Source organism: Miscanthus floridulus, chromosome 4 (assembly GCF_019320115.1).
Source record: "Miscanthus floridulus cultivar M001 chromosome 4, ASM1932011v1, whole genome shotgun sequence".
Taxonomy (NCBI): Eukaryota; Viridiplantae; Streptophyta; class Magnoliopsida; order Poales; family Poaceae; genus Miscanthus; species Miscanthus floridulus.
This window is the reverse complement of record NC_089583.1, coordinates 8,020,388-8,164,566: the sequence shown is the minus strand read 5'-3', so window position 1 is coordinate 8,164,566 and position 144,179 is coordinate 8,020,388. Positions and strand designations below refer to the sequence as shown.

General features: G+C 44.8%; 5 protein-coding genes, 1 non-coding gene and 6 pseudogenes across 6 annotated transcripts; 6 read left to right on the top strand and 6 right to left on the bottom strand.

Annotated features, from left to right (window-relative positions):
* Positions 1-14,457: 14,457 nt before the first annotated feature.
* LOC136549386 (CSC1-like protein ERD4) lies at positions 14,458-19,277 on the top strand. The gene is given in 7 exon segments (XM_066540630.1): positions 14,458-15,054; positions 15,623-15,777; positions 16,694-16,969; positions 17,125-17,793; positions 17,795-17,970; positions 18,083-18,338; positions 18,514-19,277. Coding segments are annotated over 7 exon segments (2,190 nt in total). The 5' UTR covers positions 14,458-14,780; the 3' UTR covers positions 18,898-19,277.
* A 182-nt stretch (positions 19,278-19,459) lies between these two features.
* LOC136549387 (pentatricopeptide repeat-containing protein At4g21065-like) lies at positions 19,460-21,942 on the top strand (annotated as a pseudogene).
* Positions 21,943-43,899: 21,957 nt separating this feature from the next.
* LOC136550890 (major pollen allergen Ole e 10-like) lies at positions 43,900-44,940 on the top strand (annotated as a pseudogene).
* Positions 44,941-45,803: 863 nt separating this feature from the next.
* On the bottom strand, positions 45,804-48,705 carry LOC136548017 (uncharacterized). The gene is made up of 3 exons (XM_066539678.1): positions 48,496-48,705; positions 47,414-48,177; positions 45,804-46,479 (listed from the first exon to the last, which is right to left on the bottom strand). The coding sequence occupies exons 1-3, from the start codon at positions 48,703-48,705 to the stop codon at positions 45,804-45,806; spliced, it is 1,650 nt and encodes a 549-aa protein (XP_066395775.1).
* Positions 48,706-59,582: 10,877 nt separating this feature from the next.
* Positions 59,583-60,294, bottom strand: LOC136549384 (photosystem I reaction center subunit psaK, chloroplastic-like). The gene is made up of 2 exons (XM_066540628.1): positions 60,061-60,294; positions 59,583-59,950 (listed from the first exon to the last, which is right to left on the bottom strand). Exons 1-2 carry the CDS (start codon positions 60,214-60,216, stop codon positions 59,708-59,710), a joined length of 399 nt encoding a protein of 132 aa, XP_066396725.1. The 5' UTR covers positions 60,217-60,294; the 3' UTR covers positions 59,583-59,707.
* Positions 60,295-60,468: 174 nt separating this feature from the next.
* On the top strand, positions 60,469-61,590 carry LOC136549385 (light-harvesting complex-like protein OHP1, chloroplastic). The gene is made up of 4 exons (XM_066540629.1): positions 60,469-60,693; positions 60,840-60,976; positions 61,080-61,202; positions 61,311-61,590. The coding sequence occupies exons 2-4, from the start codon at positions 60,842-60,844 to the stop codon at positions 61,377-61,379; spliced, it is 327 nt and encodes a 108-aa protein (XP_066396726.1). The 5' UTR covers positions 60,469-60,693; positions 60,840-60,841; the 3' UTR covers positions 61,380-61,590.
* Positions 61,591-62,438: 848 nt separating this feature from the next.
* LOC136549382 (187-kDa microtubule-associated protein AIR9-like) lies at positions 62,439-82,086 on the bottom strand (annotated as a pseudogene).
* Positions 70,984-71,966, top strand: LOC136549383 (uncharacterized; annotated as a pseudogene).
* On the bottom strand, positions 76,582-76,700 carry LOC136553001 (5S ribosomal RNA). Its single transcript, XR_010782909.1, has one exon. It is a non-coding gene; the product is annotated as a 5S ribosomal RNA (ribosomal RNA).
* A 10,804-nt stretch (positions 82,087-92,890) lies between the features above and the next one.
* Positions 92,891-108,480, bottom strand: LOC136549381 (DEAD-box ATP-dependent RNA helicase 58, chloroplastic-like). The gene is made up of 5 exons (XM_066540627.1): positions 108,352-108,480; positions 108,076-108,234; positions 107,918-107,986; positions 107,136-107,225; positions 92,891-93,155 (listed from the first exon to the last, which is right to left on the bottom strand). The coding sequence occupies exons 1-5, from the start codon at positions 108,373-108,375 to the stop codon at positions 93,114-93,116; spliced, it is 384 nt and encodes a 127-aa protein (XP_066396724.1). The 5' UTR covers positions 108,376-108,480; the 3' UTR covers positions 92,891-93,113.
* LOC136552991 (putative FBD-associated F-box protein At5g56390) lies at positions 97,716-99,165 on the bottom strand (annotated as a pseudogene).
* A 3,296-nt stretch (positions 108,481-111,776) lies between the features above and the next one.
* Positions 111,777-116,350, top strand: LOC136549380 (uncharacterized; annotated as a pseudogene).
* The last annotated feature ends 27,829 nt before the right edge of the window (positions 116,351-144,179 follow it).

The window sequence follows — 144,179 nt, the reverse complement described above, 5'->3', positions numbered from 1 at the left end:
AAACTCAGTCTTTGATCAGTGCAGCCTCCGTCATCAGTCAGTGGGCAGCCTTCGATCAAGTCAGCAGCCTCCGTCATCAGTCAGTGGGCAGCCTTCAATCAGTCAGTACTCCTCATCAAGCAATTCTTCTCGTTAAGTGATCAGCCTTCGTCACATATATGTCCAACAACTCTTTGAATCAGTCAGTCAGTGGTTCTCATAGAATATTCAACACTTATCAGATAACTCAATGATCCTCTATGAGTCAGTGAATATTCATCTATAAATGGCCTTCTCCAGTAAGTGGTATTCGACAGCCAACAACCTCCGCCGATTATTGGTCTTCATTATATGTCAGTGCACCTTATCATTGGTTCTCCACAGCCTTCGACACGTATTGGCCTTCACCAGTCAATAACCTTCGTCAGCCTTTGGCCTTCGTCAGTTTGAGCCTTCGTCAGTCATGGTTTTCGTTCATCAATCAGTGGACTTCATATATTATTGGTTTTAGGCAGCCTACATCAGTCATAGGCCTTCGACAGTGAGCAAACTCTATTAGTCAGTGGCCTTCGACAGTTAGTTGGTTTCCATCAGCATTACACCTTCGGCAGTGACTAAACCTTTGAGCCCTCTAACGCTAACACTTTCCCTCATTTTTGCAGGTGGCGTTGTTCAATCTCTTCCTTAAAGTATTTATAACATATTAATATGCATCAACCCAATGTTATTTTTTCTAACCTTCGTAAGGAACTGATTACTTATATATTCAATAATAATTACGTCCATACCCGTGCAGGTCCTCAAATGGCAGCCTTCGAAAGCTATTTGAACTATAACCCTCACATATAATGCAGAGCTTATCTTTTATTCAAACTTTACCATCATTTTTGCATGATGCATAATAACTTTACACCTTTTAAATATTTTTTGCGCAAATGCTATCATTCTCATCATCGCATACATATATTGCGCAAGTACATTGCAATGCATGGCCCGGGTCACCCGGAAGAAGTCCCGAGAATACACGGGCGCCATGACTCTATGCATCAAAATCCTGGAAGAAGTCCTGAAACAACACGGGCACCAGGTCACGAAGCTAAGGCTGTCGTGCTGAGACATCAAAATCCTAGAAGAAGTCCTGAAACAACACGGGCACCAGGTCACGAAGCTAAGGCTGTCGTGCCGAGACATCAAAATCCTAAAAGAAGTCCTGAAACAACACGGGCACCAGGTCACGAAGCTAAGGCTGTCGTGCCGAGACATCAAATCCTGGAAGAAGTCCTAAACCAACACGGGCACCAGGTCACAAAGCTAAGGCTTTCGTGCTACCTTCACGTATCATATAAATGACTAACCATCTTTTGCAGCTAGTGGGAAAGCCAGTGCCTTTCCGGGTGTCGAAAGACTTGCAAAGCAAGTCGATATTCAATGAAGCTATAATGCCCAACCTAAGTCCCTAAAAATGCAGGAGATCAACTCAGTTGCATTTTTATGACTTCTCTGGCCTTCGACACGTGGCGTCGGCGTCTATGTCAGCAAGCTCTTTAGCATAAGGGGCTTCACAACCATCTTCGGTAACTTCACCAACATCGCCTCCGCCAAAAACACCTTTTAGCCTTCGCCAAGCAGCTTTGTAGGAGGACCTTCGGCAAAACCATGATAACTAGCCTCCGCCAACGCGACGGCATGAGGGGCTTCATCGACACCTTCATCGTGTACAACAACATTGCCTCTGTCAAACAACTTTTGCAATATGGCTCAAGAACCTCCGTTGACACCTTCGACACCAAGTTCTACAACACCTTTGTCGACATCTACATCGGCAAACTTGGTTCTGAACACCTACTTCCACTACTACAACTGCGTCGCCTACACCAAGCGTCACTAAGGACCTGGTCACGAGCACTAGCCAAGAGGGGCTAGGGGAGCATGCGGAGGACCAGCTTCTCCGGGGCATCAAGTCTTTTTGCCTGGTGCTCATGAGCAACGGTTTGAAGGCCTCACAACAACCTTCTACCTCGACTACTATGACTACGTCGACTACACCAATCGTGGCTAAAAACTCAGCCACAAACGCCAGCCAAGAGGGGCTAGGGGAGTGCACCAGAGGACCAACCACTCAGGAGCGTGAGGCCTTTTGTCTGGCGCTCATGAACGAAGATTTATTTGAAGACCTCCACCCAAAGAAGGATCGGAGACGAAGACCTCCGCCTGAAGAAAAACGAAGACCTCCACCCAAAGAAGGATAGGAGATGAAGACCTTCGCCCGAAGAAAAGTCGAAGACCTCCGCCCAAAGAAGGATCGGAGATGAAGACCTGGGAAGACCTCGGAGGCGGAGACCCGCATGCCGAGGTAATACCAGAGGCGGAAGACCCAAAGGCGATTGAAGACCCCTGCACCGAGGAGACATGGAGACAAAGGCCCATACATTAGGCCTCAGAGACACACCTACGCGCCAAGAAGTCAGGGATGAAGACCTACGCATTGTGGAGGTCCTAGGAAGGAAGACCAGAGCACTGAGCGAAGCCGATGAACCATGTTATAGAAGCAGCAGAAGGAGCAAAAGGCCATAGATGAAAAATCTAGAAGATGAAGGCACCCAAAGCTAAAAGCCTAAGGAATTAGTGCGTGTATAGGTTAGAGTCATGCGCGTGCTCTTTTCTCCATGCCCTTTTTTTCCCACGGGGTTTTTAGGATGGAGTTTTTAGTGAGGCGTGCATGTATGGGTTGTGGAGGGCAATCCTCACAACCAAGGTTTGAGTTGTACAGTGCCTCTTCTTGTATAAACATCTACTAGGTCATGTAGTATTGTCCATAACCTAGTAGCTGAGGGGCTACTGTTGGGGGAGCCCATACGGAGTATGGGCCAACTCCCCCTCGAAGAGGCGTGATGAAGGAATAATGGTGGAGGCCATCCCTAAAACGGCGAAGGCTCTATCCAAAATGGCGGAGGCTCTCCCCAAGACGGCGGAGGCCTAGCGCAAGGATAATGGCGGAGGTTCTCCCCGAGATGGCAGAGGCTCTCCCCAAGACGACGGAGGCCTAGCGCAAGGATAATGGAGGAGGTTCTCCCCAAGATGGCAGAGGCTCTCCCCAAGACGGCGGAGGCCTAGCGCAAGGATAATGGCGGAGGTTCTCCCCGAGATGGCAGAGGCTCTCCCCAAGATGGTGGAGGACTAGTACAAGGATGACAATGAGCTTCTCCCTGGGACGGTGGAGGCTCTCTCCGGGACAGCGGATGCCTAGTGCAGTGATCATGGCGAAGGTGTTCCCCGAGGCGTCGGAGGCCCACCAAGGTGCGGGATGATCAAGTCAGCAAGGCATACGTGAGGACAGTTGATGGGCCTCCAGTGGGCGTCGGCTTAGGCCCAAGGGGAAGACAGCGCGAGACGGTGTGATGAGAACACCCCTGAGGTTAGACACTAGGGCTGGAATATTCCTGGAATGTACCGTAGCAGTTGAGGGGCACTGTTGTAAACTCTGTAAAGTGGTAGTTGAGCCCTATAAATAGGGAACACTTGTAACTGTACAGGGGGAGGAAGCAATTATGAAACCCTAGTTCTTGAGACTCGGTACTTGATCCTCACTCTCGAAGGCCTCCGCCCCTTTCTTTCTCCCACTTTGCCAAAGCCCACTGAATCCTTCGTTTAGCGACCTTCAGACGGAGGATCTTGTCTGACAGGAGTGCGCTGCGTACAGGGACCTCCGCCCGTCTTAGGCGGAGGCCGGCCTCCGCCCATCTTAGGCGGAGACCCCAACCTAAGACAAAGGCCTCCGCCCATATCTCGCTCTTGTTAGAAACCGATGTTTCAACACCCAGTGGACAAATATTAGGAGCAAGTGGTTCCTCTGCGTTTCGTGTTATGCTTATAGATTCGACGAATCTCTCTCTTTTTGCTATGTGGGCTGGATTAGGCTTTTGGATTTACACTTTCCTACTTCTGAAGTATGGTATACCTGGTATGCTGCACGGATCCTACATTGTTCTTTGTTCCCATTCCCCCTGCCTTTTTTCTACATACCTCAATTAATCAGTGTACACTCTTTGATGCTTTCTGTGATAGCCTGAGCTACTGCTGTGCCTAGGTTGTAGTGTCAGCATAGATGATGATCAGGATATAAATACACTACCATGTACTAAAAACAAGTCACTGTTGAAATTATTTACCTACCTGGACGATCTGTGATATCGAGTATTGTATATAATTGCTTCATTCAGTTAAGATGCAGCATCTTGTGTTATTAATTCCTCCATTTGGTTGTCGACATGATATTCTATTTAGATTCAGCAAGCAATGATTGTTGCCTGGATTGTTGCCTGCTCTATGAGACTGTGCAGTCTGCCTCTTTCTAATGGACTACGTAATCATGTGTTAGTTTTAAAAATTCTGAGTATTCAGTAGTTGGTTTTATGTATAAAAGGCTAGGTCCACATATTCACACTTAACACATTTCTCTGCGGTGGCAAAGGTGAAATGTGCCATGGCAATTACTCAGCTGAATTAACTATACTAGATCCATACTTACAGATGGCTTTCCTGCAACAAAGCATTGACAACTATTCTGCTTACTTGGCTTGTTGCTGGAGTTAATAAAACCTTATTTTCTTATTCAATTAAAATCGACGTTGAATTGTCTAGGCTCTTTATCCTGATACTATTAGTATTAAAGGTACCAATAATTTATGTGTGGTTTAATTTATGCTACACATGCAGTTCATTACAGATATTCATGATGACGAGCCTATTGGGAGAAAGGTACTTATGCATCTTGGAAATTGGGCTATGTGATAACTATCTGCAGGATCCATTGGTAAGCAACATTCCTCTATTATTACTTGCCTGCATTTTACCATTACCCGGCCTCTTGTAATGTCCATGGTGACAAGCCTCACTACTGGAGGCCGCGGCTTTGCCGAGTGTTTTTACACTCGGCAAAGAGCCATTTGCACTCGGCAAAGGCTTTGCCGAGTGTAGCACTCGACAAAGTCCGCTCGGCAAAATTTTTCTCGGCAAAGGGTCTTTGCTGAGTGCTTTTTATCGGGGCACTCGGCAAAATAAAAAAAAATTTGCCGAGTGCTTGGGGCGGCACTCGGCAAAATATTTTCGGCCATTGCGGCGCCGGCCGTTACCGGTTATTTTGCCGAGTGCCCGACCCAGCACTCGGCAAAAAAAATTTTATTTTTTTAAAAAATTACTTTGCCGAGTGCCCCAGCCCAGGCACTCGGCAAAGTTATTTTTATTTTTTTTAAAAATTACTTTGCCGAGTGCCCCTGTCCAGGCACTCGGCAAAGTTTTTTTTATTTTTTTAAAATAATTTCTTTGCCGAGTGCCCCTGTTTAGGCACTCAGCAAAGAATTTCTAATTTTTTTAAAAAAATACTTTGCCGAGTGCCTGGGCAGGGGCACTCGGCAAAGTACTTTTTTAAAAAAAAATAAAAAAAAACTTTCAGGACCCAAAACTGCCAGCAGGGATGTTCCAACAAAACAGCAAGTTTCTAGGATTTCTATATACTCGTTTCTTTTTTTCTATTATTTTTGTTTCAAATTTATAATAAAAAAATGATGTGCAATGGAAACGATCTAAAGAAGAGGTGGATGGTTCAGATAATGATATATGTTATACACATTCAATGTAGATAAAAAATGAGTCAGTATGAACATCTAACTGTATGTAAAAGTAGAGCACTATGACCTTTGTGTCTTAGATGGATTGCTTAAACCATTAAATTTCCAGCTGACACTGATATAGATAATTTTTTGGGTAATAGCCATTGTGCAGAGCAATGCGTGAATTTTGAAATAGAAGAACCAATATGACAGAAAGAAGCAATCGTACCTTACATTTTGTAAGAACTTTTAAGTAATTAGATATACCAATTTATTGTCATTCGAGTATTCAAAAGTTCTCATCCCCATGCTGCAATTTAGTTTGATTTCCAAAGATCTGCAGCTATAACCTGTAAGGTGGGAACACTGTATGCTGGGGAGTATGCTGGTAGCTCCCAAGCAAATTGCAACCAAATCAACCTATGTCCCTAAAACCTATGTAGTTTGCTCATATTAAGTGAAAAGTGGTGAAGAGAAGTCACTCATTATATTCTATCAGTTTAACTTCAAAAACAAGTGACTAAAATGGATGCACAGTATGGAGAAGATATGAACGTTAACATTTTTTCATGGAAAGCATAAGTGTAGTCGTAGACCAAAAAATGACAAATATAACTGAAAACCAGTTTACACAAATACGAAGATAGATTATACTGCATAAAGATTGTTTAGGTGCTATGCCTATGATCAAGTCACATGAATAAAATCAGTTTTTCTTTAGCTATATTCTGTAACACTATTGGGTCACATGGTAGTGAGCCACTACTACAACTAGGTAGCATTGCAGCTGCAGAGTCACTCAGAAGTTAGAACAAATCGCACTTGTAACTATTGATCTCAAGCTACCTCAATGTCGAATCAATCTATCAATATTTAGAGCCCAGTACATATGAACACATCTTGTTCACTTGCATTTTATAAAACATGAACAGAAGAAGAATAATGACCTGTTACCTCACGGGCATATATCATTGTATACATTGTGTGCGGAGTAGTAGTACATATTTGGCTCAGATTTGCCCCATTGTAATCACATAGCCTCTAAATTGGTTGCTTGTATATGGTATGCAAGCCATCCTAGTTTAGCGGCTCACAAGTATGGGGACATTTCATCATCATTGCCGCTGCCTCAGCATACAAAGTTTCACATCATTGCATATGCCATTGCCTAAGTACAATTGGGCACCAAACTTAGTAAGAAGACACTAAAAAATCAGACGACCAATTTTAAATCTAAAACCATATGCTAAGTTCAGTACAAAGAAATACTTCAAAACAGAGAATCGATCTAGAGAACTAGCAAGGTACAGAAGTATTTAATTCCAAGCATGTATGAACCGAGCACTAGAATAATTAATTAGAGCTGCATGAAAACATGTCACAATTACTGGATGATTGGTCGGTGAAGCACAAAAGTAACAATTGACAGTTTGAGAACTAAAACTTGTTGCTTACCTGCTCAAACTGATGAATTCACAGCAAGGTGCTTATATTGCACAAGCACTGAATCCATGTCCAGCTGCTGCTCTGAATCCAAAGCATTGCAAACCTGCACCCTGTGGCAAAAGAAAGAAGCCAGCCAAGTTGCCGATGGAAAATAGAATTAGCAAAAGCCTACTGCTGCTGAAAATCCAATTAATGTGAACTGCTGCTCCTGCTCTTGGTGTTGTGCGTGCACGGGTTCTGGATGAGCACCGATTGGTGCTTGGAAGCTGAGCACGGCCAACCAGAGGCGAGTGAGCTTCGACGAGGACTGGACACTGCCGCGCCGAACTGCAAACAGAGGGCGGGAGCAGGCTCGGGTCTGCACGAGCACACACATGTTTTGACCGGTGAAGGCACCAGCGCCTGCGAGCTGCACCTGAGAATTACGAACTGGGACCGAGCGCAAGAAACAGACATGGGCAAGCGCCAAAAATTCGACGGGAACTCGACCAAAACAAAAGGATTCGTCCCCAAACTTTGCACAGGCAATCACCACAGAGTAGGTAAGCTATTCCCAAGAAATCATCGCTCAATTCGTGCTCAAACTCCAGAAAATCCAGATCACGTGCGAGAACTCGAAAAATCCCCAAAAACAAAATCGTGGTGCTCAAGTGAAGGATTTATTAGGGGATCACCCTAGCCTTGATCACACATGTCCTAGCACCAAAATCCCTCAAGAAGTTTCACCCCAATCACAGCCAAATTCGACGAACCAAAAATCACTAAAAATGCCTCCGAAAATCACACAAAAATAAAAACTTCAGTTTTGGAGAGGGGAACAAGTGGTGCACGAATTTGATCCTGGGATTAGCTCAAGATGTCGGATTACAAGCCACTTCAGTTTTGGCGGCTGGGGGCAGGGGGCGCCGACGGCGGCGGGGGTCGGGTGTGCCTGTGTGCGTGTGTGGCGCGGGTGGGAGTGCGCGTGTGTGGCTGTGTGCGGCCGGATGCGGGGTATATGAGTGGGGGTTTGCCGAGTGTGCGAGATCTGGCACTCGGCAAACCCCTTCTTTGCCGAGGGTTAGAATTGAGGCACTCGGTAAATTCAGTTTTTTTTTTTATTTTTTTTCTTTTTCTTCTTTTCTTCTATCCTCATATATTATACTAAACCGGAAGTAAATTGTTTGTTTGAGGCCCTAAACGAATTCAAATCAAAAAGTGGTCAACTACAAAGTTTTATAACTTTTCGAGATCTACAATTTTTATTTAGGAAGTTTTTCCATCCGAGGTCGTTTGAAAAATTCGAATTTTAAATTTTAGAGATTCAAACGTAGTTTTGCATGATAAGATGATTTCAAGTCAAAAAGTTGTCAACTACATAGTTTCATAACTTTTCGAGATCTACAATTTTCATTTAGGAAGTTTTTCCATTCGAGGTCTTTTCAAAAATTCAAATTTTAAAATTTTCAAATTCAAACGTCGTTTTTGCATGACAAGATGATTTAAAATCAAAATGTTGCCAACTACAAAATTTCATAACTTCTCAAGATCTACAAAGTTTATTTTGATCATTTGTTCATCCAATATAGTGGTAGTAACATTGTTCACAAATCTTATATATCTCTCTTCTACTTTCATGAAACTAATATGAGAGATATAAGAGAGATGTAGATTTTATGAACAATGTTATTGTCGCTTTGTCAAATGAAGAAATGACCAAAATAAACTTTGTAGATCTTGAGAAGTTATAAAACTTTGTAGTTGAAAAGTTTTTCATTTGAATTCATTTAGAGCCTCAAAAATTGCTTTGAAAAAATAATTTGCCGAGGGCAAAAAAAAATGCACACGGCAAAATGCCTCTTTGCCAAGTGCCAAAAAATGGCACTCGGCAAAATACATCTTTGCCGAGTGCCAGAAAAAAGGCACTCGGCAAAGACTCATTTTGCCGTGTGCCGAAAAATAGCACTCGGCAAAAGACGCATTTTGCCGAGTGCCGAAAAATGGCACTCGGCAAAATACATCTTTGCCGAGTTTTTTTTTTCCGAGTGCATTTTATTTGGCACTCGGCAAAGACCATCTTTGCTGAGTGCCCGATAAAATACACTCGACAAAGCCTCCGGCACTCGGCAAAGTGTCAGTTTAGTTCTCAGTTTACTATGAGACCTGGCATGCTTGTGACGCCATGGATCCGATTCACAAGGTGAAATAGAAAAATGGAAATAAATAGATCTCTAGAATTTATTGGTTCTTGCATTTCATTCCAGTTTTCTAATTGACAACATTGATTTATTGTAGGAAGGTAGTTGCATTATCTCTTTGACTTTGCGTGACCCAAATTTGGCAGCGTCCTAGATCTGGGAGTACAGAATTTTTGTTTCCATTACCAACTGACGTGGTACTGATCTTGTCTTCTCTCATGTGAGCTGCAGGTCCATTCATACAACAACTTTGGACCACTCTCTCCTTGTATGATCTCCCAGTACAAATCTTGGCATGTACATTGGTTAGCTGTTTACTGTGTCCAGTTGATCTGTCATTGATGGATGTTTTTTCTGTTCTAATTGTCCTTGTTGTTGTAACACGATAAGCCTTGGATGCAACAATTGTTGTCATTTGGTTGCCTACCTCTTGCTGTCAAGACGGAGGACATATTATGGATTTTAAAATATAAGACTCATTCACGAATGTGTTGCACTAAAATTTGCCTTTGTATCTGTACAAAACATATGTTTTCTACCTACACGGCCTGCACTCTACTAAAACCCACGCGCGCTTTGTACCAGTGATAGCAGGAGCAAATTATAGTCGCAGAGCGATGGAGCATCAGGTTCGGTCAGTCGTTCAGAGAAGAGAAGGCAGGGAGGCCGGGAGGGGCCGTGACAGTGACATATTCCTCCTCCACCTCCCATGCATACGACGTCTGTGGACTACGAGTACATATTCCTTCCCTAGATCTCTCCAGAGTTCTCCTTGCCAACACACTACTCGTCTGTGGACTAGTTGTAGCCCTAGTGTCTTCATATCTCACTCGCGTCTAACCCGATAACTCCTTTTCCATTAGCTCGAGAACCCTACTAAAACTAACCTCACCCGTTGAGGGCACGTTTGGATTGAAGGAAGAATGGAGGAAAACTGCAGGAACTGCATTCCTTTGGAGAGACTCTCTCTCTCTCTCTCTCTCACCGTTTGGAACGTAGGAAGTGATACAAAACTTTCCAAAGGAAAGGCTTGAGAGATTATGTACTTTTGGAGGAATCTGAAAATGAGTTTTGAGCCAAGGGAAACTTTCCTGTGGCCACTCGCTGCTTTCTCATTGCATATGAAGCTAACGGATTTGTAAATCACCAGGGTGCCGCAAAAGCCCTTAATAGCTTTTGGCTGCCTGCAGCTGACTAACATGAATTCAAAGGGAACGTTATGTGTTTTGTGTCGATTGGAAGTTTGGACTTCTGAACCATAGCGCGGGGCCGTTTCCTTCTTTTGGTTGGTTAATTAGTTATCGACACGTACGTACAGTACATTGTTCTCTAGCTATCGCGGTGTCGCTCGAGATGAACGTGCGTCGTTCGTCGCGTTGAATAGCTTTACGTACCTTCTTCTCGTGCAGCTTTGATGCGTGGCCGATTGCGACGAGCCGACGAGAATGGAAGCTGGCGAGGATTCTCGGTCTGTTCGGCTGGACTTATACGATCGTATATGATCGTGGATTATAAATTAGAGTAGTATTTTTTTTCTCATACTAAATTAATTAACAGTAAATAATTAACGATTGTTTACGACGTCTAATTCCTGGATCCGGGCCGGACCGGCCGGCAACTTGAAGAGGCAGCTGGGCCAGGCCCCCAACTGCCAAGAATGGGACATCTCGTCTGCTGCATGCAATGCAAGTGGAGCGCCACGTGGCCCCCAGTGGATCACGGAACGTGTCAGGATACCAGCCGCTGGCAAAGGATTTGTATATATATACTACTACTAGTAGTGCTTACTACTTTAGGGTGTGGAAATAAAATAAACGTTGCTTAATTAACAAATCTCATGACGCTTCTCTTTATAGAGCGTAGTTAATCCGCGTCCCTACCGGTGGCTTTCTCATTCTGGCGCCCGGACGTCCGGGCCCGTCAGTGCGTCTGGACGCTGACCCGTCGTCCCATGCGCAGAATAGAACGGAACCCATCTGCCTCGCTGTATAGAACGGAATAGAGTGGAACCGACCCCCCTCCTCGGCTCCCCACCATGCTCTGTCCCTATTCCTCAACGCACCCTGTTTCCCGACCGTGCCTCTATCTTAAAAAAGCACGAAACACTTCAAGTACAACATTGCAAAATATATAAAAAAAAACTATGTATTGCGATATCGGGATATAAATACTACAATATCGCAAAAATATATAGTGCAACATTGAAAAACATGTACTGCAACATCGAAAAAATATGCACCACAACATCAAAAATGATGTACTGCAACATCGAAAAAATATGCACTGCAAACACCGCAAAATCAACCATAAAACATGGAAATGGGAACATTTGAAAAAACATCTGTTGCAACAAGCCAAAAATTCTGTTACAATATTCGAAAATCATTTGTAGCAACATCCCCGAAACCCCTTGCAACAAGGGAGAAAAACAGTAAAAACGTACAAAACAGCAAAAGATGGGTTCGAGATGCAGGTTGCTCCAGCCCCTGACCCTATCACCTTCGAGTTCGTCGAGGGAGGAGGGAATAGGAACCAAAGCTCGTCGAAACCATAGCCATCGCCGTGTCCCTCAGATCTAGAGGAGGAGGAGGAGGGCTCAGATCCAGAGAAGGACGCCGGGTCTCTGGGAGCATGGGGTAGCAATGGAGGTCGCGGAGGGGGGAGGGAGGGAGCGTCGGCGGGCGGGCGAGCAAGACGTCCGTCAGGCGTATCGCGGCAGTGAGCTAGGGTGTGAAAATGGGGGAGCAAACGGCAGAGTGGGGACGAGGATGACTGAGCGTGGAGCGAGAGCGGATGAGGGCAGTCGAGTCGTTCCTCGTGGGCCGGGGCGGCTCCATCCAGATGGAACGGACACCCGCTGATCATTATCGTTTCTCTGTATCTATGTAATAATAGTGTGTTTTGTGAACCTTACGTCCAAATCCAAAGCAAATCTCTCGTTGTCACGTTGTCGCAACTCTACCTAAACGGGACAGTTGTAGATTTTTTTTTTGTCACTCACGTAGTATATGAGAATGTCGCCTGCATTTCTTATATCTCTATGGGTTGAGAAAGATTTTCTTGCGTGCCATATAAATGCGATTCCTGAAACCCCATTAACGAAATGAAAACGACGTGAGCACAAGTTGACAAGAAAAATCTGAAGCACGTCGACGACAGCCGGAATGCAGACGAGGCCACCGGTGTGCGCGGCCCACCACGCGGCGACGGCGCGTCCGAGTTCTCCCTTGCCCCGACCGACGTGAGGGCTTCACCACTGCCGCAGCGTAGAAACCGCTTCGCCCTCGTCGTCGTCGCTTGTCGGCAGACACGAGGGCCGTGGGCGGCGGCCCCTCCACGTGGCTTTCCGGCGACAGTGAAAGTTACCCTGCACCTGGAGTGGCCAAATCGTCGGACGGAAATACCCCCGTTCGCTCGCTGCGGGGCTCCGGGTGTCGGCCAACTCGGTGTAGATGTGGCCAAACTGCCCCTGGCCCCTGCACGCCACCGCGGCGTGGGCCGGTGCCAGGAAATCTTTGGACCGACTGCCAACATTGGCTCGCGTGTCCTGTAACATTGGCTTCTCTGCTAGTAGGTACTTTTCAGCTTTTTTTTTTTAAGTCGAAATAATATTTTTTCTCATAACAAATCAACTGGAATAATATTTTAGTTTATTTTTTTTAGCTATACCAATAAGGCCAATATTCTACGACAAGATCAAGGCGTGGAAAACTAGTTTATGGTCTTTTGTTTTGGACCAAAGGTAAGTATAAAGGTTTAAAAGATGGAGCACTTGAGTTGAAGCATACTCCACTCCACTCCACATAGGTAGCCGAATTGTTTTTAACAAAGGGGAGAAAGGCACCTACTCCTATCTGGTTGATGGAGAAGCGACTGCAACACCAATGCGTGCCTTGTGTTTTTAGCAGTACTAAATATTACCCTGCACAAGCAAGCAACAAACCATCGACTGCGGGCTAGCTTGTCCAAATTCCTAGCTTGCTCATCGACAGCACATATGTGCGATATAAAATAGTATACTAATGCAGCATATTTGTCTTTAATAATCTTAAAAAAATACTTTTTTTTCTCGATCAGGTGCCTGTATTTTATTAAGCAGGTAGGAAGTTTTAAAAGGTTGCAACAGTGTTTCCAATCTTGCTAGCAAGCCACCAGGGAGACCGGAACACTAAACAAGCAAGACCATTAAATTAAAATTATACTAGACAGCCGTAGAATCGAGCGACTAACCTGTTTGGCTTGCTGAAACTTGGCTGAAAGTGGCTAAAAAACACTGTTCTTACTGAAATGTTGTGATAGAAAAATACTATTCTGACTAAAAAAACCGAACAAACCGGATATAAGGTAAGCCGAACGGGCCGGCCAACCCTGTACCATGAACCTACACGTCAGTCGCAGCTGCACCCTTCCTGCACCACCTACCCGGGAAGAGCACATGCATTGCCTCCTTCATGGGGGCAGAGTGAAGAGGCTTACGGAAATTCTTCAAAGATTGCCTGATTTGTGGTGGCTTCAAAGCCTAACCTCTTCATCGTGACCTTTCTCGCCTGAGCTTCAACAAATTCTTGGTGTTTGTTCCTACAAGCACGGCTAGAGAGAGAGAGACTTTAATTAAGCGTGTAATAAATAGGGGACTTTTTTCAGGCTTCGTTTTTCTTTATTTTCTCGCTCAAGTTGCATTACTTTCTCAACGACGCTTGCAGTACCAACCTGCAAATGGCTCTGCCTAATATAAAACTACTACCGGAGGGCAAAATGATCACTGGATTAATTAGCAAGTCAAAAGAGCAGAGGATCCCCGTGCCTAGGGATGAAAACGGATCGGATACAGACGGATATCACCGATATTACATTTGTTTTCATATTTCTATCCGGATTTAGATTCGAATACGGATAGTGTCAACTATGTCGGATAGGATACAATTGGATATCGACATCATAAATATGCGATTTGAGTATTCGGATACGGATACGGTATCGGATGTTGGATATCTGGACTCGGATACGGACAGATCTCAACCCCTCTAAACGGATTCGGTTTCGAATACGGTCAGAAAATATCCGTACTGTTTTCATCCCTACCCGTGCCCTTTGCTTAAGCAAGTACATTACGCGTATAGAGTATAAGCAAAAAGCAACAGCAACTGAAAACAACTAAAAAAAATCGCCAGCAAGATCTGAACTCAGAACAAGGACAACTCTAGGGGCAAGACGGGCATTTTGCTCGTCTCCTCTGTCTCTCTCGTCCCCTTCCTCCCTCTGCCCTGTGGCCTGGGCTGTGCAGTTCCTTCATTTGGCCACCTCCAGTCGTCCTCCACGGCAACACAAGCATCCAATGCCTTCCCTCCCGGCCTCCCTCCCTTCCCTTCTTAATCCCCACCCTAATGCGCCTCACTAACCACTCCCGCCACCACTAAACCCCTTCCCAAACTCCCAACCCCGCCGCTAACCGCAGCCTCCGGGGCTTACTAAACGCCCACAGTGCCCGGCCGCCAGCCGCCTGCCTGCCTGAAGGAACAGAAGTACAGAACAGAGCCGCGCGCGTGCGGCAGCAAGGGGTGCCGCCGGGATGGACCTCGCGTCGTTCATCACGTCCGTGCTGACGTCGTTCGTCATCTTCGTGGCGCTGATGCTGGTGTTCACGTGGCTGTCGCGCCGCCCCGGGAACGCGCCCGTGTACTACCCCAACCTCCTCCTCCGGGGGCTCGACCCGTGGGAGGGCCGCGGGCGCGGCACGCGGAGCCCCGTGGGGTGGATCCGCGACGCCATCTCCACGTCAGAGCCTGACGTCGTCGCCGCCGGCGGGGTCGACGCCGCCGTCTACCTCGTCTTCCTCTCCTCTGGTACTGCCTGCTCAGTGCTCGCTTTCTTTCTTGCTACTTTTGTTTTCTCCGGCAACTTTGCTTTGGGGAACTCTTTTTTCCCTATAAAAATAGGGGCTTATTTGGTTCAGCTGTTCGTTAATTTGTCGGCTATGCACCATTTATAGCATTGTTGGTCCAGGAAAAAAAACTAATTGCAAGATTTTTTGAAGTTATTTGTTCTCCTGTGATTTGTGTTGTTAGTTGTTATAGGTGCTCCTATAGTGATTCCTCTGTTTTTCGAATCATGCTTTGTTGCTGTCCCTCGTATACTCCTAAAAAGGATTGTTTTAATTTTTTTACCCAAAAAAAAAAAGAAATGTAGGATTGATGAACTAATGTTGGTTGCACGTTATAGGGTTTATTAGTTAAGTAATTTATCTGCGGGTTGTCCTTGAAAAGTTTAATTTTGCAGGAGAGAGAAGCCTGTTGAAAAAAAAATACAATTAGGATTGATTTGGGGTTTGGTCAGATATAGATTTTTGGACGAATTTTCTGCAATTATTAACAATATTTGACCTTTTTTAAAATTTTGCTCTTGATGTTCCAGTGCTGTCGATCTTGGTGTACTCTGGGATTGTGCTCCTTCCAGTTCTCCTCCCAGTTGCTGCAACTGGTCGTGCCCTAGTTGCCATCCCTCCCAATCCCAAGAATTCATCTCAGGACTTCTCGCCGATTGAAAGGCTAGGAGTGGGCAATGTTCCTGTAAGTAATCGTTTAACGATTTTTCACAAGTGTGTAATCTTTTAATGGTTTGTTGTAGTTGCATAAATAAGTACATGATGTTCCAATTACACAGCATCGGTATTGTGGCCTTATTGAGATGGCCTTTTCACCAAACCACCTGGATGAGTCCGGAAGCATTGGTTCAACCCATAGCATGATCTAGACCATAATTACTAGGTCATTAATCACATAATCGTAGCTGTAGTTATTCACACGATCAAATGCATCAATTTAATAATTGTCCATCACCTCTTCAAACATCCTAATTGTGGTTGTTACTTCGTTTTCAACAACAACAAAAAAAAGCAACTTGTAACAGAATCTCCTTGCTACTTACTCTTTTATCAGGCCCATCAGTTTTTTTCTTTTCTGTCGAGATGAATCTGAGCATCTGTGATCATTCTTCCTGAGATCAGTACCAAACTAGTTTCAGCTTGTTGTGTTTTAATTCTCTACTTCTTAATTGATTGGCAAAGCTCCTGCCTTTTGTTCAAAAAGAAAAAAGCTACGTCTGCTTGGAAAAGAAAGTTACAGTTTCATGGACAACAGGCTTGTATCGTTTTTTCTCAAGACTCTCTCAAATTACAATTGTATGTTACTGATATTGGAAACTCAGAAAACCGTACGCTTGATTGAAATTGTCTTGGACCATTAATATCTGCAGTAACTGGTGTTTGCAATAAAAAAGTGTCAATAAACACAGGCTTTCCACGTCCTAGTTATGTCGGGTTTGCGTGCGTGTGTTCATAGGGGTGAGTGTGCGTGTGTTGTGTCTGTGTTGTACTGTGTAATCGTTGTACTGTGTAATCACAAAAATTTGTTAGGTGTCCAGTGTCTTGAATGTTGTTTTATTCACAGTACAACTGATCTCTGCATGTCTTTACAACCTCCGCAGGAACGAAGTATGAGGCTGTGGGCATTTCTGTTGTCAGTCTATTGGGTTTCCTTTGTCACCTATTTCGTCCTATGGAAATCCTACAAGCATGTGTCAAATTTGAGAGCTACTGCAAGATCAACACCAGATGTTAAACCAGAGGAGTTTGCGGTGTTGGTGAGAGATATCCCTAGACCGTCTCCAGATGAAACTATAAAGGATTTTGTAGACTCATATTTTCGAGCACTTCACCCAAATACTTTCTACAGATCAATGGTTGTGACAGATCACACAGAGGTACTTCTACTCTTGAATCTTGATATATATAGAGGGATTGCTTCCCCGTTGTCCTTTTGTTATGTTTTTCATGTCTGTTTGTAAGACATGTCTAAAAATACCCCCACAGAAAAAGAAACAGAACTTTATTCTATTTTGATCACATTGCATTGCAGGCTGATAAAATATACCAAGAGATCGAAGGTCACAAGCAGAAAATTGCTCGTGCTGAAGTCGTATATGCAAACTCGAAAACTGAAAGTAATCCTGAGGGCACAAAGCCTACTCATAGGATTGGATTCCTTGGTCTTATTGGTAAAAAGGTTGACACAATTGAATACTGTAGTGAGCAGATTAAGGAATTAGTGCCCAAACTGGAGGCTGAACAGAAGACTACCCTTCATGAGAAACAGCAGAGAGCTGCCATTGTCGTCTTCAATAGCAGATCTGCTGCAGCTTCTGCATCTCAGACTCTCCATGCTCAAGTGTATGATAAATGGACAGTTATGGAAGCTCCTGAACCATGTCAGATACTATGGCCCAACCTTCTGAGGAATCTATATGAGAGGCAAATCAGACAGTCTGTGGTCTACGTTATTGTCTTTCTCATTGTTTTTTTCTATATGGTTCCTATCGCTGCTATCGCTGCTGTTACAACTCTCGAAAACCTGGAGAAGAAGCTGCCCTTCCTGAAGGTAGTGGTGGAACAACCAGCAATCAAGACGGTCTTGGAGGCTTACCTTCCCCAGATTGCGCTCATTGTGTTCCTCGCTTTGCTACCTACTCTTCTTATGTTTCTCTCAAAACAAGAGGGGATCCCTTCGCAGAGCCATGCAGTCAGGGCAGGCATCAGGAAAATATTTCTATTTCATTGTTTTCAATGTCTTCCTCGGTTATACACTTGGAAGCACATTATTCAAATCTTTGACAACCATTCTCGATCACCCTCGTGAGATTGTGGATATGCTTGCCAAGAGCCTGCCTGGAAGTGCAACATTCTTCCTTACATTTGTCGCGCTGAAGTAATTCATTTGTCTCACTTTTTCAGTTACCTACTGCCCAATTTTCAATCTTAACATCTTTAAGTTTGACAGCAGCTTTACACCATAACTCTTTGACTGTTGTTATTGACAGATTCTTTGTTGGTTATGGGCTTGAGCTCTCTCGTTTGGTTCCTCTCATCATTTTCCACCTGAAAAGGAAGTACCTATGCAAGACGGAGGATGATGTGAAAGCAGCATGGGCTCCAGGAGACCTGGGATATAACACCAGGGTCCCAAATGACATGCTCATCGCAACAGTTGTTCTGTGCTACTCAGTCATTGCACCTTTGATTATTCCATTCGGTGTTGCATACTTTGCCCTTGGATGGCTTATAGCGAAAAATCAGGTGAGCCAGGTGTCATTGAGTTTTACAGGAGTACAGCATTGGTATTCAGTTTGTTAATTAACAATGTAATTTTCTATGCTGTTTTGGGGAATTATTTCTTCCATAGAGGGTCTCGTTTTGTTAATTGGTTGTTTGGTGACGTTGGTGATTGATTTCTCTACCTTTTCCAATGCAGATTCTGAGAGTTTATGTTCGTAGCTACGAGAGCTACGGACGAATGTGGCCACACATGCACACGAGGATCATCACGGCTCTGATGGTTTACCAGACTACCATGATCGGCTTCATCCCTCTGAAAAAGTTTGCCTATGCACCTATTCTTGTGCCCCTGCTTCCAATAAGCATCATCTTCGCCTCTGTCTGCCATATGCGCTTTTACCCAGCATTTGCCAAGACTCCTCTGGAGGTGGTGGCGCAGCACGACCTGAAGGAAACTCCAAACATGGAAGCCATCTACACCTCATACATACCTCCGTGCTTGAAGCCCGAAAAGCTCGAAGACTTGGATGCATTTGAGGATGCTCAGTCGCACTCCACCTCTAGAGCCCCATCTGTTTAGCTGTGCAATCTAGACTGTCAGAAAAGACCGAAGAAATTCTGCACACATGTCGTCAAGTTCATGCAGGATTTCTGGTGAATTTCCATGCTTCCACGTGAACCCTCTGAACCTTAGTTTCAGGATAGGAATCTGATGTGAAATGTACATATGCTCGACCTATTTGTCTGCTGAACATCAGAACATGTGTGGACTATTGTAGGTAGCTGCTGTGGATATTCTAAGTTTGTCTTAGTTTCCATCCATGCGCGTGTGTTTACTGTAGACTATCTGCTGTGTTGCTGTGTAGGATTACTGTGAGTCGGCTTGCCTGATGCTCTGCTCTGTAACTCCATTTAACAGAACTACTCATATATTATTGTAAGCTGTTGATGAAGTTCATACTTTCGAGTGGGGTATCTATCGGATCTTGGTTGATTGCCTTTATATTCAGTATAACTAGTTGCAGTATCAGTGTCCTGTTATTCTGCTGCTGCTGTTTGTTTGATTCTGATGTCCATGAGAATTGAGTAGTAAAACTTGCATTACCAAAACGCTGCTGGTTCTGTTTGTTTGATTCTGATGTCCATGAGAATTGAGAAGTAAAACTTGCATTACCAAAACGCAAGCAATGTCAGCTATAGATCTTATGTAATTTTGTTGAATGCTCATTTGCTGCTGGACACCAAACTGGACCCTGCACCAAATATACACAAAAAAATACTCATATTTGGTGTTCTTTTGTTTGTCCTGCCAGTCTGTCACCTCGTGACAAAGTTCAACGTGCTGGTAAAATCTGTCTTTACTTAGCCTTCTAGGAATCTATGAGCAAAATTTTGTCAAAATTTCGGCCTCCCATTTCAGAGTCCAATTTTAAAATCGTTCGAAAGAAATAAAGAGCCCGATTTGAAAAACTGATCAACCAACAGGGATCGTCCGCGGCAATTTGACGTGAACACGCAGCAGCTCATCGCGCCTTTTCCTTCCGAAACCGCACGGAAGCCGAGCGTGCCTCATGCTTGATGACGGCGCCGGTGACCGCACGCCGTCGACGCACCCGGCGCTGCGCCACTGCGTCGCGCTCCTCCGCCTCCACCTCGCCGCTCCCTCCCTTGCCACCGCCAAACAGCTGCACGCGCGCGCCCTCCGCACGGGCGTGCCGCCCGCGCACCCGCTCCTCGCCAAGCACCTCCTCTTCCACCTCGCCTCCCTCCGCGCCCCTCCCCTCCGCTACGCCGTCGCCGTTCTCACCCGCGTTCTCCCCCACCCGGACCCTTTCTCCCTCAACACCGTGCTCCGCATCGCCGCGTCCTCTCCGCACCCTTCCCTCGCGCTCGCGCTCCATGCCCGCCTCCTCGCGCCGCCGGACACGCACACCTACCCGCCGCTCCTCCAGGCGTGCGCGCGCCTCCTGTCGCTCCGCGACGGGGAGCGCATCCACGCCGAAGCCGCCAAGAACGGGCTTGCCTACGCTCGTCTTCGTCAAGAACTCGCTGGTCCACCTCTATGGCGCGTGTGGCCTCTTCGAGAGCGCGCACAGGGTGTTCGGACGAAATACCCGTCCGCGAGCGCAACCTCGTCTCCTGGAACTCGATGCTCAATGGGTTCGCGGCCAATGGACGCCCCAATGAGGTTCTCACCATCTTCCGGGAGATGTTGGACGTGGACTTCATGCCAGATGGGTTCACCATGGTGAGCGTGCTGACAGGGTCTGCTGAGATTGGCGCGCTTGCTCTTGGGAGGAGGGTGCATGTTTATCTGACGAAGGTTGGGTTGGTGGGGAACTCACATGTTGGTAACGCCCTGATTGATTTGTATGCCGAGTGTGGCTGCGTCGAGGATGCAAGGAGGGTGTTTGAGGAGATGGGGACAGGGCGAACCGTTGTCTCCTGGACATCGTTGATTGTAGGCTTGGCGGTGAATGGTTTTGGGAAGGAAGCACTAGAGCTGTTCGGTGTGATGGAGAGGGAGAAGCTTGTGCCGACATGAAATCACTATGGTAGGAGTACTGTATGCTTGCAGCCACTGTGGACTGGTTGATGATGGGTTTATGTATTTTAATAGGATGAAAGAGGAGTACAGCATTGCACCAAGGATTGAGCATTTGGGATGCATGGTGGATCTGTTGGGGAGAGCTGGTAAAGTCAAGGAAGCATATGATTATATCCTCACCATGCCACTGGAGCCCAATGCTGTTGTGTGGAGGACCTTGTTGGGTGCTTGTGCAATGCACAAGAAGTTGGAACTTGGGGAGGCTGCTTGGGAACGACTGGTTGAGCTTGATCCAGGGCATAGCGGAGACTATGTTCTCCTCTCGAACCTTTATGCTGCTGTTGGGAGATGGGCCAACGTTCATGTGCTTAGGAAAACAATGGTCAAGGATGGAGTGAGGAAGAACCCTGGGCGCAGCCTTGTGGAGCTCCGCAACTCTGTGTATGAGTTTGTTATGGGTGATAGGTCTCATCCTGAGAGTGAACAGATATACCAAATGCTTGCTGACATAGCTGATAGATTGAGACGTGAAGGTTACATCCCACGTACAAGTAATGTGTTGGCAGATATAGAGGAGGAAGAGAAAGAGACTGCCTTGAACTACCATAGCGAGAGGTTGGCCATTGCATTTGCCTTGTTGAAGTCTCTTTCTGGTACTCCTATCAGGATAGTGAAGAATTTGAGGGTGTGTGGGGATTGTCACACTGCAATTAAGCTAATATCAAAGATTTATGACCAGGGAGATCATTGTGAGGGACCGCAGTAGGTTCCACCATTTCAAAGGTGGATCCTGTTCATGTAAAGACTATTGGTAGTTGAATCAGTGCATGGGTTAACTGTCCTATGATCAGAAAAGTTGCGCTAAGTTCAGGAGTGGCAAGTCATATATGGATTCAGCCCCGGCACTCAATTTCCTGTTGACTGTTGCACTAGAGGGGCAATGTTGAGACAGTCCTCATATTTAAGTCTCTTTCTGGTACTCCTATCAGGATAGTGAAGAATTTGAGGGTGTGTGGGGATTGTCACACTGCAATTAAGCTAATATCAAAGATTTATGACCGGGAGATCATTGTGAGGGACCGCAGTAGGTTCCACCATTTCAAAGGTGGATCCTGTTCATGTAAAGACTACTGGTAGTTGATCAGTGCATGGATTAACTGTCCTATGATCAGAAGAGTTGCGCTACAGTTCAGGAGTGGCAAGTCATATATGGATTCAGCCCCGGCACTCAACTTCCATTGACTGTGCACTGGAGGGGCAATGTTGAGACAGCCTCATATTTTATGGGTTGTATTATCACATCCCGACTCTTAAATTTTCAAATGAAAGATGTTTTCAGATACAGAAAGAACTAGGTTGAGACCTTCATTTTTATCATACTTCCCTACCTTGTAAAATTGTAGATGATACAACAAATTATAATTTTGATTCTGTTTTATTCCTCTCACTAAACAAATTAATGTGTGAACCGTATGTTCCAAGCATATTAAGTTTGACTCTGGTTCGAAAGAGGTACTCGCTAGTTTCCCTTGGTTTGGTGAGTAAATAAATATAAACGTTCGCATGTGTCCGCCTGCTTGATACAAATCTGAATCTTGATAGTAGGTCTGCAGTGAAATGATCAGGCCATGCTTTGGCAACTTTTGTTCCTACAACATCAATGCAAGACTGATGGGTCCCTTATAATTTACAACCTTCTAAAGCTTCTAGAGAGCAAGGCTAGAATATAACTGCTTTCTTCATGACACCATGCACCAAAGGTTAGCTTAGTGTATATATATACACCCTTTTATTTTAACCTTGTTTAATGGATGTTGCTTTTATTTCAGCTGTTTCAGCTCATTGGGATCGCCACTGACGTTTTGGGAATGCCAGTTTAATTCCAGGTGCGACTCAAGCAAAAAAAAAAAAAAAGGAATAGCTTTTTTCCTTGTAATCCTGTTCGCGGAACCACCTTCATTAAGGCTTCAGTCTTTGTAAAGGTTCTTCCCTTACAGAACTACTTCCCTGTCCTTTATTATTTTTGGAAAAAAAAATTCAGCGCCACCGACAGATCATCATCCTTCATCGTTCTATTTCAGAATTACAGTTTTGTCCCCAGTGCGGCAGAGGAAAAAAAAAGACACTAGCTTTTTCCTTGGGTGCTTACAATCTGGTTCACAGAAACCCCTTCATTAGGCTTCAGTCTTTGGAAAGTGAAGGTTCTTCCCTTAATACCACAAGGAAAGCTCTTCCTCATTAAGCCCCAACCTGTGCTACCATGAAACAACAAAGAAAAGGAATAAGAACATGCACTTGGCCCCTTCACATCTCATGGAATCTGCTGCCTACGTTTCCTTTTGTCCCTTCAGAAATCATGCCCATGCATGCATATCAGGATAAGAATCTCATGGTTTCCTGGCCTTCAAGTCATTCCCCTCAATATTATAGTGTATTCATAAAGGTCCTTGTGCTGGTTGTACAATCTAAGAACTGAGATGCTGATATAATCCTTTATAGCCTACCTTGCTTCAGGCATGCTGCAAGAACTGCAGTAGTGCAGTACTACCACCTTAGTAAACCATCTGCATGCATGCTCTTTAAGTATGATAAAGCACTCTAATTTCTTCTTATTCAATGGGAAAAGCATCAAATGCTAGTAGTAAATTGTGTTAATTATAGTCATGTTAGTCAAACTGAGACCAAATAGGCTGATGTTCCAATAGACCGGTCCTCTGTTAGATGCAAAGTGCATCTCTCTCTGCACAATGGCCCTTTGTGCCACTTTCCATGCCACCTCCCTGTGGTGGCCATAAATGTGCACCATAGCGAGCACCCTGGGGTGCTTTCCGTGTGCACGTCTTGCTTAGTGACCCAGTGTAATTGGTAAGACATAATCTGCTGCTGATCTCTTTCTCTCTCTTGATGTAGCAGAGTTGGCATTTGGTCAGCTTGGCTGTCCAGTCTCTACTGCTGTAGCAGTATGGCAATAGGCCACCTCTAGTACATTAGTTGGTAGCTATTACATCAGCCATGTCTTGGTAGTGGGCTGATCTAAACTTTATACTGCTAGTACTAGAAAAAGTTGGTGTATCTTAGGAGTAGGTAGTTGGTGTACTCACCAACAACTATGTATCTGGTAGAGGTACTAGCACTTGTATATATATCACACCTAAGGCAATGCAAAAGATTAGTTCAATTTGCCACATCCAGAAACAGAGCTTTCGGCCAGCGCTAGGCTTGTCCTTTGTGTGTGAGAGCTGTTCTCAATATCTTCTACCTCTAACCATAGTGAGTGAATGTGCTGGTAAGCTTACTGCTTACCTGTGCAGGGTAGCCGATGGACTAAAAAGTGGTATCAAAGTCGTACAAGCATCATCGCCGGACTAACCGTTGGCGATGATGGACGGTTCGGAGATGGGTGACAGCAGCGGCGCTGTTGTGGCTGCCTAGCCACGACAGGAGGTCGTCGTGCGCACAGTGCGGGAGGTCAGCGGCACTAGTTAGCCGACGCTAACTCGCACCAACTATGGCGAGTGGGCGGTGACCATGAAGGTCAAGCTCAGAGCCCGACGGCTCTGGAATGCCATTGACAAGGGCACCGACAACGAAGACGACGACATGTCAGCGTTGGAGGCTATCCTCGCTGCTGTGCCAGCGGAGTACAGGGAGTCGTTGAGGGCGAAGAACTCTGCTAAGGAGACGTGGGAGGCCATTGCAGCGATGCGCGTCGGCTCCGACAGCGTAAAGAATGCGACGGCCCAGCTGCTGAAGCAGGAGTACGCCAACCTCAAGTTCATCAACAAGCTCATCAGCAAGCATGGTGAGTCGGTGGAGGACTTCTCCCTCTGCCTGCAGTCGCTCATCAGCAAACTGAGGAGCCACGGCGTCACCATCGATGAAGAAGAGGCAGTCTCCAAGTACCTCCACTCCGTGCCGACGAAGTACATCCAGATCGCTCTCTCTATAGAGACGATGCTGGACTTGTCTACCCTCACCATTGAGGATGTGACAGGCCGTCTACGGACGATGGACGAGCGCATGAAGCCAATCTTGATCTAGTTTGCACATCTCTTGAATATCACCAATGATAGTGTCCAATGGATGATCTCTTGTAATATTGGTTGGTTGGAGTATTGGAACTTGATTTCTTGCAGTTGCTTGATCATTGGATTGAGATGATGTGCTAGCCACTTGATTTTGTTCATTGTCATGAGAGACATTTGTACTAACTTGATTTGTATCATCTTGCAAATTTGTGTTAGAGAGCACTTGGACTTGATCATCTTCATAATCATCCATTTGCCTAGGCCTCAATTCACCAACATCCATGTTCTTCATGGCTTTTAAAAGTTGAATGTCTCTAACATCTTCCAAGTTTTCATTCTCATCTTAGAAACCCTTGGTTTCATCAAATTCAACGTCACAAACTTCATCAAGAGTACCACTATCCAAATTCTAAACTCTATATGCTTTGCTAGTAGTTGAGTATCTAAGTAGGAATCCTTCATCATATTTTTTGTCAAACATGTCAAATCTAGTGCCTTTCTTCAAGATATAGCATTTGCAACCATAGACCTAAAAATATGCAATTTTGGACTTTCTACCATTCATGAGTTCATATGGTGTCTTCTCTTTTAATGGGTGACAATAGAGGTGGTTGCTACAATAGCAAACCGTGTTGACAGCTTCGGCCCAAAAAGATTGACACATTGTACTCACTAAGCATAGACCTTGCCATATCAATGAGTGTTCTATTCTTTCTCTCAACAAGGTCATTTGATTGTGGAGTGTGCTTGGCTGAGAATTGATATCTAATTTCAAATTCATCACATAACTCATTAATTCTAGTGTTCTTGAACTCACTACCATTGTCACTTCTAACTCTCTTGATAGTTGTTTCAAACTCATTGTGAATGCCCTTGACAAATGATTTGAATGTTGCAAATACATCACTTTTATCCACTAGAAACAATACCCAAGTGTATCTAGTATAATCATCCACTATCACAAAGCCATATTTGTTACCACCAATTCTAGTGTATTAAGTTGGCCCAAACACGTTCATGTGCAATAACTCAAATGTTTTACTAGTGCTCATCATGCTTTTCTTAGGATGGGTGTTTTCAACTTGTTTGCCGGCTTGACAAGAGCTACAAAGCTTATCCTTCTCAAACACAACATCTTTTAAGCCTCTAATCAAGTCATGCTTAATCAATCTATTCAATTATTTCGTTCCAACATGACCAAGCATTCTATGCCATAACCAACCCATACTAGACTTAGTGAACAAGCATATTGACAATTGAGCTTCACTATCATTGAAATCAACCAAGTATATATTCTAATATCTAAATCCTTTGAAGATCAAGTTAGAGCCATCTACACTTATGATTTCTACATCATCTACCCCAAATATGCATTTAAATCCAAGATCACACAATTGAGCCACGGATAGTAAATTGTAGTTCAAGCTCTCAACAAGCAACACATTGGAAATGCTCATGTCATTGGATATTGCAATTTTACCAAGTCCCTTGACATTGCCTTTGTCATTGTCACCAAATGTAATACTATCATAACCATTATTGTCATTGGTGTTGATTGAGTTGAACATTCTTGCATCACCGGTCATGTGTTGAGTGCACCCACTATCAAGAACTCAATGCCTTCCTCTAGCTTTGTAATTGACCTATAAAAGAAGATCAATTCTTTTTAGGTACTCAAACTTGCTTGGGTCCTTGAAGGTTAGTGACCAACCTCTTTGGCACCAAAATGGCTTTCTTCTTTGAGCACATCCATGGTGTACCAATGAACTTAGCTTTCACACCATTTATACCCTTAGTAAGCACATAGAAAGAATTAATTTTAATTAAGGATACATTACCTTATGACTTCTTGTTCATGCACTTTTGCTCTACATGACCAACTTGCTTATAACTAGTGCAAAATCAACTATTGTTCTTCACAAAGCTAGTCTTGTGAGGAGCAAAGGCTGTCTAGTCTTTCTTGAGGGTAAAGCTCAATCCCTCTTTATAGAGAGAAGCTCTTTGGCTATCCAAACACATAAGCAAGCGGTCCTCACCACCATAGGCTTTGCCTAAGGTGCAAGTGAGCTCATTGACCTCTTTCTTGAGGGTCTCATTCTCATCCATTAGTGAGGCATCACAAGTGAAACCATCACTACTAGATGATGTAGAAGTATATGTACTATAAGAAGGGTTAGTGGGAGCAACAATGATAGGCTTATAGAATGATTCATCAATTATATCACAAGTTAAGCCTTTGACACATGTTACAACATGCTCCTTATTTTATTCATTAAGTAAAGAGGAATGAGCTTTTTTAAGCTTCTTGTAGGCCTTGTCAAGCTTCTCATGGGCTTCCTTAAGCCTCTCATAAGATGTATTGAGCTCACCAAAGACTTGCTTAAGGGCTTTTAGTTCCTTATGGAAGCTTTTGCATTCCCTTCTCTTAATATTAAAATGTTCTTTAGCATCATCTAGCATGTCAAGTAGTTCATCCTTAGTTGGTTCATCATCATCACTATCACTTTTATTTTTATTTTCATTATCATGTTCCTCATCACTTCTATTATCATAAGTTTGTACCTTAGTGGCCTTAGCCATGAAGCATGATAGAGTGTCGAAGAGAGAAGGTTTCTCATTGATAGCAATGCTTGCAAGAGCCTTTTTCTTGGTGGTCTTGTCATCATCACTTGAGGAAGCATCACTATCCTAAGTGACTATATATGAACCACCCTTCTTCTTCTTCTTCTTGATGGTCATCTTGTCCTTCTTGTCTTTCTTTTTCTTCTTGTTCTTCTTCTTGCTCTTCTTGTTGTCATCATCATTGTCGTTATTGTATGGGCATTGAGCAACAAGATGATCCTTGCTTCCATAATTGAAGCACCTTCTTGACTCTTTCTTGTTTTTGGATGAAGACTTCTTTCTTCTAGCACGGTAGCCCTTCTTCATCATGAACTTGCTAAATCTCTTGACAAAGAGAGCCATCTTCTCATCATCCATCTCATCAAAGCTCAAGTCTTCATCTTCACTTGATGATTCTTACTTTGCCTTGCCCTTGGATGATGTGGCCTTGAACGCCACACTCTTCTTCTTGTCATCCTTCTTGTCATCTTTCTTCTTCCTCTTTTCTTTCTTCTCATCATCATCTCTATAAGCATCATCGGTCATGGCATCTCTCAGGATTTGGTTTGGTGTCATTGTCTCCAAACCGGTCCTCACTAGCAAGGTGACCAACATGTCAAATCTTGCGGGTAAGCATCTCAAGAACTTATGAGAGAAGTCATTGTCCTTCACCTTCTCACCAAGTGCTTTGAGATCATTGACAAGCACTTCCATCCGATGGAACATGTCCGGCACACTCTCATCTTCCTTCATCTTGAGGCTAGCAAATTTCTCCTTGAGAATGTATGCCTTTGCACCCTTTATTGCCTTGGTGCCTTCGAATGATTCTTCCAACTTCTTCCAAGCCTCATGAGCCATCTCATTGTTCTTGATTTGCTCAAATGTTCTCTCATCAATTGCATTATGAATGGCACTTAGAGCAATGTCATTGTTTTAGAGAAGCACTTCTTCGGCCGCGGTGGGATTCTTCGGATCGGCAATCTCAATTTTGATTTCTACCACCTTCCACACCCTTCTATTGATTGACTTGATATGTGTAGTCATCTTTGACTTTCAATATGGATAATTTGTGCCATCTTTAATAGGGTGGCTTCTTGGTGTTGTTGATTTGAGCCATTTTGACACCGAAGGTTGTTAAGCCTTAAATCATCATGACCTCGGCTCTGGTACCACTTGAAAGGTCCTAATGGCTAGATAGGGGGTAAATAGCCTATTAAAAAAATTTACAACAACACTTAGCAAACCGGTTAGATAAATATGAGGCGAAGCGAGTGTTGAGCTAGCATACTAAAAATGCAAGCCACCTACCATGATTCTAGTTTCTATAGTCTCTATCCATATAATGGCTATGTCACTATACTAAGTTAGTGTACTCTCAAAGGCTAACTAAAGAGCCACACTAACCAAACTAACAAGCTCTCACGATTAGCTACACTAAAGAGCTTCACAACTAGTTTGTGGTAATGTAAAGAGAGAGCAAGATGGTTATACCACCGAGTCGAGGAATGAACCAATCAATCACAAGAATGAATACCAATAAAGACCAATCACCTTGGAATTAAATGATGACACAATGATTTTTTACCGAGGTTCACTTGCTTACCGGCAGCCTAGTCCTCGTTGTGGCGATTCACTCACTTGGAGGTTCACGCGCTAATTGGCATCACACGCCAAACCCTCAATAGGGTGCCATACAACCAACACAAGATGAGGATCATACAAGCCACGAGCAATCAACTAGAGTACCTTTTGGCTCTGCGCCGGGAAAAGATCAAGAACCCCTCACAATCACCACGATCGGAGCTGAAGACAATCACCAACCTCCGCTCGATAATCCTCGTTGCTCCAAGTCATCTAGGTGGCAGCAATCACCAAGAGTAACAAGCGAATCCCGCAGTGAAACACGAACACTAAGTGCCTCTAGATGCAAACACTCAAGCAATGCACTTAGATTCACTCCCAATCTCACAAAGATGATGAATCAATGATGGAGATAAGTGTGAGGGCTTTGGCTAAGCTCATAAGGTTGCTATGTCAATGCAAATGGCCAAGAGAGTGAGCTTGAGCCAGCCATGGGGCTTAAATAGAGAGCCCCCATGAATACAGCCGTTGGCTCCTCTGTCCAGTGAAACATGGGCTGATCGGACGCGCTGATCAGGTTGACCAGATGCAAGACCCCAGCGTCCAGTTGCCCAATGCTCACCTCGTGTCATCAGCCTCAAATGCTGAGCGCCTGATCTTAACGGTTAGTCTGCTTCGCGCCATGTGTTAAGTTGCGGCTGGAAGCACTGCTTAAAGTGACCGAACGCTCCATCACTAGAGTCCGATCGTTTCCAGTAAGGTTTCAGAGAGGCAAAATTATGACCAGACGCGTCCGATCCACCATGACCGGACACACTGGTGTGTCTGCTCCTCCTCTTCTCTATGTGCCACCATGTCAGCAGGACCGAACCCTGAATAGTGTTCAGCCAGAGTCTAGTCATCTGTGTCCGTGAAAGGTCCTAATGGCTAGAGGGGGGTGAATAGCCTAATAAAAATTTCTACAACAACACTTAACCAAATGGTTAGACAATTATGAGGCGAAGCGAGTGTTGCGCTAGCCTACTCAAAATGCAAGCCACCTACCACAATTCTAGTTTAGATAGTGTCAATTCACACAAGAGCAATGACACTACCCTATGTTAGTGTGCTCTCAAAGGCTAACTAAAGAGCCACATCAACCAAGCATGCAAGCTCTCACAACTAGCTACACTAAAGAGCTTGTCAACTAGTTTGCGGTAAAGTAAAGAGAGTGATTAAGAGGGTTATACCGCCGTGTAGATGAATGAACCAATCAATCACGAAGATGAATAACAATGATGACCAATCACCTCAGAATCAATGATGAACACAATGATTTTTATCGAGGTTCACTTGCTTGCCGGCAAGCTAGTCCTCGTTGTGGCGATTCACTCACTTGGAGATTCACGCGCTAATTGGCTTCACACGCCAAACCCTCAATAGGGTGCCGCACAACCAACATAAGATGAGGATCACACAAGCCACGAGCAATCCACTAGAGTACCTTTTGGCGCTCCACCGGGGAAAGGTCAAGAACACCTCACAATCACCACGATCGGAGCCGGAGACAATCACCACCTCCGCTCGACGATCCTCGCTGCTCCAAGCCGTCTAGGTGGCGGCAACCACCAAGAGTAACAAGTGAAATCCACAGCGAAACACGATCACTAAGTGCCTCTAGATGCAATCACTCAAGCAATGCACTTGGATCACTCCCAATCTCACTATGATGATGAATCAATGATGTAGATGAGTGGGAGTCCTTTGGCTTGGCTCACAAGGTTGCTATGTCAATGAAAATGTGCAAGAGTTATCCTTTGAGCCGGCCATGGGGCTATAAATAGAGCCCCAATCAAATAGAGCCGTTATACCCCTTCACTGGGTAAAACACGCTCTGACCGAACGCTCCGGTCATATTGACCGGACGCTGGCCCTCAGCATCCGATCGCCTGATGGACGCCACGTGTCATCGCCTTCAAACGCTGTTCATCAGATTCCAACGGTTATGACGGTGACCGGACGCAGCAGCTTCAACTGACTGGATGCTGAACCCCCAGCGTACGGTCGTTTCTAGTAAGGTACCGACCTTGACCGGACGCGTCTGGTTAAAACTAACCGGACGCTGGAACCTCAGCGTCCGGTCGAGTACAGTAAGGGTCGAAACTTGGTTTTCCTCGACCGGACGCGTCCGGTCCACCTCGATCGGACACAGCCAGCGTCCGGTGGTAAACCCTAGCCACTGTGCCAACAGTCAACGTGACCGGACGCAGGCAGTCAGCGTCCGGTGCTTCTGGATTCAGCGTCCGGTCACTGGACCGACGCTGGCATCAGCTCTGTTCTCACTTCTATCTTCTCCACCCTTGCTCCAATGTGCCAACCACCAAGAATTTGCATTCGGCGCAATAGAAAATAGGCATTTCATTTTCCCGAAAGCGCCGAATCCCGCCTCGCAAGCTCGGTGGGAGGGAGAGAGGGACCCAAACCCATCTCAACCCTACACACACCTTGTGCACATGTGTTAGCATATTTTCACAAATATTATCAAGGGTGTTAGCACTCCACTAGATCCTAAATGCATATGCAATGAGTTAGAGCATCTAGTGGCACTTTGATAACCGCATTCCGATACGAGTTTCACCCCTCTTAATAGTATGGCTATCAAACCTAAATGTGATCACACTCTCTAAGTGTCTTGATCACTAAAACAAAATAGCTCCTACAAGTTATACCTTTGCCTTGAGCTTTTTGTTTTTCTCTTTCTTCTCTTCAAGTTTAAGCCCTTGATCATCTCCATGCTATCACCATTGTCATGTTATGATCTTCATTTGCTTCTCTACTTGAAGTGTGCTACCTATCTCATGATCACTTGATGAACTAGGTTAGCTCTTAGGGTTTCATCAATTCACCAAAACCAAACTAGAGCTTTCAATCTTCCTCTTTTTGGTAATTGATGACAACCCTTATACAAAGATAGGAATTGAAATTCAATTGAATCCATGTTGCTTGCCCAAACATATTTACCATGTGTAAAAGGATATGGACAAGTTTCATGAACCCTAAGTGGTAGCAATTGCTCTCCTTACATATGTGCTAAGAGTTTGGATTGAAGCTTGCACATATGCTTAGATAGGAAATATAGGAGTCAATGTCTACAATATGATGCTAAGGTATAAAATATGGACCTTTGAAGCGTGATACCAATCGGAGTGCACCAATATACCATCCTTAGCATCATGGTTAGCTCAATACCACTTAGAAATATTTGGAAGTAAAATCACTAGATATCCTATTCATGCTAGTTTGCATTTCATCATTCAAATCTACAACTAGCATACATCACACAAGCATGGATATTATAAATATGGAACTTGTGCCATGCAAGCAAACATATGTAATGCACATACAAATACACCATACAAGTTCATGAGCTTGCTCCCCCTACTTGTGTGCTCAAAATTTTAGTTGATCCCTTTCCTTTGTTTCTCTCCCCCTTATCCCCTTTATCATTGTTTCTCTCCCCCTTTGTCATCAATGACCACAAAGGTTCTAAATAGAGTTACTTGTAGGGTCGAGATTATCAATGTCAATCAATGGGATGAGGGTTATTTTTCCAAATTTGGTTCAATTCTAGATTATTTTCCAAAGATATTTAACTCGGTTTGATCTAAGGACAAGCTTCTTCACACCTCTAAATAAGGGTTATCTTGTACCATGTTGAGTTAAACACTTATAGTTTATTTTTTAGATTAAACACTAGGTTTACAAGCCCATAAACATGTCATATGCCATCACTAGATCAAGTCAAGCATAGAAGCAATAGTGATAACATATTGACATCAAAATTCATTTGATTTTCATGAATGAGCCTAATAAGATAGAACCACTTGCAAGATCCTACTAAGATTGAAAATATGACTAGATGCACTAAACATGTCCTTAGCAAGGATGTATGTTATGCCAATCAACTTTTACCTTAGATTGCTCAAAGGAGAGGCATGTCATGAGTGGGGTGCATCAACACATATTTGAGAAATCCAATATGTTCAACTCATTTCTTAGCTTGCAAAACCTTTTCTCATCCAATGGCTTGGTGAATATATCGGCAAGTTGATCTTCGGTGCCTACACTTTCAATGCAAATGTCCCCTTTTTGTTGGTGATCTCTTATGAAATGGTGGCGGACAATAATGTGCTTTGTTCTTGCATGTTGCACCGGATTATTGGTTAGCTTGATTGCACTCTCATTGTCACATAGCAATGGCACTTTCTTGAACTTGATTCCAAAATCACTCAAATTGGCCTTCATCCAAAATATTTGTGCACAACAACTACCGACGGATATGTATTCGGCTTCGGTGGTTGATAATGCAACACTATTTTGCTTCTTTGATGACCATGAAACAAGTGATCTTCCCAACAATTGACATGTGCCCGATGTGCTCTTCCTTTCAACCTTGCATCCCGCATAATCCGAGTCGGAGTAACCAACTAGCTCAAACTTTGCTCCTTTGGGATACCACAAACCAACATTTTGTGTATGCTTCAAGTACCTCAATATCCTCTTTATAGCCTTCAAATGACTTTCTCTTGGTGAGGTTTGAAATCTTACACACATGCATACACTAAACATGACATCCGGCCTTGATGCGGTCACATAGAGTAGGCTTTCAATCATAGACCAATACAATTTTTGATCCACCATGTTTCCACTTGCATCACTATCCAAGTTGCCATTGGTTTTCATTGGTGTGCTAATGACTTTGCTATCAATCATTCCAAACTTCTTGATCATGTCCTTGATGTACTTGCCTTGACTCACAAATGTACCATTCTTCAATTGCTTAATTTGAAGACCAAGGAAGTAACTCAACTCTCCAATCATGGATATCTCAAACTCATTAGCCAATCATTTTTCCAAACTCATCACAAAATTCTTGATTGGTTGATCCAAATATGATATCATCAACATATATTTGCAACACAAATAGATCTTTTCCAATCTTCTTGATGAAAAGAGTGGTGTCAACCTTGCCCATGGTGAACCCTTTAGAGAGTAGGAAGTCCATCAATCTCTCATACCATACTCTAGGTGCTTGCTTCAAGCCATACAATGCTTTCTTCAACTTGTACATATGGTTGGGCTTCTTATCATCTTCAAAACCGGGAGGTTGCTCAACATATACTTCTTTATTGATATAACCATTGAGAAATGCACTCTTAACATGCATTTGATAGAGCTTGATGTTGTGGGCACAAGCATAGGCTAGCAAGATTCTAATTGCTTCCAATCTAGCAACCGGAGCATATGTTTCTCCAAAGTCAAGACCTTCAACTTGTGTATAGCCTTGTGCTACCAATCTTGCTTTGTTCCTTACAACTATCCCATCTTGATCTTGCTTGTTTCTAAAGACCCATTTGGTTCCAATCACATTGTGTCCCTTTGGTCTTTCTACCAATTCCCATACTTGATTTCTTGTGAAGTTATTCAATTCTTCATGCATAGCATTCACCCAATCAACATCCTTCAAAACTTCATCTATCTTCTTTGGTTCAATGGATGACACAAAAGAGAAGTATTCACAAAATGATGCTAATCTTAATCTTGTTTGTACACCTCTTGAAATATCACCAATGATTGTATCCAAAGGATAATCTCTTGCAATACTTGTTGGTTGGAGTAATGGAACTTAATTGCTTGCACTTGCTAGATCATTGGGTTGAGATGATGTACTAGCCACTTGATCTTGATCAATGTCATGAGAGTTACTTGCACTAGAATGATTTGTATCATCTTGCACATTTGAGTTGGAGAGCACTTACACTTGATCATCTTCATCATCAATCACTTGCCTAGGCCTCAATTCACCAATATCCATATTCTTCATGGCATTTGAAAGTTGAATCCTCTAACATCTTCCAAGTTCTTATTTTCTTCTTGTGAACCCTTGGTTTCATCAAATTCAACATCATGAACTTTCTCAAGAGTACCACTATCTAAATTCCAAACTCTATATGCTTTGCTTATGGTAGAATAACCAAGTAGGAATCCTTCATCACATTTCTTATCAAATTTGCCCAATCTTGTGCCTTTCTTCAAGATATAGCATTTGCAACCAAAGACCCGAAAATATGCAATGTTGGGCTTTCTACCATTCAAGAGCTCATATGGTGTCTTCTCTTTCAATTTGTGACAATAGAGGCGGTTGCTACAATAGCAAACCGTGTTGATAGCTTCGGCCCAAAAGGATTGACTTACATTGTACTCACTAAGCATAGACCTTACCATATCAATGAGTGTTCTATTCTTTCTCTCAATAAGGCCATTTGATTGAGGTGTGTACTTGGCCGAGAATTGATGTCTAATTCCAAATTTATCACATAACTCATCAATTCTAGTGTTTTTAAACTCACTACCATTGTCACTTCTAACTCTCTTGATGGTTGTTTCAAATTCATTGTGAATGCCTTTGACAAATGATTTGAATGTTGCAAATACATCACTTTTGTCCACTAGAAACAATACCCATGTGTATCTAGTGTAGTCATCCACGATCACAAATCCATATTTGTTACCACCGATACTAGTGTATTGTGTTGGCCCAAATAAATCCATGTGCAATAACTTAAATGCTTTACTAGTGCTCATCATGCTTTTCTTAGGATGGGTGTTTCTAACTTGTTTGCTGGCTTGACAAGAGCTACAAAGCTTATCCTTTTCAAACACAACATCTTTCAAGCCTTTAACTAAGTCATGCTTAACCAATCTATTTAATTGTTTCATTCTAATATGACCAAGCCTTCTATGACATAACCAACCCATGCTAGACTTAGTGAACAAGCATGTAGATAATCTAGCTTCACTAGCATTGAAATCAACCAAGTATAGATTCTCATATCTAAAGCCTTTGAAGATCAAGTTAGAGCCATCTACACTTATGATTTCTACATCATCTACCCCAAATATGCATTTGAATCCAAGATCACACAATTGAGCCACGGATAGCAAATTGAAGTTCAAGCTCTCTACTAGCAACACATTGGATATGCTCAAGTCATTGGATATTGCAATCTTACCAAGCCCTTTGACCTTGCCTTTGCCATTGTCACCAAATGTGATACTATCATAGCCATCATTGCCATTGGTGTTGATTGAGTTGAACATTCTTGCATCACCGGTCATGTGTTGAGTGCACCCACTATCAAAAACCCAATGCCTTCCTTCGACTTTGTAATTGACCTACAAAAGAAGATCAATTTTTTTTAGGTACCCAAACTTGCTTGGGTCCTTAAAGGTTAGTAACCAAGCTCTTTGGCACCCAAATGGCTTTCTTCTTTGAGCCCATCCATGGTTTGCCAATGAACTTAGCCTTCACATCATTTGTATCCTTAACAAGCATATAGGAAGAATTAAGCTTAATGGAGGATACATTAGCATTTTTGTTTTTGTTGGTGCATTCATGCTCTCTATGACCAACTTGCTTACAACTAGTGCAAAATCGACCATTGTTCTTCACAAAACTTGTCTTGTGAGGAGCAAAGACCGCTTTGCCCTTTTTAGGGGTATAGCCCAATCTCTCTTTGTAGAGAGAAGCTCTTTGGCTACCCAAGGCCATAAGCAAGCGGTCCTCACCACCATAAGCCTTGGCCAAGGTGTGAGTGAGCTTAGTTACCTCCTTCTTAAGGTTCTCATTCTCAACCACTAGTGAGGTATCACAAGTGAGACCATTACTACTAGATGAGGTAGAAGTGGAAGTGCTACAAGAATGGTTAGTTGGAGGAACAATGATAGGCATAGAAAGTGATGTATCAATTAAATCACAAGTTAAACCTACATTGCAAGTTTCAACATGTTTATTTTTAGTTTGCTCATCAAGTAGAGAGGAATGAGCCTTTTCAAGCTTTTTGTGAGCCTTGTAAATCTTCTCATGGGCATCCTCTTGCCTCTCATGAGATGCATTAAGCTCATCAAATGCTTGCTTAAGGGCTTTTAGTTCCTTACGCAAGCTTTTGCATTCCTTTCTTGAGATGTTAAAGTGTTCTCTAGCATCTTCTAGCATGTCAATTAATTCATCTTTTGTAGGTTCATCATCATCATTATCACTATCACTATCATGTTCACTATCACTTCCATCATCACAAGTTTGTACCTTAGTGGCCTTAGCCATGAAGCATGATGGAGAGTCGAAGAGAGAAGGCTTCTCATTGATTGCTATACTTGCAAGAACCTTCTTCTTGGTGGTCTTGTGATCATCACTATCATCATCATTATCACTTGAGGAAGCATCACTATCCCAAGTGACCACATATGATCCACCCTTCTTCTTCTTGAAGAATGTCTTGTCCTTTTTCTCCTTCTTTTCTTTCTTGTCCTTCTTCTTGTTCTTTTTGTCATCATCATTGTCGCTATTATATGGGCATTGAGCAACAAGATGATCTTTGCTTCCACACTTGAAGTATCTTCTTGACTCATCTTTGTTCTTAGATGAAGACTTCTTTCTTCTTGCACGGTAGCCTTTCTTTACCATGAACTTGCCAAACCTCTTAACAAAGAGAGCCATCTTCTCATCATCACTATCATCCCATGAATCATCATCCTCACTTGATGTTTCTTGCTTTGCTTTGCCCTTGGATGATGTGGCCTTGAATGCCACGCTCTTCTTCTTGTCATCCTTCTTCTCATCTTTCTTCTCCCTCTTTTCTTCCTTCTCATCATCATCTCTATAAGCATCATCGGTCATGATATCTCCCAAGATTTGATTTGGTGTCATTGTGTTCACACCACTCCTCACTAGCAAGGTGACCAACATTTTAAATCTCCTGGGCAAACATCTCAAGAACTTGTTTGAGAAGTACTTGTCCTCTATGTTCTCACTGAGTGCTTTGAGATCATTTACAATCACCTCCATTCGATGGAACATGTCCGGCACACTCTCATCCTCCTTCATCTTGAAGCTTGCAAACTTTTCTTTGAGGATATATGCCTTTGCACCCTTCACGGCTTGAGTACCCTCAAAAGATTCTTCCAATTTCTTCCAAGCTTCATGAGCCATCTCAATATTTTTGATTTGCTCAAAAGTTCTCACATCAATTGCATCATGAATGGCACTTAGAGCAATGTCATTGTTTTGGAGAAGCACTTCTTCGGCGGCGGTGGGATTTTCCGGATCACCAATCTCAATTTTGGTTTCTACCACCTTCCACACCTTTCTATTGATTGACCTGATATGTGTGGCCATCTTTGACTTCCAATAAGAATAATTTGAGCCATCAAATTGGGGTGACTTCTTGGTGTTGTTGATTTGAGCCATTTTAACACCGAAGGTTGTTAAGCCTCAAATAACGGTGACCTCGGCTCTGATACCACTTGAAAGGTCCTAATAGCTAGAGGGGGGGTGAATAGCCTAATAAAAATTTCTACAACAACACTTAACCAAATGGTTAGACAATTATGAGGCGAAGCGAGTGTTGCACTAGCCTACTCAAAATGCAAGCCACCTACCACAATTCTAGTTTAGATAGTGTCAATTCACACAAGAGCAATGACACTATCCTATGTTAGTGTGCTCTCAAAGGCTAACTAAAGAGCCACATCAACCAAGCATGCAAGCTCTTACAACTAGCTACACTAAAGAGCTTGTCAACTAGTTTGTGGTAAAGTAAAGAGAGTGATTAAGAGGGTTATACCGCCGTGTAGATGAATGAACCAATCAATCACGAAGATGAATAACAATGATGACCAATCACCTCGGAATCAATGATGAACACAATGATTTTTACCGAGGTTTACTTGCTTGCCGGCAAGCTAGTCCTCGTTGTGGCGATTCACTCACTTAGAGGTTCACGCGCTAATTGGCTTCATACGCCAAACCCTTAATAGGGTGCCGCACAACCAACACAAGATGAGGATCACACAAGCCACAAGCAATCCACTAGAGTACCTTTTGGCGCTCCGCCGGGGAAAGGTCAAGAACCCCTCATAATCACCACGATCGGAGCCAGAGACAATCACCACCTCCGCTCAACGATCATCGCTGCTCCAAGCCGTCTAGGTGGCGGCAACCACCAAGAGTAACAAGCAAAATCCACAGCGAAACACGATCACTAAGTGCCTCTAGATGCAATCACTCAAGCAATGCACTTGGATCACTCCCAATCTCACTATGATGATGAATCAATGATGTAGATGAGTGGGAGTCCTTTGGCTTGGCTCACAAGGTTGCTATGTCAATGAAAATGTGCAAGAGTTATCCTTTGAGCCGGCCATGGGGCTATAAATAGAGCCCCAATCAAATAGAGCCGTTATACCCCTTCACTAGGCAAAACGCGCTCTGACCGGACGCTCCGGTCATACTGACCGGACGCTGGCCCTCAGCGTCCGGTCGCCCGATGGACGCCACGTGTCATCGCCTTCAAACGCTGTTCGTCAGATTCCAACGGTTATGACGGTGACCGAACGCAGCAGCTTCAACTGACCGGACGCTGAACCCCTAGCGTCCGGTCGTTTCCAGTAAGGTACCGACCTCAACCGGACGCGTCTGGTTAAAACTGACCGGACGTTGGAACCTCAGCGTCCGGTCGAGTACAGTAAGGGTCGAAACCTGGTTTTCCTCGACCGGACACAGCCAGCGTCCGGTGGTAAACCCTAGCCACTGTACCGACAGTCAACACGACCAGACGCAGGCAGTCAGCGTCCGGTGCTTCTGGATTCAGCGTCCGGTCACTGGACCGATGCTGGCATCAGCTCTGTTCTCACTTCTATCTTCTCCACCCTTGCTCCAATGTGCCAACCACCAAGAATTTGCATTCGGCGCAATAGAAAATAGGCATTTCATTTTCCCGAAAGCGCCGAATCCCGCCTCACAAGCTCGGTGGGAGGGAGAGAGGGACCCAAACCCATCTCAACCCTGCACACACCTTGTGCACATGTGTTAGCATATTTTCACAAATATTATCAAGGGTGTTAGCACTCCACTAGATCCTAAATGCATATGCAATGAGTTAGAGCATCTAGTGGCACTTTGATAACCGCATTCCGATACGAGTTTCACCCCTCTTAATAGTACGGCTATCAAACCTAAATATGATCACACTCTCTAAGTGTCTTGATCACTAAAACAAAATAGCTCCTACAAGTTATACCTTTGCCTTGAGCTTTTTATTTTTCTCTTTCTTCTCTTCAAGTTTAAGCCCTTGATCATCTCCATGCTATCACCATTGTCATGTTATGATCTTCATTTGCTTCTCTACTTGAAGTGTGCTACCTATCTCATGATCACTTGATAAACTAGGTTAGCACTTAGGGTTTCATCAATTCACCAAAACCAAACTAGAGCTTTCAGTCCGGTCTCAAGCTGAGAGTAGCCCGAGCACACCACTGATTTTATAAATGACCGGATGCTGCTCTCCTGATTCTGGTCACCATGTGACCGGCGTCCGGTCACTGTTTTTCAGTGACTATCACCTCCTTCACTTCACCAACTTCTCCATCCTTGCTCAAATATGCCAACCACCAAGTGTATCACCTTGTGCACATGTGTTAGCTTATTTTCATAAATGTTTTCAAGGGTGTTAGCACTCCACTAGATTCTAAATGCATATGCAATAAGTTAGAGCATCTAATGGCACTTTGATAACCACATTTCGATACGAGTTTCACCCCTCTTAATAGTACAACTATCGATCCTAAATGTGATCATACTCGCTAAGTGTCTCGATCACTAAACCAAAAAACTCCTATCAATTTCACCTTTGCCTTGAGCTTATTGTTTTTCTCTTTCTTCTTTTCCAAGTCCAAGCACTTGATCATCACCATGGCATCACCATCATCATGATCTTCACCGTTGCTTCACCACTTGGAATAATACTACCTATCTCATGATCACTTAGATGAACTAGGTTAGCACTTAGGGTTTCATCAATTTACTAAAACCAAACTAGAGCTTTCACCATGTGAAAAACACCAAGCCTCACCTTGGCAAGCTAGAAGACAGGAGCACGCCGATGATGCTCCTAGGCTACGAGGAGGGCACCAAGGCGTATCGGCTCTATGATCCCAAGAGAGGCAAGGTGGTGATCTCTAGGGATGTGGTGTTTGATGAGATGGCGGCCTAGGACTAGGAGGGTCCGGGCATGAGGGAAGCTGGCAGCTTGGGCAGCACCTTCGTTGTCGAACACTTAGTCATCCACGGTGGTGGAGACGCTGGAGAAGAGGTGCCGACCACCCCAAGAGTGGTGCCGAGCAGTCCAGTAGCAATGCCGACCACTCTAGAGGGGGTGCCGAGCACTTCAGCAGCAGTGCCAAGCGCTCCAGCAATGGAGCCGACCACTCCAGGAGTGCTGTCGACCGCTCTAGCACTAGATTCGACCACTCCGACAGTGGTGCCGAGTGGTCCAGCAGTGATGCCGACCACTCCAGCAGAACAGGGAGGCCATGGACCACCGATCGAGTTCACCTCTCCACTCACCGACATCGATGAGTACATGGATGCTTTCCACGATGGCGAGGAGGTTCGGTTCAGGCGGGTGGACAACATCATCAGCGAAGGAGGAGCTCCTATGTTGGCCAATTGTTTTCTCGACGACCCAGAGCTGCTCCTTGTTAGTGCAGAGGAGCCACCAACATTTGTAGTGGCTGAACGCGATGACAATTGGCGTCGGACGATGTTGGAAGAGATGAAGGCCATCGAGGACAATGGGACATGGATCCACCGGTGGGCTGTAGGCCAATCGGGTTGAAGTGGGTCTACAAGGTGAAGTAGGATGAGCGTGGTGCCATTGTCAAGTACAAGGCTTGGCTCATTGCCCGCGGCTTCGTGCAGTGTGAGGGCATCGACTTCGAGGAAGTCTTTGCTCCGGTGACACGAATGGAGTTTGTTCGCTTGCTGTTGGCCATGGCAGCAGCGAAGGATTGGTGCGTACACCACCTTGACCTCAAGTCTGCGTTCCTCAACGGCGAGCTCGCGGAGATGGTCTTCGTCAAGCAAGCTCCGGGCTTCGCCATCAAGGGCGCTGAGCACAAGGTGCTCAAGCTGCGGAAGGTGCTCTACGAGCTACGGCAGGCCCCTCGGGCGTGGAACGCCAAGCTCGACGCCACCTTGGGTGAGCTTGGGTTCACTCGCTGCGCCACAGAGCACGCGTTGTACATGCGACGATGGGGAATAAGGAGCTCGTCGGCGGCGTGTATGTGGATGACTTGATCGTCACTAGAGCGTGGGCGAAGGACATCGACGGCTTCAAGCGCGAGATGGTTGCTCGTTTCAAAATGAGCGATCTCAGCACGCTCTCCTACTACCTCGGCATTGAGGTGAGGCAGGGGAAGGAGCACATCTCCCTGGGCCAGCGCGCCTATGCGAAGAAGCTGCTGGAGTGTAGCGGCATGGTGGAGTACAAGCCGTGCGCAACTCCAATGGAGGAGTAGCTGAAGCTGTCCAAGCACAACATGGCGGCGAAGGTGGACGCGACGCGCTACCGGAGCATCGTCGGCGGGCTACGCTACCTCACGCATACTCGGTCGGACATCACGTTCACGGTCGGGTATGTCAGTCGCTTCATGGAGGACTCGCGCGAGGATCACTGGACGATGGTGAAGAGGCTGCTGCGCTACGTCAAGGGGATGCTCGATCAAGCGATCATCTTCCCCAAGAGTGGCAGCAAGGGTGGGCTGTGGCTCACGGTCTTTAGTGAGGCACCCCAAGGCAATGGAAGGTGAGCCGGAGCTCACTGTCTTCAGCGACACAGACATGGCGGTCGACATCGACGGACGACGGAGCACCTCCGGCGTGCTCGTCTTCCTTAGAGAGGCCCCCATTGCTTGGTAGTCGCTGAAGGAAAAGATCGTAGTGCTGGCGACGTGTGAGGCGGAGTACGTCACAGCAGCCACGGCGGCGTGCTAGGCTGTCTGGCTGCGCCGGCTGCTGGGTGAGCTGACCGGCGAGGAAGCTCACTCGCCAGCTCTGATGGTGGACAACCAGCCCACCATCGCCCTCGCCAAGAACCCTGTCCTCCACGACCGGAGCAAGCACATTGACATCAAGTTTCACTTCCTCCGGGACTATATCGATGGAGGGCAGATCGTCATCGAGTTCGTCGAGACCGGCAGACAACTCGCTGACATTGTCACTAAGTCACTCAAGCGCTTGCGGTTCATGGAGCTAAGGAAGATGATTGGCATGGATGAGGTCAAAGCATCGGGTTAGCAGCAGGATTAGGGGAAGAATTGTAAGGCATAATCTGTTGTTGATCTCTTTATCTCTCTTGCTGCAGCAGAGTTGGCATTTGGTCAGCTCGGCTGTCTAGTCTCTACTGCTGTAGCAGTATGGTAATAGGCCACCCCTAGTATATTAGTTGGTAACTATTACATCAGACATGTCTTGGTAGTAGGCTGATTTAAGCTTTGTACTGATAGTACTAGGAGTAGTTGGTGTACCTTAGAAGTAGGTAGTTGGTGTACTTACCAACGACTATATACCTGGTAGAGGTGCTAGCACTTGTATATATATCACACCTAAGGCAATGCAAAAGAGCAGTTCAGTTTGCCACATCCAGAAGCAGAGCTTTCGGCCAGCGCTAGGCTTATGCTGTGTGTGTGAGCTGTTCTCAATATCTTCTTCTACCTCTAGCCATAGTGAGTGAGTGGTTGGTAAGCTTGCTGCTTACCTATGCAGGGCAGCCGAAGGACCAACATAATCCAGCCCTTTCCCATGAACAGTGACTGCTTTACTGTCGGTACATCTGGTCTTCACTCATATTCCCGTTATATTCCCTAGGCACTCACACACACGGGGGAGGAAGGAGGGCCGAGTGAAAAGCAGGGACAGTCTTCCAGTTTGGTAACTTCTGCTTCAGCCATGAAGAGAAAGGAGCTCATGATCATGCATGGCGTTTTGATTCTTGGTTGGTTCATAGGTTGGTAATGTACTGGTATTACAATCTTGTTCTTTGCTTGCATCTTTTCGACCATATTTCTCATGTGCTAAGGATTCAGAGTGTGCTCATGTACATCTGTCAGTAACCCATTATTTGACAATGCATGCAAACTATACATGCATGATCCAATAATTAGCATTTTTATATGGTCATCAGTAGTGGTGTCCATAAAAATCCTGTTTAGCTGTAAATATTCAGATTGTTTGATTTGATCACGGAGTCATAGTCTCTGTTCTCTTTGAGTTCATCATAACTCTGCCCTTCCTTGCGTCGTGTTCAGCCTCTGCAGCCGCCGGACGCATCATGCCACAGGAAAAGGCAGAGTCGGTGACACCTATCCCGACACTGTCGCCACCGGAAGGCAAACATGACGTTCATCGACGGCGTGACGTGGTGCGTGGCCCGGCCGGGCGCTACCCAGGAGGACCTCCAGAACGCGCTGGACTGGGCGTGCGGCCCCGGCGGCGCCGACTGCTCCCAGCTGCAGCCGGGCGGCCGGTGCTACCAGCCGAACACGCTCCTCACCCACGCCTCCTACGCCTTCAGCATCTTCTACCGGCAGAACGGCAACTCCGACATCGCCTGCAACTTCGGCGGCGCCGGAGCCCTCGTCAAACGGGACCCAAGTACGGAACATTTCCATCCCCATCCATCAGTTCTGGTTTTGGTCACCGGCGATGTGATGTGATGTTCTTCTTCGTGTTCTTGGCAGGTTTCGGATCGTGCAAGTTCTTGGCATCTGAGTAAGTGAAACCACCTGACCCACTGCAAATCTTTTTCCCTTGCATGCAAATCAGCATATGCCCCCTCGCTTGTGGTGTTCCATGATTCGTGCGACTAGTAAATTCTGTTTTGGTGGTGCATGCAGGACTTCTGCGGCAGCATCCTCGGCGATGCTGGGAAGAAGGGCGTGGATAGCCATGGTCGCTGCGTCTCTGATCGCACTAAGGCTGAGAGTTTAGAAATCCTCGCCTGATCGAGCACTGGTACCGCCCAAGAGTACTATATGCGACGTAACGCAAAATCAGTGTTATATATGGTGGTTTCTCTTTGTGGTTCTGTATGTAAGGAACGGTGCTACCTTTTTCGTGTAAATTTCGTTGAAGAATGAATATACTACTAGTCGTGTTTAGAAATAATGGTGTCCACAGGAGTTTGTCAGGATTTAAACAACATTTTTCTTATTCATTTCTGTAACTTTTTTCCTTCAACTTACAGTAGGGAGAGTGTCAGGGCGTTAATGGAGTATTTTTGAAAAAAGAAAAAGGCAAAAAGGCATAGTGGCAGAACTTCCTCACAGAAAGGCCACGGAGAAACATGGCCCATAGCCTAATAGGAAGCACCGCGACGAAGCCCAACAGCTCTCCGTCGAAACTAGCCCGAGGCCCAATATGAAGCAGCGCGACGAAGCCCAACAACACAACGCGCTTACACTTGGAGACTGATTGTCAGATTTTAGTCAGTCTATATGCATGAATCGGGCCAAGCAGAAGTCGGCGATTGCCCCTACACTGCAACAGATGGAGGATCTGAGCCGGAGTTTCGAAGATTTTCATTTGAGTTTCAGTAGTCGAGTTTGTAATAAAGTAGCTCATGCAGTGGCGGACCCAGGATTTTTGCATAGGGTATGCGCCGCAAAAAAAATTCTTATACAATTCGGTAAACCATTTATAATTCGGTAAAACCATATTATAATTCGGTAAAACGACGTCAAATCTTAATATAAATTATTCAAATGAAATACAAATACTTTGAAATATAACAATAGGAGACTTACAATATTATTTGTTTATCCGCCGCTTTCTCAATGACATGAATGTCTCCATTATATCATCTTCATTAACTTGGTAGAAAATATCCCCTCAATAAATGTGACTAGACAATCATCCAAAACAGTATCACCTATCTTATTCCTTGACTTTATTTTCACTATAACCAATGCAGAAAATACCCTTTCAACACTCGCAGTTGCCACTGGTAAAAGCAATATCAATTTGAGAAGCAAGTACACCATATCATACACTTTGTGCCTCTTTGTTTCAATAAGCTTAACTGAGAGATCAACAATGTTGTCTAGACCTTGGAAGCTAGCATCTTGTCGCATGTCATCAATATAATTATCAAGTTGCAATTTCAGTTTTAACAAATCATTGTTGGAGAAGTCCTTAGGATAAAATTCAGCCAATCTGCGTACCTTCCGTGCATCAAAAGAAGCAAAGGAGTTGGAAGGACTGAAGGCTGACATACAAGAGAGTAGCTCCATATTGATCTCATCAAACCGATTATCAAGCTCTTGACTAATTTGATCCATGACACCAATGTATACTTCTCTTCGGAAATTGTCATCATTTGTTTGGTTTCGGGCACGAGCATACCGTGCTGATTTTCCATAAGGCACATAAGCACCATCCATAGCAGGAACTTCAACACCATGTTTAATACAAAAAGAAGTGACCTTCTGAAGAAAATTATCCCAACCATTAGACCTCAACTCCTGCATTCTGCTCTTTGCCACATTAACAAGTGAGATTGCATTAAGAATATCTTGATCCCTTCTCTACAAGCACTCGAATAACTCATTTGTATATCCAAGAATAACATACATTAAGTGCACAAAGAAAACAAACTCAAAGGTTTCAAATACTCCAAGCATAAAATGTATCTTTGTCCAATCTTCCTTATATGCATTATCAGCACCAAGTTCAATGAGCACATCATGAATTGAGGAATATATAGTGATGATGCTACATATAGTTTTGTAATGAGAGCCCCACCGAGTGTCACTAGGCCTAGACAAACCCATCTCTTGATTTTATCCACTCCCCGATTCAAGCTCACCACACTCTAGTGCTTTCTTGACATTCTCAAGCCTAGCATTTCGAAGCATATCATGACGCTTGCAAGAAACCCCAACAATGTTCAACAAGATAGATACTTGATCAAAAAAAAGTCTTGCAGTCAGTATTTCCTTTGGCAACAGCAACAAGAACTAGTTGGAGTTGATGTGCAAAGCAATGAATATAATAAGCGGAAGGTGATTCTTGCATGATTAAAGTTTTGAGCCCTTTAATATCTCCTTTCATATTGCTAGCCCCATCATAACCTTGACCTCTAATCTGCTACATACTCAATCCATTACTAACAAGGAAAACTTCAATTGCTTTCTTAAGTGACAAAGAGGTAGTATCATCTACATGAACAACTCCAATAAAGTGCTCACATGGCCTTCCAAGTTTATCAACATAACGCAAGCAAAGAGCTAGTTGTTCTTTATGTGATATATCACTAGACTCATCAGCTAAAATTGCATAGGGCTCATCACCAAGTTCCTCAATTATTTTCTTTCTAGTTTCTATGGCACAACAGTGAATAATTTGCTTTTGTATCTTTGGGCTAGTCAAAGTGCAATTACCTGGTGCATTGTTCAAGACATACTTGTTCACTTCTTCACTATTTCCTGCAAGAAACTTTAAAAGTTCAATGAAGTTGCCTCTGTTGCTAGACTCTTCACTTTCATCATGTCCATGGAATGCCAATCCTTGATGCAAAAGAAACTTGATACATCTAAGTGAATATGTCAATCTTTTCTTGTAAAGACGAAGCTCCTCCTCACTCCACTTGTCAATGTTATAATCAATTGCTACCTTGGGATTCATAAAACCAATGTACTTCTCTTGAGCTGCTTTATGTGCCCTAGAACCAGAATGTTTGAGAAGTGTTGTGTTTCCTATATTCCAATTATTCCATCCATCAACAATAAAAGTTTTTGACCCACTGCCCTTCTTGAACAAGTAGCATATGAAGCAAAATGCAGAATCCTTCTTGACACTATATTCAAGCCACTCATAATTATACAACCATTGTATACTGAATCGACGAGGTACGCCTCCAATGTTTCGGTATGGAAAATCATGGATATAAGGTTTGCAAGCACCTTTAGTAATATATGCTCTACGAATTGCATCTTGATCATTAACAGGATAATCTTCAATGGGCAGCCTTTCACCTAGATCATATGGTAGGCGATTGATGTCATACGCCGGCGGCTTTGATGCGGGTGGTGGCGGTGATGCTAGCGGGGGCGAGGGCAAATGATCTGCAATTTCTTTAACTTGTACTCTATCTTCTTTTTGATTCTGCTCTTCCACAATATTTTCATCCGGAGGTGGGTCAATAGCAGCCGCCTTCTTTGCTGCTTTCTGAAAAAAGGGATCGAATGTCTCCGTTTCTTTTCATAATTCAAGACTCAAGAGTTCTGGAAAAAACACTTGCCAATTAGCAAAACTAACGATCGGAAGAAAAAACCTAGAACTGAGGAAGCACGGGGATGGACGGGGAGTATCACCTGAGGAACTGAGGAAGGATTGGCGATCACTCGATCAGTCTTGCAGGCGATGGCCAGGCCAGGCAAAGCGACGGACGATGATCTGCTGGAGTGCTCGTAGGGCGGCAGCGGGCGCGCTGGGCACGGCACCGAGCGGTCGAGCTGGAGCCGGCGCTGGCGCACGCGAAGTCACGAAGAGCAGTCTGGACTCTGGACTCCTGGTACGATGCGTCGTAGTCTCGTACTCGTAGACGAGGCCTGGGTCCAGCGCGTAGTCATGGTAGCGCGTGCTTGCCTGCTTGGGCCGAATGTGGCCCGAGCCGTAGTCATGGGCCCCGCAACCGATCCACCTCCGGATGAAAGCAGCAAAGAAGCCATAGTCATGGACCGCGCACGCTACCATCTGTATCTCGTAGAGCATGATGTATGGTTGACGGGTGCAGTGGACTGGTGGCCCACACGGTGGTCGGTGGACCACCCTGACCACCCACTAGGTCCGCCACTGAGCTCATGTACCATAACTCTTCACTCACTGTTAGGCCATTTCATCACTTTCTTTTATAGGTTCACCCCTAACTTATTTTTATTTTCACCCTTGAAGTCTCTTCTTCTAGATTGCATCCACGGGTGCTTCTTAGAGATGGAAACTATGGCAACTCTACTAGGATCTGTTGCAACTCCTCACTTAGCATTTGTAGTTGTAGGAGTAGGCCAGTCTTGAACTATAGCAACTTTACTAGGATGCGAGCCGTAAAGGGCTATGCCCGGGCCGTAGGTGTGGCCCATGGGCGGGCATGGCACGCCCGATCCCCTTTGGGCCATGCCTTGGCCGGGTCTGGGCGTGCGGTGCCAGTTGCCCATTTGACCATCTATACTCGTGCGTGTAGGGTGCAATCTGAATATGGAAGCAGGCCGATCAATAGGGTCCAACTACCCATCGTGTATCACGCTGCCATTCCTGTCATCTAAAGGACGCGTGTAAGGTACAAACAGGATACTCAAGATCTCTATTGCGGGGAGCAGCGACGAAGCCAGCGGGGGGGGGCTACCCGTGCTCCAGCCCCCCCTACGGCCATGATTTACATGGAGCCCGGGCTTAGCCCGGGCTACCGCCATGAGGAGGAAGAAGAAGGCAAGGAGGGGCTGGAGGAAGAAGAAGAGGAAGCCAGCCCTGGCTTCGTCGATTCCTGGCTTCGTCGCTGGCGGGGTGAGGATCCACGATGGGGCATGATTGCTGCCAGAGGCCAGTGCGGTGTTGTCGCGTACATGTCGGACGGCTTGCGCTAGCAGCGCGCGCGGCTATAGGAGATACTGGCGGAACCAGCTACTTTGATTAAGGAGATCGGACAAACATAATAACACATAATAAGTGTGATAAATATATATATATATATAAGTGTACATCTCAACAAATTTTCTATGCTTTTACATATACAGTTAGTGTTCATAACAAAAAAATCATAATATTATGATAAAATACGAGTAAAAATGGGCAAAATATGCTTTACATTATAATATTTATAAGAGTATTAAAAAAAATTCACTATTTTTTAGGGTTGGGGGCACACGCCCCTGCTGCGGTAGTAGGCGCAGGCAAGCGGCGAGCGTGCATGCGAGTCCATGGTCGCAAGCGCTTTCCCGCCAGTGATGAACAGGAAAGAAAAGACGCAACAGCAGTGACCTTTGGTACCATCTAATCGGAGTATACAGTGACCGGCCATCTCATCGGATTCGGCAGCCTACACTTGTACAATTTTGTAGAATCTCTCTGCCGCCGCGGAGTTAAGGAGCCCCTCAATGATCAACGTGGTCGGGCTATCCTCCATGTAGACGGACTACATGGTCCACTCAAAATTTTAGGTTTCCAAAGAAATATTTTTCTTTTACAGGTACGTACGTGCCGAGAGCCTGATGAGGCTGCAACACCACACAAGCACCTCTGTCCGCTGTTTTATTCCATTATTAGATCAGTCCTAACTCCTAATAACACTATAGTTTTTCTTGGAAATTGATGATGTGGCAAAGATAAAAAAATCCATGTGCTTTTTTTTGCTAAAACACATGTGTATTGTATAGCATTTCTAATTTTAATTCCTGCTAAAGCTAGTCTGTAAATAAAGAGGCAAGCAATATGTGTTACTAAAGGCAGTGGTGGAGCCACGGGGTATGCCAGTTGGGCCACGGCCTACTCTGTGGGCCAGTTTAGCATTCATGATGCGTACTTATTAGTGCTATATAAAATTATTTGATGAAGTAGACAACATAGCCCTTGTAGGCCAATGGTGTGCATCTAGCGTCCTGCCAGCGATTTTTTTTATTTTTAACCCTTTTTAAAAACTATTTCTAAAAATAACACGGTTAGAAAACTATTTCCCCTCACAACAATATCACCCACAAACTCAGGGTCTGTGTCGGTGGACGAATCTGTAGGTTTCTTGCTTGACTATCGTGAAAAACTTATGTGCTGCAGGGAGATAATCGTTGACGACCCTAGGGAAAGAGTCCCATGACATCAAGGAGGATTGGGAAGATTGGAGGCGCCACAACAGCCAACAGAGCGTGGGAGCCTCCACCGGTGGGCTGGACCAAGATCAACGTCGACGGGTCCTTCTCGGAAGAGGCCGGCGAAGGAAGTGCAGTAGCGGTTGCAAGGGACAGTAATGGGTGCGTCATTTTCACAGTTTGGCGCTTCTTGGAGCATTGTGGTAGTGCCCCAGAGTCGGAAGCGCTAGCATGTGTTGAAGGGCTACGATGGGCAGTTCATTGGGGTCTCTCAAGAGTAATTTTAGAAACAGACTGCGCCTGGGTCGTCGCTGAAGGATCAAAGACCAAGCCTCGGACAGGTCTGAGATAGAGCTAGTGATGGAGGAGGCCAGAGCTTTGTTGAGACTCGTAGGGGACTTCAAAGTGTCCCAATGCAAGTAAAGAGGGCTTGTAATGAGGTAGCAAATTCTGTAGCTAGTTTAGCTAGACGCACTAAACTTTCTAAGGCATGGTGGGAACAAGCACCTGTGTGTGCTCGGGACTCCCTGGAAGCTGATTGTATTAACGCTGGTGTCTAGCTAATAAAGCTCTCTCTTTACTCTAAAAAATGCCTGTTCTTTCTCTATATATGAAAATGAAAAAAAAAATAGGTAGGAGTTCTCCTGCTGACCTTTCAAATTAGCAGGGATGGCATTTTTACTAGTACCTGCACGACGACTCGATGACGCATCGCCTACCACCGAGGAGCCATGCGCATGCATGTGGCCGTGCGGCGCCGCCCCGCGCTGCTGCTCCTCGTTCGCCGAAGCCTCGGCGCGGGACACGCGCCTGAAGTAGGAACTCCCGAATGTGTCGATGATGAGTGTCCCAATCGGCCCGACCATCGCTCCGAATCCCATCGCGGACATCGGCACCCTTGTCAGGCTTGTCGCTGGCATATGCACATGCATGGGGCATATGTCCTTACGTGCAAAATCAACGTTACTGTTGGGACATGCCATATTCACATGGAGCAAGTCCCCTAGAAGAGGCCCGACTAGCCCTATTGGAGTGGCATGTAAAACCTACCTCCACCGAGGGGTCACTTGTAAATTTTCGCTTTCCTATATAATGCCAAGAACATGAGGGGAAGGGGGATCTCTCCTCTCTCACTCATTTTTCGCAAATCCTAGTCGTCGCCTCACTCTCCCCTCTTGCATGTTGGAGCCTTCGTTGGCAGGCCTTCACCGACCAGCAGGGGCGGAGCTACAGGGTGGTTCACGAACCACCATGTGCTCGGCCCATACAAAGCCCATAGATACAGGAAGTTTGGATCCTGAGCAGCCAAACATCGAATACATCGGAGCGACTACGGCCTTTCCCCAATACGCGTCGTGCGACCCTTCACGAATACGGCCGGTCTACACCCCTTCGTATCCCTTGCTGTGTTGTGAGGACGTGCGGCGGTGGCGGGCCGGCGGCAGGCGCCGGACGACGAGCGACCAGAGGCTGTGAGCGACAGCAAATGGGAATGCAGGTACGTCTCCGGTCTTCAATTAGCCTGCTCGTTTAGTCAGGTTTGTTTTTTTCCTCCCAATCTCTCAGTCTGAAGGAACGCTGAACGTAGAACGCCCTAACTCGTGCAGAAAATCTTATTTTATTCTGTGTCATTAGATTACATTATTGGAGTGCACGGTAATATTGGACTATTTAATTTTAATTGTAGGATAGGATTTTTTTCTGTCAATTGATTATTAGAATGGTAAATTGAAACAATATTTTATTCTCTTGCGGACTTACTGAAATATGAAGAGGAGCGGTGATATTGCATCTCTTCTTCAAAAAATAATTAAGATGGGTGATAGCCTCCTAGATGATTGTCTAGTGACTTTTATTGAGTGTGATATCTTCTTACAATTGAGTGATGGAGATCATCCACATGCTATTGAAAGGCGCACCATATTGTTCTTCAACTATTACGGGCATGTAATATGAACTCCGTATGTCCTCTTTTTCTTTAGTTGTGTTTTGCAATTCATGTACTTCGTCTACCAACATGTTAAGTTTATAGCAGTTAAAAAAATTAGACAATGGACCACCATAGCTACAAATCCTGGCTACGCCACTGCCGGTCAGGCCTTCGTCGCATGGCCTTCTCCTGGGAGCCTTCTCCGTGGATCCTTTGCACCAGACCTTCATCATGGAGCCTTCTCCGTAGAGCCTCCGCTATGGGGGCTTCTCCGCTGAGCCTCCGCATAAGACCTTTAGTGTGAAGCCTTCTCCGCGGAGCCTTCACACGGCGCAACCATCAGGCCTTCGTCCGTGACATTTGTCGCGAGACCTTCTCCTCTCGGCATTCGCCGGTAGGCCTCCGGGAGACCTTCTCCAGTCAGCCTTCTCCGGGAGACCTTTTCACGTCGGCCTTCGCCGGGAGGCCTTCTCCCGTAGGCCTTCTCCCATCGGCCTTCTCTGGGAGACCTTCTCCCACAGGCCTTCTCCCAGAGCCTTCTCCCGTCGGTCTTCTCCGGGAGGCCTTCTCCCACCGGCCTTCACCAAGGGACCTTCTCCAGCTAGCATTTACCATGGAGCATTCACCTCTCAACCCTGTTCGAGACGCTTGTCCTAACATTGGCGCCCACCGTGCTCGGCACGAATAATTTTTTTGCGGGGAGTGAAGGTTTGATTATATGAGAACCTCCGAGGCAAAGGTATGATCTCCCTAAACCCTCGTAGCTAGCGGAGTCGGTACGTTCAGTTTCAACTTCACCTACTTGTTCAAGAAAAATTACCTAAAACTCTTTTCTAACCTTCGGCCATTTTTATTAAGAAAAAACACTTTGGCCCTTTTTTCTAAAGAAAAAACTGCAAAAACAACCGTGCCTTCGGCCATTCTTGTTAAAAAAAATAGCCAAAAAGGTTTAAAGCCTTCGGCTGTTCATTAAAAAATAAAATAAAAAAAGCAACCGAAGCCCCTGTGCCTTCGGCCATCTTGTTAAAAAAAATGAACCACCGCAGTTCCTAAGGCCTTCGGCTGCTTTTGTCTCAAAAAAATCACCAAAAGGAATAAAGTCTCGGGCCCTTGTTGCAAAAAAAAACCATAATATATAAATCACCCAAGCTCCAAAAGCCTTCGGCTGCTTTTGTAAAAAAAATCCGAAGCAAGGAAGGTCCGAGCTCTAGATGTACGTGAGATTTCTTCTATGTGCTACCTAACCAGCAGGAACGCAAGTCTTTTGGTTGAGCAAATGCAGGGCCTCCAGCTAGAACGCAAGCACGTAGACTGTCGCCGCGACATCCGACGTCGAAGTCGTGCGCGAAGGGCGGCAGCGCTGAAGGTCCAGGCTAAGGCTAGTACCATCCTTCGGGGTTTTCACCAGCAGGCCTACGTCGAAACCTTGGGGCAATCTCTATTCTGCTACCCCTTCGCTCGGGACCTCTGACTTTTGTTGTCTGAGTCCTCGCGTGAAGGCTGGAGTTCAGAACACTTGGATCGTGGACTCTATATGTTCATTGGCCGGCAAGATTCATTGGTTCGAGCCTTTGAATGACGACGCAAAACTCCAATCAATGCTGCCGCTCAAGATAAGTATATTGCTCACTTTATATTAGTCTTCGTTCAAAAAAAAACTTTGGCCGTTTTCGTGTGAAAGTAAAAATCCGCAAAATTTACCAAACAACTAACCTTCAAGTCCAAGACCTCCACCGAAGGCAACATCTTTGCATGCTAACCACGAGACATTGCAAGGCTTCGAGTTTGTCATGTGCAGGTCCGCATTAATTACATAGCTCAATATGTGAAGCCAGCCACAACGACATCCGAAGGTGCAACACTGCTCCAGCCAGTGAAGCCTTCGGTGCTAATAGCTGCTGCATGCCGAGCCATCGGCGCTGCTCCTGCTGCGCATAGTACATTGTTGTTACAAAATCACATAGATGGTGATGTTGAACAAGAAAAATAAGAAAAAACAATTGCGTCAGTGTATCTGTCCTTGCCCTTGTCTTGCCATCTCGAAAATCTGACACCATGTATCGACAATGTGCCGTCCGTGTGTACTAAATATTCGACTTTATCATATTCTGGCCGCCTTCGGTGACTCTTAAGATATAATATATCTCCAGCCAGAATTCGGGAATTGTACTGGGTTATCATCTCCGGTTAGTATCTGGTTTGGACCAAAATCTTCAGTTGATCTGTTTTTACGAGCCAATTAACACTCTGCGCTATCACATCAGATAAGTACCCAGCTTGCACCTGCTACCTTTACGCATGTTTGAGTTATATACACATCGAAGTACATTAGTCTCTACTCAGATTAAGCACTTTGTCTTAATATTTTGATGATCCTAACCTTCGCTTTTGGGTCACCAATACAATTATCTGAATTATGTATGTACATAAATTACTAACTCGTATCGATGTTGAAAGCACCTCCTCGCATGAACCAAATCAATTCAAGTGAGTATTTCTCACCAGCTTATAAACACTAACGCCTTTTGTTCATATGATTTATTTTGTCACAATCATGCTTTAACCTTCGTCTCTCAAGGCAAAATTTGAAAATTAACCTTCGCATAAAACTTATCACCAATGTGACCAAGAAAGTTATCGTGGCCTTTGCCACATCAAAGGTATGGCCTGAGTGGCTATACATACTTGGCCCTAACCCGGCTAACTTAAAACACTTTTTTAATTTTTGTTGAATCTCTTTTTTGTTACTGACATGCATGTCACCACCATTGTAAGTATTTCTTATCCTTGCAAGCTAACCTTCTCATAGAGTATATTTTCTTCGTTGTATGCACGTTTTTTACAATCTTAAGATACATAGTTTACATTAGATACTAGCCCCATAAAATTCAGTTTTCGTCACTCAGCAACCTTCGTCAATCAACGAACTTCGTCAGTTATTATCCTTCGTCAGCTATCAACCTTCGTCAGTCAACGGCCTTAGTCAGTTATCAGCCTTCGTCAGTCAACGGCCTACGTCAGTTATCAGTCTTCGTCAGTCAGTGATCTTCGCCAGTCAGGGGCTTCGCCTTCATCAATCAATGATATTCATCAATTATTGACCTTTATCAGTCAGTGGCCTTCGCCAGTCAGTGGCTTCGCCTTCATCAATCAGTGGTCTTCATCAGTTATTCGCCTTCGTCGGTAAGTGGTCCCGAACAATCATTTGCCTTTGCCAGTCAGTACTCTCCATCAATCAACGGTTCTCATGAAATATTCAACCTTTATCACATATCTCAGTGATTCTCTATCGGTCAATGTTTTTCATCAGCCAACAGCCTTCGTCTGTCAGCAGCCTTCGTCAGTTATTGGCTTTCATCATTTGTCAGCGGCCTCATCTATCGTTGGTTCTCAGCAGCTTTCGTCAGTTATCAGCCTTCGCTAGTAACAGCATTCGTCAGTCAGTTGCCTTCACTAGTCAGTGGCCTTCATCGATCACTGGGCATCATTAGTACATAGCCTTCGTCAGTCATCGGCATTTATCAGTTAGTGGCCTTCATCTGTCATCGGCTGTCCTCAGCCAGCATCTTTCGTCAGTCATTGATCTTCGTCATTCAGAGGCTTTCGTCTGTCAGCAGCCTTCGTCTCTCAACAACCTTCGTTATTCAGTAGTTTTAGTTAGTTGGCAGCCTTCGTCATTCAGCACCCTTCATATGTCAGCGGCCTTCTAGTCAGCGACTTCTATCAGAAATTGACTTTAGATAGATACTCAACCTTCGAACCCACAAACACCAACATGTTTTTCTCTTTTTTTGCAGATTATATTGTTCAATTTTTTTAGGTTTTTTATAATATGCATTAACCAAATTTTATCTAAGCTGACATTCGCAGGAAACTAATCCTTTTTATCTTCAATGTTATCCGTCACATCTATAACCATACAGGTTCTTGAATGGTATTATGTCTTATATATAGAGCTTATCTTTTGTTCAAGCATAACCATCATTTTTACGGAGTGTATAATATGTTTACCCCTTTTAATATTTTCATGCAAATGCACTTACTTGCATCATCACATACATACGTGCATTGCATAAATGCATTGCACCGTAGTAACCCGACAAAGACCTGTCCATGATCAGGCATCGGGACCGTCACTCTCAAAAGCTTTACCCGACAAAGACCTATTTGCAGCAGGCATCAGGACCTTCGCTCTCTCAAAACCTTCAAAAACTTTACCCCTCACATATTATATGAAATGACTAATCATCTTTTGCAGCAAGTAGAATGCCAGTGCCTTTCTGAGTGTCAAAAGTCACATACCCATTGGGGACTTAACCCCTTCTCTGCGTGATGACCGGACCCGCTGCAGAGACGACCAGATGCGTCCGGTCGCGGCCGCTGCGCCACATGTCCCGTTCAAAAGGAAATAGTCATTGGGTGCCAACAACTACTCTCTCACACTCGTCACTCAAGAGTCAAGACCGGACCCGATGGTCCAATGACCAGACTCACCACTAGTCAGAGGTGATATCCAGAGAGGTCCAGAGCGGAAAAATAACGATTGGACACGTCCAGTCAGAGTGACTGGACTCGCCCAGGGTCTGGTCGCGCTCACCACCATGTTGCCAGTAGAGCAACGGTGGCACGGGTGATTCTGGTAGCCTGGCCAAGCCAGCGTCTGGTCGCGGCCACCCTGCTACCCGCGTCCTGGATCACTGAACGGACTGTCCTGGCGAGTCCGGTCGCAGAGTCCGGTGACACCCATACCCTCTTTCCTACTCCTTTTTCAACTCCAACTTCATCCCTTGTGCAAATGTGTTAACTCCACCAAGTTTCATCACTTGTGCACGTGAGTTAGCATTTCACAGACATGTTTTCTAAGGGATGTTAGCACTTACTAGGTCCTAATGCAAATGAATGGTGTTAGTTCACCTAGTGACACTTAGACAACCGTATTTGCGTCGAGATCACCCCTCTTAATAGTATGACTATCTAAACCCACTCACACCCACTTGGTGTCTTGAGTAGCAAAACAAAATGGTCCTATCAAATATACCTTTGCCTTGAGTCCATTTTCTTTTTCTCTTTCTTCTTTTCCAAGTTGGAGCACTTGATCTTCACTTCACTTAGGCCATCACCACCACCATGACCATCATCTAGCTCCACCACTTGGATTGGACCAACCTATCTCAATTTCACACTTAGAGTATAGGGTTAGTCCAAATAGGTTTCATCAATTATCCAAAACCAAACTAGGGTTTTCAGCCTCCAACTCCCGCCGGAACCACACCCGGATTTTGAGGCCCAAACTCGAAAACTATCCACCCTGTGGTTTTGAGGCTGAAACCACCAAACCACTCGACACGTGTCACCATCGTCCTCGACTGCCTGGCGCCAAGTCTTTAAAGCCTTCGCTTGACTTGCATGACCGACGTCTTGACTTGGTCAACACGGTTACTCTAATGTACTCTTGCACTTGTTGATGCCCCCGGTGTCAGCCACCCACGGACAATCACTCGGCTTCTTCGGTCCCTCAGTCCAAGCTCCTGCATCCGTCCTTCACCGTTCCTAGTCCATTGACACAGACCCTCTTGACCACCGTCTCTAAGCTCCACACCTGCGCACCACAAGCCAAGAGACATGTTGCACAACCCGAATTCACGCCATGGTTAGCTCAACAACTCAACTCATAGCGTGGCTCACGTTGACAATCACTCATCATAAACCGAACCACAAGAGCATATATCAACCTTGTGTTCGCAGGATCCAATTTTATCCCATAACAAGATTTCTTTTTCTCCACGAGCAAGTTGAGTCTTAATTTTAAAATTTGTGAGGTGATAGCAGACAACATAGCTTATTTTTAAAAATATATTATGCATTTTCATCATTATATTTCATATAATTTTATCTACTATCACCACTCCACTTAATAAAATAAATATAGAAAATCATAATACATTTTTTCATAAATTATGACGTTAACTATCACCTCAAAGAAATTTAAATTAAAAAAAAACTTAAAGTTGAGAAACATTAAGAACAAATATTGTTAAATGTTAATGTCTCGATAAAAAACAGTTAAACTAAACAGTTAAGAAGCACACACCACATATATATACTTGTTTTAAATAACACAAGCCATAATTAGACAGGCCCTGAAGCCTAAGCCGTCAAACTGAACAAGAACTTTTGCTGCTCACCTTGTTTCCTCTAGCATTTAACTGCAAAAGGTAACACAGGGCACCAGAGCCAACAAAAATTATCAGCACTACAGTGACGCAGGTTTATGCGAGGGTTTTGCTTCTCTCTCGTCAAGGAAAACCGTAACCGTCTCCAATCTTCTCCTAGAGCCGTGGACCGGCCCATGGATGGGATTTCACTGGACTGTATGGCCCATAGACGTGATTTCACTGGGCTGCATGGCACACAAGGCCCAACCCAATAGATTTATGCCTTGCATCCGTTAGCTGCTTGCTCTTCCTTATTGCCAAGTTGTCAAGGAGATCAAGGAGCGGGCTCGTGATTTTGTTTTTGTTGATTTCGTTCATGAGAATAGAATTTTCAATGTTGATGCTCATGCTCTAGCTAGGAGCTTGATTTCTTTTGACACAAGGCAGGCATGTCTAGCTGTTAAATCCGCCTTCGGGCATTTGTAACTCCTATGAGTTATGACCAACTCCATGAATAATAAGTGTGGTTTCCCCTCAAAAAAAAAAAAAACTGCTTGCTCTTGGGAGTTGGACACTTGGGTAGTTTGGTGAGTTCTTCAAAAAAAAAAACTTGGGTGAGTTTTTTTTTTCAGTTATGACTACGATCGACCTGGAATGGAATCTCATCCGAATATCCGATCGGGGGCCAAAAGAAGCAACAAGAGCTATGTCCATTGGAACCAAGATGCATGCAATGTACACACACGCACGTTACATAAGCACCGGCCGGTCGGCGGCGCGATCGAGGCTGCTGAGTCTCAGCTTAACAACGTAGGGATCTAGCCGATGATCTGGTCGAGGGCGCCGATGTTCTTGAGCCCGAGCACGATGCCGACGCCGAGGATGTGGCCGACGGCGCCGCAGGCCACCGTGTCGGCGAGGGTGAACCCGGCGGGGTCGCCCGTCTGCAGCCCGGAGTCGCGCGCCTCCAGCTTCAGCCCCGCCGTCGCCTTCCGGTTCGCCGACGGCGCCAGCCCGAACCGGCCCGCGAACAGCATCAGCGTCGTCGTCGTCACCATGATCTGCATACCATATATGCACGCCATCAGTGATAGGTCGTCATCGAACTTCACTACAGTACTCACTCTGGCCGTGTCCCCGCCATCAGTGATCCGACGACACATATACATACCAGGTTGGTGGCGGAGCCGATGTAGTCACAGCGGATGCCCTGCGACCTCTTCCTGCCCACCCGCACGGACGGCATCGCCACCGCGGACCTGGGCGAGGCGTAGCCCCGGAGGCCGTGGAACTGCGGCACGGCGGCGGCGGAGAGCTGGGAGGCCATGTATGGCACCTGTGTCGTCGTCGTCGGTCTGTGCAGAGTGGTGTGGTAGGTGTTTCAGGCGTGATTTGTTATGGAGCGCAAGGGCCTTAGTATGTTAGCGTGGGATGGGAGCCACAAGGGGCAGCTTGTGGCCTGCAGCGGCCGCTCTTGGATAGGTTCGGGATCCTCGCTGCTGACGTGGCGTCCCCTCGTTAGAGCAGGGAAGCCGCCACGTCGATCGGAACGGATAAGATACTGCTCTCCTCTCACGTTGCTTGCTCATGCTCAATGCGTCGAGCTGAGACTGAGATCAGCTACAGCTTACAGCTGCTGGTCCCGCTGAGTTGTGAACCAAGACTTGTGTGAGGTGAAACAAAGCCGTGCGCTCGCTCACTCTCTGTCTGCGACGGTTGGGTGGGCTACCGCCGCCGCCGCCGCCGCCCTACGCCAGGTGCCAGGTGCCGAGGCCTTCGCCGGCGAAGAGCTAGTGCCCGCCAGGTATTCCCACCCCTGGCTCTTCTCTTCCCTGCCTGCTGTGTGAAACCGAGTTCCCAAACTCTAACCTCGAGCTATTTAACTGTTTGATGCCTATTAACTTCGAACTTTTTGTAAAAAAAATTCTGGGTTTAAATGAACAATCCCAGCAATGGCAGCAAAGTGTGGTCTTTCCGCACCATCCTTCTTGGCTCATCGACCCCTCTGCCGCAAGAGACTTGCTCCATGCCTGCCATCGCCCAGAGCCGTTGCTCTGAGAGTGCGTGCTGCAAAGCTTCCTCCAGGGGTGAGTGGCACAAGCGAAAAAAAGAAAATGCTTCTGGTGGTAACTGCCAAAAAAGAGTTTCTTTTCTACAGTTAACTGCTGTTCATTTTCCTGTTGTGTTCAGGTTGAAGTGCCCAGGGTGCAGCCCAAGCTGAGCGATCCCTTCTTGGGGTTCACCCAGACTGCCGAGATCTGGAACTCCAGGGCTTGCATGATTGGCCTCATCGGCACCTTCCTTGTGGAGCTGGTAACGAAGGAATTCATTCACTACACTATCTATCTTCACAAACATGTCATGTTTGCAGCGTTGCTTGTACTGTACTCGAGTTTCTCAAGGTTCGATCGGCTTTTTCAGGTGCTAAACAAGGGGATTCTTCAGATGATTGGGGTGGAGGTGGGCAAGGGTCTGGACCTTCCTCTTTAATTAGTAGCCATGATATTTTGATGCGCTGGTGGTGTATTGTTGGCCAAAGATGAGGATTTCACTTGCTGTTAACTTCCGCAAAAGCTATTTGGGAGAGAGAGTTTTAGCAGCTATGCTCATTAATCATGTCCATGGATTATAAATGAGTCGCTTTTTTTACTCCGAGAAATGAAAGCAAAATCAGATATCTTCTGGGGTTTAACCTCACCAAGTTGAATCATGCATTTGGTCAGGGCATTTTCCTTTTTAATATTATTACAAGGATGGCACATTACACTCACACCCCGAGTGTATAAATAAATATCCAAAAAGAAAGTTACGTGGGTCTGTTAACTGTTTATGGGATTGCAGCATAAGATTGCTCACCCAACTCCTGAATCAATCACATTTTCTTGTCTAACTTTACCTAAGATTAGGAGTCAACTTTTTTTTATCATACTAGCATTTCCACGGAACAAAAACAATCAATGCAACAGAATAAAAAAAAGGTCTGGTAGGTGTTTCAGCCTGATGGTTATGGAGCGCAAGTGCCTTAAAGCTTGTGGCCTGCAGTAGCCACTCATGGATAGGTTCAGGATCCTCGCTGCTGACGTGGCATCTCCTGGTTACAACAGGGAAGCTGCCACGTCGGAATGGATAAGATACTGCTCTCACGTTGCAACTGCAACTGCAAGTGCCGCTGAGTTGGTGGCTGGGCGTTTAACAGGCTTGGTGAACAAGGACTCGTGTGAAGTGAAACGGGAAAAGGGACTTGATGTCACAGTGAAATTTAAAGCAAAATCCTCGCCATTTCCGTCCACAGAAATGAGCCCTGATTTATAACGTAATACATCAGTACGAATACGAATACGCGTGGCCGACGATTTTGCTTCTCGCTTCTGGCTTATGAACAGATGAATTTACACTTGCAGCAAACACCGTATGTGAATTCAGCATCGTAAAATTCTAGTCGTACACAATGTGGGCAGGCATTCTGAATAGCACTCGCCCAATCACCTTCACTGTGCTGTTGCTACACGTATATGCAAACCCAACGACCAAAAAAAAGGAGAGCAAAGCTACTCATCAACATGCTTTAGAGTGGCAGTCAAAAAAACCCAACCCAACCAGTGCATAATAAATACAGCAACCCTATGTACATTTCATGACGCGTGAGTCAGTGAGATCAGTCAGGGAAAAAAACTGCAATGCAATACGCTCGGCCTGTCCCACACCCATACACAAAAGGCCGTCATGCTACGAATCCTACTAAATACACGCACTCTAATCAATTGGAACAAGGAACAGCTCCCGTAATGGTTGATTTTACACTGTCAGGTCTATCAGGTGGCCATCCCTATCCTCATGCCTCGATCTTGAGAAGTGTGTTGAGCGAGGTGCTGTTGAACTTCTGGGCGAGGCCTCTGATCGTGAGGATGATGAGGTCTCGCATGTGCCGTGTTTGCACCATCAAGTCAACTTCATTATCACTGTCGACAACAATCTTGAAGCGGTGCTGATCATTGCGATACAGCTCAACCTGCAAGGTTCAGTTCATTGTTATCACCATATAGCTACATCCCATATTTTGAGAACCTGTATGTAATAGCTTCATAGTAGTGGCAGCAAATTCTGTCTGCTGAGTTTGAAGGAATAACTCACATGGAACGGTGGAGCATAGGTTCCTCGTACTTCAGTACTCGGGAATGATGTCTTGGATCCAGGCTTTACTACTTTTATCCTCTTTCGGTTGACTTCCAAAACTCTCCGCTCCAAATGACCCATGACTTGTGCCTGTTGTATTTGTGATAAATAATTATTAGTTCTCCCTGTATTATGCTGAGGAATTGCTAGAGTCCAGGGTGAGCAGGCATGCTGCAAGCCTGTGACATAGGGTACCTTTTTGGGTGTTCGGTCCTTGTCACACAGAACCTGCCAAGTGTAAAAACAAGAAATAAATCGCATTGAATAGAAGATAACTCGTTAAAAGAAGCATTGCTGTGGAAACAGCACAGGTTGGGTAGAATTAGGCTTCAATCAATTTGTTGCTTTCGAAAGAAATGGCCAATATACTGTAGATTCAGCACTTGGATTTGGAGGGGGATATAGCCAACTAAGAAGCTCATTGTTAGCAACAGCAGTGCAAGTAGATAAAAACAAGATTCTTCTAACATTTTTTTGATTAATTGAATATTAGCTCACTATCTTGGTTCTAAATATACCAGCAAAAAACCATTATAAATTAAAATATTAAATCAATGTCACCTCAAATTTGACTGAACCATCATCGAGCTTCTGTTTCACTTCACTGTAAATTTCAGGCTCTGCATACAATGAAATCAGAAGCTGATACTTAGTGATCAAACCAGATAACGTGAACAATAAATGAACATGGATAGGAAATGGTAAGAGAGGTTATTTGACTGTACCAACTGCAATCTGTTCTGTTGAAACAGAAATAGGTTGTCCCTCAACTCCATCCTCTCTTACAGGTGTATAAATTGCAACAAGCCTATAACCTACATCATCAACATTAGCTTCATACGTTCTTCCAATTTCACCTGCACAAAAAATTGGTTCGGTTAAAAGATGACATTAAAGTAAATGCATAGAAGGGCACCAAAAATTGGGCAAACGTTCATGTACATTTTTAACGAAGTTCAACACTTCAATACAGTTAAAAGTGTATACATATCACCAGTGTTACAGTTTTAGAAACAAGCATACCAGGTATGGAGATAAGATCAGGGCTTCCGACCATCGCTCTAAGCCATTGTATTTTACTCTTGCCTTCTTTGCCTCCGCTATAGGTACCCTGAACAGCATATAGGTTAGTGTGGAAACCTCTTCCTTCAATCTCCAGCTTTTCAATTTTAGGCCTTCCTGTTAAAACCAAATATCCAATTATTTACAGATATTGCATATTTCATCATTGTGACAAAATGTATACTGACACAAACATCAGTGCAATTTGACTTTCAAGTCAGCATTCAACGTTAAGACGAGTGTTTTCTTTAGTACACACAGGTTCATCGTAAAGATGAAAGAAGCATAAAAATGCTGAGCTAACAAAATCAAAGTGCAAGCCCCCGAGTAACTAGAATTTCGATGAAGATAACAGGAGCACACAAATGTTGGACTAACAAAAAGACAATGCATCTCAAACCCCAGCAGGTTAAGGATGCAGTGATATCAGCCAATAGAACAGATACTGTATGGATTCAATCATTCTTATTTAAAATACATATCCTATTGGTCTAGACAAATGTAGAATGTAGCTCATTATCAAAATACAAATAATAATTTTCATGAACAATAAAATGCAAAGTTATTTTGGTATTTTGAAAGAGGCATAGGTGGAAGACCAAAGACCTGGCAAAATAGGGGCAGTTACAGCGGATACCAATTCACTAGATCGTCCAAATACATCAATGACAAAGCATTCGCATTTCAGGCAACGGCCGATATCCTCAAAGCGTACTTTGTATGAGCGAGAGCACTTGGTTGCCAATGGTTCAAAAGACTGATCTTCACCTGATCCATTGGAAATAAACCTTGATCCAGAGATACACAGTAAGTACATATACATTAAACAAAGAAAAAAGAACAGATTTACTTTTCTTACCAATGATATTTCATCTCTTTCTTATAATTATTCCATATATGTTGTTGAATCTCACTGCCTGGAATTTGTTCAGCAGCAGTCAGTGTTTCTCTTTCAACCGGACTTCCCTTGAAAATGAGTGTCTCAATTTTGAGTAGTTCTGAAAGAAAAGTTATAAAGAAGACATGTGGTTACACAAAATTGCAAAGATGCAGGAGGATCCAGGGCCACAGAAAGTTGGGTTGGTGTATAGAGCCAGCATGGTGGAGGTGGTAGGATGTTCTTATATAGTTAATAGTTGGGTATATTATTCCTCATGGATTGTTGGAAAACATAAAGCAACATCCAATCAGTTCAGAGACTTGCCTGGCAAAATTACGTCAGATGGTTCAGAGAGTTTTTCTTCACCATGTATCCTATCTGAACGAACAGGAGTATAACTGCAATGACAAAATCACTTATCAAGCATCCAGTAAGAATGTTCAGCTATTTTTCAACCAAACTATTCAACATATGATGATGAATTTCAAGTATATCTGTAGTACATAAATATATTCATTCTAGAACTAAGAAGAATGACTACTAAACGAGACAATACAGTTTTATCTAACTACTATAGAATGAAGCGGTGCAACCGACTCATATCAACAAAGTGAGTAAATAATACTATATACCAACATAGACTAGTGATGTATTTACCCAAACAGTAGACGGCAGCTGTAATCAGCATCTGTCACTTCATATGTGACTGAATCAGCACCATCTATGTGAAGCCTAGTTCCATCACTAGATTCCCTGTACCATCTATACAAGCTTGATCCCTCATATCCACCATAATAGATGCCTAGTCCACAATATACATCTGAACTTTTCTGCTCTAAGTGAACATCCGAAACAGATGGAAAAGCTGCAAGTGTTATAGCAAGAGTAAGGATCTGGAGGCAGTGAATAAACATACAAAAATGCAAGTAGGAACTGAGAACATATCAAGGAGCAACCTGCCACGACAGGATGATCAGAGATAGCCATCAAAGGATCACCAATCTTTCCATCACACCGTGTAGGAACCCAATAAAGAATTAGGTAGAAACCAACATCATCCAATGAAGGCTTGTATTTTCTGTCACAAATTCCATTATTTCAAGAGATTAGTTACTTGTATATTTCATCCAACACTAACAAATTAGATAAAGTAAAAGAACACACAAGGTTTCTCCAACAACTGATGATGATGCAGCAACCAGATCAAATTCCAAGTTATCAAGTTTCTCTTTATTTCGAAACCATGTATATTTCCCAGTGCCTTCCTTGCCACCAAAGTAGGTTTTGATGGGAGAAATTTCATTGTCTTCAAGACACTCGGGTAGAATAAGATTGACACCCTTGGGCTCCCCTGCGTGAAAGGACAGGGTAACATATAGTTCAATGCATAGATTGGTAGAATACTGTTTCATATTACATTCTGCACATACTATGCCCAAAGCTATGTTTATTTCATATTCTTATCATGCATGTAAGAAACACAGAATTGTATCAATGTATCACAATATGATTGCTTATGCCATCATCTTATAGTGGTTGTATTGAACAGTACACGTTACAACCATGATAAGCCTTCTCCAGCTGATGGAATCAATAAAGCTTTTGTGAAGAAACACGAACCAGGTAAGATTGTATCTGAAATAACACTCCTGGGTGACCCATGTACTCCGTCTTCTCGTACAGGTGTATACATAAGTTCAATGCGGCAATCAACATCAGCTAGATCAAGATCTAGACATTCTATTGTAAGAAATCAATTAACAGTTAGTTCGACACAGAGAAAAGGACTACAAAATTGGAGCTGTGTGTGATATGATAAGCATCAGCCCTACAAAGACACTATATACTGACCATCAGCAGTCAACTTGTCCTTGTGCCCATCACCATGTAATCTGAACCATTCTTGGATGCAACTTCCCCGCAGACTAGAATGAGAAAGAAAAAAGAAAAGAATTTAACAGTACATAACAATAAAAGGGTGTTACATAAGACAACATGGAACAGCAGTAGTGTATCTCTCACCCTCCTGTATACGCAGCATGAAAGGTCAAACGGCCACCTTCAACCATAGAGCCAGCTAGTTCAAGAGATTGACATGTTGGTGGCCCTGTAATAAGTAAATTACAGAAAGAGTTGGTTTGTTTACCCAGTGTAATTTCACCAAGTTGAAATAAATGCCCACAGAAAATGGTTGTTTTCCATAGAAATAACAGTTATCAGACTATCTACCTGGTATAATAGGACCAATCGCTTCTGTTGACACCAAAGAACCATGAACTCCATCATTTCTAACTGGCTTGCACAAGACAGATATGTAGAAGCCAATGTCATCGCATTTCAAGGTGTATGATGAACTTGTTGCTCCTTCAATTTCTTTCTCGGTTCCATCAGAATTTGCCTACAGCAACAAATCTCAATCCAAAGTAACCTAAGAGTTGAAACCCAGCAAGAATTTATATGGAGAATGTAATTAGTACTTCCTAATCGTCACCACTCACCACGTACTCCCTCCGTTCCAAATTATACGATGTTTTGGCTTTTCTAGATACATTGCTTTTACTATGTATCAAGACAGTGTATATCTAAGTGCATAGCAAAAACTACGTATCCAAAAAAGCCAAAACGTCTTATAATTTGGAATGGAGGGAGTACAAAGAAATGGCAGTACTTAATAACAGCAGCCTACCAGTATCCATCGGAACATTGTGTCCCCTTCTTCTCCTCCCCAATATCTTTTACTGGCAAACACAGTTGTTCCTTCAATTGCCTCACCAGTTACTTCAACAGAAACTAATGTCGGCATTCCTGTCAGCAGTGCAACAGAATCGAAATTAAGTGTTATGAATGAAACATTTTACAATCATAGCATAGGTGTCTAGAACATATCATAACTGCAACCAAGGAAAGACTATGGATTAATATGTAAAACTCAGCCAGCGGGGGAAAGACTGCCCCACAGTGTTGTTTAGAAGAAACCTCAGTCTTCAACAGACCGAGGAACCCCCTGAACCCTGAGAGTGCAGAGACCCTATAGTGCCATACCATAACCTAGGCCAGCAGCCACAGCCACGTGGTTCGGCAACCCGTCACTACCCCCAGGTAGAACCACACTGCTCACACAGGTTGGCACCCTACCACTATTTTATGGGTTGCCAGCGAGGGAGGTTTTTTAACCAGCCTTGGAATTCGCTCCATGGGGAGTCGAACCCAGGCATTAGAGGTGCTACTCAGGAATAACAACCACTAGGCTAAGAACCCTTTCGCTGGATTCATATGTATAAAAAGAACAGCTAAAGTTTTTTCCTTGAACGCACACAAAAAAGAGCTAAAGTAGGAAGGAAACAACAAAGAACTTAGCAGTGTACTACAATTCTTGTACTTCTTTTATTTTTCACATCTTTGTAGTTTGTCGCATAATGGATCATATTGCAAAAGTATGTGTTATATTCATAGTTCCATACAGAATCCAGGCTCATTCATAACTTAATTTCCAAACATGTTTTTTTGTCATGTCGAGTTTTTTTTTTTGTCATCCAGCCAAGCAAATAAAGAGGAGTCTCTCTTTTGTGACACAGAATAATATCTTCCATTCATAAAACTTTTCAAGAAAAAGAAAACAGAAGCACCTGGAGTAACTCTGTCCTTTCCTATGAATGATCTTGCCTCGCCAACAATACCATCATCCCTGACAGGGGTGCATTTGAAAGAAACAAACTTTCCAACAGCTTCCTTTGTAACACAGTATTGCAGCAAACCGGTTGCCTCTGAAAGTGGAGTGCCTTCGTCATCTTCAGTCTGTCAAACAATATATACCAGTGAAGTGGCTAAAGAACAAGAAATGACTGCTCAGCGTAGTGGCAACCAGTATATCTATTAACTGTTATGTATCTCTAGAGAAGCATCATACACAATCAGTTATTATTTTTAAGTATCAGTAGGAATTGACAACCAAGAAACTACAATACATACCTCATGTAGATGCCAACTGTATAAACTATTTCCTTCATGTCCCCCGATGTACCCATATGATGCTGTTAATATCTGACCCTCAGAGAATTCACCAGTGACTGTTAAGAAGTTCAGGCTGGGTGGTAGTGCTACAACAAGAAAGGTAATAACATTGTTTAAAGATATAGATGACAAAAGAACTTGCAAAATCACAAGTTTGTGCTTTGCTAAATGATGGTTAACAGCTAAAAACAAAAGGACTACACATCACTTCTACAGAAAGGGGATTCCTTATTATTTGATTCAGCCCAATAGGACCAGTTGGTCCACCTGACTGCCCATAACATCTTCAAAGAGTTTCACTTGACCTATATATTGCAAAACATGAACCATAAAATTATTTACTTTATTTCAGGTCCAATGGTTTTTCAGTAGTATCCAAGGCAAAGCTGAACTAAGAATGGCCATGACATATGAACATACAGACACAACTGCTAGAATGGACCCTGAAGAGAAGCACTTACTTTCCACAAGGCCATCTGATGTAGCATAGGCTGGTTCACCAACTTCACCATCAGGTGCCACAGGTGTAAACTTTGCAACAATATAGTATCCAACAGCACCAAGAGGAATGCGGAATGTCTAATAAAGAATTAAAAGAAGATCACAATTCAGTTTTATCACATTAACCAAATATACAACAAATAAAAATGGCTTAAGTTTTGAGCGGCGCATCATTGAGAGTAGTAGTGAATAAAACTGATATAACCTTAGAAACTTTTGATGCAGTAAGGGCTTCAAGCTCATGTTCATTCTTAAATTCAGAGGAAGATGCCTTGTACCATTGAACCCTGCTGGACCCTTCAGTTCCACCTTTAACAGTAGCACTAGCAGATATCTTGCTTCCTTCCTTTGCTTCCCCAACAATCTTTAGATTGAAGACTTTTGGAGGGGCTGACCAAACAAGGAGGTAAAACAAAATAATCACACACCTGATCAGTCATATCTAAAAGGGAACAAAAGCAGACTTTATGACAAACTTGGCACGAATGTCAGACATAAGTACCTTTCTTAACTACATCTGTTATCACACAAGCAGATTCGCCCTCCTGACCTGGAGAAGTCATCAGTGTATGTTAGTGCAAAATAATATTTTTGCAAACAAGCAGTGGATATGTCATTGCTAATGCCTGACTGTTCAACAGACCTTCAAGGTTAACAGGGGTATATACAAATTTGAGGTGCCTCCCCACGTCCTCCTTGGTTAGTGTATACTGCATGCTGTCTGATAGCACAAGAAGAAATTCACTGCACAAAATCAAATAATTGCCCATTAAAACAAAATGTGTCCTCATTCGAGAAGGCACCTGGATTACTTTCATCCACAGACACTGTTTCATGAGTCTATCCATCTATTTGGACAACAAAAGCAATAAGTGTCACATCTATTTTAAAGCAGTCTTGTGACGACGGGCTGCTGGCCGAGGCTCCATCGACTCCGGGGTCAGTGGCCCCTGTCCCGGCGGCAGAGGGAGGCCCTGCTCCATCGCGGCTCGAGGCTGGTACTGCCTCGGCCCCCCTCCGCGTGTACTCCCGGCAGCGGCGCCGGACCAGACCCTCTGCTCCTCCTCCCGAGGACTCCTGGCCAGAAGCTCGCCAAGGTGTGCAAGCCGGTGGATAGGATTCTCCCACTGCCCGTGGTCCAGAAGAGGAGAAGGAAGGCCCACCCTCCAGGGTCCCTGCCGCGCCGCAGCCGGAGGGTCGCCGGGGCCAGGCCGTGTTCTCCAGGCCCGGTGCTCTCGGAGGCGCAGAAGTGGGTGATGAGACATCTCGGCTTCAAGGAGAAAGAGGTGCTCGACCCAAAGGCTCAAGACAGTTACAGTAAGCTTTTTAGTCCGCTGCTTTCTGAATCCCACGTCTCTGCTATTGCTGCCATCTTTGGCTGGTCAGTTGGGGATGGGGAGCAAGCAAGGTCTGCAGATGTAATTGCAGTTTTGTGAGGCCTTGTCTGCCTGCTAGGTCGGTTCTTCTATGCGTGTAACAATGAATCCAGCTGCTATTTTGATACGGAATGCGCGAGGCCTCAACAAGGATCGCAGAAATTCTGTCAGAGAAGTCATTCTTTCTAGTAATGTGGACATTGTCTGTCTTCAAGAAACTAAGGTCGCAAACATGAATCAACGTTTATTCTTATCAGTTTTTGGCTGAGCTTTTGACAAGTTCCTTGCACTCCCAGCCAATGGTACACGTGGAGGGGTTTTGATAGCTTGGAAGAGCAGTTCATGTCAGGCACTTGCAACCAGAGTAGATACATATTCAGTCTCTGTCCTGTTCTCTGAACAAGAGGGTCGCAACTGGTGGGGTTCACCGGTGTTTATGGGCCACAAGCGGATGATGAGAAAGTGTTGTTCTTGCAAGAACTCAGGAACATCCATGCTCTGTGCAATGGGCCCTGGCTTGTTGCAGGAGATTTTAATTTAATTTATCAAGCTGCGGACAAGAATAACACAAACTTAGACAGAGCAATGATGGGAAGATTCAGGAGATTTCTGGATGATGTCGAGGTCAAGGAGATTCCTCTGTTGGGTCACAAATATACATGGTCTAATGAGAGGCAGTCTCCGACTCTTGTGAGATTAGATCGTGCCTTCTGTTGTATGCATTGGGAAGGCATCTTCCCTGATTCAGTTCTGCAGAGCTCAGCTGCTGGGGTCTCTGATCACTGCCCGCTTATCCTAGGCCTGAAAGTAAGCACCAATGGCAAACGACGGTTTCATTTTGAAAGTTTCTGGACCAAGGTCCCGGGATTCTTGGATGCGGTCAAGCAGAATTGGGAGGCTCCGGTACAAGCTAATTGTGCCGTTGAGCGCCTATTTCTAAAGTTGCAGCGGCTTAGCAAGGGTCTTCAAAAGTGGGGACAGCGTAAGGTGGGAAACATCAAAGTCCAGCTTGGAATAGGCCAAGGAGGTTCTCCATCGGTTGGAAATCGAGAGAGATTCCAGGGAGCTCTCTGACAGTGAGGAGTGGCTGCGCAGAAAGCTCAAGCTCCACTGCCTCGGATTGGCCTCTTTGGAAAGAACCGTCGCTAGACTGCGCTCTAGAATTTTGTATCTCCATGAGGGTGATGCTAATACCTACCTTTTTCCACCAGCAAGCTCGGTTCACAAAAAAAGAAAAATTTCATCCCTAAGCTGCAGGTTGGGAATCGGTTGGTTGTCTCTCAAGAAGAGAAACAGGCGGCTGTGCTTGACTTTTATGAGAATGTTCTTGGGAAAGCAGAAGAGAGGGATTTTTCTATTGATCTTGAGGAATTGGGCGTTTAGCAACACGAACTTTCCTTGCTGGATGATCCCTTCTCCGAGGAAGAGGTCTGGGCTACTATTAAAGACTTGCCTTTGGATAAGGCCCCGGGTCCAGATGGGTTTATGGGTCGCTTCTATAAAACCTGCTGGAGCATTATCAAAGGTGACTAGCTAATGGCCCTGGATGCCATTTATAGGGGCCATGTTTTCAATTTCCGACTTCTGAACACAGCCTTTATTACCTTGCTGCCTAAGAAGATAGAGGCGGTGGAGGTAAAGGATTTTCGGCCGATAAGCTTAATACACAGTTTTGCTAAGCTGGTGACTAAGGTCATGGCTAACCGTTTGGCTCCTTTGTTGCCCACTCTAGTCTCAGCTAGTCAAAGTGCTTTCGTGAGAGGGAGAAATATCCATGACAATTTTATCCTGGTCCAGCAGATGGTGAGGTCGTTACATAAGAAAAAAGAGGCTCGTATTCTCCTTAAGTTGGATATTTCTAAAGCCTTTGACTCGGTTTCTTGGTCCTTTCTGTTGGAAGTGCTGCATCGTGTGGGGTTTGGGCAGCGATGGTGTGATCTCATTTGCCTGATTCTGTCTACTTCCTCCACCCAAGTGTTAGTGAATGGGGAACCGGGTGAGAACATTATCCATCGTCGGGGCTTAAGACAAGGGGATCCCCTCACCCCTATGTTGTTCATTCTGGTCATGGATGTTCTTAACTCATTGATCAAGTATGCCACCATGAAGGAGATGCTGCAGCCACTAGCCATTCAACAAACCCGGCATCAAGTATCCTTTTATGCGGACGATGCAGTTGTTTTTTTGAGGCCTCACAGGTCTGACCTGAGTGTTATCAGACACATTCTTGACCTGTTCGGACATGCCTCCGGTCTTAGAACAAATCTGTCCAAGAGCTCGGTCTCTCCTATTCATCGTTCTGATGAAGAATTGGCACTGACGGCTGCTGTCCTCTCCTGCTCCATCAAGGAGTTCCCTTGTACTTACCTCGGACTCCCGCTCTCAGTTGTCAAACCAACCAAGGAGATGCTGCTGCCTTTAATTGATAAGATAGCTGATTACCTTCCAGGTTGGAAGGCCTCTCTCATGAACAGGGCTGGCAGGCTGGTAATGGTTAGAGCGGTCTTAACAGCTGCTCCCATTTACCTGTTGATAGCCATGGACCTTCCGAAATGGTGTCTTAAGGCAATTGACAAAAAAAGGCAGGGGTTCCTCTGGAAGGGGCAAGCACAGGCGAACGGCGGCAATTGCTTGGTTGCTTGGGAAAGGGTACAGCGTCCTCATGAATATGGAGGACTTGGAATTCATAATCTCGAATATCTTGGCTGGGCACTGAGAATCCGTTGGTTGTGGGCACAAAAGACGGATCCTTCAAGGCCATGGGCTGGCCTCCCAATCCAAGCCCCACGAAATGCCCAGGCTCTTTTTAATGTTGTTGTGGATGCCATAGTAGGCAATGGGGTGAAAATTCTGTTTTGGACTGATCGTTGGTTGGATGGCCGTACCATTGCAGAGGTGGCACCCAACTTGTTCAGAACAGTGTCGAAACGTACAGCCAAGAGGCGGACCGTTGCCCAAGCACTACAAAATAGAAGATGGGTTGGTGACATTAAAGGGGCTCGTACTGTGCAGGTTTTGGTTGAATATCTTCATGTTTGGGATTTAGTGGATGGCACAGTTTTGCAACAGGATGTAGAGGACCAATATAAGTGGAAGTTGACTCCATCGGGATCTTACAGCAGCAAGTCCGCTTATTTAGCCTTCTTCGTAGGAACCATCAAGTTCAGCCCATAGAGAAGAATTTGGAAAAGTTGGGCCCCCCTGCGTTGCAAAATTTTCATTTGGCTGGTGCTACATAATCGGTGCTGGACAGCTGATCGCCTAGCTAAACGGGGTCTGCCCCACTCGGAGGTTTGCCCATTTTGTGACCAAGCCGAGGAAACAATCAATCACTTGCTGGTTGGCTGTGTCTTCTCTCGCCAAGTCTGGGCATCGATTTTTCAGCTCTTGGGCTTAATGCAGTTAGTACCTGACCCTTCAGTGAGTCGTTTCTCTGGATGGTGGAGGAAAGTAATCAAAGCAGTACCAAAAGAAGTGCGTAGGGGCCTCAACTCCTTGATAATCTTGGTAGCATGGGAGGTTTGGAAACACCCAAATGATTGTGTGTTCGAGAATTCGAGGCCGTGCATTCAGACTGTGCTTAGGGCTGTAAGCATAGAAGGTGGGCTCTGGTGTTCTGCTGAGGCTTCAAAGCTCCAGGAGCTCATGCCCAGGTTGCTGGCCATTGGTTTTTAGGTCGGTGGTCGCTGGTCGTTTGTTTCTAGTAGTCTGGCGAGTCTGTAGTTTTTGTTTGAGTGGTGTTGGTGTGAGTGGTGTTTCTGTACTCGGGTTTGGGTCCTTCTGGACTCGTGTACTTTTTTTCTACCTTAATGAAATGACGCGCAGCTCTCCTGCGTGGTTTGAGGAAAAAAAAAAGTATTGAGCTGCAATATTTTGTTTAACAGTATAGCAGAGAGAAGGTTGGTCAAGTTGTTCTTAGTTGTTAATTTGTAATTATTCGACCATTACAGACTTTCAAGAATTATGTAAATATATAGGAAATACTTCACTGCGTAAGAAGGATCAATGGTTCATGGAAATGTGTGCTATTGGTGGCACACAATAGATTATCCTTGTATATCATAATGTCAATGATTTTAAGAATTCTGACACTTGCTGGTGATGAAAAATATAACCAACACACCACAAGCTTTTCCTGTATTCAATACTTAGAGATGGCAAGTAACAGTGCATACCCATTTTCCTTCTCTCTAAACCAGCGGATTTTACTTAGTCCCTCTCTGCCACCGAAGTATTTTCCCCTCCCTATGATAATGTTATCTTCAACAATATCTCCCAGAACATGCACATTGCTGACTGATGGTGTTGCTGAAACAATGTCATAGGTAAACAACTATAAGCATCAGAGTGGAGATAAATGGTTGTGTGTCAGTTCCCAACAGGCTTATGAACAGCATTTTTTTAACTCGCAAACTGAGGCTGACATGACTACTCAAATAAACAAAATTACTTATATATGAAGAAATGAATATTTAACAGCTATAACCAGATGAACCATCATCAATTACTTTTTGACTGCTAAAGCTGTATATACAATTCTACATGTGTCCTTGAAAACATACATTCTAGAGACCTTTCTAAGAAAAAGGATGGCCAAATTCTTCTAGTAAACAGGAATTCAAGCACATGTCATGTCAAAGAATTTAAGTAAACCATTACTTTCAGCCCTAAATTAAAATGCATTGCTGCCCTTTACAAACATGATAGGATAGAAGCTTTCAACCCAACCATACATGTAGCATATATTCTACAAGAGTAAAAGATTACAAGTGTACTATTGAAAACATAGGATTAATGCCAGGACAAAGTACTATACCAGCCTTCACAAAATCTGTCATTGTACATTGAGGCTCCCCCTTGACACCCTCATCTGTAACAGGGGTGTACATAAATACCAAACTTGAATTGATATCATTGATTGTCAGCTGATATTCCATCCCCTCAGCTCCATCAATTACTACAGCATTCCTGTTCCACCTCCGCCTTAACCAACTAGACTCAAAAGGGGGTTAGCTAAATCAGTAACATTTCTTATATAGCAACTTTTTAGAACTGAATGCATTTAGAATATTCATTCGCAAAGATAGATGCAGAAGTAAATAGGGTAAACAAACCTTGCAACGCCTTTCCCAGGTGTTCCACCACACCAGGCAATTTCAGGAACTCCACTGAGTATGTTTCCTTCCACTAGTTCACCACTGACTGCCAGATTGATGACCTTTGGACATCCAGTACCTTGTAAACAAAAACTAATTGAGGAAAGGAACATATAGCCCCACTTTATAGTTTTGATTTCAAGAGAAAAGGTGCATCGATTATACTAGGTAATTTCGCTAGCAGCAGAACAGCAAACCAATTATCACCCAAAAGAATGTTTAAACACCTCCCTAACAAGAACCTAAAATGTTGTGTGACAGCAGATGAACTAAGTACGTTAACTGAAAGGGTTTCATACATTTAAAACTTGTATATTATACGATTATCTACAATTCTAAATGCAAACATGGCCTTATAAAAGGGCGTACCCAGTGCAGAGAGCTCTCGCTCTATGCGGGGTCTAGGGAAGGGTGTCGGTGGCAAGCCTTACCCTCGCCTGTGCAATGCGAGGAGAACGCGACTCGAACCCGGGACCTTCCGGTCACAGGCGGTAAGACTCTACCGCTTGCACCAGGCCCGCCCTTCTTTAAAGGGAATGCAACACGAGGACTTCCCAGGAGATCACCCATCCTAGTACTACTCTCGCCCAAGCACGCTTAACTTCGGAGTTCTGATGGGATCCGGTGCTTTAGTGCTGGTATGATCGCATCCGCAAACATGGCCTTATAAACATGACAAATCTGGCTTAACAAACATTATTTAATAAGATGAGCCTTTAATGTACCTGGAGAAACAGGTAAAGATACAGCGAAAATGGGCGGAAATTCTGCACCGTTAGTATCAGAGTGCATTCAACTTTCAAACATCTTCCAACATCCTCGCGTTTTGGCCAGTACACCTTATGTTTAGAAACAGGAAAAGTGAGTTTGCAAAAAGGTTGCACAACAGCAAAATGATGCAACAATGATGGCACTCAGAATTTGCAAAATATAATAGCAGCATCATGAAGGTACAAGCGTTTGTATACTGTATATGATAAGACCAAAAAATGTCAATTACACAAGATAAAATGTAAACTAGATGCTGGTGATTTTGTAAGCCATTAATGGGGCCTTGATTTCATGTCATGGGATTTGCGTTTCGAATCCCTTGTCCGAACGACATATAAACATATAATAGTAATTATTAATCACTACAGTTATGCACTTTTTGTGAACAAGGAATAAGCTACTAAAGTGGCCTTTTTACTGAGGTCAATTGTCCTCAATCATCTTAACAAGTACCTGCAGTACCAAGGTTATTTTGTCATTTCAACCTCATTCAATTTATACTGACCAAAATAGAGGAAGCGGAATGGAATTGTGACGAGTACAACCATGCAGCAAATACAAAATGTTGAAGTATTCAGTTGCATGCACTGGGAGTGTTGAGTATAAGTGAAGTGCCCACCTTTCCCTGGGTTGAATTGGTTGGTGTAACTCAATATAAACAATCATTATTCCTTAGAGACAAACTAGAGGAGACATGGATGATTGTACAAAAGTCAAAAGCATGTTTGTCTTAAAGGAGTAATTATACCTCGCTCGATGCTTCAGGGATAGCAACAAAATCGGTTGGTGTTTTACCACCCAGAAACCATTGGTATCGGAGAACTAGCTCAACCTCGCCACCAAGATTTGTGAATCTAAAATGGCAATGGCATGGATCCTCTTCAAACGGATGGTCGACATAAGCTTTATTCACCATGTAATCTTGAGGCAGATTATTATTCCATTGCTCAAGTAGGAAAGAAAATGTTGAATCTGTCCAGGCAACATAACCTCATGCTTAGAGCTCTCAAGGACACAGAAATAAGGTAGAAATAGATTTACAACTTAAGTCCACGCAATGCTTCAAGCTTTGGAATGCAACAAATGAGGAGAAACAAATGAAGGGAAACAACCACCAGAAATTTTTAAAGAAAAACCAGCATACATGCCTGCTAATTTTTAAAGAAAAACCAGCATGTATTATTTATGAATTGGGAAGAAATAATCAGTTTCATTTATGTCAGAATGAAGACAGTTCTAACCAAGCAATTATTCTAATGAAATGAATAGCACGATCATTCTTGATGATGATAAAAAGAAAATATCAGTAAACAGTCTTTCGTCTCCAGTAAAACCATACCAGCAGCAAGTTCAGGGGAGCAAAATTCCCAGCCATCACGAATGCAAATAGCTGTATGAGCAGGATATTGCTTCGCTACCTCAGCCTCATTGGGGTTCAGATCTGCATTGGATACAAAGTTTAGAAATATGCAAGGTATCAAAGTAATCAAATATAATATTCCAGTTGCACCAAACAACTTAGTGTATCCCTCTATTAGAACACGTAGTATAGTAAAAACTTCGCAGATATTTGGAGCTTTGGAGTATATTAGTACATTACTGATGCTCATGCTCAAACACGTGGTGTCATAGCAATTTTCCAGATAGTTGGAGCTTTGGAGTAGAGTAGTAGACATTACTGATGCTCATGATCATATATATGCATATAACAGTTAAAACTGGGCCCCCTGTTTTCACATATTTTTTAAAAATATCATAATAATGATGTGTGACCTATCTTATGCAAACATTAAATATCTCAATGATCATCCTTTTCTCCCCAATAACACTGATCTGAATGGCTTATATACATAATAACCCCAAGTTTTTAAGGCATTCAGATGAATATTTCTCACTACAAATTCAGCCAATCAAGCATAGTGAATAGCAGTGGAAAGATGTTCAGACATACCTCGATCATTGAACTTCTTCAAAGTAGGACCTATAAGCAGGATAGAAGCAGCTTCCAGGTGTGGCATCTCAAGTAGTGGATTCTCCTCGACACGTAAATGCTGTGGTCAGTTCAATATCCAGGGTGAGCATACTTTTCAGGATATCTAGTTATATCAATATTATTGATGAAATCACATGATTCTTCTACAGGAACTTCAGATTCTAATTGTTTGAACCCCATAACAGACTGGTAACATGTATTCATGAACAATTTGAATTGTTCCTTTCATGCATATAAGTTGTCCATAACATCGTACTAGCACAAGAATAACAGAATTAGTTTTCATTCTAATTAGTGGGCTACCCAACATCCATATTCAATATTTAATACTTGATTAAGCAATAATAGTAAGCTTTAATCGTCGTGTGTTCACCTTGCTACATAACAGAGGGATAAATAGGCTGAAGTTTAAGGCCAACATATAAGAGAATTCTATATTTGTGGAAATAGTAGCTCGGTAACAATACAATGATGTAAATCATTCATGACTACAAAGACTCCAAGGAGAAAAAAGACCTCCAGAGAAGGCAAATGTGGAAATCCCTTCAAAGTTGATACTTTGTTTCTGCTAGCTGCTAACACCTATACAAAAAGACTCAAAGGATGTAAGGTCAACATTGAAGTTTTGAATATGCTAAAGGTAGAGAGAGAAAGATTAAAAAAAACAGTGTACTCACTTGAAGTCGAGGCTGTCGAGCCATACAGAGTGACTTTAGCCTGTTTTGAGCAATAGAAAGGAACTGGTGCAACAAGAGAGGTAAGTTGAAGATATTAATCTATGTCAAAATATGTAAATTTAATTAACTGCTAAGATCAAGTTAGCAATAGCAGCATACCTCCAAGTTAGGAAGTTCAGGAAGACTAACAAGTGAAGTTATTTGATTTCCAGCAAGATAGAGTTGCTACATGGTATGGTGTACACAAAAATAAGTGCATGTAAGCCTTCTATAATCTTGATTGATATGATAGGGATTGGGGATAGCACAAACCTGGAGGACAATACAGTTCCCGAGAGGCTCAAACCCAGGGAGCTTAAAATCATTAAAACTCAAATCAAGAACCTGCAAGCATTACCTGTTAGACTGGACATGGCATGGAGCATGGTGTGGGAAAAAACAGAAAGATAGGCTCCCAATAGAAAAATAAGATAAGACAAAACAAGCCATACCTTTACCCCCTTGAGAATTTCAATGCCCTCCAAACTTGATAAAAGGTTGTCCCTCAGATACACAAACTAGAAATGAAAAAATGTTAGTCAGTAGACATTTCAAGTTATTGCACATTGGCAACCTATGCAGGTTCTCTACTTCATGCATAGCACTTCCTAGGCTTTGCAACTTTGCAAGGTAAAATCAGCAGCCATGTGTTGTTCAGTGAACACAAAGCAGAAAGAACTAGGAAATAGAAGAGAGGAAAGGAGGCTGGATAAAATTTACCTCAAGAGCATGTGATAACCTCAGCTGCTTGAGACTACGAACCCGATGACCTCTTGAATCCAGCCTCTGCAGTACAGAAAAAGGTGTTGAGCAGACAAAACCCACCAAATCATGTTGTTACCTGGAATGTTAAAAGAAATGACGAAGAGTCGCACTAACCACTTCATCGCTAGACTTCAAATCCACCTGTGGCAGCATCATGAACCTCGAATCACGGCTATCTGCGGTTGAGCTCTTCCGCCGATTAGGCACAGTAGATGATGTTTGAGTACCCAGTTTCTTTGTGGAATTGCTTGTAATGGAACGTGGTGATGGCACAGAAGCATTGGAGGCCACTCTCCTGGTGCTGCCACTGCTGCCATTGGAGCTCTCTGTCTTGGACTCGACCTTCTTCAGTGTTGAAGTTGGGGATGCCTTAACACCAGGCTTCTTCGCCAAATCAGCACCTGTCCTCTCAATCACGGATGTTTTCTTCTCCATTGCTGGTTTTGAGCCAGCAGCGGGAGCTGACACCAGCTTAGTCTTCTTTGCCCCATCAGACAGCGTAGGACTAGGCTTCTTAGCAACAGCTGAGCTCCCATTGTCCTGTTGCTTCCCAGCAGTCCCCGTGCTGCTGCTTCTCGGCACTGAACCGGCATTCAGCAACGGGGAAGGCTTCATCAAGGAAGACCGAGACACACCCACCTCCGCTGGAGCGGCACCATCAGTGCGCTTTTTAATGGACGAAGCAGTCCCCAAGGCAAACCTGCCGGTGGGCGCCACTGGCCGTGGCTTCACCGATTTAGCATCCGCCGGCTTCGAGGGCTCAGATGGAGTTTCCATTCCCCTCCAACAACACTGAGAACCTCAAGATGTTCACCCAAATCCGTCCTAGTCAAGGCCGGAACCTCATAAAACCATGAGTGACCTGGTTGCCAAAAAAGATTAAAAAAAAAATAGAACACCTGAGTTAGTGGGAGAGAGATGAATTATTGGCCAGACACTCATCAATCATGCAACAACCGCACAGCTTCCAGCAATGAGACACTTGTCTCTACTCTCTAGCATGAAACTACCAACAAAACTGTCAACGCCTCGGTGGAAGTTATTACGGATTGGAAGGAATGATGGGGCCGTGCAAGCACGATGTTACCGAGGCCCGTACATACATACAAAAGATAAAGGTCGAAAAAGAATGCACAAAAACCAGTTCAGTACATGAAAATAAACCACAGAGCGGCGAACGACAGTTTTGGTCGGAAATCAAAACGAAACCAAACAGAACTTCACCGTGGCGATTGGAGTCCCAACTCCAACCAAGCGAACTCGATAGGCGCCGGGAATAAAAAGGCTGAAATCAGGCCCGAGGAAAATATGCTTTGCGGCGATTCTAAACCCTATCCCACCCCGGCTGCATATAATAAACCTGGGGCATTTCGCGCTTGTGGAACCGAAATCCCCGACCGACGGAAGCGCCACGCCGAGACCCCCGGTCCGGAGAAATTGGCCAAACCCACACCGCAATCACGCCAAGCCATATTCGGATATTCGCTCAGGATTCGCGGCATCGACCCACAAACAAAAACGCCGGAAATTCAGGGAAGGGAGGGTGGGGGAGAGACAAGCCACCCAAATGAATTAACAGCGCGGCGAGCGCGGGGGATCCCACGGTCTCACCTCTCCGGTGTCCGGTGGCGGCGGGCGGATCCCGGCCGGCTTAGGCTAGCCCACCTCGACCCGCGCCTCCTCCTCCGCCCCGCGAGCACCCAATGCGGTCAGTCACCGAGCCGAGAGCGCGGGCACCAGTGTGGGGAGCCGGACAGACAGGAGAAGAGAAGGGAGGGGAAACGCACGGGGGAAGAGAACCGGAGAAGTATCCCAGGGGCAAGGGCGTGAGCGTGAATTTGTCGGCGTTGCAGGGGGCTGGCCGCGTAAACGCGAAAACACCTCCGTGAGGTCCCGCTTTCGCGGTTTGATTTGAGCCCGCCGCCCGCCCGGGCTTGCCGCTTGCCGCACGGCGTTTGCCTGCGTGTGCCCGCTGGACTAGGGATGAAAACGGATCGAATAGACGGATATCATCGATATTATATTTGTTTTCATATTTTTGTTCGGATTCGGATTCGGATTCGAATACAGATAGTGTCAACTATGTCGGATATGATACGATTGGATATCGACATCATAAATATGCGATTTGAGTATTCGAATACGGATACAGTATCGGATGTTGGATATCCGGACTCGGATACAGACAGATCTCAACCCCTCTAAACGGATTCGGTTTCGAATATGATCGAAAAATATTCGTACCGTTTTCATCCCTACCGTTTTCATCCCTACGCTGGACGCTGGTGCTCCACTCCACAGCTGACTGACTGGTGACTGCTGTGCGTGTGCTCCGTCACGGGCTCACGGGCGTGTTCGATCGGGTGGTTGCGCGACCTGCGGTTGCGCCCCACGGCCACGGGCCGTCGGCGCGAAGCCTGGAGTGCTCTCCCCGTCAACAACGCCTTCTTGGCTTCCACGAGTCTTGTCAGCGTCTCATAAAAGCCTGTTTTGGTTGTAGATCAAGATGAGCCAAACTAAATTAGACTAGTGTTAAGATTTGATCGGTGCTGTAAAAATGGTGTTTAGATAAAAGCCACGCTAAATTTTGCCATATTTGTGAGTGTGGAGTATAATCTTGATTTGTAGATAAAAATCATAATTAATGTGGCGGTGAACAGCATAATATAGATAGGTAGGTATTTGTATTGAAAGTTATCTAGTTTAGAAATCTCGATGCATGTGCAACGAATGGTAACTTATCACATATCTTGGTGCATGGCTACGCGAACAGAAAACTGGGGCTAACGATTGTCCCACCTATGTGAGTGCGTAGATTCCCCGTTAACCAGTGACACAGAGCCAGGATCAGTGTCGGTGATGCTGCAACACCTATCCAAGCTACGTAATCTTACTTAAGTTCATGTAAGTATAAGCTAAAGGCAAATATAGTTTCTACTAGTTAGGTACTTAATTTAGTGTTTCAACTATAATAGCACTGGATGCAAGATCTTCTTGGCTCCACGCCCTGCCGTTAAATGTAGCTGGCGCAAGCCAATTTTGCTCTGGCTAGTCAAATCTTGGTTTGGAACCAACGGTGGCAAAATTCTTAGGACAGGACAGAGCTGGCTTGGCTGGCTCTAGTCGGTAACCAGACAGGCCCGAAGCATCAATATAAGCCAGCACTCGAATAGAGCTCGGTGAAACTCAAGGCACTGATGAGGTCATATGTTTTGAAGCTTTTGGGCAAAGAATGCTGCGATTAAACTCAATTATATATATAGATTGGCCCCTTCAGATTTTTATGGTCAAGAAAAGCTCGGCCACTGCCTACTATGGCTACTACGACTCTCACGAGATAGTAGCATAGACTAGCGGCTGTGACGGCTGCTCAGAATCTGGCTTCTCCTGTAGCTAAGGCATGAAGTGGGAGTAGGCTCTGTTTAGTTCCCTCTTAAAATGCCAAATTTTTCAAGATTTTCCGTTACATCGAATTTTTGACGCATGCATGAAGCATTAAATATAAATAAAAAATAAAACTAATTACACAGTTTAGACGAAATCCACGAGACGAATCTTTTAAGCCTAATTAGACTATGATTGGACACTAATTGCCAAATAACAACGAAAATGCTACAGTAACGTTTTGCCAAATTTTTCGCCAACCAAACTGACCCTAGCCAAGTAGTAGGTGCAGCCACAGTGATCGCAGACGATCAGGGCTGACTGTTAGGGTGTGTTTAGTTCGCGAAACGAAAAATTTTGTTTTGGACGTCGGAAGGAGTTTTCGGATATTAATAAAAAAACTAATTACATAGCTCGCCTAAAAACTGCGAGACGAATTTATTAAGCCTAATTAATTCATCATTAGCGTATGGTGGTTACTGTAGCACTTATGGCTAATCATGGCCTAATTAGGCTTAAAACATTCGTCTCGCGATTTCCAACCAAACTATGCAATTAGTTTTTTTTCGTCTATATTTAATACTCCATGCATATGCCGCAAGATTCGATGTGACACTTTGGAGTGAAAATTTTTTTTGAACTAAACAGGGTCTTAGCAAACACGCTGCCGGCGTTGTGTTGTCATCGCTGGGGCCAACGCCAGCCGTTGCCGGCCGCTCGTTTTCATTTCAGCAGTCAGCACTGGGCTACTGACCTGCTTGCTGGCTTTTTGGTTTCGTTACGCACCCCGTTAGCTTGTTGTTTGTGTGGCTTATAAATTGAATTGAATGATGCTGTTTTGTTGTGAGAGAAAAATACTATATTATTTCAAACGAACAAGGTGATGAGTGGGAGTGACTGGCCCATCGCCAGCCGGCTGCCGTGTCACCCCGCCCGGGGTCACGGTCTCACGGAAGCTCCGAGCAAGACAAACGCGGGGCCTGTGGCTGCTGGTGGCCCGGCCCACCTGGCAGCCAGACAAATGCTGTACACGCAACGCGCGGGCACGAGGCACAAAGGCGGCGGCGGAGGACTAGTACCGTACTGTACGCTTGATCTTTACTGTTGCAGACATGGCGTCGTGACGTTCTCCCTACCCTACGTGGCCCGTGCCCGTGCTTTGTTTGTTCCGCGACGGAGCAAACTACTCATGAGTAGTCGTTCGTCTGGACACAACACAGGTGTCTCCATGTTCCATCGCCGATCGGTGTGCGCTACATGAGTTGGGTTAAGTTTTGGGTACTGGATTTTCTACGGCTCCAGCAGCAGCACGCCGCACACATTGCATGGCATGAATGATCGCGATGCTGCTGGGTGGGAGGTCGACGACGGTTGATGTTCACCTGGGCTAGCGTCAACGGTCGGTTGGTGTTGGTGTTGGTGCGCTGTTAATTTCATCGGTTCACGTCACGTGGAATAATATAATTATTAAATTGCATCGTCCGGTCATGTATATAGGAGTAGTGTAGAGAGCAATGCATGCACGGCATCTAAGTCTGGGTAAAATACCCGATACCCGATACCTGTTACCCGAGACCGAGGTACCCGATCCCAAATTCAGATAGAGATCGAAATTAGTTTGGGTAATTCGGGTAATATCCCGAACTACCCAGATATTTGTCTCTGCCTTTGCATTTACCATGTGCTGTTAGTTGAACACTTGAACTTATCATTTTATTAGAATATCTGTTTGAACAAGCGAATGTAATACATTATTCTCTACAAAATGCTATTGAAATTCAATATAAATTGCTGTTGAAATTATATGTAAATTGCTACTGAATATTTGTGTAGTTTGCTGTTTTTTATAAAAAAAAAAAAATCAGGTATATCGGGAATACCCGAACCCGAACTATCGGGTACCCGAAATCACAAGTAGTATTTTTTCAGAACTAATATTAAATAACAATTTTTATTACCTAATTTTTAAATTACCCGACCCGAAAATGTCGGATAACCCGAAAGCCCAGCATCCACCAAAAGGTATCATTCACTAGTTCTAGATTGTACCGGATCACTCGCACGGGCAGGGGTGAACCCAGCTAGGCCCTGCGTTGCGAACCGAGGTTTTCGGAGGGAGCATTGCGCAAGATGCCTACAGGACCTTGGGTGTGGATCGTGAATGGGATTGATCACCTGATTCGTTAATCCGTTGCTTAATGTTGGAACTACTACTATAACAAGGGAGTTGATTGATTAATTAGAGAGAGGCACAAGCACCCAGTTGCTTATCGAGGGGATTAGCAGTAGCAGCGCATCGCAAGGGCAGCGACGTGCCGGCGGACGCGACCGCGCCACCCTTCGCCTCTCATGATCGCACAAGCCTGGCAGTCGCTGCATGACTCGTGGGCCCTGGCCCCACGAGCCATTGAGCGGGCGCGACTGCGAAATCGGTGGGAAACTCCACCGACACGGTTTATAGATCGATGGCAACAGGTCACAGGAATCGAGTTTAAGGCTTTGTTCACTTTGTAAATTTTTTTTAACCCGATAAATAATATCACTTTCGTCTTATTTGGTAAATATTGTCCAATCGTGGACCAACTAGGCTCAAAAGATTCATCTCGTGATTTCCAACTAAACTGTGTAATTAGTTATTTTTTTACCTATATTTAATACTCCATGCAAGCGGCTAAAAATTGATGTGATGGAGAGAGAGTGAAAAAACTTAGAATTTGGATGGCATCTAAACAAGGCCTAAGAAAAATCCATGTCCCATTCAAACAGGCAGTAATAAGATTTTAGGAGACGATTTGGAAATCCTGATATACTCCCTCGGTACCAAAAATAAATAACTTTCTAAGGTTCCACATATGTCCTCAAATAAATAACAGTGAACATTTGTCTCCTAATAACGCGAAAGCTAATCATGTGTGCATGCATGCATGCAAATGATAATTGCCAAATCCAAGAGACATCTTTCGGAAAAGGAATGGAGATGAGGGTCATGCGTTTTTTTGTCAGCATACTTAATCCGTCTTAGATTTTTGGGAACTTATTTTTTTTTTAAGAGAGAGAATGGAAACTTAATTATTGTGAGGCGAAGGGAGGACAGATTTATAAAAGTTCGTATGTTGGGTTCTCCTAACCCAAACCAACCAACCAACCAACCCCATCTAAACGGGACCTACATCGGCGAGCGTTGGATGCTCCACCTGGATCAGGATAAGAGTCGAGCAATCGATCGATCGTGTGTACTACTAAGCACTTTGTCCCATGAATTAATGGTTCCTGAATAGGGGCTAATCATGCGTCCGCCTCTGTACTCAGCATTGGCCATGAGCTAATGATTCGTCATGATATATTTGTTTCAGCCTGAATTGCCTTGAATGCCAACAACCGCTCAAAAAAGAGTTAAACCGCCAAGAAAATGAGCACCAAAGTCATTCTACAGGTTGTTCGGCTGGTACACAAAACTACTATGTACCAGTTAGTTTTAGTTAGTTTCAGCTGATTTAATAATATTCTGCGAGAGAGAATAAGCTAAAATGAGCCGAAATAAGCGAGACAACTCGAACCGAACAGACTGCGAGACAACTCGAACCGAACAGACTGCTAGTTTCTTGTAGTGGTTGTTGGCAGATAAATGTCCGTATATCTAGAACCAACAAATGGTTGGCGTGCAGCGCTTTATGCTTTGTTCCATGCGACGCTGATGTCATCAGCAACTTCCTCGTGCGCTATGTATGACACGACTGCACGTACGCTGGGCGAACTTTTTAAGATTATGTATTTTTTTAATTCAGGGTCTATACAATGCTAACAAACGAGCTTTTAAACTGTTTATTTACAAAAGTTGTTTCCGCGTGAAATAGCTAGCAGCACGCAGTACCTTCATCAAGGCACTAGAGTAACCCCGCGTAAATAAATAGGCACAGGGTAGAACCGAGCTAGTCTAGGGTGGCTATACAGCCTCTATCGTGGGGAGCCACAAAGAGATTATGACGTGTCCATCATCTACGGAGCCATCGAAGAAGGATGCGGTCTTTTAATCTGCATGTAGTTGTAAATCTAGTTGTGTACGCGTGGGGTATACGTGGGTAGTGTGGGCGTGCGTGTTTGTGCATGAACAGACACTATAGCTGTACCCAGACGAGAGACTTTCAAAAACAAAAAAAGGGTCATGCCATGTCCATTCATCACACGATGCTCTACTGTTTTGAACAATGTCACCTGGACAAGAGATTGCTCCAACGGAAATGCTCAGCTTAGGGCGTCCGAGCATTCGGAATGCTCCCGTTGTTGTGGGCCGCGGCAGCCCGAAACGGCCCACTGCGTCTCGTCCATATTCCACTACATAAGTTTGTAAAAACATCCATTCTAGGATGTTCGGAGCCTGGCTTCACTTGACTCACACAACCTCCACTCGCCGCTGAGACCGCCCGTCGCGGGATTCCGAGGGATCTGCCGACGCCGCCCGACGGCTGCCGCGAGTGCAAGGCCGCGGAGTGCTACTCCTGTCGCTCAACATCGAGTCGTCGTCGCAGCACATGCGCGACGTCGTGGTGCGCCGCCTTGTTCAGACGCTCGCGGCACTCAGCGTCCTCTCCCAGCGCTATGGCGCCGTCCCGAAGCCCGGTGTCGAGCATGCTGCCGCGGGTGTCGAAGCCGAGCCCTTCGCCGCCGCCGCCTCCAAGTCCGTCGCCGCCGAGTCCCCAGCCTTCGTCGACGAGGGGGCAACCACAGTTCTCCACCAGATAGGCCTTGGTCGCCGGCGATGTCGTGTTTCAAGTGTTTCAGGTGTTTCAGACATCTAGATGTTGCCTATGTTGCAATAGCTATATACACATATTGCAAGCATATGTTTCATGTGTTTCAGATGTATATTGTAAATGTTTATCTGAATGTTTCAAATGCAGATCTTGGTGTTGCACATGTTGCAATGGCTATACACACATGTTTGAAGCACATGTTTCAAGTGTTTCTTCTATTTCAGACGTATGTTGCAAATATTTCATTTGGATGTGTTTAAAAGTAGATCTGGTGTTGCACATGTTGCTATGGCTATACACGCATGTTTCAAGTATTTCATTTGGATGTTTTAAAAGTAGATCTCGGAGAAGCACATCTGCTGCTACTTGTGCGCCGGCGTGGGTCACCGTGCGCGCCTGCTAGTGCTGGTGCTGTTGCGTGCATACAGGTGCATGAAACGGAGTAGATGCGGGGTGGTCCCCATGCATGCATGGGCCCGCGCGGCCTCCGGAGCAGGATGGTGAGGGAGGTGGGTGTGTCAGTCACTGGCGCGGGAGCACCGTTCGACGCTAGCGCCCCAGATCGGACGTCCGGACGCCACTGTTCGCGTACACGGTCGTTTAGTCGGTGTACACACCATGTAAACGCTATACATTGGATTACCATATCCATTTAATCACCGTTTAGTCTATTTAAATGGCTATTTAATCTGAATAAATTGCTAAACCGTAGGTGACTGTTTAGTCCATTTAAACGTTTAGGCCAAACACTGCCGGACGCTGGCAAGTCCGTTACTCCAATTCATAATTACTCAATAATCCAACCTCGCTTATCTGGCCAAACCTGAAGGCGCCGAGTACACTGAAACAACTCACTAGCATGGTGTGTGTGCATTGTATCATGGGTCCCTCACCGTTTTAGGCCCCGCTTTGATTGGATTCTAAAATCTGGTTTCTGAATAAAAATAATCTCTGATTTTTTTCTTTTGAATTTTGTGTTTGTGCCCTAGAATCCTCTAGATCGTAGGGTGTTTGGATGAGATTTAATGATTTTGAGATTTTTAGCTTGTTCGTTAGTTGTTTCTAGGCTGATAAACCCGGCTTGTGCTGGTTTATTATGTAAGAAAAACACTATATCACGGCAGATAAACCCTGGTTGAAACCAACAAACGAACATGTTGTTTCTCTATTTGTATTTTTAGAGGGTGTTTGGTTCACCTAGCAGCTCCTAAATTTAGTAGCTTTAGTCTCTTGTAGTAACTTTTTTTATCAAACACTTTGACTAAATATGACTAAATGACATTTAGCCAACTAGTTACCCAAAGCTTACTAAAAGGGACTAAAAGCCCACCTGGACAGGTGGTGCCCCTCATAATTGCACTGTCCCGAGCGCCAACCCTATCCCGTGGCCGGGCTTCGCCCCTGCGCTCGCTGCTACCCGCCCAGCCGCCCGCCGCACCACCCGCTTAGCCGCTCGTCGCACCACCTGCTCAGCCGCTCGCCGCACCACCCGCCCACCCGCTCGCCCCACCCGCTCGAGACCGGGGCTCCTGCTCGCCGCACCCCCGCTCAGTCGCCTCATCTTGACCGGATCTTGCTGGAGCTCACCGGCAGGCAGGCACTTCTTCCTCCCCTTCTTCGTCGGCCAGTTCTCCTTCATCCCCTTCTCCGTCAGCCGATGGTCCTTCCTCCCCTTCCCCGCCGGCCAAATGCCAGGGGCAGGAGTTTAGGGGCGTTTTGGTCATCCTAAACATGCACATGTCAAAATTTAGTCATAATTAATCTACCAAGCCAAACGTTGCCTGACTAAAATTTAGGAGATAGTTTAGCTGACTAAATTTAGGAGGTGGAACCAAACATGCACTTGGAATCCAGATCCAAACCGTACTTTAAAGCGGCTGCTACATGTGAACTGGACAGCTGATAGCATGGGCATCGCGCGGCAGGTTGCTCAAGTACGTCGCTGTCTGGACGTGGAGTGTCCAACAATCCCGGGAGCCTCTTCACTATTCAGTGACTAAGCGTCATCTTCCGCTATCATCACTCGTCCAGGGCAGGCCCCAGCTTGGAAAATGGAAACCCCACAGCAAAGGCATGCCTTGTAGCCACCGAACCATACAGACTGTGCCTGTTCAATTTTTTTGGTGGAATTAATCATGCTATATATACACACACACACACACACACACACACACACACACACACACACACACACACTGTTAGTATTGGTTTTTGATAAATCGAAGCATACAATGTCTCGTGATGACAAAAAGGCTAAAGTCGGCTAGCCCAAAAAGGCACACAAAAACAAAGCAAGTGCAGCTTGGAGTTGGAGCTCGCATCGCATCATCCGGTGCAAATAAAAAGGGTAGCAAAAGTGGATTGGAGGCAAGCAAAAGAAGTGAAGTAAAAAAAAAAATCTACTCGAATAAAGATCTCCGACCCCTTTAAGAAAGAGAGGGAGGAGCGAGCTCGATCGATCTAGAAGCAACAAATAAAGAGAGACAAAAGGAGGAGAGGTACGTAAATCTAGAGAGAGAGAGATGTTTATGACAATGATTAATCAATCTCGACTAACCCTTTTCATTAGCGAAAGTGGAGAAAAGGTGAAAGGACGGTGCAAACTGCAAAGGGTGGTAGGACGCTGGCCGGTAGCCATCACCCATCAGCCACAGCACACATCAACCTGTCGGTAGGGCCAGATTAAAAGAGATCCTCCTCGCAAAAAAAAGAAAAGAAAAATAAAAGAGATATATGTTGTTTCTATTCGAATAGATGGGATGTGCCTTTGCCGTGAGTTGGACGTTGCAGCGACCATCGTCGTCGTGTCCAACCTGCTTAACCTACCATACGTACGTGCACGGTGCATTAGCAAATATGAGTGGTGTTTTTGTGGCCGCGAAACCTCTTGTTTTGGGTTTTTATAGGCGTGCATGACGACCACTAGCTCGATCATGCAGGATACGCTGTTAGTAGTACGTTGTCATGCATTTGCAAGTGGCCGGCGGCACCACTCTGCTACTGCAGCATTATTAGCTAGCATGCTGCCACTGACGTTCGGCTGCTCTATTCTTGGTTTGTTTTAGCTTATTCTCTCTCATATAATCAGCCGAAATCAGCTGCAACTGGATCAGCCGAACAGAAAGTGAGCGGCTTTTGTGATGCATGTGTGGGCATGGCGATCGACGAAATTACTGAACGGGAACAGCATGTCGTTGTCGACCAGATTAACTCGCTTGACAAGCCTGGAGTGGGCCACCATTTGTTTTATGTGCAATTTGTAGCCCAAGCCCAATGCTGGCCCAGCAGGGCCGTTGGTGTCTGCATGCTCCCAGTTTCTTGCAGAAGAAGCCCTCACCTCCTTACTGATCAGTGGTCAGTTGGCTGACACATTTGTTTTTTTCTTTTTCTTTTTACCTCTCCAAAATGATTTACAGCTTCACGAAGAACAAAGCAGGATGCAAGATCAGTATACGCATAGGGCGTGATTGGTTGTTTTGGTGAGGGGTAATCGGGATGGAGAGTCGGTTCAGGATGGTGAGATGCATGCTCAAACCGTGCACTTAGTCGTGTTTGGTTGTCTTTGTTGTTGGTCCAGTATGAGATGAGATCTTGTTTGGTTGCATGCATGGATGGGAGTTTTGAGTGTATGACACATGGGTCTCTGTGCCATGCCTCTGTATGGAGAGGGAAGTGGAAATTGAGAAGACGAAGTCGTGCGGGATGGAGGAGGGCAGATGAATAAAAGGATACAGGCGAAAGGTGCGAGGAGGACAACCAAACACGCCGCATGAATAAGGTCAGACATCATAACGGTGCGGGGACGGCTCGATTCGGCCTACCAATCACGCCCGTAGTGCACCTGTACCGTGGCTGTGAAGTTACATAGCAACTTGAATTTTGGATAAACTTTGCGTGGCATCAACTTGGATGCCGACCCAGCAGAGAGTTGGGGAGTGGATTTAGTAGGTCACTAAAAAATTCCACCTAGTGTTTAACTTGAGATTCTTTTTTCAGAAGATGAAGCTATTTCTGACATCTACGGCATGCGGCCGCACGCAGCCTGTAAATAGACTAGATAAACTATAAGAACTAATTAACAAGATCTTGAGCATCTATAATATAATAACACATATAAAGCGAGAAAGACTTCAAGCCAGCAAAGCAGGTTCACAAAGACACTGCTAACCGTCGTCCTCCCTCTTGTGATGACAGAACAAGCATCTTGCCCCTTCTACACTTGAGCATGCTACCTCATAGCAATAGCAACACACACAACTGTCATGTAAAGCAATGATCATCTCGCCACTGATCACTGTGGCAGAACCTCCTAAATTATAGGACCCACATGCACCTATCATTGTCCAACGACCTCTGACGACTATGCATATGTTCCTAGTAACTTAATAAGACTGTCGGGTGTCCCCATGGAACCCCGAATCATCCACATTTTCCGAGCAGGATCCTATTACAGAGTCATTGCAGTATTACAACAGTTTATTCAAATAGATACATCAGAGTAATATAGCGGAAGTCTTACAATAACTTAGTTTACAAAACAGTTGTTTCAAACCTTATAAACTAAGTTCGATTAATATTCCAAACCGTAGTAGTGGAGTGGCATTATAACATAATACAAAACACGCAATAGAACTGCCCTGCCCAAGGGCCACAAATTTACTTATCATCATCGGATCGAACAACCGTCATGCAACACGGCCCAAAACAGACCTGCTCATGAGGCTCACCTGCAACAAGGGTCAACGAACCCTGAGTACAAAAGTACTCAACAAGACTTAACCGAAATAAAAATTGATAGAACTCAGGAATGCAGGCTCAGGGATTCAAGGTATGGCTTTAGCAATAATCAAAGTTCTTTTGCGTAAAAGCTCTTTAACAAAATTCTTTATGTCAACATTTAAAACTTCATAAGATCATATACAAAGCTGACATGATCCGTAATGAGATCATGAAACTTCATAACCAACACCTTCACAGACCATCCTCAAGTTCCAGTTATTTATTACTACGATGATGAACAATGAGTTGAGTCTCCATAACCGAGGAGCAACGACGATTCGAACCGATTAAACCCAGCTGGGGATTCCAGACCACACGACATATGCAGGTCCCCGACTCACATATATCAACCTACCCTCGGATCCTCTAAAACAAGAACGGGTCCGCGCCACCCGAGAATACAGTACTCCACCAATCCAGCCCATTGCCACGTGGGTACACGCTATTCCCGCCATCTCTCTACTCCCAGTGCGCGAGTAGCCATTCTCATAATAGAATCGCCAAGTTAAGGCTTACCGGAGTATGTGGTTAGTACTACAAATTCTCACCTCATGCAATTCAACAACGATACGGGCCTTAATCAACACAGGCGGAAAGAACCCGCTCACAAGACATTACCAGGTCTTGTGGCTCACACACACCGAGTCCGCCCGGTCTAGATTTATTACTCCAAATTCCCATATCACATGATAACATAAGTAACCAAAGTTCCATTAAAAACTCGCAGGTGACAGGTAATCACCCGACCTTTATTTATCTAAGCATGACTAAGCATAACTAGCCATATACGAATTAAAACGATTAACAAGGTAGATAAGGAAAATAAGGTTGGTCATGCATCAATTGGGTTTTCACTTAACTCCTAATCACTTAATGCAGTATATGAAAGCAAAAGCAAAATCAATTTGTAAAACACAAGGTAGGGTTTAAATGCATCCGGGGCTTGCCTTCGTTGACGGAAAAGGTTAGTTCCACAGAGAGATTACGGAGTTAGACTTGACAGCATCACCATTGATGGATGAACCTTCTCCCACACTTGATCAACGCGAGCACCATTGAATGATACACTCATCCAAAGATTAGTCAACGCGAACCTTCTCACTCACGTATGCACTACACGTAAATAAATAATGCATGCTTTAGCATGATGGATTGTATGTCATGATGCATGGAGGTGCATTGGTGAAAGCATAAAAGATTAACTAACTTGAATACAACTTTCCTTCACGGTACAGTTACAAGTCAAAACTAACTAAACCTTTTTTATAAACCCAACTACTTACTTTAAGTACCAAGAATCATCTTATGCTAATGACCCAAGGTCATCACTCAATCAAAATTTCAAACAAAACCTAAGTCATCAAGGTTTACTATTTAACTAACATATGTCTATTTCAGGACTGGAAACAACAGCTTCATGTTTGGATCATAACTAGAGTTATACAAATCCAATAGCCATGCAACAAGACATTCTGGAAAGCTTATGAAATTTTCTACAACTCATCTTTAATCATCTTAGCATGATTCTCAAGTTAACTAAGTCAATTATACCCATTTACAGAAACTAGTCCCCAAATGACAGAGAGCAGCCATTTCTGAAACCCAACTTTAAACAGGCATAACTCACAAACCACAAGGCCAAATACCACCAAATTTTAACAGCAGATAGATACATGAATTATCTACAACTTTTGTATAAACAAGTTTCACAACAAAGCACATTATCATGAAGAACTTTGCTAAGTTCCTAGATCTGTCCATAAACCACGTCGGCAAGAAAATAATTATTAACTTATGTTGCAAACACATAATTGGGCAAAACCAACTTTACCAACATTTCACACATGACTAAAGAACACCAGAAAGCATGGTGCTCACCTCTAAATAAATTTTCTTAAAACATTTCTTAATTTATTTAGACATCAAGGTGTATTTATGAACATATACCAAAAATGCACAATAACTTCTACAAAAATTACAGTAGCTCACATATTCTCTCAATAGTCTACTGTATAAATTTCATACCATTTGCATAAGTATAGCTGCCTCTATGAAAAAGACAATTTGCTATTGCAAGAAATCATGTGAGAGCAAGATAAACCAAAAACTCACTCATACTTCATCTAATACTCATGAAATTTTTACCACACATCAACTATCACATGAGTAGCATGCCACAAAAATTTCACTTCATTTGGAGCCCTAGATTTGTAGTTATGGAAAATAACAAATTCAACTAGCATTACAACCTTACTGCACAAATCTATTTTTGCAGCTAAAACTTTAAACTAAAACATGCCATATTATAGATCTACTGCATAGACAATTTTACAAGGATTCCAAAAAGTCCTCATTTTCTATTTTACGAATTTCCTATGAATTACTATGAATTTTCAAAGTTCCAGCCGATTTCAAAGCAAACAGGTCCAAAAGGCACTATTCATATGAGTCTGCGGTTCACAGAAAAGCCCCTCACAAATCTCGAATTCTAAGACGAAGTCCCTAGTCGCGATTTTAAAGAACAGAGGACACCGGAGAAACTCGATTTCCGGACGGATGATGCTCGCAGGCGGCAAAGGAGAGGTGCTGGAGCAAGCAAGGACCTGTGCACACCCGTGTGTGGACGAATTGTTGCCGGAGATGGCCGGTGAAGGGCTGCCCACGTGCACCGGTGATCTACAGCGGCGGACATGACGGCAAGCTGTGTTCCGACGTGTCCTGTGGACAAGACGAGCAACCGGTTTGCTTGTGAGCATCACGGCACAGAGGTAAGCGCAAAACAAGAGAGAGAAATGAGTGAGAGCAGCCGGAGTAGGCCGGCCACGGCGGAGGCGAGCTCGACGGCCATGACGGACGGCCACGAGGAAGAAAACAGCTCGCTGATGACTCCGACGACGTTGGATGGCGAGAGCGAGTCAAAGTGCTGCGCATGGATGTGGCGAAGCTTCAGCGCGCTCAATTCGGCCAGAGGATGAGCGGTGGAGGTGGTGTGCGTCAGCAAGAATGGACGACGGCGACGGCGAACAGAGGAAATGAAAAGGAGGAGAACGGCGACGGCACAAGCTATATATGACGGCCAGGAAGCAAGAGGAAACCACGTAGGAGTCCTCTCCGCGCCAGCGCGACACCGAGGGCGGCCACAGTCGCGCCCAGAAGCTGATCGAAGCACGCCGGCGAGGAGGTGTCGCCTGCGGGTACTGTTCACCGAAATTACAGAACTGCCACTCGCTTTAAATCCCAAATTACTCCCAAATTTTCATAACAACTCAAAAATCTCCAAAAACAAAAGTTGCTCAAAAATAAAAGTTCTATAACTTTGCTTTTATAACCACCCCCTAATTCGATCCACATTTTGAAATGCAAATTTGAATTAAAAAAGGGAACATTTAAAGAATCTCGCCTTTTTCAAATTACTTCAAATTTCATAAAACAACTTTGAAAACTCCAAAAACCAACTTTGTACAACTCGACAAGCTCTACACTTTTGCTTTAAGGCTCAACCCCAAAATGTACTTAGATTTTGAAATGGGTTTTCCAGGGTAAACTTAAATGCTGAAAATCCGGGTTTTCGAAAAAATCCAATTCAACACAATTGTTTTGAAATTGATTCAACCATACAAGTCAACACATATCATAAAACAATATTCACACCAAGCATTGCAACAAAAATTATTAAACTTTTATTAAGGAAGAATTTGAATTGTTTAATAGATTCGCACATTAAAATTCACAAAGTTTCTTAATCACTATTATTTCATGTAACATATAACACACTTCATAACAACATTTACATGCTATAAATTAAATATGAAATGCATTCATGAGTTGATACATGATGATTATGCATAATGATGACATGATCACCTTTTAAGTACTTTATAACATCAGGGATGTTACAATCACTGTACCGGTTCTATTGACCTACACACATCATGAGAAGACAATCAGACAGCAGACAGGACACATGTTTTAGCTTCCCCTGACTCAGACCACCTCTTGTTAGTTTCAAATTGCACAACATAATGCAGTCATGTTTATGCAATACAAAAGCCCTCTAACAAATTCAATTGAATGCATCTTCCAAATATGAACCCCACCATGACATATCTCAACATTGTTCTTCACCATGTATATATATTAATCCTGCAACAAAAGGATAATATTTAACCCTGGCACAAAAGGATAACCAGCCCATTCGTTTGGCTGTGGCTTGTCGTAAATGATCGTAAATTTTTAGCCGGAACAGTATTTTTCTCTCACACAAACCAGTCAACAGTACTTCTTCACGAACCAGCAACGATACGAACCAGCCAACCGAACAGGCTGAACACTATTCTTCACCAGGCATCTATTAATCCTGGCACAAAAGGATAACATTGTTCTTCACCAGGTATCTATTAATCTTGGCACAAAAGGATTTATGCCAGTAGGTTCGCAATCCAAAGTTGCAAACTCCGATGTTTTAACGCATCAACGGATCTTTAAACCAATTCTAATTGGTACATAACTCAGAGGATGGTGAACTTGACAGTTGATGGGATCTTCGACACCAAGTCTATCCATGCAACACCTCTTGCGTAGTAGCACCTCACATGGTCTTCCGCCTCCTCTCTCTTCAAGCACGCCTCTCTGTTCTAGGCCTTGTAGCCAGGTTGAAGATGCTGCCTGTGCATGTCGATGGCCAGTGTATGGAGCGCCGGAGACCTTTGCAGGAGGAAAAATGTTAGTTCCATCAGCTCCGGCTCCTCGCTGAATCCACCGATGATGATGCTCTGGAGCTTCTTCATCGAGCAGTGCTCTGGCCATTGGGTAATCAAGTTGTTCGGTGGTGACGCTGGCAGGTTGCTGTAAGTCTCGACACACAGCTCCTTGACCAAAGGTGTGGCGATGAGGAGGTAAGCCACTAAGCTGATAAGCTCTTTCCATGGGGTCTTGAGGAGCAGCACGATTTGGTTCAGGCCCACAAACCAACAATTGTGCTGTACACCTTGGAGCTGGGTACAAGTGGCGGCATGCAGAGGTGAAGGAAACTCCAAGAAAAGCTGCTTGAGGTTGTGGAGGGCTCCTGCACTGCCGACGCAGTCAAGTGGGCATTCGTTCGCCATGCAGAACAAGATCCTGAGCTTCAGGATGGCTGGTGTGTGGCCGTACTTGATGTCGACTTTGTGACCTTTGTACACCAACTGGATCAGGGTGCTTGATTGTATAGTTATGCTCTTCAAATTACCACATTGACGGACATCCAGCACACGTAGACAGGCGTGCGACATGTTCATGTGGACAAGCTGCTGGCACTGCTGAAGATAAGAAGGTGATGAGCGCGCCACAAGTGGAGAGGATGTTCGCGACACCGCCGTCATCCACTGCGACGCAGGTGAGGTCAAGATATGTCAGTTGTGCCAGGCCCTCGAGGTTCCTCTGCGGTGCCATGGCGAGACCAACCTCGCACAGGAGTAGCCTTTGCAGATGACCGCCGGCGAAACGCCAGTGGGGGAAGTCGTAAGGTGGCCCAGCGTGCTCGCTGCAGTGGTTGTTGGCGAGCGAAAATCCAAGGTGCCGTGTCCTGGCTGCTGCCACAAACTCCATAACTTGGTCCAGCTCGGCGGTGTGGCAACAGCATGTGAGCGGGAGGGTGAAAAATAATCTGTTGACCCCTACATCGCCATGGTGGCATAGGACAGTTCTCACCACGCCCGCGAACCGGTCCGCCTGCTCGCTTCTAGGGCCCTTGTCTTTCATGTTGATGTAGCATGGAGTGAGGATGAAGCTAGGGACGTACTTCCACAAGTGCCTCCACCTCGTCGAGACACCGCCGGTGACCATGGCATCATGGATCGGTAGCCGGGTGATTATCCCTATTAGGATGTCGTCCGGCAGGACACTGATGTGGCCATGATCCTTTGCACGCAGTGCCTTCAATGGTCTGTCGCTATGCTCAAATTGTGGGCATCTTGCCATTGTAGGGAGCTTAGCTTAGGGACAAGGGATGATCCTGCGAGCGGAACCAGGCCTCTCGGAAATTTTTCTAGGGACGTGCTTCAATGATCCTGAGCATGGCTAGATCTAGGGACGTGCCAGCCCACGGCCCAGCTACCTTAGATCACCTCAAATTTTTTCTCTCATCCAGCACTCTCCACTATGGAAGGGATCGTACATCGTCACAGAAGTACTCCGACCAGACACCTACAAGCTCAAGACTATCGAAGGTGAAGGCTTCGTCAACGTCTGGAACATTGAACAGCTACGTCGCTTTTATCCTTAATACACACACTTTTTCTTATCAGTTTCGCTATCAACTCTCCAATCTTTAGTGACACCCGACCCTAGCAACGGTAGGGGGTCGGGCCTCACTCGGAGGCTGATAAGAACTTATCTATCTGGTAGATATTCTCTATGACCGACCATTTCTCACGTTAAGACCTAGAAGCGAAGGTCGCGAAAATGAACGATGAGTAAAACTGGTCGGACTGCAAGAAACCTACGCCCCAGCGGCTATGACATTTTTGCTCACCAGCATGATCAGAGTTTTTTCCGTACCCCGAACTTCTTAAGTCTTAACCACAGAAAGAGTCGTAAAGCATTTAAGAGTATATCCACTTGACAAACATTCTCTGTGCCTGATCCTCTCTCACGTTAAGATCTAGAAGCAAAGGGTTGCGGAAACGAACGCTGAGTAAAATTGGCTGGACCTCCAAGAAACCTACGCCCCAACGGCTATGACATTTTTACTCACTAGCATGATCAGAGTTTTTTTTCCGCATCCCGAACTTCTTAAGCCTTAACTACGGAAAGAGTCAGAACACATTTAAGAGTATATCCACCTGGTAAACGTTCTCTGTGCCCGATCCTCTCTCACGTTAAGATCTAGAAGCAAGGGTGAAGGGTCGAGATGGCGGACTAGAGGGGGGTGAATAGTCTTTTCTAAAATTAATTGCGTCGACTAACCGAAACAAGTGCGGAATTATAACTATCGGTCTAGCCAAGACTACACCCCTCTATCTATATTCTCTAACACCTTTCAAAGATACTAATCAAGCAACAAAGGTGCCAGGCTAGCTAGAGCTCTCCTAACCAATTCTAGAAGCAAAGTCACACAAACCTATGCCACTAGTACTTTAAGCAACAAGGGAGCTTCTATACATGCTAGTAAGCAAAAGCACAAAGCCAACTAAGCTCACTAGCAATGCTCAATAACAAGACAACCAATGTCGAATTAGAGAGCGCAAATACTTAGCTACACAAACTAAGCAATGTGACTAACAAGGTTACACAAACCAAATTAGTCACGCAAGGGAGCTACTTCTATGCTACACAAGCAAGAAGATAATTAGCAAGCTACACAAGCTAACTAATTACTAAAGCAACAACACAAGCTCAATGTATATGAAAGTAATTGCAAGCTTGTGTAACGGGGATGCAAACCAACAGGAAGAACAAGGTTGACACGATGATTTTTCTCCCGAGGTTCACGTATTTGCCAACACGCTAGTCCCCGTTGTGTCGACCGCTCACTTGGTGGTTCAGCGGCTAATTGGCACCACCCGCCAAGCCCACATGTTGGGCGCCGCAAGAACCTACCCCTTGAGTGAGGGTAGCTCAATGACACGCTTTACTAAAGTTGCTCTTCGTGACTCCTGTGGGGCGAGCATAATGCCCCTCACAAAGCACTTCTCCGAAGCGCCGCACAAACTTCTTGCGGGCTTTAACGGAGACCACCACCAAGCCGTCTAGGAGGTGGCAACCTCCAAGAGTAACAAGCACCATCGGCTTGCAACTCGATCACCTAGTGCCACTCGATGCAACCTCACAATGCAATCGCACTAGAATCGCTCACTCACACAATCGGATGATCACTATCAAGTATGTGTGAGATGGAGGGCTCCTAAGCACTCTCAAGCATGGACACAAAGTCCCCTTAGGTGCTCACCACTAGCCATGGCCGAAGGCCACTTCTATTTATAGCCCCAAGGGCTAAACTAGCCGTTACCCCTTCACTGGGCAACTGTCGGGTTGACCGGACGCTTCGGTCGTGTTGACCGAACGCTGGACCTTAGCGTCCGGTCGCCCGATGACGTTCAACGACATTCTTCTGATCTCAATGGTCATCTTCTGACAGGACACAACAGCTTCAACTGACCAGACGCTGGACCCTCAGCGTTCGGTCGTTTCTAGTAACCTCCCGAGCATGATCGGACGTGTCCGGTCGAACGCGATCGAACGCAGCACCAGCGTCCGGTCCCTCTCTAGCTACTACGACACTCCACGTCAGCTTGACCGAACGCACCCTGCCAGCGTCCGGTCACTACCAGTGCCAGCGTCCGGTGCACTCAGTGAGATCCTATCTTTTCTATGTAGGGCGCTAGTGGCACCGTCGGACTGTCCACACTCTACGGGCGGACACTCCGCCGGTGGAGTTTCTTCACCAAGTTGATCCACATCAACTTCAACTCCATCTCCTTTGTAAATGTGCCAACACCACCAAGTGTACACCACCATGTATATGTGTGTTAGCTTTTCATAATCATTTCCCAACAGATGTTAGCCACTCAACTTGCCACGCCACTCGATCCTAGCGACGATGCAAAGTTAGATCACTCGAGTGGCACTAGATGACCGATATGCAAACAAGTTTGTTCCTCTTGATAGTACGACCATCTATCCTAAACCCGGTCATAAACTTCTCTACAGACCTATGACCGATGAAATGAAATGCCCTAGGTTATACCTTTGCCTTGCGCATTCCATTCCATCTCCTCCAATGTCGATGCAACACATGCACCAACACGATCAACAATGATATGATCCATTTCATATCATCACGTGATCATATTGGTTCATCGATCTTGACTTTACTTGCTCTTCACCGTTGCCATCGTCCATCAGCGCCAAGTCTTGCTCAAGCTTCACCGCCACACGGTCCATTGCTCCAAAGCCTTCGACTTGCCCTTCACGCTTCCAACCGGTCCATCAAGCCAAGTCTTGTCTTGATCTTCTCCACCTTGATCACATGACTCAATGTCATGTCTCATGTGCATTTAAGCTCCTTCATCATCACATGTGTGAGCTTTGCAACATCTCCAAGCCATTTTCACCTTCATGGCATATGTTGCTCACACACATGTACCTATAGACTAATCACCTGTGTATCTCACATAAACACAATTAGTCCATCTAAGTTGTCACTCAATTACCAAAACCAAACAAGGACCTTTCAAAGGGTTGTGGAAACAAACGCTGAGTAAAACTGGTCAGACTGCAAGAAACCTACGCCCCAACGACTACAACGTTTTTACTCACCAGCGTGATCAGAGTTTGTTCACCTGCACCCTAAGCTTTACGGCCTTAACAATGAAAAGGATCGGAACGCACTAACCTTTCTGTACAAAAAGGATAGAGGGGCTAAAAGTCTGTTTGGCCATAATGAAATCTAAGAGCCTGTTCACTCGTTACGAGTTCGTCGCCTGGCTTATCTGCCTAACTAATTTCTTGGGCAGGATGATCTCATCCTCTATCTCCGCAGAAAAGTCCTGTGCTAGCGGGTCACCCAAGTCAGTCGAACGGTTCGTGCCGCTGCCGAGAGACGGGTAAGGAGCAGTAGAATGCCCCATGCGGGTTATGCCGACTCCATCACGAACGATGGGCCCAGATTCCACTCGGACATATCCGGTAAGAGCTCCCCGAACCCATCACTCGAGCCATCAAGGTAAGTCCTGTGCCAACAGGTCATCCAAGTCGATCGGATGGCTCAGGCCACTACCAAGAGACATGTCACCCTTAATTTATGCATATTTTCTCTTATTACTTTCGCTATCGACTCCACGATCTCTAAGTGACACTCGACCCTAGCAATGGCAAGGGGTCCGACCACACTCGAGGGCTGGCAAGAGTGTCTATTCGGTAGACATTCTCTATGCTCGACCCTTTCTCACGCTAAAACCTAGAAGCAAGGGTCGTGGAAACAAACGCTGAGTAAAACTAGTTGGACTGCAAGAAACCTACGCCCCAGTGGCTACGACGTTTTTGCTCACCAGCATGATCAGAGATTGTTGCCCGCACCTCAAGCTTTAGCCACCACCTTCCTAGGGAGGGTTTGGATGGGCCCACTGGTGGAATCTCCATCGAGAAGAGGCTAGCAGGTCGCCCAAGTCGATCGGACAGCTCGGGCCCCTACCAAGAGATGGGTAAGGAGCAGCAGGATGCCCCATGTTGGTTAGACTGACTCCATCATGAACGACGGACCTAGATTCCACTCGAACATATTCGGTAAGAGCTCCCTGAACCTGTTACTCAAACCCATCAAGGTAACTTTACCAACCCCCACTTTACTTTTCCAGTGCATGAGCATTCATTCATCTATTCTTATACATCCAAGCATTGCATATGCAATTATTGCATCACAACGCTTCGCGTAGCGTCACGAAGAGGTAGTTGTCTCATTCGATATGAGCGGTGACCGACTGAGGTTCGAAGGCCAGCCCGCGAAGGGCTCGAGGTCGCCTCGCGTCAAACAGAGATAGGGGAGAAAACACAGATGAGCCCTAGCGGCCTTTGCCCGACCCGCTCAGAAGCGGACAGGGTCATCTCAACCTTCTCATTCAATCCTAACCTTGAGCCAAGCCCATAAAATCTCCATCGAGGGGTGGCCAGCGGGCCACCTAAGTCGATCTCTGGAATGACTCGGGCATCTGCCGAGAGGCGGGTTAAGGAGTAGTGGAATGTCACATGAGAGCTATGCCGACCCCGTCACGAACGACGGACCTGGATTCCACTCGGACTTGCCCGTTAGCGAGCTCACCGAGGGCGACACTCGAGCCATCGAGGCAAGTGTCGTTAGCTCAACCCCTCCGGTTGCGGAAACCGCGGACAGGGTGACACATAAAACTCAGCCGACCCCTATCAAGCCCAATAGGGCTCAGGGGCTCAAGCTGCCTGACCCAAACTTGGGAATCCGACCAACCGAGGTTCGAAGGCCGGCCCGCGAAGGGCTCGAGGCCACCTCACGTCAAACAGAGCCAGGGGAGAAAATGCAGATGAGCCCCAGCGACCTTTGCCCGACCCGCTCAGAAGCGGATAGGGTCATCTTGACCTTCTCATTCGATCCTAACCTCGAGCCAAGCCCATATAATTCCCATCAATGGGAGGGCAGTGGGCCACCTGAGTCGGTCTCTGGAATGGCTCGGGCATCTACCGGGAGGCGGGTTAAGGAGCAGTGGAATGCCACATGAGGGCTATGCCAACCCCATTACGAATGATGGACCTTGATTCCACTCTAATATGCCCATTAGCGACCTCACCGAGCGTGATACTCGAGCCATCGAGGCAAGTGACGTTAGCTCAACCCCTCTAGTTGCGAAAACCTTAGACGGGGTGACGATCACAAAGATGAGCCGACCCTCAACCGGACCCCCACTATGTGCGGGGCCTCGAGAAAAGTTGGACTCGCAAGGAGACCGAATGCGCGGTTGCAGAACGATGGCTCAGATCCTAGGGAGGGGGTACGCACGAAAACTAAGAATAACGTTTCTAAAACAAGAGACGCTTTCTCCTACTAGTTTCGCTATCCTCTCCTTGATCTTTAGTGAAACCTGACCCCGACAACGACAAAGGGTCAGGTGTCACTCGAGGGCTGATAAGGGTATACATAAACCCTTTCTGAAACAGTCACCATGCCAACCGACCACTTTCACATGTTAAAAACCTAGAGGCAAGGTTTGCGGAAATGAACGACTGAGTAAGGCTGGTCGGACTGCAAGAAACCTACGCCCCAGCGGATACGGTGCTCTTGCTTACCAGCATGATCAGAGTTTTCTCGCCCGCACCTCAAACTCTACGGGCTTAACAATAGGAAGGGTTGGAACACATTAAACCCTTTTTAAACATAAAAAGGAAGAAAGAATAGATTGTTCAAACAAAATAAAATACAAGCTTGTTTGAACAAGACAGAAGGGTCGAAACTTGTCCGCTTATTACAAGAATGACCGCCCAACCTATTTAACTAACTATAACCTCCGGGGGGGACTATGCCTTCTATCCTGTCTACCAGGTCCTACGAAAGGAGAGCCATCGCTGTTTCCATCTCCTCCAGCTTATGGACTTCATAACCGAGCGCGTAGTCATGGCTCATTGCCTCTAGATCGATGTTGTCCCCAAAATGAGAACGAGAAATCGCGAAGGACTGATTGACCTCGGCGTGAAGGGCATTCCTCTCAAGCTAGCGCACCCAGGCCGTGATCTCGATAGCACGAGCCATGAGCGAGCTGGTCCCCTCTGACTGTACCACCTCAAGGTCATCGCATACCACTCCAAGGGCGACAATCAGGATACCGAGCTTGTCACTCTCCGCGTAAAGATTTCTCCTTTCCTCGGTGAGATGCACAACCAGCCCGACAGAAATGCTCTTGGCCTCTAGCTTTTGGGTCATCTCCCTTTCGAGCTTAGCCTAGAGGGAGCCGACCTTCTACTACGCATCATCGCGCTCTTGGCAGGCCTGGTCACGCTCTCGGAAAGCCTAGTCACGCTCCTCACAAGCCACGCCGCATTTTGAGCGGAGCCTCTCCGCGGTTCGGATCACCTCATCCCGCTCTTTGCGTAGCCGAGTGACCGCCATGGCATCTAGGCTCGCCCTTTTCTCTAGAGCCGTGAGCTTCTCCTCGGCCCCCAGGCCCAGATCCCTTTCTTTCTCAACCTCGTCCAGAAGGTCAAGGATCCGCTGGCGGGTTTCGACGTCCTTCTAGAGCAACTCATCACGCTCCTTCCTGACCCTGGTAGCTTCTTCATCATCCTTCTGTGACCTCACTGATAGGGCCTTGAACGCCTTCTCAGCCTCATCAGCATCCTGATGGGCCTCGACCACCCACGACAGAAGATTGGCCGCCTCCTCGGCGAGGGGAGTCAGCTTGATCACCCTCTACTGGGCGGCAACGAGCTGAGCTATCACCTCCCCGCATAGCCACGCTTCCTCGATGAGGTGGTCCTAGGCTTCCTTCTGTTGATGAAGGAACCAAGATTTCCCCTGGCTGCGAGCTATAAGGGACTGTAGGAAGATGATGGTCAGGATACAAAAAGTATATAGAGGAAGAAAAGGGCAAGAAGCAGGACCAAGCAATACCCAACCGGAGGGAACAATAAAGTCACGCAATGCGCCCATGGCATGGTCCAAGGCCTCGAGCATGGACATGATTCCTACATCGAGGCTCTCTCGCTTCATGCCCTCTGTGGCGTTGTTAAGGGTAAAAAGCGTCAACGCCGGATCCTATGGATCCGTCCACTAGAGGAGGGGCTCGCCCCATGCGGGTGAGCCGCTGCCCACCAACGTCAGGGTTAGGGATGACTCCCCACCGGCCCCAAGCACCGTCGACTCCTCTCGCCATGACGTCCTCACCGGGACGCCCCCTTAGGCGACCAAAGGGGTCAGCGGTGCGGACATGAACCTCTCTCCCAGCACCACGACTCTCAGGGCCCCCTCGGCCGTGTCCCCCTCCATCCGGCCCGAGCCAGGCACCATTGCTTGGGGCACCGATGGCATGGGTCGTGCCAATGCCTCAGGCAATGCTGCATATGCGCTCGGCTATGACCCATCTATCATGGCCGCCGCCACCTCCACCTGCGTCGGCGGGGTCACGACCGGCTGTGTCGTGCCCGCCACAGTCAACGCCATGAGCGTGGTCGGCAGCCTCACCCGCCCCACTATCGGCAGCGGTATCATGGCCGTCATCGACTGCTCCACGACCTCCGAAGGCGCCCCTTGAACGCCCATGTCCACCCATCCCACCGAGGGCACAGGCACCACCGTGGGTGGCGCCTGACCGGCCGATTGACAACTCTACTAAGGAAGCACCCTAGAAAATAGATGACAAAATCCCAAGATACTAGAGAAACTATATAAGCAACATGGTATGGTACCAAAAGAACATCATGTACACCAGTACCTGTTCAGCAACAAATATGATTCCAGACTTTGGTGCATCCCTCTCAAGCAAGGATAGTAAAACATGCAACCTTTCCTTCTTGGTGCAGATCTGCACATTGATTGTGTTGTCATAGTCACCAAGATTCAGACAGAGATCGAAAAGAAATCTTGGGAGAAAGGAGGTTGGTTGTGGACTTAGATGGCCAGGAGGCACTAATTATGGGAAAGAAGAAAAAACAGGTTGCCTCTATATGCATTGGATCAGTTGAGAATTAGAAGAAATGTGGCATGCCTAGAGGCAGGTGATGTTGAGTAAGTGCCATGCATCCCAAAATTAATTGTCAAGAAGAACATTAGTATAATTTACAACAATGAGCCTGTGGGTGAGCATGGTTGTGGGCAGTGGTGGAGCTGGCCAATTTGCACGCCTAGGGCCAGTGGGCCACTATGCGATTTCTTCCTGGTTGTGCCAGTGGGCCGCAAGCCGCAAGCAGGCCGGCAGGCAGCTACTGAGCTTCAAACGCAGGCCTTCGCTGATGTGCTGATGGGCCAAGACTAGGGCATTTCATGGGAATAGCAACCTGGGCCATGGAAAAATTAAGAGGCTATAAAGGGAGATTTGGCCCACGCCTAGGGCCGTGGCCCTAGTGGCCCTAGGCCCAAATCCGCCCCTGGTTGTGGGTAAGTGCCTATGGTTCAAAGAAAGGTGGGAGAAAATTGGAACGTCCTTGTATGAGTGAGGTAAAAGAGAAACTAGATACAAGGTCATCAATCATTATACAGAGAATTTGATATGCTCACCACATATTTGTGACACAGGTGCGAAGGCATGGGCTGTACAGGGTGGACATGAACATGAACCACATCACTCTATACCATGATAAAGGGAAAAAGACATTAGCCTTCTTTGAAGTACAAAAACAAACAGCAATTGGTTCAGTAGAAGAAGTTAGTACAACCTTGGTCCATTTATGCTGTACACAGTCGTGCAGAAAGCGATTGTGCTGAGGGATCGATGCGCTTGCAAATATGGTTTGACGACTCGAAGCTGCTGAATAAGAGGTTAATATTTTGCAAAGAGCGCTGACTTGCTTTGATGACCCAAAAATAAAATCAACCTATGGAAACAACATGGTTAGCCCACTTGGCAAGTATAATTACAGAGCATCAGTGGGCGGAGCAAACTCTGGCAGTAATTAGATTCAAGACTTAAGAAAGTGGAGCGATGAGCTCACCTCATCGATAACTAACACTTTCATGGATTGAAGACTTAAGACAGTGGGCGGGACGGCGGGCGGCGCGCCCGCCGAGGGTGGGAGACGGGTGGTTGGGCGGTGCAGGTGGGGCGTTGAGCTCCGGAGAGGTTAACTTCGGCCTGCGGTGGAGGGCGGAACCGCCGCCAGAACCGGTTTAGGACGGCGGCGTCGGGGAGCTCGGGCCGGCGCTGCGCGCCCGTCCCGAGAGAAATCACGAGAAGGAGACGCGGGCGACCGAGGAAGAAGACAGAAAAGTGGGGTTTTGTTGTGGAGCCGTGTGCGTGTGTGTCAGTGGGTGTTGGCTCTGATCGGGTCAAAGGGCCAATCTGGACCGTTAGAACTCAGTCCAACGGCTGAAGGAAAAGCGCAGTATCCCTCGACCCCCATCGCCGGCGCGCGGCGGCGCGGCAATGCGGCGCTTGGCACGGGCCGCGTCGCCTCCCGCGGCGGCGACGGCTTATCCGCTGCGCCAAACTCCCGGTAGAGGAGGGAGCCCGCCGTCCCATTTCCGCTGCGACGGCTGGCGGCGCTGGCCCCTTTGGTCTGTTTGGTCGAGCGCTCGATACGGAGGGCTGGATGCAGCGCTGTCGAGCGGCTCGATCTGGTTGGAGTAGCCGTTCCTCCATCCCTCGGGCTAGCGCTTGGCGGCTTCGGGAGGAGCAGCCGTTCCACGTGCGCCTACCTCCTAGGGCTTGGCAGCTTCGGGGAGGCTCCAATTTCGGGAACGGATGGTGGACGGCGAGCTGCGGCGCGGGTATGCGGCGAGTGGGTGGCGGCGAGATGGCGACGTCTGATCTTAGGAGCCACTAATTTGGTGCAGGGAGCCTCCGCTGCCGTGGCAGGGCAGGGCAGTGGCGGTTTCGTCTGTTTCAGCGAGCAGGGGGACGCCACACGGACGGTATGCATCTGACACCAATGGTCCAACGCATTGCTGGTGAAACCCACGTTACCTTTCTACTAGGATGCTATCTTCTTAGCTTTTTATCAGGAATTAGAGGAGCAACTGAAAGTTATTTATTTTACACAGGGCTCGAAGAATTCATTAAATTGTATTGGGGGTACAACGGGCTCGCCCTTTGATATCAGTGAGTTTCAATCTAGAAGTGACGAAGTGTTAGTCTCAACATTATCAACAAGTTAGGATGTCGCTATTACTCACACATAGTGTTACAGTATGGAGTTGCGAACAATAAGCAAAGGGCAGCAGATGTTGTCCCTCACACATAGTGACACGAGCTTGGCATGTAAAAGAGATGTAGGCCTAATATTTATCCTCTGAAGGACTCATGTGCGGATGCGGCAGATGAGATTTACACCCATTGGTAAGACCTGAGGACTTCAGTTTTCTTTACAGTTATAGCTAATATATTGCATGTACACCTCATTAGAGTGGCAGTCCACAGCTAAATGAAGTGCTTGTCTGTGAAATAGCAGTCTGATTTGATACTGTCCATGGTAGTTTTGGATGCCAGTGGAGAATCATGTGAAGTTTCCTAGTGTTGTTTCGTGCATGGGATCTGTCCCTGCAGCTATTTAAACCCTATCGCTCATTGGGGTTGCATTCCATCATTTATTACAAACAATTTAGAATTGTTGAATCTGTGCATCATATCGAACAATGAGGCTCCTAGTCCTAAAGACCCTGAACCTGTGGCATGCCTTCAGTTCTTGATCTGTTAGATCAAAAACATTAGGCGCTTGCCTATTTGAAGTTATTGTTTCTCCTCTAGACAGCCTATTTCATCACCTCCTACTCATTTCACATAATATCTCAGAATTAATTGGCACTGAGTTGTTTCAAACTCATATGACTTATGATAACATGATTAGATAGTCTTTTACCAATTTATATATGTGGTTTTCTATGATCTATCTATCATAAGTTTCGATGAAATAATATATCTTCCTTTTTTGATTAACTAGTAAGCAATCACCTTATTTGCGAATATTGGTCCTTGATCATGTAAAATAAATGTAGAAATCCTTAGGTACATATGCTTACTGAATGATCGTAAAATACATAGGTGTACTTGTCTTTCCCTTTTTTGTTTATAAAGAACTAATTTTAAGGAAAAAGTGCGACTTTACGACCTCCAGCTATTCTGTTTGTCTGTTCAACCACCTATACAAAATGTTGATTGTTAACTTGATTTACTCCCACAAAGTAATCAAACTAGATCAAATCACCCCTAATGAAATTTCTGTTTTTTGTTTCTCCTCGTAAAAGTTGTCTCGGGTTCAAATTTTGTGATTATTTCCATCAGTTGAAACTTGGGAGCATTTTATATTACTTTAACTAGTGAGACATGACAATGTGTGAAAGACGACAACAACAATTTTCAAGTTTTTTCTTAACATACTTTAGAAATCTCATCTATTAACCCATAACCCGATATACAACCTGTACAAGGAGTAACAAAAAGGAGAAAAAATCATTAGGGGATGAACTGGACAAATTGGAATGGTTCAGGGAGTCAGTTGAGTTGATATTTTAATATAGGGTGCATACAAAGTGAATTGTCTAAGGTAGCTGCTTCATTGGGGCCATAGTGGGCTATGCCCCACCCCTGACTTTTGCAATTCTATAGAGGATGCTATAGCATATAATATGTTTTGCTATGAAGCTTTAAAATGGCCACCTCTATACTCCCTAAATCATGTAGTGACAAAATCACTGGTCCACAAATCCATACTTGAAAGACTACTACTGTACTGTGTTGTGGACACATTCGTAGAAAAACATATGCATGGTGCAAGAAGCAGGCTCAGACATCCATAATTATCTGAAATGTCCTAGCTAGGAAGTTTGTTTTGAGTTAGTTGCTTTGGAATTGCTACCTATTTGGGAGAAGAACAAGCAGTCTGTTAGTCAAATTGTAGGGCCGACTCTATAAGATGAATATGGAAGAACATTCTGAGTTAAACATGGAATTAGTATCTCCATGTAAATAGGTTACTCAGAGCCTCTTGTAAAGGGTGAGTACGCTTCCAACCCTTGCTGTTCCTAGCCCAGCAATCTAGCCATATAATACTGGCTTAGGAAATGTGAATGGTGTACTGCTATTGCAGTAAGTAATCGATTACATCCATGATCAGAGATACATATTCATTCACATAGCAAACCAGCTATTTCTTACACTTAAGACAATCCCAAGCACCCAAAACACTATCATCCAAAAAGGCAGTGTACAGAGCATTCCAAATATGAAACGTACAAAAGCTAAAACAGATGATAAGTTTTATTACAGAAACAAAACCCAAAGGAAAGGTAAATATAAGGATGCATTTATTTTAACCTTATAAGAACAACGGGAAAAGGGTATAAGGGTCTTTTAAATAGATTAATAAATCTAATAACGATAGCCTTCTTCTATTTCTTCGCCTCTTTGAAACGGAAAGTCTTCGACACCTGCTCCTTCCCCAATGCCTCGCCTTCCTCCCTCCGTGGCAAGAGGCAGTGGAGGCTGCAACGCCGTGGTGCAGGCGGAGAAGGATACCAAGATGAAGCCTAGAAGAGCGGCTTCTGCGCGACCTCTACGAACCTGAGTTGCGTGGAAATGCCCTCGCTGAGCTCTCCAAGGTCCCTCTTTTGCCTTTCCTCGTCTTCTGGTTATACATCCCTGTGTTGGAAGATCTGGCCTCCTCGATCTCTAGTGAGGTTTCTTGTCAGGAGTTCTTGTTGCGATAGCTGCTGAAGTTTGCATCTGTGATGCTTTGTGGTTTTCCGGAATTAGATAGTTCAGTTTAATTGATTGGGTAATCAAGGCAATCGGCTCTTGGTTTGCCAAGGGCAATACTGTTTGATCTCTTGTGGATTTTATGAGGATGATCCGTGGTTATGTGCGATGTAACTTATTCTGCTTACTAGATTTGGAAATCACAATAATTTAGGTATTTTGTATGTATGATTTCTTAATTTTGGTTCATAGCTGGTTTTCTAGTGCATGTATAGATTCATCAGGATTTAGGAGACCTGGTTTCGTCCAGTTTGAGTTTATTGGAGGCGGATTGCCATGCATAAATTAGTTGTTTCATATCCTTGAGATGTAATACATTTTGGTCAACAAAAGTGCCGATTTGATTTGTGTTAGTGGTATTCGGGACTGCAAAATCATGAATCTTTTTTCTATATGTTTGTCTGACATGTAGTAGAGCAAGCTGCCACATTCATAGGCAGTGGTTGTAAGGATGTTTTAGTAAAGAGTAATATATGTGCTTTGAAAGGAGTTGGTGTATTTATGAAACTTTGAGAATTTTACTCTTTTTGTTCAGATGCCAGCTGTAGCTTATTGCACATTGTAATGATGAAAAATCTTGAACTGCTGGTGGTTCATTGCATATACTGGGCAACATTTTCTGTTGCAATTTAGGAGTTTGCTCACAGAAGGGATGTGTTTATTTATATATGGAACACCCTTATATATAATAGTGAAGTATAAACTTGGTTCTTGTTTTTGATAGTTGACCCCCCATTCATTTATATGAACTGCAGTGTAAACTATTTTTAGTGAATCAGATCTGTGTTTGAGCTGCTCTGAATTTGTGAAACTACTATTATTTTCCTGTATATGTGTATTAACATGCTAATTGCTTGAATCCCATAGTTATCGCTTTCCTAAGTAGCTAAAGATGTGAACTCATTCCATTGTAAACTTTTATTCATTTTGTAGCTGATTGATTCAGTAATGGTGCTGGTATGAACAATAGTAGATGCATGTTGAGTCGTTAGCATGGCAACAAATTTGGTATGTAATGTTCTTTTTGTAACTTTTACAGAAAAGGGAGATGTTTAAGAATTTGGCTCCACTGATGTGGCACTCTTTTGGATCAATTATTATCCTGCTCCGGGTATGTACTAACCTATCATCAGTCTGTTAGTTCAGGCATTCTTGATTCAATCTTTGATTTCATGACTATATCAGTTTTGTTAATATATGTTCTCGAAGTTTAAATTGATCTTTTAAGTCAGTCTTTTGGTCTCATTCGGTATGTTTGACGACTTCAAAAAAAAAAAACCAGGAAATTTTGTCAGTCTACCCTGCACTTTCACCCCCAACACTAACGGCATGTGCATCGAGCCGAGTATGCAACGCAATTGCACTTCTTCAGGTATGGTATTAAGAAATAAGGGGTTTAAGCAGAAAAATTGTCTCCTCCTATGACATACTGCACTGCAAAGGTTTTTTTTTCTTCTGTTTGTTGTTATCCATTTTAAGTTATGAACATTAGATTTCTATCGTATGTTTTGTTCACCCTCACTCCTAAAATTGTTGCAGTCTGTTGCATCACACCCTGAGACTAGGACCTCCTTTCTAAAAGGTAATGTCAATGAACATGACTTTTTGAATGTCTAAGCTGAAATGTACTGAAGGTGTGTTGTTAGTTATCCGATGTTAGTATTTCACCACATTATCTTTTTCTCGAATGCCTAGGAGAGTTGCGTATCATTTCATTGTAGAAGAACAAGAAACCAAGTACAAACTCTGCCACACTATACCACGCCACACAGAGGAAATTAACTAGTGCGCCACTGACTATAGAACTAGGACCTGACCTGAACAACCACCGAACTAAAGTTTTGCCACATCATCATATAGTGTTTGACAGTTGACACACTTTTGGTTTATGTTAGTTGCTGTAATAAAATTTCTAAAGTATTATGGATTTTTTACTTGTATAGTACTAATAAACTTTGTTTCCTGGATATGTCACCATTATTCTTCACTCCCTCTCATTCCGTCCTTTCTTTTTGCAGCTTACATTCCCATATACCTATACCCACTCTTGAACACTGTCAGCAATGCTAGATCTTTCGAGTCCCTGCGACTCACCAGTCTAGGTGTGATTGGTGCTCTTGTTAAGGTAATTTATACTTTTATACAACTCAGCATGGATCTGCTTCACTAGTCCTGGGGGGCTGGGTCTTCTGTCACTTCGCTAGTGCAAAGCAATGCCATGTAACTTGTGATATTCAGAAGGAACACGTGATTACATTCTCACATGCGAGGATGTTTAAGGATTTCTGGAACGTTGGTCATGTGTTTCTTTCAGTGGGAACATTTGGCGCGTTCAATCCTATTCAGATAATAGTAGAACACTTAACCTGACAGCGATAAATTCATGGCCAAGATCCATTTGTTGTTTTCATCAAACACTAATTCTGCAAATGAGAAAGAAGCTTCTTTGTCTTGATACATGCAGGCAGATGATACTGAAGCCATCGGTTTCCTGCTGCAAAGTGAAATCATTCCTCTGTGCTTGCGAATCATGGAAACAGGCGAAGAGCTTTCAAAAACAGTATGTCTTATCGTCTTTTGCGTGAACTATTTTCATCTTTTGCCTCTGCTCAGCCATCCTGTATCATGTTATTGTATTCGCTGGTATGCTTGGTTGTCTAAAATTTGCATGGAACACAATCTTGCAATCACGTGGCGTAAGTTCACAGTCCCCACCATTTAGATTGGCATGCTATACATAATTAAAGTTTTCTTGATTGAGATCATTAATGCCATCTACTGGCTGTACTTGTTATTAGCCATGTGTTGCTCAGTATCTTTACTACCTTACTTTGCATGGTATGGTATGCTATCCTCTTCCAACATATCAAACAGTTTATCTAGTTTACAGTATTTTAGGTGAGGTAGACTATGAAGCACTTTATGTTCTCGAATGTAGCCAAGCAGGTCTTCAGGATCAAATTTTCCTACACTGGGCTTCTCTCAGATAGCCCTAAAATTTCCTTATGACTTCAAAGCATAAAATGAGGCTTATGAAAAAACTTCAAAAACTGTTGGCATTGTTGCTTCAGCAAGTACCATTTGCTGCTAATTTCCTGTAGTGTATATATATCTGTCAACCAAGTTCTGTGTATTTTCTCTGAGAACAGTAGATGACTCCTATTCTGGTTGGCAGATAAATGTAGCTAACCTCTTTGTAACATCTCATCTGCATAAACGACAAATTGAGTATTGGGAACCTAAGTCTCTCATTACAGGTGTAGTTAATGGAAATTGCACTAATCTGGTAAGCATTGCTTTAATACACTAATTAGTCAAATGCATATGCAGGTGGCCACTTACATTGTCGAAAGGATTGTGCTGGATGAAGCTGGGTTACAGTACATCTGTTTCACCGTGGAACGTTTCTTTGCGCTAGCCTCTGTTTTACAAAGCATGGTGATTTCACTAGCTGAACAACCCTCCGCCAGGTTGCTGAAGCACATCATCTGTTGCTACCACAGGCTGACTGATCATCCCCGGTAAGTGCTGTCATTTGCATATTAGATTGGAACTTAAATTGTAACATGCAGCATTTCCTTGCATGCGTGATCCCCATATCTTCCCCTCCACATTGCAGGGCCCTTAGGGCACTGCGAATTAGCTTTCCTGAGGCTCTCAAGAATGGGACATTCGACCACTGCCTCGAGGTGAGTCTTGCTCTCGATTCATCAGCTGCCTCTAGTCTAATCAACCACTGCTCCGCCTCCACTTACAACAGATGGAAGGTTTCAGTCAAGTACTAACCATATCTTCTTACGGTAAACACAGGATGACCCCGTTGCAAGGAACTACCTCCGACAACTGCTGGATACTCTGGCTGCTCCTTGGGACGAAGCACCTGATTCAGGACCAGGTTCCGCAGCGGGTGGAGCACCTCATGTTGGCCCAGGCTCCTCTCAGGCCGGTCCAAGTCGCGTACGCCGTTGATGTGTACCAATCTGGTCGCTGCAATTCAGGGTTCACTACAAGGAGGCAAAACCTTTCCGCGAATTGCAGCTAACCCTGGCGTGTCTGGAATAAAGCGTTACGCCTTGGTCTGTTCTGGTTTCAGTAAAACAAGAACAAGTGTGTTGTAATAAGAATATGTGCTGCAAACGTTCGCAGTGCCCTGCACCAGTACTGCTTTTTGCGTTTTGGTAATTTGGACGACTAAGACAAAACAAAAATAAAGTAGGGACAGAACAAAGAACCCTTTGGTATGAAGCTCCTTGTGTGATGGATTGGGTGCCAGGTTTCTTGAGATGCTTATTGTGATAACATGCAGAGGATACAGGAGGGTTTGTTCAGTTTTTGCAGGATGAGTGGATGGCATTGAAATCTGGAATTCTGCATGGCCTTAGAAGCCGGTCTTGATCTGCTCCTAATTTGTGTATGGAGGAGTACCTGTTGGCCTGGACTGTTTTTTTTTCTCAGTGCTTTGTGTTGCTAAATTGCTCGGTCGGTGCGCGTGACCACGATTTTTTGACATTCAGATGCAGACATGCAGTTATCTGCTGCGTGCTGCTGCCGCGGCCGCCATTCTCTTGCACATGTTTCCTCTTGTGGAAGACAATTTTTTTTTATTATTTTTAACACTTTTTTAAAACTATTTCCAACACTTTATTATTATTTTTTCAAATCTAATATTTTTGGCCGCGCCTATTGCGGTGGCGTGGCAAAATCACGTAGTCGCACCATGCATGCTGGCACGGCAGGGCTGCCACTGTGGCAGCGAGGAGGCCTGTTGACCGTTGACGTGGCAGGCTCTGCCGTGCCGCGGATCTTGGTGTGGCACTTCCGCGCCGCAGATCTTGGCGCGTCATTGCTGCGCTAGCCCGCATGGCGTGGCAAGGCCCATCACAAGCCCGCGGCTTCGGCCTCCTCTTCTCTTCTCTCTATTCCCTCTATCTCTCCTGCTCGTGCCCAAGAGCGCTGCTAGCCGCCCGCTCAGCCACCGCCGGCCACGCCTCCGGCCAACCCTGGCCGCGCCTCCATTCCTCTCTCTCCCCATTCCCCTACTCATAGGGTTGGGGGTCACCCCCTGGGTCGCCGGCGCCCCCTCCCTTGCTGTTGGACCGTGCGGGCACCGTCGCCGGCCGACGAGGCTGCCGACGACCCTCTCCGTCGCCTGGGGTGACAGCAGGCCCCCCCCCGTCGTAGCCAATGTATTTCCCCCCTCGAAGACCCTCATTTTTGTGATTTCAGTTATTATTTTTAATGAGCTGATTAGGGTTAGTGATTTAGGTTAGTTAGGTAGTTAGTTTTTAGGGTTTAGGTTGTATGTTGTAGTATAGTTATGGTTTAGTGTTCGGTTAGGTAGTTTGGGTTTAGGTTTTTGTTAGTTAGGATTTAGGGTTTAGGATTTGGTTAGTTAGTTAAGGTTTAGTTAGTTTGTAGTAGTAATGGTAGTTAGTATAGATAGTATTTACTATTGTTGGTACTTAGTTGCCCGTGGTATAGGTGATTTGGACGACTTCATGAATTTTCCTCAACTGCTTTTGTAGATGGATTGTTGTGTCCGAGTATATTATGGAGGAAGTATTAGGAAAGAAGATAGTATGTTTAAGGATATAGGAAGAAGAATTGAAATGGTTTGATGAACCTCCTAGCTTCAACGACCTTTGTGTCTGTTTGAATGCAAAGTTTGGCGGTGATTTCACACTGAAGGGGAGAGTTGGTAGTGGGAAGACTATGGCACACTATGTGCTGATGCCCTTGCGCGACTGTGCTCACTAGTCCCGCTACAATAGGGTTATCGAAGGTTCCAATGTGCCCATGGCTGAGGTGCTCGTGGAGAACGGATACAGGATGCAGGGTCTCTAGGACGGGCCGTCCATTGACGGTGTTGGAGGCAATGAATAAGAATTGGGAGTCGAAGAGGAAGCAACTCAGGGTAACATGGATTTGGACGGTCAGTTGACACAAGCACCAGGTTACGCTCTCTTAGGTAACATACGTGTGTCTTTATGGATGTGCACTATGTCAGACGCTAACTCAATTACGAAATGTTTAGGTCACTTGGTGTCCTTGGGATGCTCCGGAGCTCTAGAACTACCTGAGTCCTGTCACTAGGCAAGAGTCAGACAAGTATCGCTGCAACGTCCCTCTTATTTTCTTCTACGTGGTCGAGATCCACTTGCCCATCAGGGTTTGCAGGCAGTTCGGAAGAATTACAGGCTACCTGCCACCGCTTTACTCCACCAACCAAAAATTGCACGGGTGCATTATCGATTCATAACAAAGCTTCAATTGTGAGGTGTATGTGCTAGAACTAACTATCGTTTTGCTGTAGGTATGACCATAGGAAGAGGTACAAGCAGAAGGATTGGCGCGTGGAGCACTACGAGTTCATCCAGTTGTGGGAGACCAGGGAGCGGCGACCGATCGGTGCGGATCCGCCACACGACCAGCACACCTTTGACGAGTATCTACGGTGGCTTTATAGGTCTACGAGGACACATATCAAGCCCCCTACACTAAGGACGCAATTGACAAGGACTTAGAGGAAGATATCATTGAAGATGTGTACGACATTATCACTAGGGAGGAGACACAACCCTAGAGAGCCCCGCTTCAGAGATACGTAGTAAGATACTCGAATGCTACAATTTGTTATCCATTTGACATTTAGTAAGTGTACTAAAATGGTCCAACCGTGTTTCTGTACCTAGGCCACATAATTGTCAAGGTTGTCCAACGAAGCGGCGTTTTGACTTCACGAGTCTAGAGGGCAGGGCCCAGGCGTTCTATAGGCCTTTGTGGAGGTACACATAAACTTGTCCACTTTGATAATGTTCTTTTAGTCTTAATGCATTATCTTTAACATCTGTTCATGCAGAAAGTGAAGAAGAGCTGCAGGAAGCTAGCTCAGAAGTTGAGCTGCATGTACACTCCATGGGAGGAACCCGAGTACCCGGCGCGGTCAGGTGGCACGGCTTTGGCCTCTTTGAGGACACCGGCTGGCTCTTCTGAGCCGGTGATAGGTACGACTTCCGCTGTGCATACACCACCACACTATAGCGCTAGGAAGGGCCCTACAGATGAGGAAGATGAAGACGACGAGGTGGCCCCGAGCTTTCACATACACCACCACCAGAGGGACCCTTCGCAACAAGACGAGATTGCCATGTCTCAGCTAGTTGGTGCCCCGCTTGGTACCCAAGGAGACAAACAGGTACTAACAATGGTACTTTTTTTAAATACCTAGTCTGTATGAACTAGCAATGGTAAAGATTGTAACTAATCTTGCCTCTTATACTTGTAGGGTATGAGCGGTACGCAACAGTATGGCCGTCAGCCCCGCCATCGTGACCGCACCAACGTTGGGTACACTCCTAATGTGTTGCCTACAAATCCGAAGAGACTGAGGCGTCCGAGGAACCCTTACACTCCTGGGACGTAGGGTCTAAGTAAGCATAGCCCATGTTTTATTTTCCAAGTATCTTGAATTGCAAAACTTACTGTCTCGCCTCCTTAGTTACCCTTCTGACGATAATGTAGGTACACCTCCACCAAGGCCTTGAGATGCTCAAGATCTTGAAGGATCATGTCAGCAAGACAACCATCAACTTGTGCACTTATTTTAGAGTCCATGTAGTACCCAAATTATGTACTAGTTGCACTTGTGATTGAAGACCAACGTACCAACTTGTGCACTTGGTCAAACTTATGTGGTCATGAACTTAATTTGCTTCAAGTGTTATGTAGCAATGTGTCGTGTTGAACTTATGTCTAACGAATCAAGTCTTATGTAGCAACTTGAACACTTGTGCATGTGTCGAACTTATGTCGAGCCTGTTGTATTCACGCGTCTTGGTCTGCTTATGTTGAACATATGTTGAACTTGAAAACTTATGTTGAACTTTCTTGGCTTCAGTCTGCTGGAAACAGCATCCAGGTCTTGCCATGCCCTGATGGATGGCACGACAGCCTTACCGCGCCATGAGCAATGGCACATCAGGCTGCCGCGCCATTTGCCCTGGCGCATCAAGCTTGCCACGCCTTTGGCGGTGGCGCGTCAGAGCTTGGGCCAGGCTAAGCGCAAACAATGCCTTATACGGTGACGATCGATGGTAGTTTATCGCAGGTCTTGTAAAGACAATTACATGGATTATAGTTGGATGGATCGTCAAGCTTGTCGTCCCAACATCTAAGTTACTCATGTACGTTATTATTATAAAAACTTGGGTTATAGTTGGATGGATTGGAGGGTGACAAATGGATGGTTACAATACAACATAGTTCAAATGAAACACTATTCTTCTTAACCACTTCGAAAGCACTTAGGCTACTCATTGGAAGTTCAAATACATCAATAGTTAAAATGATACACAAGACAACACATTAAAAGTTCTAGTACATAACAACATTGGCCCTGTTCGCTTCTCTTATAATCTGTACTTTTCAGCTTGTTTTTTTAGCTGAAACAATATTTTTCTCTCACAACAAATCAGCTAGAACAGTGTTTTAGCTTATTTTTTCAGCGAAGCGAATGGGGCCATTGTTCATTAATAAAGCATGAAACTACCAAATCTAAAGCATGGAACTAACACATGGCGCAATCACAAATCCTTAGTCAAAAACATACTGAGTAAGCAACTTGTCGTTCGAGTACCAATCCTCTACCAAAACCTCGTTGATGTGGCTAGGGTCACCTGCATTGCCCTATTCTGCCTGTCGCCTATAGTAAGCGACCTCCACTTCATCTGTGGCCTGAGACAAGAACACGTTCTCCTCTGCCTCGTTCATGTGGCTAGGCTCACCTGCATTGCTCTGATCGGCCTATCGCCTATAGTAAGCGGCCTCCGCTTCATCTGCGGCCTCTGCGGCATGAGAGAAGAACACGTCCTCATCCTCCTTTGTCTGTAAGCCCTCCTCTACTAGAGCGATGAGCTCACTTAGTCTGCTAGTGTCATCCTCATCCTCCTCCGCCTATAAGCCCGCTTCAGCTAGAGCGATGAGATCGCTCAACCTGGCAATGTCGTCCTCATCCTCGTCCCCCTCATCGGACAACACAATCGAAGATTAAATAGTGCGCCCCGCTCATGTTCTGTGCTCATGTAACTTCTTTTCCTCAAATCTTGCATAGGCCACCTCTGTGGCATGGTCCTCGCTGCATCCAATCCCTTTATGTATAAAATGCAACAAGTTAGCAATGCGATTATATTATATTTAAAAGCAGGCAATGAAAATAACAAGGCTTCCAATGACTCCCTGGCACACAATGCAACAATATGGTCATTCAAGACATGCATCTATACTCTTTCCTCCTCTCTTGCCTCCTTTCTTGCCCTCTCCTCCTCTAACGCCCTCCATCTCTCCAACCCCCATTTGTCAAGCCTAACACCGATTGGGTTACGAATACCACGCTGTCTAGCAAACCCACACATCTTCTTTATGTGCAGTTTAATGAAGAGGTCGACGTACTGAGGTCCATATCCCCTCATCTGTGCCATATCCCCTCATCTGTGCAATTACTTGCCTTCCATTTAGTTCATCCAAGAACTTAGCTTGACCATCATAAGATTCCCACTTGCATTTCCTAGTGCTCTGTTCAAATGAAAAGGTATATCATAAGTCTTTGCAAAAGATACAAAGTACGATTTCATATTTTCCACAACAGTAACCAACCTCATCATAGTCAACCATATGGCCGCACCAAAGGCCTATTCCAAGCTTCGAAGGGACTAGGCCGTAGTTGGCTTTAACACCACATTCGCACATGACCGGAGGTGCTTTGAAAATTAGCCTTTCTTTCTTCTTTTCCTTTACCTTTGGTGGCTCCGGCCATTGATTCTTAGGACCATATAGCCACTCCTTGAAACAACACTTCTCCATTGAAAACATCTAAAAAAGGTGACATTAGTACATGAACACATATAGCTTAACATTTCAACAAATACACTTTCCCCTTACTTCATGCTTGTTTGGACACACAAACTCCAATATATTCTTAGGGTTTATCATAGCTCGATCTATGTAATCGCACAGAGGAGGTTTCTCGAGTTGTCTAACTGTGGCTAGGTGCTTCTCCTTAGCCATCATTGGCAAGGGGTTAGGGGGAGGTGGAACCCACCGCTTGAAGTGCTTACGTGGATGTCTCCCTCTCCACCAATCGTCGAAAAGGAGGTACCTTGGGTCAAACCTGTCTGCACCATCGATCCACTGAAAGAAAAAGCACCTCTCATGGGCCTACACAACAAAATTCTAACAAAATATTAGTAACCTAAAAGAATCTAGGCCCCAAGTTGGGTTTCGGTGATTAATGACAATACAAGATTAATGTGACTAACGTGTGTTTTTGCAGATGCAATTAAGTTAGGTCATAGTAATGGCAATTGATTAGGCAATCATGGTTGTCATGCCCCTATGATGGAAATCATTTTGGTTTTCAAAGGATGGACGACAAGGTTAAGGATGGACTAGTTCTAAGTGTCGTTTGGTGTTGAAGAGACACTTAGAGTAGTTTAGGACTTTGTTTTTCCTTTGGCCGTACTATTAAGGGGGGTATGGACAGGTAGCTTGACCTAGGTGAGTCTAGTAGGTTAGGTGTAGTGCACACTTGTCAAATCTAGCACTAGGTAGCTCCTAAGTAGCCCTTAGATCAATTGGAGCAAACTTCATTCACATATGATTTCGAGTTGGAAGTGAACGGAGGGTCAATTGTTGACCAAACGCTGGTTTCGGTGTGACCGGACGTTGGCGTAGAGTCTAGTCAGTTTATTTGATCAAGGTGAAGTCGTCTGGTTGTGACCGGACATTGAGAAGAAATGTGACCGGACGCTGGATGCCAGAGTTCGATCAACTCCAGTAAGGTTCTAGAGAGGGAGAATCCTAATCGGACGCGTTCGGTCAGTGCTGATCGGACGCTGGTCAGGTTCCGGCTACTGATCGGACGCTGAGCAGCAAAGTGACCGGATGCTGGGTGCCAGAGTCCGGTCAACATTAGTAAGGTTCTAGAGAGCAGTTTTTGTGTCTGAACATGTCCGATCAGTGCTGACCGGACGCTGGTCAGTGTCCGATCACAACTTAACTGCTCGGTGGTGGGGAGAACTGACCATAGTGTCCGGTCACCCCACAGAGGCACATAACGATTTGTTTTGAATGAGGGGTTATAAATACTTCCTCTATTCACTCAAGGGATCACTTTTGCTCATTTCAATAGCTGAGAAACACCCTTGAGAGTGCCAAGAAGAGCAAGGTCCTAGTGAGGTGATTGAGATTTGAGAATCCATGAGAGGGGCCTCATTAGTAAAAAGAGAGTAGCAAGTGTGCATCCACCCTTCTCATTAGGCTTGTTGTGGTCAAGTGAGAGTTCTTGCTTGTTACTCTTGGTGATCGCCATTACCTAGACGACTTGGTGGTGATTGGGAGTTTGGTGATCATCCGGCGGAGCTTATGGATGACCCAACTCAAGTTGTGAGCGGTTGTGGGTGATTCACCGCGACGGAGTGTCAAAGAATCAACCCATAGAGAGCACTTGATTCTTGTGCGGATCAAGGGGGAGCTACACCCTTGTGTAGGTGCTCCAACGAGGACTAGTGGGGAGTGGCGACTCTCCGATACCTCGACAAAACATTGCTGCGTTCCTCCTTCTCTCTTTATTTTAAGCATTTACTTTGTGCAATTCAATTCTTGTCTTTACTTTCATAGAATTGCCATGCTAGAGTAGGATTGTAACTTAGGTTGCAAAACTTTTGTACGGTAGAACATTAGAAAAACTTTCTAGACACAAGGGGTGAAGTGGGCTAAGTGTAGGGTTTAATTATTGCAAAGAATTTTAGAATTAGCCCAATTCACCCCCCCCCCTCTTGGGCATCTTGATCCTTTCAATTGGTATTGGAGCCTCGTGCTCACGTATTTAGGCTTAACCGCCTAGAGAAAGATGTCTCACAGGGATGGTCCTCCTCCTATCTTTGAGGGAGATGATTTTCCTTATTGGAAAATCTGCATGAAGGAGTATTTAGAAGCTCTAGATGTTGGAATACTTAGAGCCGCCTCACAAAGATTCTCAAAACCTTGGGATCCCACGCACCTTCAAGGCGATGAAGTGAACTACGAAAAGTGAAATGCAAAAGCTAGAAACACTATCTTTAGAGGCCTTTGCAAAGATGTGTTTAACCGGGTGAGGAACCACAAAGACGCCCATGCACTATGGTCGGACATTTGTGCGCTCCATGAGGGAACTAAGAGCGAGCATGAAGAACGCTATCATCTTGTGATGAAAAAACTTAATTCTTTTGAGATGCTTCCTAAAGAGAGTGCTAATGAAATGTACTCACGCTTGAATGTTCTTGTAGAGGAAGTCAATGGGCTTGGACTCACTCAAATGCAACCATCCGATGCTGTAAGAAAAATCTTGAGTGTCCTCCCCATTGATAAATATGGGCATATTGTGATCGTACTTCATCAAGGTGATCTTTCCACCGCTACACCAACTCAAATCTTAGGAAAGATCAATGCTCATGAGATGTACATACACATCACACCATAAGATGGCTCATCCTCTACCAAGAAGAAAGACAAAGACTTAGCATTCAAGGCTAGCCAAGAGAAGGGCAAAGCAAGAATTGAGTATGAGAGCTCAAGTGATGATAAAGTTGATGATGCAAGTCTTGCTCTCATGGTGAGAAGAACAGCCAAGATGCTAAAGAAGCTCAACAAGAATGGCATCAAGTTTGATGGCAAGAAAAAGTTCTTCACTAGCACTAGAAGGTAGCCAATCTCCGAGATGGATTACTACAATTGTGGAGAACTTGATCATCTAGCTCATCAATGCACCAAGCCCAAGAAAGACAAGTATAAGAAGAAGTACAAGGGCAAGAAAGATGACTCAAGTGATGAAGATAATGATGAGAAGAAGAAAAACAAGTCATACAAGAAGAAAGATGGCAAGAAGAAGGACTTCCACAAGAAGAAGAAAAATGGAAAGGCATACATCGTTGGTGATTGGCTCACAGACATTGACTCATCAAGTTGCTCATCTGATGATGATAATGAGAACAAGAAGGTGGCCGCTATTATGATTGACTCTTTGTCATCTTCACTGACACCACCGCCATCATCCTCTACACACCTATGCCTTATGGCCAAAGGTGAACGAAAGGTATCAAATGATGATGATAGTAGTGGTGATGATCATGCTAACAATGATGATAGTGATAGTGATAGTGATGATGATGAATTTGAATCACCTTCATATGATGATCTTGTCAAATTGCTAAACCAATACACTAAGATCATTAGAAAGACTAGAGCTAAGAATGACAAGCTAGAAGCTAAGAATGATTCTCTTTTAGCTAAATGTGATATAGCAGAAAAGGCTAGTGTTGAGCTTAGAGAAGCAAATGATGCTATGTCATTCAAACTCAAGGAGCTCAAATCTTCTAAGAAAGAGCTTAAAGATAAATATGATAAACTTGAGGGGATACATAAAGAGCTCATCACTAGCTACAACATGCTAAAAGAAGAATATACAAACCTCAAGGTTAATCATGATAATCTTGTTATCTCTCATGAGTTTTTATCCAATGAGCCACATGATGCTACTAACGATGTTGTTAAGATTGATATAGCTACATCATGTGATGATTTAATCATTGAGAGCATTGAGCAAGGTTCTAGTAGCAAAGGCAAGCAAGTGGTTGAGTCCGATAACTATGATGAGTATGTCAAGATCAAGAATGAGAATGAGAAGCTTAAGAAATATCTTGAAGAGCTATCAACCACCAACACTATTGTGATAGAGAACCTTGATCATGACTATGATATAGAGCTCAAAGAAGAGAATGAGAAACTCAAAGAGAAGAACAAGAGACTCAAGCAAGAGAAAAATCATGATGAGCTAAAAGAAGAGAACAAGAAGCTCAAGTTGGAGAAAGAACATCTCAAGATTGGCTTGAGCAAGTTCACAAGAGGCAAGCATCTTCAAAGTGAGCTACTCATAAACACCGTCATGAAGATAGATAGAAGTGGAGTTGGTTATTTGGCAAATCAAGAGAAGAAGGCTCAAGCTCAACAACAACAACATAAGTCAAAGCCAAAGCCAAAGAGGTGTTTTAAGCAGTGTTCGCCTACACGGCCGTGTAGACCGATTACTCGGCGTGTAATTGCTACTCGGTAGCTGAACGTGCAGTTTAGGCCATAAACGGTAGGTTACACAGAATCGCCGTGTAAATGGTAAAAAATGGTCGTGTAATCGGTCTACACGGCCGTGTAGGCGAACACTGGGTAATATTTTGAAAATAATTTATCTATGTTATTTTCAAAATATTACAAATGTTTATGATGTGTAATAAGTATCATTAGATTAGTTGTGGAATATACTTTCATAATAAAATTATTTGAATATACAAATATTATCTATGTTATAGGAATATATACACAGGTTATTATAGTTATTTTTACAAATAAAGTAAAAACGAGTAATCCATGTAAAACCGTGTACATGCCGTGTACACGGTCTAAATGCTACACAAGACCTCGCCGACTATCTACCGTTTACCGTTTAGGAAAACATTGGTTTTGAGTGTGGACAAGAAGGTCACTTTGCCCATGAGTGTCAAACTCCACCACAACCCTTGCCCAAGCATGCTAGACCATTTACTTTCAATGCTCATTACATGCTTAGAAAGGACTCTAGTGGAAAGATGAAAGTTATGTTCTTAGGACCTCCCAACAAGAATAGGCCTAAGAAAATTTGGGTAGCAAAGTCACTTGTTGAGAAAGTCAAGGGCCCTCAACAAGTTTGGGTCCCTAAAGCTTGATCTCTTGTGTGTAGGTGAACTACAAGACCGGTGGAAGTCATTGGGTAATTGATAGTGGTTGCACACAACATATGACCGGCGATCCTCGTATGTTCACCTCACTAGATGAAGAAGTAGATGGCCAAGAAAGAATTATATTTGGAGATAATTCAAAGGGCAAAGTCAAAGGATTGGACAAAGTGGCAATATCAAATGATCACTCTATTTCAAATGTGCTTTATGTTGCTTCCTTGAGTTTCAACTTGCTATCCGTTGGATAATTATGTGATCTTGGCTTCCAATGCTTGTTTAACGAGAAAAAAGTTGTTGTATCTAAGAATGATGATGATCAAGTGATATTCAAGAGATTTAGATACAACAACCTATATCTAGTGGATTTCACCACCGAAGATGCTAACTTGAAGACATGCCTATTCACCAAAACATCACTTGGGTGGCTATGGCATAGAAGACTTGCTCATATTGGAATGAGTTCACTCAAGAAGCTTATGAAGAATAAATTGGTGAGGGGGTTAAAGGATGTGAAGTTTGAGAAGGACAAGCTTTGTAGTGCATGTCAAGCTGGCAAGCAAGTTGCAAACACTCATCCTACAAAAGCTTTTATGTCAACCACAAGAGTGCTAGAGCTCCTTCACATGGACTTATTTGGACCAACAACTTACAAGAGTTTGGGAGGAAATCTTTATTGTCTTGTGATTATTGATGACTACTCTAAATATACATGAGTGTTCTTCCTTCATGACAAATCCAAAGTTGCATCACGCTTCAAAAAGTTTGCCAAGAGAGCACAAAATGAGTTTGAAGTGAAGCTTAAGAAGATTAGAAGCGATAATGGTAAAGAGTTCAACAACACAAACATTGAAGTCCATTGTGACGAAGTTGGAATCAAGCATGAGGTCTCCGCAACATACACTTCTCAACAAAATGGTGTAGTAGAGAGAAAGAACCGGACACTCATTACACTTGCAAGAACAATGCTTGATGAGTACAACACACTCAAAGCTCTATAGGCAGAAGCTATCAACACCGCATGCTATACATCAAACTGCCTATTCCTTCAAAAGTTTCTTGGCAAGACACCTTATGAGTTGCTCAATGGAAAGAAGCCGGACATCTCCTTCTTTAGGGTGTTTGGTTGCAAATGCTATATCTACAAAAAGCGGCAACACCTAGGGAAGTTTTAAAGACGTTGTGATATTAGTTTTTTTGTTGGTTACTCATCAAAGTCCAAAGCATATAGAGTATTTAATCATGCCACCGGCTTGGTTGAAGAAACATATGATGTGGAATTTGACGAATCTAACGGCTCCCAAGGAGCACATGAGAATCTTGATGATGTAGGTGATGAACCATTGAGGGAGGCTATAAAGAACATTCCGGTCGGAGACATCAAGCCTAAAGATGATGATGATGATGTACAAGTGATTGATCCATCTTCTTCATCAAATGTGCCACAAGATGGTGATAAAGATGAGAGAGTAGAAAATAAAGATACTCATGTCTCTCATGATCAAATGGTGGCACAAGCACAAGATGTTGATGCTCCACAACCTCCCCCTCAAGTGGTTGATAGAAGAAATTCACCTCTACTACAAGCTCATCCACAAGATCTCATCAAAGAGAGTCCATCAAAGGGTGTAATGACTCAATCTCAAAAACTTGCTTCTTTTATTGAACATCACTCTTTTTGTCTCTTGTGTTGAACCTAAGAATATAGAAGAAGCTCTTCAAGATTTCGATTGGATAAATGCCATGCATGAAGAGTTGAACAACTTCGCCCATAATGAAGTTTGGACTCTTGAAGAGCAACCACATGGTAAAAGAGTCATTGGAACAAAGTGGGTGTTCCACAACAAGCAAGATGATCATGGCGTTGTTGTGAGGAATAAGGCAAGACTCGTTGCAAAGGGGTTCTCTCAAGTTGAAGGGTTGGATTTTGGATAGACCTTTGCACCGGTTGCAAGACTTGAAGCCATTCGTATCCTCCTTGCATATACATCACATCATGAAATGAAATTATATCAAATGGATGTTAAAAGTGTATTTTAAATGGCTTTATTAATGAACTAGTCTATGTTGATCAACCTTCTGGGTTTAAAGACCCTAGATATCCTAATCATGTTTATAGGTTATCCAAGGCGCTATATGGGCTTAAGCAAGCCCCAAGAGCTTAGTATGAGCGCCTTTGGGACTTCCTCACTGAGAAGGGCTTCACTATTGGGAAGGTCGACACCACACTATTCACCAAGAAGCTTGATGGGGAGATCTTCATTTGTCAAGTATATGTTCATGATATTATCTTTGGATCATCAAATGAAGATTCTTGCAAAGAGTTTGGTGAATTGATGTCGAAGGAGTTCGAGATATCAATGATTGAAGACCTTACATTCTTTCTTGGTTTTCAAGTCAAGCAAATGAGAGAAGAGATTTTCATCTCTCAAGAAAAATATACCAAGGATCTTCTCAAGAGGTTCAATATAGATGAATGTAAGCCAATCAAGACACCAATGCCATCTAATGGACATCTCGAACTAGATGAGGGAGGTAAAACGGTTGATCAAACTCTCTACCGCTCTATGATTGGTAGCTTATTATATTTAACCGCATCTAGGCCCGACATCATATTTAGTGTGAGTATGTGTGCTAGATTTCAAGCTAATCCTAAGGAATCTCATTTGATTGCCATTAAAAAAATCCTTAGGTACCTTAAGCACACACCAAGCATTGGCCTTTGGTATCCCAAAGGAGCTAGATTTGAATTAGTTAGCTATTTCGATTCGGATTATGCCGGTTGCAAAGTTGATAGAAAAAGCACATCTGAAGGGTATCATTTGCTTGGTAGATCACTTGTGTCTTGGTCCTCCAAGAAGCAAAATAATGTGGCTTTGTCCACCGCCGAAGCGGGATACATTGCCGTGGGTGCTAGTTGTGCACAAATACTTTATATGAAGTGAAAGGATCAAGATGCCCAAGAGGGGGGGGTGAATTGGGCTAACTCTCAATTTTCTTGCAATAATCAAATCCTATGGATAGCCCAATTAACCCCTTGTGTCTAGAAAAGTGTTCCTATCAAATTAACGTACAAAAGACTTGCAACCTATGTTCCAAACTTACTCTAGCATGGCAATTCTATGAATGTAAAGACAAGTATTGAATTGCTCAAAGTAAATACTTAAAGTAAATGCTCAAAGTAAATGGAGAGAGGAACGCGGCGATGTTTTGCCGAGGTATCAGAGAGTCGCCACTCCCCACTAGTCCTCGTTGGAGCACCCGCGCAAGGGTGTAGCTCCCCCTTGATCCGCGCAAGGATTAAGTGCTCTCTACGGGTTGATTCTTCGACACTCCGTCATGGCGAATCACCCAAAGCCACTCACAACTTGAGTTGGGTCACCCACAAGCTCCGCCGGGTGAACACCAAGCTCCCAATCACCACCAAGCCATCTAGGTGATGGCGATCACCAAGAGTAACAAGCACAAACTCTCACTTGACCACGCGAAACCTAATGAGAAGATGGATGCACACTTGTCTACTCTTGATTCACTAATGAGGTTTCACTCTTGGATTCTCAAATCACGAACACCTCACTAGGACTTTGCTCTTCTTGGCACTCACAAACTTGTTTCTCAGCTATTGGAATGAGCAAAAGTGATTCTACACACGAGTGAAGCTTCTATTTATAAGGCAGCCTGAAAAACAAACCGTTATGAGCTTCTGCGGGGTGACCGGACGCTCCGATCATGTTGACCGGATGCTCCAGTCAGTTCAACCCGTGAACCAGTAGTAATGAGTTGACCAGACGCTAGCAGGGTCTGGTCAGCACTGACCGGATGCGTCCGATCGCATAAAACCCTTACTGGAACCTTACTAGAGTCCGGTCAGTATTGACCGAACGCGTTCGGTCACACTTTCTCAAGTCTGGACCCTTACTGGAGTCGACCAGACGCTGGCCCTCAGCGTCCGGTCACATTGACCTTCCAGCGTCTGGTCACACCAGACTTGTTCTCCTTGGTCAAATGAACTGACCGGACCCTGCGGCCAGCGTCTGGCCGCACCGGAGCCAGCGTCTGGTCAGTATTTAACCCTCTATTCACTTCCAACTCTCGATCATTTGTGAATGAAGTTTGCTCCATGGGATCAAAGGGCTTCGTAGGAGCTACCTAGAGCTAGTTTTAACAAGTGTGCACCACACCTAACTCACTAGACTCAACTAGGTCAAGCTACCCATCCATACCCCCCTTAATAGTATGGCCAAAGGAAAAACAAAGTCCTAAACTACTCTAAGTGTCTCTCCAACTGCAATCGACATTTAGAACTAGTCATCCTTAACCTTGTCGTTAATCCTTTGAAAACCGAAACAATTTCCATTGTAGGGGCATGACCAACTCGATTGCCCAATTGATCTTCATTACCATGACCTAACATAATTGCCTCTGCAAAACACACGTTAGTCATAGTAATCTTGTATTGTCATTAATCACCGAAACCCAACTAGGGGCCTAGATGCTTTCAATCTCCCCTTTTTGGTGATTGATGACAATACCACCTCGAGTATGTAAAAGAGTGAGGTTTTTGACGGGCTTGGTTCATATAAGCTTTTGTTGGTAAGAACAAAAGTGTTAGTCAAGCTTATATGACCCAAGCCAACACAATGTACTCAAAGAATATGAATTAAGCATGAGTACGAGTAACAAAGCTCATTTGCTTTGAAGTATAAATGCGGAAGCAAAGGCAAATGAGCATAACACAAGTAATATGACATTTAAATAATGCAAAGTAGAAAGCACACATGTCATATATCATAATCACATAGATAACACTATCTCATAGATAGAATAATATGCGTGAAAGCAAACACACGAATGCATAAGTAATAGTATATCACACAAATAAAACTCCAAATATATATAATAAGCTAATACTATATAACTAGCTCCCCCTAAATGTAGCTCCCCCTAGGACTACATACTTGAACTCCCTCTCCCCCTTTGGCATCAAACACCAAAACCTAAGGATCGGTCGGTGGGGCTGCAGCGGACGAGCTAGGCACTGAAGTGCGTGGAGCAAGCTGGAACTGGGCACCATCATCATCTGACCTCGAGCTCTGAACTGACTGACCCTCGGTGGCAGGAAGTGTCGCTAAAGCGGTCTAGGTCTGAGCTAGGATAGGTGCTACCTGTGAAGCCGCTGGTACATCTGTAGGATCTGATGATGTGACTGAGCTAGGAAGCCTCTAAGTAGTCATTGTGACTGGGGCTGCTATAGAAGGACCGGCGGCATGCATATGAGGTGGTGTGGGCATGCTAGTCAGCTTGCTAAAAGATGCTCCAAGACTCTTGGAGACTGATGTGTCAGGCACAAATAGCGAGGGTGACTGCTTCGGTGTGAAGCCTGTCTAAAATGGAGTGAACTACGGGGCTAACACGGGTGAAGCTAACCACTAGGACACCTATACAAGAGGTGAAGCAAACTGAGTTGGAGGCTGTCTCGGACTCTGGAGCCCACTAGGCTGTACTACTAGAGTCGTCGAAGTGGTAGCAGGTTGAGCAAGCTGGGGCGAAGCCTATGGCTGTGGGGCCCCAAGAGCTGTCACTACGTGCTGCATGAAACCCATAAGCTGCTGCTGCAAGAGTATCTGCTGCTGATGCATCTACTGCTGCTGCTGCATGACCTACTACTGCCTCTAGAACTCGTCCTGTCGAGCCTGAAACTGGGCAAATGTAGCAGCTGTCTCCTGTGCCTATCTATCTTATGTCTGCTGCATCTGCTCAAGAATAGTAATGAGAGCGGGGTCTGTCTGTGGAGTAGGTGGAGCAGAACTAGAGCTACCGGTCTCTGCATCGTGTCTGCGTGGAGGCATCTGAGGAATAGGCTGGTAGTCGTCGTCAGAGCTGTCACTATACTCACTCACCTCCTGCTGTGCCTCTAGATCCTCCTCAGTGGCTGCAATCCCTCTAATAATCTCATCCTACTGAGTTGCGGACTTTGGCACGTCGGGACGATGGCTAGGCTATCTGGGTGCCTAAGGAGTGCTGTGTCTGATCCTCTGTGACAAGTTGTAAGTTGGGAACTCTGTGGTGGCACCTGTATACTCATCCATCATACCTGGGGGGCTTATCAAGCACTACTCTGTGGATGAGAAACGTGATCTAGTGAGCATAGGGAAGCTGCCTGCGACCCTTGAATCCCTCAGCTATTGTATCCTCTATCTCTGAAAGAAGGAGGTCCCAGATATCAAATACTGTCTGTTGTATTAGGGCATTGAGAAGCCAGAGCTGTAAGCAAGTCAGGCCCTCCCTGTATCCCAACCTGGGAAGCAAAGTCCTCCTGATAATGGCCTCTAGTACTCTAACTGTAGGAGTCAAGTCACTGGGGTTCCTGCTCGACCCCTCACCAAAAGGCTCCTTGAAGCAATGTCGCACTAAATCTGTAGGGGGCACCAACCCTCCATGAGGATGCCTGGGAGGCTCCTGCTGTCCATAACAAACCTCATGCATCTTGACAGGCTGATCCTGTAGCCTCAGTATCTCTCTGGCCCTCCCACTCGTCACTCTGTAGTCTCTGCCTCTAAAAGCAAAGTGAATAAATCTGTGATGTGGATAGATGAAGAGTGAAGCATAAAACTGACGAACCCAAGATGGTACATATATTCTAGTCCATCCAATCAAATCTATCAACCCTAGCAGATATGATAAGTAAGGCCAAATGTGCTATCCGGCTGCTGCCACAATAGACTCTATGCGGCAGACTCTCTAAGATCTGAACACTGCCCCACTATTGAGATAAGCATTGTAGAAATCTTCCTACAGTGGCGTATAGAAACCCTCAGCTGCTCTCTCATCCCTCCTTGGAGGAAACCAAACCTCAAACTCTACAAATCGCAGCTGCTGAACCTATCTGGCCATGGCGGCCCTCAAGTCGAGATGCACCACTGGAGGTGGACCCTGTGGTCTATGTGGTGGACGTGATCCACTTCGCTGTGTTGGCGGCCTCGGCGAGACTAGTACACGGGTCCGTCCAGAGCGGCAAAGCTAGGGTGCCGGCTCTATCCCCTCGGCCTCCAGGGTCTGCTATGCCTGCTCGCCCTCCTGAGTCTGCTGAACTGGCTCCTGCTTTGCTGACTGACCCTCCTCAATGGCAACCCATCGGCCTGCAAACGTGGTAGTCCCAGCTGGACTACCATGACGACGCTTAACCTCCTCAAGCATAGCTCTCACTGCTGGTGAAACTGGCTGATCTGCAATGATAACTCTACTGTGGGCACCACCTCTCTCGGCACGCTCTGCGGCCTCTGCAACAGTTGCTGCTCTCGCTGTCTCTGTGTCAAGGTACTTGCGCTTCTTGGATGTCACCTGCTTGGTTGACTTGCCCTTCGATCCTGTAGGCTGGCGAGGCAGGGGCCTCCGATCATCATCACCTGGGCCACCACCAACGTTCTTGGTGCGAGCCATCTGAACTAACAAGAGGATGAGCTGCTGCTGATGAAGATCAATAGACAAACTGACACTCTCGAGGCTTGGCCTCGATCCTTACTCGCGAGCTTGGCTCCGAGTTGACTGCCAACTGCCACAAGAACCACAACGGCATCGGCTCGCTACACGATAGAATAGATAGATATATGAATAAATACAATATATCTACTAGATGCGAAGACCTAGGAAGCAAGCAATGTAGGTACGAAATTGAGACGACGGGCAAGCTACCTGAGGATCCAGCGAACCGAGAAAAAGGAAAGACGTCACGTGGGGAACCTCGGAACCGACGAGGGTTAGGGATTGCGAACCGCTTCAAAGAATTCGACGGCCCTGGATGATTGGAAATTAGTGCACTGCTGTTGATCTAGGTCACCGGTAAATCAAAATTGGAGCATAGGTCAGGCCTTACCAACGATGGAGGAGGTAGGGCTAGGGCACACGGTGCTTGATGACTAGCAGGATGACTGGAGGCGCGCGGTGATGAGAGGGCCGTGCGAGCGTGGTGGTGAGAGGGCCAGGCGAGCACAGGCAAGGGAGGCGCGGTGGCGTGCGTGGCTGGCGCAAGGAGCATGGCTACTGGCGGCGCAGGCAAGGGAGATTATGATGGGCTACAGTGGTGCGGGCTAGCAACGGCAGTGAAGGCGACGATGCTAGCTAGGTCACTGCGGGATCGGCGGCGCGGGTTAGGTCAAGGAGAAAGAACACGAAGGCATCGGTTATATGAGGGTTCCAAACGCGACAGAGAAGGAAATAGAGAAATGAGACCTGAAATCACACGAGATCCACTGACCGGACGCTCCAGTGGTAGCGACCAGACGCTACCACCCAGTGTCCGGTCAATTCTAGAGAGGTCCAATTCCTCTAGAATCGGGACCGGACGCATCCGGTGGTCCATGTTAGACAAGCCCTATATGCATTGCCACAAATTAAGCATGTTGTATATTACAATGAATGCAAGGGACAACACAAGCTCAATTTTTAGTGAAGTTACTAAAATCAAGTACATTGAGCTCATTCCGCAATCTACAAAAAGTAGCCTCATCTAGCGGTTTAGTGAAGATATCCGCTAATTGATCTTCGGATCTTACACCTTCTAGTGATATATCACTTTTAGCCACATGATCTCTTAGAAAGTGATGGCGGATATCTATATGCTTGGTGCGAGAGTGTTGAACCGGATTATTTATAAGTTTTACCGCACTTTCATTGTCGCACAAAAGAGGTACCTTTTCTAGAACTACACCATAGTCTAGCAAAGTTTGTTTCATGTATAAAATTTGTGCACAACATGCACCCGCGGCAATGTATTCCGCTTTGGCGGTGGACAAAGCCACACTATTTGTTTCTTGGAGGACCAAGACACAAGTGATCTACCAAGCAAATGGCACCCTCCGGATGTGCTCTTTCTATCAACTTTGCATCCGGCGTAATCCGAATTGGAATAGCCAATTAATTCAAATAAAGCTCCTTTGGGATACCAAAGGCCAATGCTTGGTGTGTGCTTAAGATACCTAAGGATTCTTTTTACGACAATTAAATGTGTTTCCTTAGGACTAGCTTGAAATCTAGCACACATACACACACTAAACATGATGTCGGGCCTAGATGCGGTTAAATATAACAAGCTACCAATCATAGAATGATAGAGAGTTTGATCAACCGGGTTACCTCCCTCATCTAGGTCGAGATGTCCATTTGTAGGCATTGGTGTCTTGATTGGCTTACATTCATCCATCTTGAATCTCTTGAGAAGATCTTTAGTGTATTTCTCTTGAGAGATGAAGATGCCTTCTTTCATTTGCTTGACTTGAAAACCAAGAAAGAATGTAAGGTCACCAATCATGGACATCTCAAACTCCTTTGACATCAATTCACCAAATTCTTTGCATGAGTCTTCATTTGATGATCCAAAGATGATATCATCAACATATACTTGACAGATGAAGATATGCCCATCAAGCTTCTTGGTGAATAGTATAGTGTCGACCTTCCCAATGGTGAAGCTCTTCTCAATAAGGAAGTCCTGAAGGCGCTCATACCAAGCTCTTAGGGCTTGCTTAAGCCCATATAGTGCCTTGGACAACCTATAAACATGATTAGGATATCTAGGGTCTTCAAACCTGGGAGGTTGATCAACATAGACTAGTTTATTAATAAAGCCATTTAAAAATGCACTTTTCACATCCATTTGATATAGTTTCATTTCATGATGTGATGCATATGCAAGTAGGATACGAATGGCTTCTAATCTTGCAACTGGTGCAAAGGTCTCTCCAAAATCCAAGCCTTCAACTTGAGAGAACCCCTTTGCAACTAGTCTTGCCTTATTCCTCACAACAACACCTTGATCATCTTGCTTATTGCGGAATACCTACTTTGTTCCAATGACTCTTGCACATTTTGGTCGCTCTTCAAGAGTACAAACTTCATTGCGAGTGAAGTTATTCAACTCTTCATGCATGGCATTGATCCAATTCAGATCTTTAAGAGCTTCTTCTACTTTGGTGGGCTCATAGCAAGAGACAAAAGAGTGATGAGCAATAAATGAAGTAAGTTTTTGAGATCGAGTCATTACACCCTTTGATGGACTCCCTATGATGAGATCTTGTGGATGATCTTGTAGGAGAGGTGTATTTCTTCTATTGACCACTTGAGGAGGAGGTTGTGGAGCATCAACATCTTGTGCTTGTACCACCATTTGCTCATGGAAGATATAAGTATCTTCATTTTCTACTCTCCCATCTTTTTCACCATCTTATGGCACACTTGATGAAGAAGGTTGGTTAATGACTTGTACATCATCTTTTGGCTTGATGTCTCCTACCGGAATATTCTTCATAGCCTCCATCAATGGTTCATCACCTACATCATCAAGATTCTTATGTGCTCCTTGGGAGCCGTTAGATTCATCAAATTCCACATCATATATTTCTTCAACCAAGCCGGTGGTATGATTAAATACTCTATATGCTTTGGACTTCAATGAGTAACCAACAAGAAAACCTATATCACAACATCTTTGAAACTTCCCTAGGTGTTGCCACTTCTTTTAGATGTAGCACTTGCAACCAAACACCCTAAAGAAGGAGATGTCCGGCTTCTTCCCATTGAGCAACTCATACGGTGTCTTGACAAGGAACTTTTGAAGAAATAGGCGGTTGGATGCATAACATGCAGTGTTGATTACTTCCGCTCATAGAGCTTTGGGGGTGTTATACTCATCTAGCATTGTCCTTGCAAGAGTGATCAAAGTCCGGTTCTTTCTCTCAACTACACCATTTTGTTGAGGAGTATAGGTTGCGGAGACTTCATGTTTGATTCTAACTTCATCACAATAAGCTTCTATGTTTGTGTTGTCAAACTCTTTGCCATTGTCACTTCTTATCTTCTTGAGCTTCACTTCAAATTCATTTTGAGCTCTCTTGGCAAACTTCTTGAAACAAGATGCAACTTTGGATTTGTCATGAAGGAAGAACACCCATGTATACCTTGAATAGTCATCCATAATCACAAGACAATAGAGATTTCCTCCTAAACTCTTGTATGTTGTTGGTCCAAATAAATCCATGTGTAGGAGTTCTAACACTCTTGTGGTTGACATGAAAGCTTTGGTTGGATGAGTGTTTACAACTTGCTTGCCGGCTTGACATGCACTACAAAGCTTGTCCTTCTCAAACTTCACATCCTTCAACCCTCTCACCAAATCATTCTTCATAAGCTTCTTGAGTGAGCTCATCCCAACATGAGCAAGTCTTCTATGCCATAGCCACTCAAGTGTTGTTTTGGTGAATAGGCAAGTCTTCAAGTTTGCATCTTCAGAGGTGAAGTCAACTAGATATAATTTATTGTATCTAAATCCATTGAATATCACTTGATTGTCATCTACCTTGGATATAACAACCTCCTTCTCGGTGAATAAGCATTGAAAGCCAAGATCACATAATTGCCCAACGGATAGCAAGTTGAAGCTCAATGAAGCAACATAGAGCACATTGGAGATGGAATGATCATTTGATATTGCCACTTTGCCCAATCCTTTAACCTTGCTCTTTGAATTATCTCCAAATGTTATTTTCTCTTGTCCATCTACCTCTTCATCTAGTGAGGTGAACATACGAGGATCACCGGTCATATGTTGAGTGCAACCACTATCAATAACCCAATGACTTCCACCGGTCTTGTAGTTCACCTACACACATGAGATTCAAACTTTAGGAATCCAAACTTATTGAGGGCCCTTCACCTTCTCAACAAGTGACTTAGCCACCCAAATCCTCTTAGGCCTACTCTTGTTGGAGGTCCTAAGAACATGACTTTCATCTTTCCACTAGAATCTTTTCTAAGCATGTAGTGAGCATTGAAAGCAAAGGGTCTAGCATGCTTGGGCAAGGGTTGTGGTGGTGGAGTTTGACACTCATGAGCAAAGTGGCCTTCTTGTCTACACTCAAAACATCTCTTTGGCTTTGGCTTTGGCTTTGATTGTTGGTGTTGAGCTTGAGCCTTCTTCTGCTCTACACTTGCCATATATCCAATGTCACTTCTATCCATCTTCATGACGGTATTCATGAGTAGCTCACTTTGGAGATGCTTGCCTCTAGCAAACTTGCTCAATCCCACCTTGAGATGCTCTTTCTCTATCTTGAGCTTCTTGTTCTCTTCCTTAAGAATATCATTGTTCTTCTCTTCCTTGAGTTTCTTGTTTTCTTCTTTGAGCTTCTCATTCTCAAGGATCAACTCTTTGTCATGATCAAGAGTTTTTAGCACAATGGTGTTATGACTTTTCATCTCTTCAAGATCTTTCATGAGCTTCTCATTGTCACTCTTGAGCTTGACATACTCATCATAATCATTGCACTCAACCACTTGCTTGCTTTTGCTACTAGATCCATGCTCAATGCTCTCACCGATTAAATCATCACATGAGGTAGCTATATCAATCTTAACAACATGGTTAGTAGCATCATGTGGCTCATTTGGTAAGAATTCTTATGCAATAACAAGGGTATCATAATTGATCTTTAGAGTTGTATATTCATCTTTTAGCTTATTGTGACTAGTGATACGCTCATTGTGCACCCACTCAAGTTTATCATGTTTATCTTTAAGCTCTTTCTTAGAAGATTTGAGCTCCTTGAGTTTGGATGATATAGAATCATTTGTTTCTTTGAGCTCATCATTAGCCTTTTCTAATATATCATACTTAGCTAAGAGTGAATCATTTTTAGCATCAAGTTTTTCATTTGTAGCTCTACTCTTTCTAATGATCTTAGTGTATTTTCTTAGTATTTTAACAAGATCATCATATGTAGGTGAATCATCATCGCTATCGCTATCATCATCACTAGCTTGCTCATCATCACTACTATCATCACTCTTAGTTACCTTGCATTCACCCTTGGCCATAAGGCATAGGTGTGTAGAGGATGATGGCGATAGTGGCGGTGAGGATGCAAGATCAATAGCAATGGCGGCCACCTTCTCATTGTCACTATCATCATCAGATGATCCGCTTGATGAATCAATATTCGTGAGCCAATCATCGACAATATAGGCCTTGCCACTCTTCTTCTTCTTGTAGAAGTCCCTCTTTTTGCCATCTCTCTTCTTGTATGGCTTGTTCTTTTTCTTCTCATCTTCATCTTCATTACTTGAATCATCTTTCTTGCCCTTGTTCTTGAACTTGTCTTTCTTGGGCTTTGTACATTAATGAGCTAGATGGCCAAGTTCGCCACAATTATAGCAATCCATCTTGGAGATTGGCTTTCTTCTTAAGCTAGTGAAGAACTTCTTCTTCTTGCCGTCAAACTTGATGCCACTCTTGTTTAGCTTCTTTAGTATCTTGGCGGTCTTCTTCACCATGAGAGCAAGACTTTCTTCATCATCTTCATCACTTGAGCTCTCATACTCAAGTCTTGCCTTACCCTTATCTTGGCTAGCTTTGAATGCTAAGTCTTTCTCTTTCTTCTTTGTAGAGGATGAGCCATCTTGTGGTGTGATGTGCATATACATCTCATGAGCATTGATCTTTCCCAAGATTTGTGTCGGTGTAGCGGCGGAAAGATCACCTTGATGTAGCATGGTCACAATGTGCCCATATTTGTCAATGGGGAGGACACTCAAGATCTTTCTCACAACGTCGGATGGTGACATTTGAGTAAGTCCAAGCCCATTGACTTCCTCTACAAGAACATTTAAATGAGAATACATTTCATTAGCACTTTCTTTGGGAAGCATCTCAAAAGAATTTAGCTTTTTAATTATAAGATGATAGCGTTCCTCACGCTCACTCTTGGTTCCCTCATGGAGCGTACAAATGTTCGACCATAGTGCATGGGCGTCTTTGTGGTTCCTTACACGATTGAACACATCTTTGCAAAGGCCTCTAAAGATGGTATTGCGAGCCTTTGCATTCCATTTTTCATAGTTCACTTCATCGCCTTGAAGTTGTGCGGCATTCTTAGGTGTTGGGAACCCTTGAGAGGCGGCTCTAAGAATTCCAACGTCTAGAGCTTCTAGGTATGCCTCCATGCAAATTTTCCAATATGGAAAATCATCCCCCTCGAAGATAGGAGGAGGTCTATCCCCATGAGACATCTTACTCTAAACGGTTAAGCTTATAAACATGAGCACAAGGCTTTGATACCAATTGAAAGGATCAAGATGCCCAAGAGGGAGGGTGAATTGGGCTAATTCTTAATTTTCTTGCAATAATCAAATCCTATGGATAGCCCAATTAACCCCTTGTGCCTAGAAAAGTGTTTCTATCAAATTAACGCATAAAAGACTTGCAATCTATGTTCCAAACTTACTCTAGCATGGCAATTCTATGAATGTAAAGACAAGTATTGAATTGCTCAAAGTAAATACTTAAAGTAAATGCTTAAAGTAAATGAAGAGAGGAACGTGGCGATGTTTTGCCGAGGTATCAGAGAGTCACCACTCCCCACTAGTCCTTGTTGGAGCACCCACACAAGGGTGTAGCTCCCCCTTGATCTGTGCAAGGATCAAGTGCTCTCTATGGGTTGATTCTTCGACACTCTGTCGTGGCGAATCACCCAAAGCCGCTCACAACTTGAGTTGGGTCACCCACAAGCTCTGCTGGGTGAACACCAAGCTCCCAATCACCACCAAGCCATCTAGGTGATGGCGATCACCAATAGTAACAAGCACGAACTCTCACTTGACCATGCGAAGCCTAATGAGAAGATGGATGCACACTTGTCTACTCTTGATTCACTAATGAGGTTTCACTCTTGGATTCTCAAATCACGAACACCTCACTAGGACCTTGCTCTTCTTAGCACTCACAAACTTGTTTCTTAGCTGTTGGAATGAGCAAAAGTGACTCCACACATGAGGGTGGAGCTTCTATTTATAAGGCAGCCTGAAAAACGAACCGTTATGAGCTTCTGTGGGGTGACTGGACGCTCCGATCGTGTTGACCGAACGCTCCGGTCAGTTCAACCTACGAACCAGTAGTAATGAGTTGACCAGACGCTGGCAGGGTCCAGTCAGCACTGACCGGACACGTTCGGTCGCATAAAACCCTTACTGGAACCTTACTGGACTCGACCGGACGCTGAACTCTTAGGGTCCGGTCAGTATTGACCGGTCGTATCTGGTCACACTTTCTCAAGTCTGGACCCTTACTAGAGTCGACCGGACGCTGGCCCTCAGCGTCCGGTCACATTGACCTTCCAGCGTCCGATCACACCAGACTTGTTCTCCTTGGTCAAATGAACTGACCGGACCCTACGGCTGGCGTCCGGTCGCACCGGAGCCAGCGTCTAGTCAGTATTTGACCCTCCATTCACTTCCAACTCTCGATCATTTGTGAATGAAGTTTGCTCCATGGGATCAAAGGGCTTCGTAGGAGCTACCTAGAGCTAGTTTTAACAAGTGTGCACCACATCTAACTTACTAGACTCAACTAGGTTAAGCTACCCGTCCATACCCCCCTTAATAGTACGGCCAAAGGAAAAACAAAGTCCTAAACTACTCTAAGTGTCTCTCCAACTCCAATCGACACTTAGAACTAGTCATCCTTAACCTTGTCATCAATCCTTTGAAAACCGAAACGATTTCCATTGTAGGGGCATGACCAACTCGATTGCCCAATTGATCTTCATTACCATGACCTAACTTAATTGCCTCTACAAAACACATGTTAGTCATAGTAATCTTGTATTGTCATTAATCACCGAAACCCAACTTGGGGCCTAGATGCTTTCATGAAGCAAACTTTGCTAGACTATGGTGTAGTTCTAGAAAAGGTACCACTTTTGTGTGACAATGAGAGTGTGGTAAAACTTACAAATAATCCAGTTCAATACTCTCACACCAAGCACATAGATATCCGCTATCACTTTCTTAGAGATCATGTTGCTAAGAATGATATATCACTAGAAGGTGTAAGGACCGAGGATCAATTGGCGGATATCTTCACTAAACCGCTAGAGGAGGCTACATTTTGTCGGTTGAGGAATGAGCTCAATGTGCTTGATTTTAGCAATTTTACTAGAAAATGAGCTTGTGTTGTCTCTTGCATTGCATTGTAATATACAACATATTTAATTTTAGGTAATGCATTTAGGGCTTATCTAACATGGTTAAGATAACCGCCGAAACACGTGTGAAGAAGCTTAACCTTAGATCAAACTTGACAAGCAACTAGAATTACTTTCAAGTATTGCATTGCATATGCAAGTATGTTGTTTTGTCATTTCTCTTCAATTACCCTTTTTATTGCCTAATTTCTTAAAAAGAATTATAGCCTAAGGCAAAATACTTTGAAAATTTTGAGGGTTTGAGAGAGGTCACTCACATCAGTCCCAATTGGTGTTTATTTGTGTCTTATTGAAGTTAGGACTTGATTGTAACAAGCAGTACGAAGGAAGTTTGAAGATCTACTGAAAAAGAGTGACCAGATGCTGCACCAGACTCTGAAGTCCAGCGTTCGGTCAGTTCACAGGAGGTGAACCGTTGCTGCGAAGGAGTGACCGGACGCTGAAATTGTTCTTTCCCTGCATCCGATCAGATGGCGTCCCTACGTCCGATCAAGCGAAGAAGAAGATCTAAGGATCGACCGGACTCTGGTTGAGTCTGGTCAGTGGTGATCAGACGTGTCTGGTCACGACTCGAGAGGTTTTGGATCTCTCTAGAGTCGACCAGACTCTGGGTGGCAGCGTCCGGTCAGTAGAAATCATACGAGATCTAAACTCTTCTCCATTTCCTTTTCTGTCACGCTGGGGCCACCATATAACCATACCACTAGTTGACCTAAGGCCGCATCCACCGCAAATCCACCATCTTCACCGCCACAAGAGCCCTAATTGTGCCTTCACCGCTCTCCTCACACGCCGTGCCCTAGCCCTGCTATAGCGCTGCCGTGCCCACGCCACATCACGCCGCCATGCCTCGCGATGCCATGACCGCACCGGAGCCGTGCCACCACGCCAGCCACCGCAGCTCGCCCACGCGCCCGCAGCTCTCCCACGCCGTTGCCTCCACCTCCCCTACAGCAATAGTGCCGCCACGCTCTTGCCCTAGCTCGCTCTAGTGCTGCCATTACACTGCTCTACATCTTCTCTACCATTGATCCACGCCGCACTACAAACCCTAGGCGTTTTCCCAGTGGTGCCCTCGTGATTCGTTCCTCTGCTTTTTGGATTGCCGGTTCGTCAGGTAGCAAGCCCTCAATTCTAATTTCGTATCTATTGCTTGCTTCTTAGGGTTTCATATCTCTAGATGTATATTGAAATTATTCACATATCCGATCTATTCTAACATGCAGCGAGTTGGTGTTGTTGAG

Excerpts from the sequence above, each read along its gene's own strand:
- LOC136548017 (XM_066539678.1), bottom strand. The coding sequence starts at position 48,705 with ATGGTAGCGTGCGCGGTCCATGACTATGGCTTCTTTGCTGCTTTCATC. Across the intron at positions 48,178-48,495 it reads CAGAGTCCAGACTGCTCTTC|AAAGCAGCAAAGAAGGCGGC; the intron begins GTGACTTCGCGT and ends CCCTTTTTTCAG. Across the intron at positions 46,480-47,413 it reads AATAGTGAAGAAGTGAACAA|AATGCAGGAGTTGAGGTCTA; the intron begins GTATGTCTTGAA and ends GGCAAAGAGCAG.
- LOC136549384 (XM_066540628.1), bottom strand. The coding sequence starts at position 60,216 with ATGGCCTCCCAGCTCTCCGCCGCCGCCGTGCCGCAGTTCCACGGCCTC. Across the intron at positions 59,951-60,060 it reads TCGGCTCCGCCACCAACCTG|ATCATGGTGACGACGACGAC; the intron begins GTATGTATATGT and ends TATGGTATGCAG.
- LOC136549385 (XM_066540629.1), top strand. The coding sequence starts at position 60,842 with ATGGCAGCAAAGTGTGGTCTTTCCGCACCATCCTTCTTGGCTCATCGA. Across the intron at positions 60,977-61,079 it reads CTGCAAAGCTTCCTCCAGGG|GTTGAAGTGCCCAGGGTGCA; the intron begins GTGAGTGGCACA and ends TGTTGTGTTCAG. Across the intron at positions 61,203-61,310 it reads GCACCTTCCTTGTGGAGCTG|GTGCTAAACAAGGGGATTCT; the intron begins GTAACGAAGGAA and ends CGGCTTTTTCAG.
- LOC136549381 (XM_066540627.1), bottom strand. The coding sequence starts at position 108,375 with ATGAAAGTGTTAGTTATCGATGAG. Across the intron at positions 108,235-108,351 it reads AAGTGTTAGTTATCGATGAG|GTTGATTTTATTTTTGGGTC; the intron begins GTGAGCTCATCG and ends TTGTTTCCATAG. Across the intron at positions 107,226-107,917 it reads ACCTGTGTCACAAATATGTG|ATCTGCACCAAGAAGGAAAG; the intron begins GTGAGCATATCA and ends ATCAATGTGCAG.